Genomic DNA, 144,179 nt, shown 5'->3' with positions numbered 1-144,179 from the left:
GTCGTGCCCTCTTCACGACTGTCTTGGTGTGCTTTGACCATGTTAGTTTGTTGGTGATGTGGACACCAAGGAACTTGAAGCTCTCAACCTGCTCCACTACAGCCCCGTCGATGAGAATGGAGGCGTGCTCGGTCCTCCTTTTGCTGTAGTCCACAATCATCTCATTTCTCTTGATCACGTTGAGGAAGAGGTTGTTGTCCTTGCACCACATGGCCAGTACTCTGACCTCCTCCCTATAGGCTGTCTCGTCGTTGTCGGTAATCAGGCCTACTACTGTTGTGTCATAGGCAAACTTAATGATGGTGTTGGAGTCGTGTCTGGCCGTGCAGTCATGAGTGAACAGGGAGTACAGGAGGGGATTGAACACGCACCCCTGAAATGTGTTGTTACCTACCCTTACCACCTGGGGACGGCCCATCAGGAAGTCCTCAATCCAGTTGCAGATTTACACGCTGAAGCTATGTTGCGCTTGGTGACCTCTGACTGTTTCATCCTAACATCCTTGGTGCCGACGTGGATAACAATATCTCTATACTCTCTACACTCGCCAGTTTTAGCTTTAGCCAGCACCATCTTCAGATTAGCCTTAACGTCGGTAGCCCTGCCCCCTGGTAAACAGTGTATGATCGCTGGATAATTTGTTTTAAGTCTAATACTGCGGGTAACGGAGTCGCCAATGACTAGGGTTTTCAACTTGTCAGAGCTAATGGTGGGAAGCTTCGGCGTCTCAGATCCCGTAACGGGAGGAGTAGAGACAAGAGAAGGCTCGGCCTCAGACTCCGAGGCCGAGCCTCGAAAACCGGTTGAAAGTTTCTGTCTGCTGAATGAGCGACACCGGTTCCTTCCTGAAGCCATGAGAAAGTTGTCCGGCTGCGGGGACTGTGCGATGGGATTTATACTACTATCTGTACTTACTGGTGGCACAGACGCTGTTTCATCCTTTCCTACACTGAAGTACCCTTGCCTAACAATTGCGTCTGAAGCTGGGCTTGCAGCACAGCTATCCTTGCCATAAGGCGATCGTTCTCCTGTATATTATGAGTACAGCGACTGCAATTAGAAGGCCCCATGTTAATGTTACTACTTAGCTTCGGCTGTTGAAGGTGCTGACGAACCATGTCCAGATAAAGCGTCCGGAGTGAAAAAGTTGAATAAAAAAAAAGTTGTGAGGGAAAACTAAAAATATAAACGGTAATTAAAAAGTAAAAACCGTAAAGTTGTCAGCTAGCAAAGTAAGGTTGGCGACAAAACGCACAGCAACACATCTGCAAGTTGCAAGTTATTCGTATTTTTTTAAACTGCACTGTTGGTTAGGGGCTCGTAAGTAAGCATTTCACTGTAAGGTCTACACTTGTTGTATTCGGCACATGTGACTAATACAATTTGATTTGATTGGATATACTGTCCATTTCTGAAACTCACTTAGATTGTACCTTTGATGATACAGCAGTAGCAATACAAGAATATAACATCTACAAAAAAGACAGGCATGCCTAGGGGGAGGTGTTGGGATATATGTTCAAAGACATATTCCTGCAAAGTAGGGATGCACAATATATCGGTGAACATATCGGCATCGTCCGATATTAGCTAAATATGCCAATATCGGCATCGGCCCGATGTCTAGTTTAACGCTGATGTGCAAAACTGATGTCAAAGCTGACGTGCATACCTATATAACGTAGGTAGACGTAAAATCTTGCGCTACACATGCAACACAGCATTCCTAACTTAGCCCACAATGTCTGCTGTGTGGATCGAGCAGTCAACACGTCGAGCAGTCATTTGAAAGAGTAAGAAAATTTCAGTGAGACAACTCAAAGGCGAAATCCATTAACGCCAAGATAATGGAATTAATTGCCCTTGACAATCAACCATTCTCTATCGTGGGGGATGTTGGCTTTCACAATTGGTCGAGCACCGGTACACACTACCAAGTGCGCTATTTTTCAGTTGTTGCCCGACCGGCGTTACACAGTAATAGCATCACTGCTATTAGCCTAACGACATACTATGAAACGCCATTTGGGTCTTTGCGTGTCAAAAAAGATACGCGTCAAATAACACCATTTGACATAACACTATTTGACGCTTTAAATAAGCTTTTAATTTGACACGTCAAATAGCACAGTTCTATTATATCATTTTGTGTGTTCTGAATTTGCACGTGCAAGTCAGGCGCCACCACTACTATCAGTAGCACTGTCAAGCTGTACAAAAAAGTTTGCAAACAAGTTACACCAGCCACAAACGGTGTGCTTACAATACCACGTTGGTAATAAATCATTATTTGTTTGACCGCAACTTCTGAGGTAGCTATCTAGCTTTAGCTTGGTACCTAGCTAGCACCAATACAACCAGCCTGAAAACAATGACCAGTAGAAACTGCAATCATTTTCATTATTCTTAGCAATGATTTAGGAATCCTTGTGAGTAAGTATTAGCTAGGTAGTTACTTGTTGTTCGCCTATTGAAATTGAACTTCAGTTCATGAAAATAAATAGCTAGCCAGCGACTTAACCCTGTTGCCCAAAGCTAACATTATAAGCAGCCAGCTAGCTTCATCTGGCTAGTGATGCTCGACCAGACAACCGGTTATGTGTCGTGAAGCTAGCCATAACAAGGATTAGGCACAATAGTGGAATTTGCGGTTTGCCTTCAAAATAAAAGTACCTCTTTGAAAGTAATGCAGAAGGTTACAATTGGTGGAATCATGACATATTTAGACTAGATCATGTTAAACAAGGTTGGATTGTGAAGCAATGAAATGCGGGTATCAGTCTACTCGGTGACACCCACAGAACACAACTGTGAAGAGTTTATGCAAATATTAGCGTTGTAGCTCTTATCGCGGGACTGCGACCGTGTGAAATCACCTCCCCAGTCAGCCTATTGTGTGTATTGACATTCATATTGCACTATACATATTTACCTAAGGATTGGGGATCAATGAAATGGGGTATCAGTCTACTCAATAGCCAAGATATTTTTTCCCAACGTCCTCCTCAGAGTTATCAGACTCCAAAACATCCACGCAGTATTGTTTTTCCTTTGGAATAGTGTTCAATACACATAGGTTGACAATAAATGTGGCTAAATTCACAGTTGTTTCAGAGTCCCGCAATAAGAGCTACGACGCTAATGTTCTCTGGGTGTCACTAAGTAGAGTGATACCCCATGTCATTTTGCGGCCTGAAACAGATTGTTATTTTGGAATGTTTTTTGGGATGAACATTGTTTGCATCCATGAGCTAGCTAGCTTTTTTTATGACCAATACTGTAGGTGCACGAGACAACTTTACCAGCATCATAGCATGCGTATCGATGGATTGTTGTGACATATGAAATACGAGTGATAATTTAATCAATGTGTAATAACTATGTAAAAAATGTATGAACGTGTTAAATTATTATGTGACGTGCAGTCATATTCAGGTCCTGATTGGTCAACAAGTTTATTTGACGCATCAAATAGTGTTATTTGACGTGTATCTTTTTTGACATACAAAGACCCAAACGGTGTTCCATAGAAATCCTGGTTGAGAATGAAACAACTGAACAAATGAACAACGAAACAGCACAGCAAGTAAGTGAAAGAAATAGGTTTTGATTACGTTTTACTGGTAATGGGGACATACATAAATGCCAACAAAATAACTTTTGGGTGTGTGTGTGTGTGTGTGTGTGTGTGTGTGTGTGTGTGTGTGTGTGTGTGTGTGTGTGTGTGTGTGTGTGTGTGTGTGTGTGTGTGTGTGTGTGTGTGTGTGTGTGTGTGTGTGTGTGTAACCTGACGGCCTACCCCGGACGATGCTGGGCCAATTGTGCGCCGCTCTATGGGACTCCCAAAATCACAGCCGGATGTGATACAGCCTGGATTCGAATGCTTAAAAGTCCGCAAAAAAATTTCATATCGGTTATCGGTATTGGGGGGGGTTTTGGCAAGGAAAATATCACATATCGGTATCGGCCAAAAATGTCATATCGGTGTGAAGTGTAGAGAGGATCTCATATCAAATATTGTTGAAGTGTTGTGGTTGCGTTGCCTCATCTAAAGCCTCTTCTTTATGGTGCTGCTATAGGCCACCAAGTGCTAACAGTCAGTATTTGGATAATATGTGTGAAAAGCTTGATAGTATATGTGTTGTTAATAGAGAGGTTTATTTTCTGGCTGACCTGAACATTGACCGGTTAGCAGCTAGCTAACTGTCCTCTCAATAAGAAGCTTCTAAATGTGACTGATGTAATATGTCTGTAATATGACACAGGTTATCACTCAACCAACTGAACTGCATACCAATAGTGTTGGATCTGTGACATCCACTTGTATTGATCATATCTTCACTTTGCTCCAAATCAATATCAGTTCCCATTGGCAGAAGGGACCGTAACATTGTGGAAATAACACGGAAAGCAAAAGTGCCAAAGGTTGGGCCTAAAGTAATTTCTAAGAGATCATACAAAATATCTTATATGTTGAAGGTGTAAAACGTGTGATGTGCATGAGGAAGTGAATCCAAATGCAGCACTGGAAGTATTTGTTAAAGTATTCATGCCAATTGTTGACAAGCTCCTGTTAAGGAATTAACTGTATGAACTGTTAGAGCCCTCACCTGGACAAAAGGAACACCTATGTGAGAATGCTATTCATTGACTACAGCTCAGCGTTCAACACCATAGTGCCCTCAAAGCTCATCACTAAGCTAAGGACCCTGGGACTAAACACCTCCCTCAAAAGGTTCTACAGCTGCACCCTCGAGAGCATCCTGACTAGTTGCATTACTGCCTGGTATGGCAACTACTCAGCCTCCAACCGCAAGGCACTACAGAGGGTAGTGCGTACGACCCAGTACATCACTGGGGCCAAGCTTCCTGCCATCCAGGATCTCTATACCAGGCGGTGTCAGAGGAAGGCCATAAAAATGATCAAAGACTCCAGCCACCCTAGTCAGCATGCATGTAGAGAAGGGCACTCAACTTGGACTGCACTGACTCAGATGACAGATGATTGGTTAAAATAAATGGATAATAAGATCATAGTTGGAGCTGTATTGTTAGATTTCAATGCAGCCTTTAATGTTATGTTATGTCACAATCCATCGCATGGTCGGAGAGTTATTTATCCAATAGAACCCAGAGAGTGTTCTTCAATGTACATTAGATATGTACAGTGCTGTGTACCTAAGGCCAGTTGCCTTGGGCTGTTACTCTTCTCTACAAATGATTTGCCACTGGTCTTACACAAAGCTAGAATGACAATGTATGCAGATGATTCCACACTCTACATGTCAACACCCAAAACCAGTGAGCTCACTGACATTATAAATAAGGAGTTACAGTCAGTATCAGAATGGGTGATTAATAATAAACTGGTCTTAAATACAACTAAAACTAAAAACATTGTATTCTGTTCAAAACATTCTCTAAGGTCTAAACCTCAACTGGAGATAAAGGGTGTGACCATTTAGCAAGTTGAGGAAGCTGAACGATAACATTGGATGGTCAATTAGGCCAGCACACAATTGACCCAGGGTCGTCCGGGTTTGGCCGGTGTAGGCCGTCATCGTAAATAAGAATTTGTTCTTAACTGACTTGCCTAGTTAAAGGTTAAATAAAAAAAATATTTAAAAAATCATGGTCAAGTCATATTGACAAAATTGTTGTAAAGATGGGGAGGGGTGACACAAAAATCAACTGTACTAGTTCTTCAGACTCTGGTCTTGTACCATCTTGATTACTGTCCAGTAACATGGTCAAGTGCAGAAAAGAAAGACCTAGCAAAGCTGCAGCTGTCTCAAAACAGAGCAGCACACCTTGCCCTTAACGGCACATACATAACTAACATCAACAACACGCATGCCAATCTTTCCTGGTTGAAGGTTGACGAGAGATTAATTTAAGATTATCTGCATAAACAAATAACGGTTAGCTGCGACATCCATACATACCCCACAAGACATGCCACCAGGGGTCTCTTCACAGTCCTCAAGTCAAAAACGAATTCACAGCAATGCACAGTATTATACAGAGCCATGATCACATGGAACTCCCATCTCCAAATACTCAAGCAAACAGCAAAATTACCTTTAAAAAAATACATCTCATGAAATGGCGGGGACTGTGAGGGGACACATACACAAACACGCACACACAGACACACTTTAACACACACATTTTTTGTTGTTGTTGTATTGTTAGTATTCATTTTTAGTTGTATTGTTTGTATATCATTGTATTTTAAATGTATGTGACTCTCGTTGCCTATCAGTGTATCAGTGTTTTGTTACTTGTCATGTTTTGTGTTTTTTGTGGACCCCAGGAAGAATAGCTACTACCTCTGCAAAAGCTAACGGGGATCCAAATAAACAAATAAATAAACAAATAAATAACCATTCAGAAGATCGATAGGAGCAGAGCTTTTTATCATGTCGTAAATCTGAAGAGGCTGTGGACCCGATCAGCATGTTTCTCTGTCAAGCCCCAAAAAATATCATAGGCCTTACCTATACATCAATCATTGTGGATATACTTTATGTGAACTGTTAAGTATTGAGTTACATGCCCAGCTACAAGGAGTTCATGGGGGTGTGGTTTCGGGTTCACAGTTGACACTGTTGTGAAGTGATCTTACCTGACATGTGAATGTTATATTGATCCAAATTTCTTAGGAAAAACCATTAAAGTTTGTCTTCAGCTGTCCTTTCTACTACTTGAGAGATGTTACTGCTCCAGCAGTTGATGAGTCTGGTGGGGCAGAAGCAGGAGTCATTTCAGTGGAGCTTCCAAGGGGAAGCTGTGAGTCAGCTGGGATGGCTTTATGTGGTTATAACAGAGACCAGCTGGTTGTAATCAGGTTACATGACGTCTTCGCAGCCAGAAAACCAGTTTACAACCAGAAAATGACATCAATAAGACATCATGTGCAATATTTTGCTCGCTGGGTTACTTGTGCAGGTTATAAAAGACCCACATCTTAGTTCATATTGCAAGAATCATACCTTAATTCAATCGTTGCACATAACGGATTTCTGCACTGGGCTTCCAGGAGTGAGTTTTTCAAAGGCTTTAAAAATAAGGTTCAAAAGCTCCGCAAAAGGACTCATGAGGCCAATGTATATAAAAAATAAACTGAAAACTGTAGGAATTACATTTTTATCAGAATTTCCCTCTCAGTCCAGATGTTCTTGAGCTGAGAGTCGACAGCCAACCATAACTGCCCTGCAGGGCCGGCGCCAGAACAAATCAGTTGGACAGGAATTTGATTTCTATAGGCGGGCCGGTGTTTTTCACGGGACCTCCTGTTGTTAATGGGTGTTAGAATAAAAACCATAGACCAGGGTACCCCAACTGGCGGCCCACGCGGGATGAATTTGGCCCGCGGGTGGTTTTATTTTTTATTTTTATTTTTTTTTTCGTGGTTGGACAAATAATACACATTTGATCGTATACAAATGGAAGCAATGTTTGAAATGATTATATTTTAGTCAAACATGTCTGTTTGGGCTTCTTACGGTCAATTGGCAGTCTACAAATTATTTGAAATTATGTTCCGGCCACCCGACCATCCACTCAAGACAAAATTGTCCGTGGCTGAATCTAGTTGATGATCCCTGCTATAGAAGTTTGGAGAAGCTTACAATTTAACCTACCGTGCCAGTTATGATTAAACTGCATGAATAAAAGTATGTGGACACCTCCTCGTCGAACATCTCATTCCAAAATCACTGGCATTAATATGGAGTTGATCCCCCCTTTGCTGCTATAACAGCCTCCACTCTTCTGTGAAGGCTTTCCACTAGATGTTGGAACATTGCTGCGGGGTCTTGCTTCCATTCAGCCACAAGAGCATTAGCGAGGTCGGGCACTGATGTTGGGTGATTAGGCCTGGTTCGCAGTTTGCGTTCCAATTCATCATATGTGTTCGATGGGGTTGAGGTCAGGGCTCTGTGCAGACCAGTCAAGTTTTTCCACACCGATCTCTACAAACCATTTCTGTATGGACCTTGCTTTGTGCACGGGGGCATTGTCATGCTGAAACAGGAAAGGGCCTTTGCCAAACTGTTTCCACAGTTGGAAGCACAGAATCGTCTAGAATGTCATTGTATGCTGTAGCGTTAAGATTTCCCTTCACTGGAAATAAGGGGCCCGAACCATGAAAAACATCTCCAGATCATTATTCCTCCTCCACCAAACTATACAGTTGGCACTATGCATTGGGGCAGGTAGTGTTTTCCTGGCATCTGCCAAACCCAGATTTGTCCATCAGACTGCCAGATGGGGAAGCATGATTCATCACTCCAGAGAACGCGTTTCCACTACTCCAGTGTCCAATGGCGGCGAGCTTTACACCACTCCAGCCGACGCTTCTGTGGTGCTGTTTGCCACCGGCCATGGAAACCCATTTCAAACAGTTCTTGTGCTGACGTTGCTTCCAGAGATGATTTTTACACGCTACTCACTTCAGCACTCGTTCTATGAGCTTGTGTGGCCTACCACTTTGCAGTTTAGCCGTTGTTGCTCCTAGACGTTTCCACTTCCCAATAACATAGCTTACAGTTGACCAGGGCAGCTTTAGCAGGGCAGAAATTTGACAAACTGACTTGTTGGAAAGGTGGCATCCTATGACGGCGCCACGTTGAAAGTTACTGAGCTCGTTAGTAAGGCCATTCTACTGCCAATGTTTGTGTATGGAGATTGCATAGCTTTGTGCTCAGTTTTATACACCTGTCAGCAACGGGTGTGGTTGGAAATAGCTGAATACACTAATTTAAAGGGATATCCACATACCTTTGTATATACAGTGCATTCGGAAAGTATTCAGACCCCTTGACTTTTTCCACATTTTGTTACATTACAACCTTTTCTAAAATTGGTTAAATTGTTGTTTTTTCCTGATCAATTTACACACAATACCCCATAATGACAAAGCAGAAACAACCTTTATTTGACTAGGCAAGTCAGTTAACCAATTCTTCAATGGAAGACCTAGAGCTGGCCGCCTGGCCAAACTGAAAGGTCTTACCAAAGACTGAATGTTCCTGAGTGGCCGAGTTACAGTTTTTACTGAATTTTTTTTGAAAATCAATGGCAAGAGGGGAAAATTGTTGTCTAGCAATGATCAACAACCAATTTAACAGAGATTGAAGAATTTTGAAAAGAATAATGGGCCAATGTTGCACAATCCAGATGTGAAAAGCTCTTAGAGTGTCACGCCCTGACCTGAGATATCTCTGTTTTCTTTATATTTTGGTTATGTCAGGGTCTGACTAGGGTGGGTACGTTAGTTTTGTATTGTCTAGGGTTTTTGTATGTCTAGGGTTGTTGTAGGTCTAGGTGATTTATATGTCTATGGTGGCCTGTTATGGTTCCCAATCAGAGGCAGCTGTTTATTGTTGTCTCTGATTGGGGATCATATTTAGGTAGCCATTTTCCCTTTTGTGTTTGTGGGTTCTTGTCTATGTGTAGTTGCCTGTCAGCACTCATTTGTATAGCGTCATGGTTCGTTTTGTTATTTTGTTAGTTTTGTTCAGTGTTCATTCTTAGATTAAAGAAGAATGTACGCATACCACGCTGCGCCTTGGTCTCCTCCTTTTGACAGCCGTGACATAGAGACTTACCCAGAAAGACTAACAGCTGTAATTACTGCCAAAGGTGCTTCTATAAAGTATTGACTCAGGGGTGTGAATACTTATGGAAATTAGATATTTCTGTACTTAATTTTCAATAAATGTGCAAACATTTCTAAAAACATGTTTTCACTTTGTCATGATGGGATATTGTGTTCAGCTGGGTGAGAGAAAAACATTTATTTCATCAGTTTTAAATTCAGGCTGTAACACAACAAAATGTGGAATAAGTCTAGGGGTATGAATGCTTTCTGACGGCACGGTAGCTATTGCCCAACATCTATCCTCCATGGCCTCCTCTCAGTCCTCACATACAAAACCGAACACAAATCTGACAATCAAGAATCTGATCTCCAGCAATGTGTAGTGTAAAGTATAGAGCCGGAAAGCATGGGGAAGGGGAAGAACATAATTTACAGATGTAGGATCTTAATTTAATAATCCTGTTGTGGGAGAACTTTCCTGCAATGCAGAAAATGTAAAACATGTAATGTATTTGAGGTTTAAAAAAGCTGATAAAATTTGTAATTTCCACTTTAACATTTCAGATTTGCCCTAATGAAAAATATATCAACCAATACAAAAAGTCCATTAATTACAATCCACATAATAATTCACACTTCCTGTTGCTGCAGGATTATTTTCCTGCTGTCGGAAACTGGCTAAAATTAAGATCCTATATCTGTATCTCCAAGACATAGTGTATCTTTTTTAGTCGAACCCGCAGGAAAGGAGTTCAACTGCATTCTGCTTAAAAATTTCTAACCATGTCAAATCTTTGTACTTTTTATCACAAGTGCACATCTTGGAAGTGAATCCTCTTGGCACTCGGTGGTGAAATATATATATCCCGATTGCATTTGTACTCTCAAAGTAGTGTTTCCTGTTCTTAAGCCAATGCTGTGACTGCATGGGAAGCAAATAGAGCTAGAAGCTTTAGATATCTGAAAGATGGAACTATATTTGGAAAATAATATTAGGAAAATGGAAATACTAACAGGCTGTTTGTCCATTATAATGTACTTCACCTCATTTAAGTGAGTGATTTAAATGTACCCTTTTTATTACCTAAAAATAAGTGAGGGGCCCAATATTCCTGAGGGCTATTATGTCAGTATCCGCTATTAGGCCAAGGGTAACAGGTAGCCTAACGGTTAGCCCAGTAACCAAAGGTTCACTGGTTTGAATACCTGGGCTGACAAGGTGAAAGATCTGTCTACGTGCCCTTGAGCAAGGCACTTAAACTAAATTTGCTCCAGGGGTGCTGTAAAACAACACATTTCACTGCACCTATCTGTATGTGACAATAAAACATCTATTAGCGTTTGTGACAGAGCGGTTTCTGTTTTCTTCCCTCAAAATGTCTTACATCTAAGGCCCAGTGCTCTCAAAATTCTGTTTTTCCTGTGTTAGATATTTCTGTGTCAAATTGTTCCTGTCCTCTTCCAAGAGATTTACTCAGAGCTCGAATGATTCCACTTATGGGTGGTGGGAACTGAACATTAAGTTCCCGACACTTCAGCCTAGGGTTGACTAGATGTGTTAACAGCACCATCTTATGGTGAAAAAGGGGACTTTATAATATTTCTACTTGCCTACCAGCACCTTCTCAAAATCGAATCTAAATCTTGTGTAGAAGAGGATGATCCATTGGCTGGTGAAGTCGGAAGAAAAAAACAGTGGAAATACATTTGTTCCTTGATTTTTGGGTTAATGTCCCTTGAAGTAAAGGGTTTGTGTTGTGTGTGACTCAATGACAGAACATAAAGCGTTTTAAGATCAATCAAGTTTATTAGTATTGCTTTTCGCAGGGAGGAGGTACGAACCTGAGTACAGTACTACAGTACTTAGCTTGGTAGAAAAGAGATTGATGTAAGGCAGTTAGACACATATTGCAGTATATCTTCACTTGATTATTATACAACCAAGGCATTAGATGAGAGCAGAACAAGTGTTGGAAATCAATACTCATAAACAGTATATTTCTGGAATCCTTAGACACACAGAACCCCCCCCCCCCCCACACACACCTTATATGAAAACTTCAATCACCCATTAACGCAGTCACTACAAGCAAGAATCTGTACATGAAGTCTATTCACTCGTAGCTCATCATCAGTCCATCTTGGAATCATCTACTTTTCCAGGTCCCAGGTCAGAATCAAATGCAGAATTCCACGTCATTCTATGGAGTTGTTGAATTTATAAAAGCGTCTGGTGAACAATCAATGGCCGCAGATGACCAGTACGCCCCGTGACCCTTGAGTAGCCTTTGGATTTCTGAGCTGGATTGACAGAGAGTGGGTAAAAAGGTCAGAGGTCAAATTAAACATCCGTTACATCATGAAGCACAGAGACATAGATGAAGTATCCTATTACGTCTCCATGAGAGGAGGTAAACAGTGATCTGTACATCATATGGATCTGTTAATTGGAGTTTAATATTATTTACAGATCTGATAACCTGTAAAACATCTAGCTCAGGTTGGCACAAGTAGCTCTGTGGACAGGAGAGATGGATGTGTGTCTAAAGACACAAGATGTCAATGAGGTACCTTCTTCTTTCAGGACATGTCTCCTGGTCAGCCTCCAATGCAGTGGATGATCCCCTGTCTGTGTATGTGTCCACCTCTCCGTCTGTGTCTCTGTGTCTGTCTGTGGCAGTGTCTGTGTCAGAGCTGTTCTCACTGCCTAGGGCTGATAGTCTGCTGCTCTCCGGAGTAAGGCCCTCTGGGCTGGGGGACTTACCACTGAGACAGAGGGACACCATGTTAACACACATACTGTACAAACACATACACACAACACATACATCTAAAAGCTCACAGACAGGGGATACACACACACACACACATACACACACACACACACACAACTGGATCGTGTGGTCAGATCATGTGGGAGATGGGGAGTACATCTAGCTATTTCCATGAGAACTCAGGACCCTTAACAGACACACAAACACACAATCGCCTGATTTCTCAGTCTTCAGACACTAAGAAAGAACAAATCCTCACTTCACTCTCTTCTCCAGGAGCCCAATGTGGGTCTGTCTCTCGTCCAGGGCTGTTTTCAAAGAGTCAATCTCTCGCTGTTTCTCCGACAGATCCCTCTGGAGACGGTGGTTGGTCTCCTCCAGCGTCTCACAGAAAGCCTGTCAGCAAGATTACCACAATAACAGAACCTGGATTATGTTCATGAGGCACCAAACGGAAGAAAACAGAATAAAACAAGGAGGAACTACCTAGACTTGTCCAATAAGAAAAGCTCATTTTTGTTTAATCTTAATAACATTTCCCGTCATATGCCCTGATGAACACAACCCTAGTTCTATTTGGCTCAGTTGGTTGAAGTATGCTGATTGCCACACAATGCTTCAATTATTCACAATTGACATTCCGAGACCATAGCATGGAGCCAGCTAAGTATTTGGTAGGTCTGCTATCTTGATCAGGTCTCTCTAGTAAAATACATGTGTTCTCAATGAGACTAAGCTGGATTATTAAAAGGTTCATGATAATAAAATGTACTGTAGAGATGGCTCACCCTGCTCTCCTCCAGGCTGTCAAAGGGGCCTGGCGGGTCATCCAGACAAAGGAACTGTCTGACCGCTTCACTGTGGGGGAAAGGTCAAAGGTCAGAAAGATGACATGGACATCCTCCAAAATAATTACGATATGTGCACTCACTGCAGATACACACACACACACACACACACACAAAAGACACACTCTTGATTTCTCTTGAAAACGGCATGTTGTGAGACAACCCTGGATAAAATAAAGGTCAAGAGGAAATGCTGTAGTCCACCTGTTGGTGATATCTCTGTGTGCTATGAGGTTCTGTAGGAACGCTTGTAGGCCTAACTGTCTCTCCTCCAGAAACTCCATGTCGTAGTTGTCCTTGAACCAGCGCTTGGGTGGCAGGGATAGTCTGAACCTGGGAAATAACTCCTTTAGCTGAGAGAAAAACACAGAGAGAGAGCAGTTCAATATTTTATTCACATAAATTGCTCCCTCAAGTTGGATTGTGTCAAGTTGATTTTATTTATCGCCTCGTTTGATCTCACCAATTTGGCCCTTGATTTGGCATAATTAAATTAGTCACAGGGAGCCACACAGAGACAAATACAAAGCTCTCCCTCACCCTCCATTTGGCAAATTTGACCATAATTCTATCCTCCTGATTCCTGCTTACATGCAAAAATTAAAGCAGGAATCACCAGTGACTCGGTCTATAAAAAAGTGGTCAGATGAAGCAGATGCTAAACTACAGGACCGTTTTGCTAGCACAGACTGAAATATGTTCCGGGATTCTTCCAATGGCATTGAGAAGTACACCACATCAGTCACTGGCTTCATCAATAAGTGCATCGATGAAGTCGTGTCCCCACAGTGACTGTACGTAAATAACCCAACCAGAAGCCATGGATTACAGGCAACATTTGCACTGAGCTAAAGGGTAGAGCTGCCACTTTCAAGGAGCGGGACTCTAACCCGGAAACTTATAAGAAATCCCGCTATGCCCTCCGACGAACCATCAAAAAGGAAAAGCTTCAATACAGGACGAAGATTGAATCGTACCACACCGGCTCAGACGCTCGTCGGATGTGGCAGGGCTTGCAAACTATTACAAACTACAAAGGGAAGCACAGCCAAGAGCTGCCCAGTGACACAAGCCTACCAGACGAGCTAAAATACTTATATGCTCGCTTTGAGGCAAGTAACACTGAAACATGCATGAGAGCATAGGCTATTCCGGACAACTGAGTGATCATGCTCTCCGCTGCGAGTAAGACCTTTAAACAGGTCAACATTCACAAGGCCGCAGGGTCAGACGGAAAACCAGGACGTGTACTGTGAGCTTGCGCTGACCAACTGGCAAGTGTCTTCACTGACATTTTCAACCTCTCCCTGTCCGAGTCTGTAATACCAACATGTTTCAAGCAGACCACCATAGTCCCTGTGCCCAAGAACCCTAAGGTAACCTGCCTAAATGACTACCGACCAGTAGCACTCACGTCTGTAGCCATGAAATGCTTTGAAAGGCTGGTCATGGCTCACATCAACACCATTATCCCAGAAACCCAAGACCCACTCCAATGTGCATACAGCCCCAACAGATCACAGATGATGCAATCTTCATTTTTTTTTTTATTATCTGCCATTTCCAGCTGCAATAGTCATTTACAACATTAATAAAAATGTTTACACTGTATTTCTGATCAATTTGATGTTATTTTAAATGGACCAAAAATGTGCTTTTCTTTAGTGACCCCAAACTTTTGAACAATAGTGTATGTGAGAATGCTATTCATTGATTACAGCTCAGTGTTCAACACCATAGTGCCCTCAAAGCTCATCACTAAGCTAAGGACCCTGGGACTAAACACCTCCCTCTGCAACTGGATCCTGGACTTCCTGACAGGCTGTCCCTAGACTGTAAGGGTAGGTAACAACACATCCGCAATGCTGATCCCATTACGGGGTCCCGTCGGGGGTGCGTGCTCAGTCCCCTCCTGTACTCCCTATTCACTCATGACTGCACGGCCAGGCACGACTCCAACACCATCATTAAGTTTGCCGGTGACGCAACAGTGGTAGGCCTGATCACGACTCCAACACCGTCATAACCTTGGTCGACGACACAACAGCCTTATCACCGACAACGATGAGACAGCCTTTAGGGAAGAGGTCAGTGACCAGACCGTGTGGTGCAAGGACAACAACCTCTCCCTCAACGTGATCAAGACAAAGGAGATGATTGTGGACAACAGAAAAGGAGGACTGAGCACGCACCCATTCTCGTCGACGAGGCTGCAGTGGAGCAGGTTGAGAGCTTCAAGTTCCTTGGCGTCCACATCACCAACAAACTAACATGGTCCAAGCACACCAAGACAGTCGTGAAGAGAGCACTACAAAACCTATTCCCCCTCAGGAGACTGAAAAGATTTGGCATGGGTCCTCAGATCCTCAAAGGGTTTTACAGCTGCACCATCGAGAGCATCCTGACGGGTTGCATCACTGCCTGCTATGACAACTGCTCGGCCTCCGACCACAAGGCACTACAGAGGGTAGTGTGAATGGCCCAGTACATCACTGGGGCCAAGCTTCCTGCCATCCAGGAACTCTATCCCAGGCGGTGTCAGAGGAAGGCCCTAAAAAATTGTCAAAGACTAAAGCCACCCTAGTCATAGACTGTTTTCTCTGCTAACGCAGGGCAAGCGGTACCGGAGCACCAAGTCTAGGTCCAAAAGACTTCTTAACAGCTTCTAGCCCCAAACCATAAGAATCCTGAACAGCTAATCAAATGGCTACCCAGACGATTTGCATTGCCCCCCCCCCCCCCCCTTCTATGCTGCTGCTACTCTCTGTTATTATCTTATCAATGCATAGTCACTTTAATAACTCTACCTACATGTACATATTACCTCAATTACCTCGACACCGGTGCCCCCGCACATTGACTCTGTACCGGTACCCCCTGTATATAGCCCCGCTATTGTTATTTACTGCTGCTCTTTAATTATTTCTTATCTCTTACTTTTTGGGGGGTATTTTCTTAAAACTGCATTGTTGGTTAAGGGTTGTAAGTAAGCATTTCACTGTAAGGTCTACAACTGTTGTATTCAGCGCATGTGACAAATACAATTTGACTTGATAGAAATAGAATGGGCAGTTCATCCAGTGGAAGGGGCTACTCAGAATTGAGCCCTGGTGTCTGCTGCAGGACCTCACCTTATCGTTGAGTCTGGCGAAGTCTGTGTACCTTCTGAAGATCACCCAGTTCTCTTCCTCATTCCTTCTCACCAAGATTTTATACACCTGGAGTGAAAAATAGACCATGTTATTTTTGTATCATATACTTTATGCCAGGGATCATCAATAGCGACGGGACAATTTGTTCTTGAGCGGATGGTCGGGGGGGCAGGAACATAATTACAAATCATTTGTAGACTGAAAATTGAGCGAAAGAAGCCCAAACAGATCTAATGTTTGACCATAACATCATAATTTCAATTTGTATATGATTGTGTGTCTCCCTATTATGTGTGGGAATACTTGGGAACAGATTTCTGAAATTACTTCGAGATGATTTCCTGGTGTTTTTACTGTCTTTTATGTCCAACAATAAAAAAATGACAGCAGGACAAACAAAAACAATTTAAATAGAAAGCGTGGGGGGCCAAAAACCACTTTGGCCCGTGGGCTGCCAGTTGGGCAACTCTGCTGTATACACACAAAGACATGGATGTAAGTAACCACAGCCATAACACAATCTTTGCTCAGTTCTGTTAAAGGTATACTCTTATCAGACACTCATTGTATCTCTCAGCACAACTAATCTTTAGATACTACTTTAGTGAGTGTGTTATAAAACCAAGCCAACTACACACAAAAACACAGTATCTGATGCCATTTAAAAAAAAAGATATATATATATATACATACAGTGGGGAGAACAAGTATTTGATACACTGCCGATTTTGCAGGTTTTCCTACTTACAAAGCATGTAGAGGTCTGTAATTTTTATCATAGGTACACTTCAACTGTAAGAGACGGAATCTAAAACAAAAATCCAGAAAATCACATTGTATGATTTTTAAGTAATTAATTTGCATTTTAATTACTTAAAAATCATACAATGTGATTTTCTGGATTTTTGTTTTAGATTCCGTCTCTCACAGTTGAAGTGGACCTATGAAAAAAAATTACAGACCTCTACATGCTTTGTAAGTAGGAAAACCTGCAAAATCAGCAGTGTATCAAATACTTGTTCTCCCCACTGTATATATCTGAAAAGGAAGATAGAAATTACAAAGCTGCATCAATCTTTCTAAAAGGAGATTGTGGTTGTAAGAATAAAATACAGCGACCCTACCTAACTGAATCACACTCCACAGAGTCACTTCCTTGTGACTGGTTGTCTATCTCTGGTAATTTAACAACAGATGCTCATCACACACACACACACACACACACACACACACACACACACACACACACACACACACACACACACTATTAGTTCAGCCTTTTCCATGAATGCGAACACACATGATAGAGGCAGTCACAAAATCATATGGAATTTAACCAGATGGGATGATGATTTTTAAATGTGCCTCCAACAGTGGCAAAGCTATAACTCTTTAAAACAAAATGCTGCATACTACAGTAACTACCATTTAATAACTAATGGAAACTTGAAACATGGATGGAACTTTTAAACCAAGTTCCCTGACATCATGTGTGCAGGATTTTTAGTTCCAGCTTCAACTAATTTGTTTAATCAAATAAGGTGTGATCATAGAATTACAATCAATTAATCATATGGGTGACTCCTTACCGTGAACTTTGCCCTCTCCTCCATGACCTCATAGCCCAGCAGGGTAGGGGTGAGGGGCCTCTCCCAACTGTCCCCTAGAGTACCATCCTCCTCGATCGACCCCTGCTCCCCTCCTCTGGATGTCCTGTACCCCTCGGGGCTGGAACACGCCTGGGGGAGGCTCGGACAGGCTACCGTGGCCCCCCAGGACCCAGTGGCCTTCACCCAGGGGGACTTTCCAGGAGGTGAAAAGCCAGAGCTAGAGATAATTCCCTGGGGGGAGGTCCTCTTGGGCCAGGTCGGGGTCCGTTCCATGGGGACAGGCACTGGGACAAAGGGGGTGGCCATCTTACCTCTTTACCTTCTTGAATAATAAAGCAGAGAAACAGGAGCTTTAGTTGTTACATTGTGATCCATTATCTGTTCGAGAGAGAGAGAGAGAAAGAGAGATATTTGGATACTCACATACTGTATGTAGCCTATCCCTGGCTATTTAGAAACGAATTGCTCTGATTTGGAGAAGGAGATGTGGATACTGGCCAGACCGGAGAAGATACTCCGCATGCCTGACAGCTGTAGATGATAAAGAAACTAAGAAATTCCAGTCAGATTCTCTGGAATCACCGACGAATGCATACCAGATGAAGTTTATGGACAGAACATCTGCATTGTCAATCACTCCCTTCCCGCATTATCCTAGCGGAACAAGACGGAAAATGACCCCTTCCGGACATGGGCAGACGGATATGCTAACGTAAACATGATCATTCCTGCCGAGCATATTAGAACGTTCAAAGTGTGAATATCCGACGCAAATAGGTTTATTTGTCACTCGATGATTTTATTGTAGCCTACTTTGAGTGTTCACAAAATAATTATTAGATCAAAATCATTACATTTTGGCCAACTTTAATTTTTTCTCTCCATTTAGCTAGTTTATGCAAAGACGCACCCAACTGGGCATAAAATATGTTGAATTGCCCTCTGTATTCAGTGGGACAGGTCTGACAATTCACGCCTCTACAGTATGATGCCGCGTTCATGTGCTAGTCGGAACTAAGAAACTCGCACATTTCCGACATGGCAACTATTTATAGCTATACACGTGCCGCGTTCTACGAAACAGCAAGTTTGACAATTCCTAGTTCCGACTAGCGTAAGAACGCGGCATTAGTTTAGAAACTGTGGATGTGTCCCAATTTTATTTTGTTCCCTCTCACGTAAACTAGACATAAAAGCGCACTTCTCTTTCACAATCGGTCACAAACATCATTGGAGCAAAATCCCCTTGTAGAGACCCATGTCCTTCAAAGTTAATTGAAAACAATCACGTCATGATACTCAAATATCTGGGAAATTCCCTACTAGATTGGAAATTCTACAATCCGCTTGCTTGAGTTTTCTATCTTGTTCCAGTGTCCTCTCTCAAAAAGCAAAACCATCAACTCTTTACAAATGTATCATCAAAATCACCAAAACTAATTTGTATACTAGTTTTTTGGGGGGGATAAACTATCAATGACAAACCAGACATGGATGTGTTTGGGTTAAATGCGGAAGACACATTTCAGTTGATTGCATTCAGTTGTACAACTGACCCTTTCCCTTTTCTTACTGTCAACAATATATTACATATATTTATTGTATCTCTGCGGTCACAAAAAAACTACTGTCGCGTGTGGGCGTGTCTAAATCCCTCCATGCCAATTTCCCAGCAAAGGCATTCAAAGATACCGCAAAGTAAAAATATGGGCAGCAAAACCTATATATTTCAACTTGTCTTTTTCGTGTTTTACTTTCATTTTTGTCGCGTTATTAAATATGATGGTATATATTTGCTACTTGACACGTGAAACCAATTATGGCAAAGTACTTCAGATGGTGCCAGAATGTTGCGGTCCTTTTTGAAGAGTCGATGAGCTTGTTTTAGTGGTAAGACTGAAGCAACCGACTGCAGAAGAAAGTCCAGAAGGACAGCTGGGGAAAATTGCATCTGCGCCATCCACGCCTGCATGGCTTGTCGTTTGGGGTTTTAGGCTGAGTTTCTGTACAGCACTTTGTGACATGGGCTATATAAATAAATTTGATTGATTAAGTCGGACAATGATGTGGATGGGCTCAGTGCAACATGGCAGTGTTGCCATTGTTTTATAAAGTATTTCTTTGTAATTTCGAAATAAACATATCTCAAACCTCCATATCAAACACTCACAAACTGTAAATATGTGTGTACATTGTACTTTTAATTGTTGCTAGAGAGCCTCAAATATCACATTAAATTGTCCATATCCACATGAATGCTGGTTCGCGTGGGTCAAACAAAACTGAACATTGCAGTCGAAACTTCATGACCTTTGATCACATGGTTGTTGTGACATTCATGCAGTCGACGTGAGGAGCAAATCGGACCGTTTTTATCCCCATAATGTATCGCACTTTGAAATGCGACTTGACAAAGGTGGTTCCCTCGAACGAGCCCAATCACAACGCCATAACGTTCGGATCCTGAATGTAACTCAAAAGAAACCCGGAAGGGTCTTGTCATCCTATGCCTTCACAAAATTACAACAACGGACACAGAAACCACCGCTTTCGTAGCTACCTAAACGTAAAATGTAAACATTGCTGTGCCTATTTTAAATCAATCAGTTATTTTGTAGCACGCTACTAGCTAACTAATGACGGACTTCTACAGGATCAAGAATATGCCCCAATGCGGTGTCGGTATAAATCAGTCACTAGTTGTTTTGGCGTGGAGTGGTTGTTCGTCCCTAACGTTACTCGCTAGAGAGTTGGACACATTGATAGAAATGAACAGTCTAACATTTTTTTGTTAGCAAAAATTCAAGTTACAGTTTTTTTTCCGACGTCCAGTTGCAATCGTTAACACTGGCAGCGCGAGCACATTATATCAAACCTGCAGGTCAAACGTCATTACGTGAGCTAGCTAGCTTTTAATGGAACATTTATGAATCTGTACTCGGCTCTGTCAAGCCACCAGGGTCTTTTCGTTGCGTCGGGAACAGGAACTCTCAATTCCGCTTTCTCTTTTAGGCAGAGGAGGACAAGCTATTTTCAAGAGGTCCTTATTGTAGGTTCACAATAATTATGGAGCAGCAGCACACGGGCTGTGTGAACCTTTGTAGTCTCACGAGCACTCTACCGGTGATCCCTTATCAAAAATTGACGGACTTGCATTACCTGAGTAAAGGTGGGTTCGGAACCGTATTCAAGGCACAGCATTGCGATTGGCGGACCACCGTTGCCATCAAGTGTCTGAAATTGGATTCTCCTGTTGGCGAAAGGTATGTTTGTTCAAATCAAGATTAAGTACGACTATATGCCATTAGATCTAATCTGACTACAAGCTATCATTGCCTTGTCAGATTTGATGAATATATCGACTAGATAGGCCATGATCATGACTCAAAGTTCCAGTACATTATGTTACACATAAATCATTAGACGAATACGTCTTCTGTACAGGGGAGTTTCATTCATATCCCCGACACTAAATATGAGCATTGACATGGATAATTAACATGCGTTGCTTGCGGTATGGTTTTGTAACCATAATAACCATATCTTTCATGTCAGCAATAAATCATTTACAAAAAACAAAAGGTTTAAATTGATACACACCTTTTTTATAGGGTTCCCACACGGCCACATTTCCATGTTACAGCGTTTGTTTACAGACCGTGACTAACTGACCTTTGCTAATTAACTCTCTGCGTCTCGGAACATCTGTGTGTAAACGTAAGACAGACGCCACAAACGTTTTTGTCACGGAAAAAATACTGTCGGCTGCAACTGTGTTAAAAGTTAAAAGTGTGTATTTTGCATTTGTGAAATTATTTTGATATGAAAGTAGAGGGATTTAGCTTCGAGGCATTTCGCCCTTTTAAATAGAACACGTAAGGTCCTTGGACTCAGAAGTGAAGTTAGGCTCTCTAGTCCAATATTGGGCCAAGGAGAAGTAGATATTACAAGCCTCTTGGCTATGTGCCAAGTTGATTAGAAAATACATTAATTTCACTGTTTTCCATCACTCAGAAATGTACCTTATTTTTTCTATACACACAAAGATTCAATATGAAAATCAATTCCTGTGTCATTTGAATGACTAATGTCAAAATGTTCTCATCATGACTGTGTTTACAGGGAGAGGAATTGCCTGCTGAAGGAGGCGGAGGTGCTTCACAAGGCCAGGTTCAACTACATCATCCAAATCTTTGGCGTGTGCAACGAGCCCGAGTTCTTCTGCATCGTCACTGAGTACATGAGCAATGGCTCTCTGGATCAGCTGCTTCACGAGGTACACCCCGTTAGTAAGAACAGTGTACCTGTTCAAACTAGGGAGTCGAGACTGAGGCACAAGAATCTTGCCATACCAGTCTAGGGGGTTTTCATTTCCTTCACCCACAACTATTTTGAAGCAGTGTATAGGCATAGTCTGTGTTTCCCACAATAATTTTGAATGAAGATGCATGTCATTCAAGCTTTGGTATCAGATTGCTATACTCTCGCTATGACTGAAACGCGAGCGGTGCGATGTCAGCACAATACTTAGCACTGCCATTTCTTCTCATTCCCCCTGTGAGCATGTATTTGGTGGAAGGTAGCTGTTTGAGTTTCCTTTTCCTGTGGGCACAATAAATGTCAGTCTAGCGATGGTTCTGTACTGCTACTGCTCATTTCATGCCAAAGTTTGCAAATAGCAAATAATAGATACAAATTATATACAGTGCATTTGGAAACTATTCAGACCCTTTTCCCACATTTTGTTACGTTACAGCCTTATTCCAAAATTGATTTTTAAAAAGTCCTCATCTACAGACAATACCCCATAATGACAAAGGGAAAACAGTTTTTTAGATATTTTTTAAAATAAATTAGCAAACATAAAAAACATACCTTATTTACATAAGTATTCAGACCCTTTGCTATGAGTCTTGAAATTGAGCTCAGGTGCATCATGTTTCCATTGATCATTCTTGAGATGTTTCTACAACTTGATTGGAGTCCACCTGTGGTTGATGGAATTGTCCCTAGAACTCCGAGACAGGATTGTGTCGAGGCACAGATCTGGGGATGGATAACAAAACATGTCTGTAGTATTGAAGGTCCCCAAGAACACAGTGGCCTCCCTCATTCTTAAATGGAAGAAGTGTGGAATCACCGACACTCTTCCTAGAGCTGGCCGCCTGACCAAACTGAGCAATCGGAGAAGTGTCTTCGTCAGGGACAGAGCTCCAGAGTTCCTCTGTGGAGACGGGATAACCTTCTAGAAGGACAACCATCTCTGCAGCACTCTACCTTTCAGGCCAATATGGTAGAGTGCCCAGACAAAAGCCACTCCTCAGTAAAAGGCACATAACAGCCTGCTTGGAGTTTGCCAAAAGTCACCTAAAGGACTCTCAGACCATGAGAAACAAGATTCTCTGGTCTGATGAAACCAAGATGGAACTCTTTGGCCTGAATGCCAAGTGTCACTTCTAGAGGAAACCTGGAACCATCCCTAGGGAGAAGCATGGTGGTGGCAGCATCATGCTGTGGGGATGTTTTTCAGCGGCAGGGACTGGAAGACTAGTCAGGATCGAGGGAAAGATGAACAGAGCAAAGTACAGAGATCTTTGATAAAAATCTGCTCAGAACCTCAGACCGGGGCGAAGGTTCACTTTCCAACCGGACAACGACCGTAAGCACACAGCCAAGACCACACAGGAGTGGCTTTGGGAATGTCCTCGAGTGGCCCAGCCCGAGCCCCGACTTGAATCCGATCAAACATCTCTGAAGAGACCTGAAAATAGCTATGCAGCGACGCTTCCCCTCCAACCTGACAGATCTTGAGAGGATCTGCAGAGAAGAATGGGAGAAACTCCCCAATTACAGGTGTGCCAAGCTTGTAGCGTCATACCCAAGAAGATTCAAGGCTGTAATCGCTGCCAAAGGTGCTTCAACAAAGTACTGAGTAAAGGGTCTGAATACTTAGGTAAATGTGCTATTTCCTTAACTTAAAAAAATAAAAAAAATTAAAAAAAACTGCAAACATGTTTTTGCTTTGTCATGGGGTATTTTGTGTAGATTGATGAGGGGGAAAAAACGAATCCATTTTAGAATAAGGCTGTAACGTAACAAAATGTGGAAAATACTTTCCGAATGCACTGTACTTACTCATGATATACTTGTGCCAGGTAAGCCTACTTTGCAGTTAACATTTTAATTGAGAATGTTTTGGGGAAAGTATTTCTGTCACACCACAAGACGGTTATCGCATCAACTGGCTACACAAAGTGATACGCGTGCACATCACACAGACAGACGGGCAATATTGCTGGAAATTAATTGGCAGATATTGTGTTAGGTTTGGCAATTTAAGCAAATGGTGGCCAACCAGGAATGGGATAATGTCAATGTGGCATTTATTAGATAGTAGCTGGGAGCTTGTGGTGTCTGATACTTGTGAGATTTGTTTATGACAGTTTGCGGTAGAACATTTGAAAATGTCAAGAACTTTCAGAATTGTTTGGCGAGTTACTCTTAGGTGGGCTGCGAGCTACTGGTAGTACTTTCCCTTCTCTCCTCCCACACTCTGTAGAAGACCATGTACCCCCTGCTGGCCTGGTCGTTGAGGCTGCGTGTCCTGTACGAGATAGCTCTAGGGGTTAACTTCCTACACAACATGACCCCACCCCTCCTGCACCACGACCTCAAGACGCAGAACATTCTGCTCGACGGAGAGTTTCATGTCAAGGTGTGTGTGTCAACCTCTGTCTTAGCAGTTTTCATATTATATAGTCCCCTGAATCACTGTTAGTCGACACCTGTTGTTTTATAAAGCATGTGACAACATTTGATTTTGTTTGCTAAGGCAAAGGCAATTTGTCTTACATTTAATATGACCGTGAAGTATTCATGGTTCCAATTAAACTGTTTGGTCCACTGAAAACGGGGGCAGGAGAGGATTAAATATGAATCAGCTCTCCATCATTCAGCTCAACCCTCATGCATGAACCAATCTAATCTTCATCTGCCCCTATTAAGCTTCAAGCATTAATATGAGGCTTTTAACTGACTAAAGTCGTAATGGCCCAGATTAATTTTGGTTGTGTATAAATAAACTGAATTTTCGAATTTCCCTGAGTCCTACATATTTGAATGTCTCTGATGATAAATGTCTCCTTGGAAGTTCAGGGTTGTATACTTGAATGGAGAAAATGTTTGAAAACTGAGTAAAACAGGGAGGTACTACCTGTCCAATAAGAATTTTCACTTTTCGTTGCAAAATCCTGCTCTCAAAACCCAGTTGTCCTTGTTATGTCCAGATAGCAGATTTTGGCCTGTCTAAGTGGCGTCAGCTGTCCATCAGTAAAGGGTCAGGATCCAAGCCACCTGAGATGGGGGGCACCGTCATCTACATGCCACCCGAGGCTTATGAACCCTCCAAGAGCCGCAGGGCAGACGCCAAACACGACATGTACAGGTGAGCCAACAAGAACCAGGTTTTGAGTTATAGGACCTGGCCAGATCTGTTTGTGCTTTAGCCGGCCCCTCTGCTATATGCATGGCATGACAATGAACAACCGAGCACTATGCTAAAGCCCAAAGTGATATGGCATCCAGGCAACCTAGTAAGCCATGAATAATATTAACATACTTTAGCTAGGTTCAGACACCTATCTTAAAGGGCCTCTAAAAAGTCTAAAGCCAATTTATCATCTGACTAAATCCTGTGATTTCTTTATTCTGTATCAGCTAAAAACGTTTGATCACAATACAGCGTTTAGGCTCTTAGCATAGCCCCTTTTCCACCCCTGGCTCCCCCCTACTAGCTAACCACTAGCAGCCTTGAAACACATCACTTATTAGCAGTTCAGCATTTCTCCTACTGTTACACAAAATCAAGATGAACATTTTCTATTATAATATACATTGAACGTCTATGACCAAACTGGCTAAAACTCTGTTGTTGGCTATTGGTAGCTATAGCTAGCCACATGCTAACCTGAAAGCTGCTACTACTAGCAGCAGTAAATCCATATATAATGGATAACACAAACAGGCAGTTCAGCAAAAATAAAGACATACCTTGAAATAAACAATGACATTAATCCAATATTATTTGACTATTTCTGTAACATGTGCCGCCACCAACAGACCATTCCCTTGGCATCAAAGCCGGAATGAATAGAAGAATGGCGCAGGGGGGAATAGCAGACGTTTTACGGGCTCCTGGCCAATTGTGCAATTTTTTTTTTGTTGGGTTGTTGTGCTGATCGTAACTTTTTTTGTGCATAATGTTTCCGTTATCATTTCCTATGACCGAAAAGAGCTTCTGGACATCAGAAAACCGATCACTAACCTCGATTTGGATGAGGATTTCTACTTCAATGAGTTGGCGGCGAAGTACATACTGCTCATCCCGGACCAGGCCCAAATTCCCGACAATCGAAAAAGGAAGAGGCGGTGTTATAGAGGTCGGCGTACGGGATACCCGCCGAGACTACATCGGCAAGTGAATAAACTGCCTCTACCCTCCGTTCGTTCTATTGGCAAACATACAATCACTGGAATATAAATTGGACAAGCTCCATTCGAGACTATCCTATCAACGTGATCTGAAGAACTGTAATATCCTATGTTTTTCAGAGTCGTGGCTGAACAAAATATAAATATAGTAGGTTTTTCTATACATTAGCTGGACAGAATGGCATCGTCGGGTCAACTCAAGGGGGGTGGTGTGTGTCTCTGTTAACAGCTGGTGCACAATCTCTAATATTACGGATGTCTCATGGTTCTGCTCACCTGAGTTAGAATACCTCATGATAAGCTGTAGGCCATACTATTTACCAACAGTTTTTACAACAGTTTTTTTTAAAGCGGATGCTAAGCTACAGGACTGTTTTGCTAGCACAGACTGGAATATGTTCCAGGATTCATCCAATGGCAATGAGGAGTTTATCCCATCAGTCACCTAATTCATTAATAAATGCATCGACGACATCACCCACAGTGACCGCACATACATATCCCAATCAGAAGCCATGAATTACAGGCAACATCCACACTGAGCTAAAGGCTGCCCCTTTTCAAGGAGCGGGACACCAATCCGGATGCTTATAAGACATTCCGATACGCCCTCCGATGAACCATTAAACAGACAAAGCGTCAATACAGAACTAAGACTGAATCCTTTTACACCGGCACTGACACTCGTCGAATGTGGCAGGGCTTGCAAACTATCACGAACTACAAAGGGAAACCCAGCAGCGAGCTGCCCAGTGACGCGAGCCTACCAGACGAGCTAAATGCCTTCTATGCTTGGTTTGAGGCAAGCAACACTGAACCATGCATGAGAGCACCAGCTGCTTTAGATGACTGTGTGGTCAAGATCTCTGTAGCAGATGTAAGAACTTTTTAAGCAGGCTAACATTCACAAGTCCACAGGGCCAGAACCATTACCAGGATGCGTACTCAGAGCATGCACTGACCCAGCTGGCAAGTGTTTTCACTGACATTTTCAATCTCTCCCTGACCCAGTCTGTAATACCTACATGTTTCAAGCAGACCACCATAGTCCATGTGCCCAAGATCGCCAAGGTAACCTGTTTAAATGACTGTCGCCTTATAGTACTCAACATCTGTAGCCATGAAATGCTTTGAAAGGCTAGTTGTGGCTCACATCAATTGTCCCAGACACCCTGGACCCATTCCAATTCGCATACCGCCCAATAGATCCACAGATGACGTAATCTCCATTAAATTCCACACTTCCCTTTCCCACCTGGACAAAAAGAACACCTCCATGAGAATGCTTTTCATTGACTACAGCTCAGCGTTCAACACCATAGTGCCCTTCAAGCTAAGGACCTTGGGACTAAACACCTCCGTCTGGTTAGGGAGTCCAGAATCCATGATGGGCTGCCCCCAGGTGGTGAGGGTACGAAACATCTGCCACGCTGACCCTCAAAACGAGGGTCTCAGGGGTGTGTGCCTAGCCCCCTCCTGTACTCCCTGTTCACCCATGACTATGTGTCCGCGCACGACTCCAACACCATCATTAAGTTTGCTGACGACACCGGTGGTAGGCCTGGTCAGGTCAAGAGACCTGGTAGTATGGTGCCAGGAGAACAACCTCCCTTAATGTCAGCAAGACTAAAGAGCTGATAGTGTTCTTCAGGAAACGGAAGGGCCGAGCACGCCTCCATTCACATCGACCGGGCTGTAGTGGAGCGGGTCGAGAGCTTCAAGTTCCTCAATGTCCACATCACCTATCATGGTCCAATCACACCCAATAGACATGAATAGGGCATGACAAAGCCTATTCCCCCTCAGGAGACTGAACAGATTTGGCATGGGCCCTCAGATCCTTAAAAAGTTCTACAGTTACACCATTGAAAGCATCTTGATTGGCTGCATCAGCACTTGGTATGGCAACTGCTTGGCATCCGATAATAAGACGCTACAGAAGGTAGTGTGTACGGCCCAGTACATCACTGGGTCCGAGCTCCCTATCTTCCAGGGCCTCTATACCAGGCAGTGTCAGAGGAATACCCTAAAAGTTGTCAAACACTCCAGCCACTCTAGTTATAGACTGTTCTCTCATACAGCACGGCAAGCGGTACCAGAGCGTCACGTTTGGGACCGAAAGGCTCCTGAACAGCTTGTACCGCCAAGCCATAAGATTGCTGAACAGTTAATCAAATGGCTTTTTTTAATGCACTGACTCTCTTGCACCGGCTCTGCACACTCACTGGACTCTACCCACACACTCACTGGACTCTACCCACACACTCACTGGACTCTACCCACACACTCACACACACACACTAAACTGACACTCCCAACACACACACATGCATATTTCTGTGGGGATCTACCTCAAATACACAATTAGTTTCTACAACATTCCTCGCCTATCATTTTTCAAAGGGAGTAGCAGAAGTGTCAGCCCAGCGGGACATTTTTCACATAACTTTAAAGGGGGCTGAACTTCCTGATTTTTAGCCTCGGTTTAAATTATCTTCATTAAGAAATGAAACTGCGAACGAGATGTGGGTTTTGGATTCGTGCTTTGATGTTGGTGTCTCGTGTGTGTTCGAATGTGGGAAGCATTTTTACTTCACTCTGCCAAAATGGTACACAGTTAGTACATCACCCTTTTTTAGATAACTTGAAACAGTCTAACCAGGTCTTGTGTCTGGAAGTAGCCTAAACTAGCTACTGTAGCAAGCTAGCCAACTTCTTTCGCCAATTAGCTTCAGCCGGCCGGTGTGCGTCCGTGGCAAAGTTGGTTTGACTTTGGATAGCCTGTCTGGGGCTAGTTAAGGACCGTCAATAAATTGCACAATGTAAATGGGACAATATTTTCACGTTGCACACCTTTTTAGTTGTCTCATTAAATGCGTTCAATATTTGTATATGGATTTCTCCAATTTAGTTGGTTTGAGGTTTTTAAGTAATTGAAATTTGTAGCTATTGACATTTTTAAAAATATTGTCCCATGTACATTGTGTAATTTACTGATGGTCCCTAACTAACCCCATAGAGATGTCAAATAAAATGTACCATGGGCATTATGATTGGGTTGCATGCAGCTGCTTTCTGAATTGATGATTACTTGGGTGCTGTGGGCAGGATTGAAAAACTGTTACGGTACCCTTAATTCCATGACATACCATTATTTCTTAATTATCTCGCAAATCTCAGTTTTGGATGAGACTATGGCAAATTATCCTATTTAGACTTTGTAGTCAATTCTGACACCAGAATAAATGTCTGACTCATATCGATGCCACAGGCCGTTTTCAAAAGGAGAAGTTGCTTATCATGTTCAGTTGCTATTTAATAGAAGATTGTATTTCAAGGCAAGTGTAGTATTTAGCCTAAGGTAAATCGAGAAAACGGCGAAGTACTTTATGTTAAGTTTCAATTTCATTGATCTCAGTGAGCGTCTCTAGGGTGCTTGCCCTTTCTAGATGAACACCCCCTTATAGGAACCCCTTGTTTCAGTGAAGATGTCACAAAGGGAAATGCTGAAAAGAGATATGAGACTAGCCCTTCAAGTTCCCCTAACCTCTGACTGATTCACTGGGGCTTCTGGGCAGTAGACTGTCATCATGAACGAGTCATGCCGCCACTGGGAAGTGTATTGGCCTTTTGTGTACGACTGAGGAAATGAGATTCATGACTGATTTTTAGTATTAGACCTCCCTTTGGAGGGGAATGCTCATCTGACATCAATATATTTTTTTCTCCCCAGAGGCTGCTATTCTAACTGTGGGTCAAATAAAGCTGTTGTTTTTTTTATGTTCCCATTTTAGTTATGCTATCATTATGTGGGAGGTGCTGGCCAGGAGGATACCATTTGAAGGTAATTTAAGGTTTAGATGTTTATTTGTTATTTATTTTTTTACTGTTGGAATGCAGTATGGAATGTTTGTAAAAGCAATATGTGTTTTTTATGGATGTTAATCTCACTTTTATGGAATCGTATAACTTCATTCAAAATAAATGTTGTCAGCTATACGTACACATTAGATTAGCCACATGACCTTACTGTGTTTGTAGTCAGTGACATATACCATACTTATGAGTTAACCTTTATGGTCCTCTGCATGCTCGAAAATAGGAAAAAACTAAGTCCAATTATAGTTGGAGGCAGCGGTGGGATTTCCAGACGCAAGTGATATTAAATTAAACCTTCATTCAGAAGTAAAAAACTGAGTGAGCATTTGTATTTCTGTACAGAGGCGACCAACCCCATGCAGATCATGTTCAGCGTGCTGCGGGGGGCACGTCCGGAAACAGGCCTGGACTGTCTGCCAGGGGACATCCCCAGCAGGGAGACACTCATCAACCTCATGACTTTCGGCTGGACCGCTAACCCAGACGAACGGCAATCCTTCCTCCGTAAGAGACATAACCTCTAACCTTTGACCTCAACTCGTTACCTTCACATAGGCTGAAGTTGCCCCTAGACACAGATCTCAGAGCAGTTTGGCGCTTTCCTGCCACAAATGTTTATGGTTAGGATTTGGGAAAAATAAGCTGATTCTGGATCTGTGCCTAATGGGGACTTCTACTCATAGCCTCTCAGTAAGAGATCACCCTTCACCTTTCATCTTACCTCACAGTAACCTTTACTGACCCAGACGGATGCCATTCTGACCTTATCTTTTTACTTGGCACAGAAACCTCCCTTAAAACCTCTCTGGGGTAGGTGGGAAGCTACCGTCCCACCAGGCCAACATCCGGTGAAATTGCAGAGCTCTAAAATTCTAAATACACCATTCGTAATATTAAACATTTATGTAAATACATATATCTTACATCATTTAAAAGTTTAAGTTCTTGTTAATCCAGCCACTGTCAGATTTCAAAAAGGCTTTACGGCACACAAGTATTACTAGCATTTTCCACACACAAGTATTACTAGCACTCATATATATATATATGAGTACAGGGAACATAATCACTATGGTGAAGTGCTGTTCCATTCCATGTTTATGTAAAATAAATGTAAAAAAATATATAACACACACACAGTATAGCCAATGTGTACTTTACACATTTCATTACTGATGATATTTGTATATATTGCAAATAAAATAAGAATATCTCCCCAAAAATCTCAAATGAATAATATTTGATATTCAAACAACGACATTAGCATTAGAACTTACCAGTCCAGCATGGCATCCTCTCCGTGCAGAAACATGTCTTCCGCCTGGGAGTCAAAACTAGCGTCGCTGAAAGATTAATCTTCTTATATCTATATATATATATATATATATACTGCTCAAAAAAATAAAGGGAACACTTAAACAACACAATGTAACTCCAAGTCAATCACACTTCTGTGAAATCAAACTGTCCACTTAGGAAGCAACAACTTTCCAAAGACAGGTGAACAACAAGCCTGAGCGGGGTACCATGAGATGGATCCGTGAAGATGGCTCTTTGTGAAGTGGATGGATACCAGAGAGGTGGTCATGTGCACAACTATCCACAAGTCCTTCAGTGGCGATCACGCCATAAGGCGTGTGAAAGACAGTACCGGAGCATGGACCACCAAAAATGTACCAATTCCTGCAGCCATAAAGGATTACAACAAGGGCATGGGAGGTGTGGACCTGTCACAAGCACTGATAGGTTACTACAATGTTCTCCACAAGACCATGAAATGGTACAAGACATTTTTCTATCATTTCATCGACATTGCTGTGGTGAATGCCTTCATCCTCCAGAAGGAAATGGCTAAGAGCTGTGGACAGCCCCCCCCATCTCAGAGCTAGCCTTCAGAAAGCTGCTCATCCAGGAGCTTGCTAGCTACAGCAAGTTCACTGCATCACCTTCTGTCCCCTCTACCTCTGTCCCTTCTGCTCCTTCAACCAGTGGTGTTCACCTGCCCAAACTCATCTCTGCAGGCATGAATGTGCCCCAGGGCAAAAAGGGCACAGTAGGGAGGCGTCGTTGTGCCCTTTGTCACAGGAAATGCCCCATCACCTGCACCACTTGTTCAGTAACCCTATGCTTTACAGCAGAAAGAGACTGCTATGGGCCATGGTACCAGCAGCACAATCTTGTGTAGAGGACTGAGGGTCTTCACAATATTGTAAATAGAACATGTGTAAATAGTTACCCTTGTTTAGTTTTTTTTATTGGGGGGGGGGGGGGGGGGGGGGGGGGTTAGAATAGCATTTATGTATTTTGTATATAGTTATTTGCTTCAAACTGTATCACTGTACCAATTCGGCCACTTGGGTACATTTGTGTGGGACACATGGGTGACTTCATGCTCAATATCATGTAGCTCGCTCAAGAGTTATGTCTGAAACTATGCTAAACTATTGTTGCCCTCTTATGTTCTTCATTCAAATGATCCCCAGCATCCTATCTGAATGTTTGTCTGTTCTTGGTCATTTGAAAGATGATGCAACAACATTAGAAAAACAGAAAACTTATGTTTTTTTCCTTGTATTATCTTCTACCAGATCGATTGTGTTATATTCTCCTACATTCAATTCACATTTCCACAAAATTCAGTGTTTCCTTTCAAATGATACAAAGAATATGCATATCCTTGCTTCTGGGCCTGAGCTACAGGCAGTTAGATTAGGGTATGTCTTCAGGTGGAAATTGAGAAGAAAGGGGGATACCCCAAAGAAGTTAAGATCAACATACCTAACTCAATGTTTTGTACAATTATTCCATTGACATCTATGTATTATCTATGTAGGTGTTGCAAGTATACATTTGTCCCTAAAAACTATAGAGCCATAACCGTCTCTACTTGTCTTGTGCAGAGTGTGTGATGGAGCTGGAACCAATGCTGAGGAGGTTCGATGAAATCAACATCCTGGAGGCCGTGCTGGAGGTTAAGAAGTCAAAGGTCAGTCAGTGCGAGATTGTCCAGTACACAGGTCAAAAGGAAAGGGTTTGGTAGGAAACATACAGTCCCAAGTCATTCACTATGACTCAAGTAACCTCATCCCCAGGCTCATATGACCTCACTGTGTGTATTGTTAAATGTTTTAGTTCTGTTTGTGATAGCCCCAAATTTGATGACTTCAGACTTGACCAGGGTTTGGCGCATCGTGACTCATTGATATGTCTTGAGATGAATGACTCGACAAATGACGAACAGAGAGACAAATGTATGACTTCACATTTCCCCTACTTTCACTTCCTTATTCACCATTTAACGTGGAAAGAAATGCACACAATGATTTGCATCAGTTTATTTTTAAGCAATAAGGTATGAGGAGGTGTGGTATATGGCCAATATACTACGGCTAAGGGCTGTTCTAATGCACGACGTATCACGGAGTGCCTGGACACAGCCCTTAGCCATGGTACAATGGCCATATACCACAACCCCCCGAGGTGCCTTATTGCTATTATAAACTGGTTACCAACCTAATTTGAGCATTAAAAATAAATGTTGTCATACCTGTGTTATACGGTCTGATATACCATGGCTGTCAGCTAATCAGCATTCAGGGTTCGAACCACCCAGTTTATAAAGCAGCATACATTCTCTCTCTCTCTAGCTGATGAGGCGGGCCAGTTGTTACTCTGCCACACCCGTGATGTGTGAGAGGGGGAGAGACGAGGAGAAATCTCTGAACATTCTGAAGAACAACCCCAGTCCCTGGCCAGTGAGTATAATGACCGGCTGTCCCCGGCAAAACGTTTATAATGGGTCAACCGAGAGTCCTCTTTTTTTTTACCAATTGATAGGTCAACATTTTCAAACGTGTATTTTTCATTATATAGACACACCCTATGTGTTTATTAATAAAATAAACTATATGTACTGAGCTTGTCTGATGCTTTAAGGGCACTGTTTGATGAAATAATTAAGATGCACAAATGTGGCAGTTTGTTCATGTTCTTCAACCACATTCATCTATCTACTCCGCCTGTCTGCAACGAACAGGAAAGTGAAACGTGTCAACTGTCAGGCCTGAATGCTCGCCCTAGCAACATTGTATCAACTATTCTGAGCCCTCAGTTTCCCACGCCAGTGAGATCCGGACAGACATCTGTGTTTGCTCAAAGTTGAGAAGTAATCAGGTTTTTTCCCATTTTTCCCATTCGCGCCGAGGCTCGGTGGTTTTCAAAAAGGAGAGGGCTGGAAAGATTTGACAAATACATTGAGGAGCTATTGTCATTCTCAATGCATGTAAAAACAGACTTTGTTTACTTGATTGAAATAATTATTTTGCGTAGCTCCACTGCTCATTAGTTATGGTGAGTTAATACTATCAGACATCCCTAAATGGGCACATTTCTACATTTGCACGTAGGCCAAGTAGCCTAGGCCTACTTCTATGCGTAATCGGGTGCTTAGTCAACATTGACAGGATCGCTCCAAACAAAAGACAATTGGCAGAACTTGTTTCTCATAAGTGTAGCATAGGTTGTGAGCTCTGCAAACAACGTGTCCACTCTGTAATGACTGTAATAATATTAATATATTGGATGCATTATCAGAAATTACCATAACAAACATTGTAGATTAGAAATTATTGGGATTAATGGTAAATGTACTACTGGTGATATACTGTATGTAATGGGGAATTGATAGACGCTAACTATCAGAGGCAAACAATTTACACAATTACGTTTTCTTGACTCAACATTTTAAATTATACCCAAGACAAATTATCTTCACATACTATAGGCCTAAGGAATACTCTCATGAACTGTGGCAGGTCCAAAGCAGTAGCCATTTATGGAAAACCAATGCAATTTCACTTTTTTTTTTTGGTCAAATTGCTTGGCGTGCTAAGGCAAATACCTTCATGGCCTTGTGTTGCCGATGCCTGTCTGAGCGTGATGGCCTGTGCTGCCTCCGCAATGGATTAGTCCAGGCACGAATCAGACAGGTGTCTTATGTGCCATGAAAAAATATAGATTTGCGACCAATTAACAAAAAAAACTCTGTCACCCAACAACCTAAATACTTTCTGAAGACACTGTATTTTTGTTTTATTCTATAAACTACTGACAACATTGACCAGTTGTCATTTTGGGAGATTTGGGAGAAATGTTGTCAGTAGTTTATAGAATAAAACAGAATAAAACAAAAATGTTAATTTTACCCAAACACATACCTATAAATGGTTCAACCAGAGAAACGGATAATTTTGGAATGGTCTCTTAATTTTTTCCAGAGCTGTATATCTGTTCTTTTAGGGCCAGTTTACTCTTATGTAGCACACTCAGGTGTGTGTATGTTTTTAACATGCTGTGTCACTGCCATAGGGAAGCTCCACCTCTGGCTCTGGGTCTTGCTCCTCCCAGGACACGGACATCTCCCGACCAAGCTCCCTCACTAGCACCAATGCTCCGCCTTCTAAAGGTAAATCCAGCCACTTTCCTGGACTGTGATTGACAGCTGTGATTAACAGTTAACTTTATGTCCTGAAGGGAAATAGTGAGTTTCCTGAGTACTAGTCTGTTTCTGCGTTGTATACAAGTTGTATTGATACCCAGTTCTCTCTCTTCTCCCTCATTCTCCGTCAAATCATTTCTTTAATTAATGAGGAGGAACTTCCTCCCTGGAGAAAAGCCTCCTCTGACACCCACCTCTCCTTGTCGCCCCCCTCCACCCAACCCCTCCTCATCCCTCCTAGAAGTGTCCCCCTCGTTGTTCACTTCCCACACCCTGGAGCCTCCGCAGCCCCTCAGAGAGCAGAGCCCGGGGGACAACAACCTCAACAACTACCCCCAGAGCGCCAGGCCCCTGGACGAGCTCAACATTCCCCTCAAACCAGATCTGCCTGAAATGGAGTGTGTGACGTACCTGGACAACCTCACCCTGAAGCCACAGGGTGAGTGTTTTACCCTCATCAATCTACACACAATACCCCATAATGACAAAGCAAAAACAGGTTTTTAGAAATGCTTGCAAATGTATTTATCTATATTTTAAAAAATTATTACTTTTACATAAGTATTCAGACCCTTTACTCAATACTTTGCTGAAGCACCTTTGGCAGCGATTACAGCCTCTTCTTCAAATCAAATTTTATGTGTGACATGCGCCGAATACAACCGGTGTAGACCTTACAGTGAAATGCTTACTCGCAAGTCGTTAACTAACAATGCAGTTTTAAGAAAAATACAACAAAAAAAAGAAATAAAGTAACAAATAATTAAAGAGCAGCAGTAAGATAACAATAGCGAGGCTATATTGAGGGGGTACCGGTACAGAGTCAATGTGTTGGGGCACCAGTTATTGAGGTAATATATGCATGTGGGTAGAGTTATCTATGCATAAGTCACTTTAATAACAGAGTAGCAGCAGCTTAAAAGAGGGGGGGGGGGGGCAATGCAAAAAGTCTGGGTAGCCATTTGATTGGATGTTCAGGAGTCTTATGGCTTGGGGGTAGAAGCTGTTTAGTAGCCTCTTGCAGTGATGCAAACAGTCAGGATGCTCTCGATGGTGCAGCTGTAGACTTTTAAGGATCACCGTACCCATGCCAAATCTTTTCAGTCTCCTGAGGGGGAATAGGCTTTGTCATGCCCTCTTCATGACTGTCTTAGTGTGTTTGGACCATGATAGTTTGTTGGTGATATGGACACCAAGGAACTTGGAGGCTTTCAACCTGCTCCACTACAGCCCGGTCAATGAGAATGGGGGCGTGCTCGGTCCTTTTCCTGTAGTCCACAATCATCTCCTTAGTCTTGATCACGTTGAGAAAGAGGTTGTTGTCCTGGCACCACACGGCCATGTCTCTGACCTCCCTATATGCTGTCTTGTTGTTGGTGATCAGGCCTACCACTGGTGTCTTCTTGGGTATGATGCTACAAGCTTGGCACACTTGTATTTTGGGAGCACAATCAAGTTGTGGAAACATCTCAAGGATGATCAATGGAAACAGGATGCACCTGAGCTCAATTTCGAGTCTCATAGCAAAGGGTCTGAATACTTACAGTTGATGTTGGAAGTTTACATACACTTAGGTTGTAGTCATTAAAACTCGTTTTTCAACGACTCCACAAATTTCTTGTTAACAAACTATAGTTTTGGCAAGTCGGTTAGGACATCTACTTTGTGCATGACACAAGTCATTTTTCCAGCAATTGTTTACAGACAGATTATTTCCCTTATCATTCACTGTATCACAATTCCAGTGGGTCAGAAGTTTACAGAAAATGGTGTCATGGCTTTAGAAGCTTCTGATTGGGTAATTGACATCTTTTGAGTCAATTGGAGGTGTACCTGTGGATGCATTCCAAGGCTTACTTTCAAACTCAGTGCCTCTTTGCTTGACATCATGGGAAAATCAAAAGAAATCAGCCAAGACCTCAGGAAAAAATTGTGGACCTCCAAGTCTGGTTCATCCTTGGGAGCAATTTCCAAACGCCTGAAGGTACCATGTTCATCTGTACAAACAATAGTACGCAAGTATAAACACCATGGGACCATGCAGCCGCCATACGGCTCATGAAGGAGACGCGTTCTGTCTTCTGGAGATGGGCGTACTTTGGTGCAAATGTGCAAATCAATCCCAGAGCAACAGCAAAGGACCTTGTGAAGATGCTGGAGGAAACAGGTACAACATTATCTTTATCCACAGTAAAACAAGTACTATATTGACATGACCTGAAAGGCTGCTCAGCAAGGAAGAAGCCACTGCTCCAAAACCGCCATAAAAAAGCCAGACTACGGTTTGCAACTGCACATGGGGACAAAGATCGTTGAAAGATTTTTGGAGAAATGTCCTCTGGTCTGATGAAACACAAATAGAACTGTTTGGCCATAATGACCATTGTTATGTTTGGAGGATAAAAGGGGAGGCTTGCAAGCCGAAGAGCACCATCCCAACCGTGAAGCACGGGGGTGGCAGCATCATGTTGTGGGGGTGCATTGCTGCAGGAGGGACTGGTGCAGTTCACAAAACAGATGGCATCATGAGGTAGGACAATTATGTGGATATATTGAAGCAACATCTCAAGACATCAGTCAGGAAGTTAAAGCTTGGTCGCAAATGGGTCTTCCAAATGGACAGTGACCCCAAACATAATTCCAAAGTTGTTGCAAAATGGCCTAAGGACAACACAGTCAAGGTATTGGAGTGGCCATCACAAAGCCCTGACCTCAATCACATAGAAAATTTGTGGGCAGAACTGAAAAAGCATGTGCCAGCAAGGAGGCCTATAAACCTGACTGTTACACCAGCTCTGTCAGGAGGAATGGGCCGAGATTCGCCCAACTTATTGTGGAAAGCTTGAGGAAGGCTACCCGAAACATTTGACCCAAATTTAACAATTTAAAGGCAATGCTACCAAATACTAATTGAGTGTATGTAAACTTCTGACCCACTGAGAATGTAATGAAAGAAATAAAAGCTGAAATAAATCATTCTCTGTGCTAATATTTTGACATTTCACATTCTTAAAATAAAGTGGTGATCCTAACTGACCTAAGACAGGGAATTTTTACTAGGAGTAAATGTCAGGAATTGTGAAACTCAGTTTAAATGTATTTGGCTAAGGTGTATGTAAACTTCTGTCTTCAACTGTATGTAAATAAAATGTTTGTTTAATTTTTAATGTGCAAAAATGTCTAAACCTGTTTTCGCTTTGTCATTATGAGGTATTGTGTGTAGAGTGCTGAGGATTTTTTGTTTGTTTATATAATCCATTTTAGAATAAGGCTGGTAACAATGTGTAAAAAGTCAAGGATTCTGAATACTTTCCGAAGGCACTGTGTGTATAATGTTTGTCTATGGAGATTGCATGGCTGTGTGCTTGATTTTATACACCTGTCAGCAACGGGTGTGGCGGAAATAGCTGAATCCACTAATTTGAATTTGAAGTCGACAATCCACTAATTTGGTGTCTACATACATACATCCATCCATCCAGTACCAGTACAAGTTTGGACACTGCTACTCATTCAAGAGTTTCTATATTTTTACTATTTTCAACACTGTAGAATAGTGAAGACATGAAAACTATAGATTCATGCTGGAACCAAAAAAGTGTTAAACAAATCAAAATATATTTGAGATTCTTCTTGACCGCTTTGCACACACTTGGCATTCTTTCAACCAGCTTCACCTGGAATGCTTTTCCAACAGTTTTGAAGGATTTCCCACAAATGCTGAGCACTTGTTGGCTGCTTTTCCTTCACTCTGCGGTCCAACTCCTCCCAAACCATCAAATTTGGGTTGAGGTCGGGTGATTGTGGAGGCCAGGTCATCTGATGCAGCACTCCATCACTCTCCTTCTTGGTCAAATAGCCCTCCTTCTTGGTCAAACATCCTGGAGGTGTGTTGAGTCATAGTCCCACTATCATTTGTTTTTCAACAGGACAAAGCACAAACCAGATGGGCTGGTGTATTGCTGCAGAATGCTTTGGTAGCAATGCTGGTTAAGTGTGCCTTGAATTCTAAAAAAATCACTGACGGTGTCACCAGCAAAGCACCACCACACCTCTGCCTCCATGCTTCACGGTGGGAACCACACATGCGGTGATCATCCGTTCACCTACTCTGTGTCTCACAAAGACACGGCGATTGGAACCAAACATCTCAAATTTGGACTCATCAGACCATGGACAGATTTCCCCCGGTCTAATGTCCATTGCTCGTGTTTCTTGGTCTCTTCTTCTTATTGGTGTCCTTTAGTAGTGTTTTCTTTGCAGGCCTGACACAATCTCCTCTGAACAGTTGATGTGTCTGTTACTTGAACTCTGAAGCATTTATTTGGGCTGCAATTTCTGAGGTTGGTAACACTAATGAATTTATCCTCTGCGGCAGAGGTAACTCTGGGTCTTTCCTGTGGCGGTCCTCATGAGAGCCAGTTTCATCATAGCGCTTGTTTGTGTTTGTGACTGCACTTGGAAGAAACTTCTTGAAATGTTCAGTATTGACTGACCTGTCTTAAAGTAATGATGGACTGTTGTTTTTCTTTGCTTATTTGAGCTGTTCTTGCCATAATATGGACTTGGTCTTTTACCACATAGGGCTATCTTCTGTATACCACCCCTACCTTGTCACAACACAACTGATTGGTTGGTTCAAATAAATTCCACAAATGAACTTTTAACAAGGCACACCTGTTAATTGAAATTCATTCCAGGTGACTACCTCATGAAGCAGGTTGAGAGAATGCCTATGGTGTTCAAAGCTGTCAAGGCAAAGGGTGGATACTTTGAAGAATCTCAAATATAAAATATATTTTGACGTAACTTTTTTTGTTTGTTGGTACTACATGATTCCATGTGTTATTTCATAGTGTTGATGTCTTCACTATTATTCTACAATGTAGAAAATAGTAAAAATAAAGAAAAACCCTTCAATGATTAGGTGTGTCCCCACTTTTGACTGGTACTGTATATATTTATTTTGAGTGTACAAAACATTAGGAACACTGCTCTTTCCATAAGACTGGCCAGGTGAATCCAGGTGACACCTATGATCCTTGTTGATGGCACTTGTTAAATCTACTTCAATCAGTGTAGATGAAGGGAAGGAGACATGTTAAAAAAAATATTTAAAAAATAAAAATTTAAGCCTTGAGACATGGATTGTGTATGTGTGCCATTCGGAGGGTAAATGGACAAGACAAAAGATTTAAGTGCCTTTTGAACGGGGTATGGTAGTAGATGCCAGGCGCACCGGTTTGAGTGCGTCAAGAACTGCAATGCTGCTGTGTTTTTCACACTCAACAGTTTCCTGTGTGTGGCAAGAATGGTCCACCACCCAAAGGACATCATGCCAACTTGACATAACTGTGGGAAGCATCGGAGTCAACATGGGCCCTGTGAAATGCTTTCAACAGTTTGTAGAGAATTGAGGCTGTTCTGAGGGCAAAAGGGGTTGCAACTAAATATTAGGAAGGTGTTCCTAATGTTTTGTACACTGTGAGAGAGAACAGCAGTGGTCCAAGAACAGAGTCTTGAGGAACACTGAAAAGTTTGTTCTATCTAAGGTACGTTTTCATGTTCCTCAGTGCTGTTCTCAGGCCACTACTGTTCCAATTATTTATATTACTGCTAATCTAATACCTACTTTGGCTTTACCCAAATCCTCCAGACTTCAACCCACCTTCGGACCACCCTGACCTCATGCTGGGCCCTGTGGGGCGCTGGATCGCAGCACGGCGCGAGGATATCGTTTCCCAGATGACGGAGGCCTGTCTGAACCAGAGCCTGGATGCCCTGCTGGCGCGCTCTCTCCTGATGCTCGAGGACTACGAGCTGGTGGTGAACCGGGCCACGCGTACCGCCAAGGTCCGCCAACTCCTTGACACCTGCCACCGCCACAGCGAGGACTTCTGCCGCGTGGTGGTCCGCAAGCTCCAGGACAACAAGCAAATGGGCCTGCAGCCGTACCCCCCAGAGCTCAGTTCCCCTGTCGCTGTGCCAAGCCCCAGCGCACCCCCACTCTCTGTGTCCTACAACAACCCTAGGAAATACTAGAACAGAACTAGACCAGAGACTAAACTGTTCCAAGACTTTTAGCTCATTGAGCTAGGTAGTGGAAGAAGCCTCTACGGTCTGTTAGTCCTGGGTTATATTCATTAGGCACCAAATGGAAGAAAACTGACTGAAACAGGGAGGGACTAGCTAAACTTGTCCAATAAGACACTTGTTTTCCATTGCACATTGTTTTGCTACGGTGTGCACTAGTGAATACGACCCTGGGTTTTGACTGTGAACTTTGAATTTAGTGTGGTATGGTCAAGCCCAGCTGTCGTTTCATATTGCTCATCATGGTACCTACTTTCCTGCCCACTCACACAGGACATTACTCTGTTGCTACTGTTCATTGAACTGAAGGTTCCTAGAAGTTGAGCTTAATGACTTGAAGGTAAAGATGCCTTTTGGAAAAGCAACCAGTATTCACTAAGTTTCACCTGTTTTCTGAAAGCAGAGAACTGGTTGGGATTAGCAATCATAATCAAAAACCTGTTAGAATTTAATCCAGGCTTTGAAGAATTATATTATGGATTTTATGTAATTTGTCAGGTAAATCATCTGGTTCTCTTGAAGCATTCCCTATATTCTGAGTGATTGGGGTACGGGCCTGAGTTCTGCTTCTATGCATCTTTCTGTTATTGTTGTCCCCCCCCTTTGCACTGAATGGTGCTATCCAGAGAAATACTGTATATCCAGAGAGACCGTATAACATCATACTGATCTAAGGCTCTGATTTCACTCTTTATTGAGTGGACATTCTAGAACAGGGGTATTGAGCTCTCACACTACGAGGTCCGGAGCCTGCTGGTTTTCTGTTATACCTGATAATTCATTTCACCCACCTGGTGTTCCAGGTCTAAATCAGTCCCTGATTTAAGGGGGAACAATGAAAAAAAGATAGTGGGACTGGCTTCGAGGTCCAAATTTGAGTTTGAAGGGTCTAGACTCTACAGGTCTGGGTGGGACCCAATTACTGTCACTGAAATTCTGTAGTTGACCCTCCGATCCGGGTCTATGTAACTACAACTGATAGACCAGAGTGGACATGAATGGATCTGACCACGTCTCTGCATTACATAAAATGTTTTATTTTACGCTAATAAGGTGAATCTATTGACTTATGGAGAGCCAACATATAAAGACCTATTTATTAGCCAGAAGATAAACTTGGCTGATTTTAACATACATTTGTCACTCTGGTACAATCAGATCTGGTCTAGACCCTGACCCCTTAAGGTATGGGTCCGGTCTACGTTTGGTTGTTCTCGGGTCTGTTTGGGTCCAGATGCCCCTTTAAAAAAAATATAATATCCTGGTCTGATAAGGTACTCGACTGGACTTCTGCCATTTTGAAGTTACTGTAGCTTTGTATTTTACATTTTCTTTTTCTTTTTTCTTTTTTTACCACTGCCTTTTCAAGACAGATTTTATTTATCTTATAAAGGAGCTTGCGTTGACATCGACATAGGATAGGCCAAGTCAGTGGATTTATGTTTGGTGTGTAGATGTAGCTACTGTAGAGTTAATCCTTGGTCTTCATCTTAACACATTTACATATGGTGACAGACACAATAACACTGTAGCCAGAAAGCGGAAAATAAGGTAATGTAGCTAATGTAGATCAGAGTGTACCAGGATCTGTCTGTAGCTATTTTGGTACTCTCCTTGGACTCAATGGTCTCTGTTATGGGTGGTTTTTGTAGACATGTTTTTTGCGATAGAGGTCATGGCCGATACTTGTTACAGAATCTCTGTTTGATCTACATGTTTTGGTACAAGACCAGTGAAGGGATAGAGCAGGGTTTAGTCATTGAGCCAAGTGCTAAATATAGTAACATGTCCCTCAGCAGCTTAGAGCTGTGGTTGGTTATCCTGCACTTTGACAAAAACATTCAGCCTCAGATTGTGGCACTCTGGGTGTGTGACACTAAAGTAGAGTCAGTCAGAGCTGTTTGTCCCACTTGAAGTTTCCATCATCCAGTGCTTTAAGCCAGGGGATGGGGATCCCTACAGTAGAAACCAGTCACAGAGGAAGCAGCCAGGGACTCTCACTGAAGAGACTGGTTTATGTTTATCTAAAGTGGGCCAAAGCAAACTCTTTTACGTAGAACACTTCATCACTTCATGAATTGCATGGACTTCATATTTCATTCAGTGATCTATCCTTAGTTTTGTCAGCACATGACAGGTCTTGCGTAGCAAAGGGCACTTCCTGGGACACATGACTGGAAATTGAATCATAGCTTTTATACAAACCTAATCTATATACCATAAAGTAATTACACTTTAAAGTCACAGTCAAATGTAACTATCTGCTCTAGGTAGGTGGTCATTCTCAGCCTTGAGGCTGTAGTTGGAGCAAGCATAGGGGCCAACTAAATCTAAGCGATATAACTAGCTAGCTACAATGTCCCCTCAATCTGAGCGTTATAGCTAGCTGTCAACAATGCACACTATCGCCTGTAGAAGCCTCAGCAGGGACCCTGTGTTATGACTGTTTCTCACCTTGGAGCTCTTCTCTGCTAATACATATCCAGAAATGACTAAGTGCCAAAATACACTGTAGTTAAGCAATTTCCTGATAAAACAACTTTTCCCGTGGTTACCTCACCATCGTTTCTGTTTCTCTCTGTCAGTGATGTGTGCATGCAATGTCTCCACATAGGGAACCAAGAGCGCCACTAAATCAGAGACGTGTAGTTTCTAGAAGCCTTACCGTCAAATGCACTTCCTTAAATGAGTTCTGGAGGCACCGTGGCTAAGTATCATTACCTTGGGTCTGTGCCCCACAATTGTGACTCTTTGGAATTGAGGAGCACTGGCTGAGGAGTTTTAGTGTGTTTTTTATTTATTTATTAATCTGGGTGTTTTTACCTATTTTTATTTTATTTGTGCTGCAGAATAAACAATGTATATTGTTTGTAAGTTTGTTATCAGCTTTAGTTGAATTAGAACATGTGCTGTGGTATAGGGTGGCAACTGGCAAGCCAAAGCCAGCCAGGAGAGAAACTCTTCCAAAATCCTCTGGACTTTTACTGCCTTGTTGTCAATACTGTGCCTCATATTCAAGATTTTTTTAAATTCTTTTCCACTATTCTTTTCTCACATGGTATTTGCACAAAACTCCAGATGTTATCAAATTACATTTGTATTACATTCCTAGTCATCTTAATATACTTTTGGACAAAATGTTGTATTACTACAACAGTCTTTTTTTATTGCGCTATTCTATTTATCTTTAGCTGAACTCTTGCATAGTTCTAAACCATTAGGTGTTTGTTATAAAAGTGTCTGAAGAAATCATTGCTTTGCATGGAATTCCTTCAAGCAGCCATCAACATTGCCATATTCCTGGCCAGTGTTCTGTTTTATCCATATACTTATGTACTTATTTTCATATCATTAGCAACAATATAAAATATCCTGTATACATAGTGTGTACACTGAGTATACCAAACATTAGGAACACCTTCCTAATATGGAGTTGCACCCCCCCCCCCCCCCTTTTTGCCCTCAGAACAGCCTCAATTCGTCAGGGCATGGACTACAATGTGTCAAGCGTTCCACATGGATGCTGGCCCATAATGATTCCAATGCTTCCCACAGTTGTTTCAAGTTGGCTGGATGTCCTTTGGGTGGTGGACCGTTCTCGATACATACAGGAAACGGTTGAGTGTGACAAACCCAACAGCGTTGCAGTTCTTGACACAAACCGGTGCACCTGGCACCTACTACCATACCCCGTTCAAAGGCACTTAAATACCCTCTGAATGACACACATACACAATCCAGGTCTAAAAATCCTTCTTTAACCTGTCTCCCCTTCGTCCACACTGATTTTGAAGGGTATTTAACAAGTGACATCAGTAAGGGATCATAGCTTTCACCTGGTCAGTCTGTCATGGCAGGTATTCTTAATGTTTTGTGTACTCAGTGTAATATGTAGTACTGAAGCATCTTTTGGCAGAAATATAATTGAATATTTACTGTACATGTATTGCATGACGTTTTTGATACCGTTATACGCTTTATTGCTGTGTCATTAAAGTGTGTAATCCTTCCACCTGTTTTTCTCTGATTTTTGTTTGCTTACATATTGCAGGTTTAATAAGTATAATGTATTTGAGTAGGAAACAAGAAGTCCCAGCAGTAGAACATACCAGAGGGGAGCATAGTTTACTAGGCTATATCAACTATTGGGATCATCTGGTTACCATCAGTGTTTGGAGTTCATTGAGTTCGTTGACGACAACAGACCATGGGACGCCTTTTCACACTGACATTTATACTGAACATAAATATAAACGCAACATGCAACAATTTCAAAGATTTTGAGTTGCAGTTCAAAAACTTGAGACATCTGTGGCATTGTGTGTGACGAAACTGCACATTTTAGTGGCCTTTTACTGTCCCCAGGCACAAGGTGCACCTGTGTAATGATCATGCTGTTTAATCAGCTTCTTGATATGCCACACCTGTCAGGTGGATGGATTATCTTGGCAAAGGAGAAGTGCTCACTAACAGGGATGTAAACAAATTTGTGCACAAAATTTGAGAGAAATACTCTTTTTGTGCGTATTGAACATTTCTGGGATCTTTTTATTTAAGCTCATGAAACATGGAGCCAACACTTTACATGTTGCATTTATATTTTTGTTCAGTGTATGTGTAAATGTCCACTGTGGGTCTGTGTAAACTATGCGATTATATTGGAGACCGGTTTATAGCAGTGAATGTAATCTATTAATTTACTGTTAGTATTTCTAAGTAGCAGCCATATCAGCCAGGGAAACTTGTTCTCATTTTATGATAGAAAATTCTGATTTTTTTTCTGCCTGACTGTGGAGCTCTTTACCTGAAATATTAGGATTTTCTTGTGATCCCAACAAAACGACTTCTTTTTCTCAAATAGAGATATAATTTAAATTTGTGTTTTCTTCGAAAAGATGGGCCTGTTTTCTGCCTGAGTGTGTCACTGTTTCCCACAGTTTTCTGGATTACCTCACTATATCGGCATAGCCCTGTCTGGAGGGCCTTTCAACTACGTGGCCAAAAACCTGCCTGAAGACAGGAGGCCCAAGTTTATTGGCAAATGAAATGGCAAGGGTCAGAGCAATAGACACACAGACACAGGGCTGGTTGACAAGATCCTGAGGCCCATTGTGAGGTCAAATTTTTTTTTTTTTAAGGTTTCTGTGACCAACAGATGCATATCTGTATTCCCAGTCATGTGAAATCCATAGATTAGGGCCTAATGAATTTATTTCAATAGACTGATTTCCTCGTTTGAACTGCAACTCATTAATCTACATGCAATACCTCATAATGACAAAGCAAAAACAGTTTTTTTATACATTTTTGCAAATGTATAAAAAAAACTATTGAAATATCACATTTAAGTACGTTTTTAGACCCTTTACTCAGTACTTTGTTGAAGCACCTTTGGCAGCAATTACAGCATCGAGTCTTCTTAGGTATGACGCTACAAGCTTGACACACCTGTATTTGGCGAGTTTCTCCTATTTTTCTCTGCAGATCCTCTCGAGCTCTGTCAGGTTGGATGGGGAGCGTCACTGCACAGCTATTTTCAGGTCTCTCCGGGCTTTGGCTGGGCCACTCAAGGACATTCAGAGACTTATCCCGAAGCCACACCTGCGTTGTCTTGGCTGTGTGCTTAGGATCATTGTCCTGTTGAAAAGATGAAACTTCACCCCAGTCTGAGGTCCTGAGCGCCCTGGAGCAGGTTTTCATCAAGGATCTCTCTGTACTTTGCTCCGTTCATCTTTCCCTCGATCCTGACTTGTCTCCCAGTCCCTGCCGCTGAAAAACATCCGCACAGCATGATGCTGCCACCACCATGCTTCACCGTAGGGATGGTGCCAGGTTTCCTCTAGACGTGACACTTGGTATTTAGGCCAAAGCATTCAATCTTGGTTTCATCAAACTACAGAATCTTGTTTCTCATGGTCTAAGAGTCCTTTAGGTTCCCTTTGACAAACTCCAAGCAGGCTGTCATGTGCCTTTTACTAAAGAGTGACTTCTGTCTGGCCACTCGATCATAAAGGCCTGATTAGTGGAGTGCTACAGAGATGGTTGTCCTTCTGGAAGGTTCTCCCATCTCCGCAGAGGAACTCTGGAGCTCTGTCAGAGTGTCCATTGGGTTCTTGGTCACCTCCCTGACCAAGGCCCTTCTCCCTCATTTTCTCAGTTTAGCCGGGTGACCAACTCTAGGAAGAGTCTTGGTGATTCCAAACTTCTTCTATTATAAGAATAATGGAGGCTGCATTTTTTGGTACCATTCCCCAGATCTGTGCCTCAACACAATCCTGTCTCTGAGGTCTTTAGACAATTTCTTCGACCTCATAGCTTGGTTTTTGCTCTGTTCATGCATTGTCAACTGTGGGACCTTATATAGACAGGTTTGTGCCTTTTCAAATCAGGTCCAATCAATTGAATTGACCATAGGTGGACTCAAATCAAGTTCTAGAAACATCTCAAGGATGATCAATGGAAACAGGATGTGCCTGAGTCTCATAGAAAAGGGTCTGAATAATTATGTAAATAAGGTATTTCTGTATTGTTATTTTTTACATTTGCAAAGAAAAATGGAATTATGGGGTATTGTGTGTAGATTAATGATATTTTGCTTTAATTTAATCAATTTTAGAATAAGGCTGTAATGTAACAAAATGCAGAAAAAGGGAAGGTGTCTGAATACTTTTCTAATGCACGGTATGTATTACAAGAACATTTACTAGCCCGTCTGGCCATGTAATTGATACACTACTGTCAAGTGTCAGTGTGCAGCGGTTAGGACGGAGTCAGGCGCAGGACACATGACTGGGTAAAAGACTAACTTTACTCGAAAAGAAACAACAATGATTTCCACGCAGGGAAAAACATATCAGCTCACAGAAGTCCTGAACACTAAACAAAGAACAAACACGCACAAAACCATGTGGGAACCAGAGGGTTAAATAGGGAATAAATTATAATGTAGGAGAGGAGGAGGAGAGGCACCAACTTCGGCAGAAGTCATGACAACTACATGGTAATACAAAGTTGGAGTTTCTTAAAGATCCCAGTCGAAGTAGTGAGCACTTGTCATGGTTTGGTTTCAGACCGGATAGATTGGCAAAACCATCTACATCTTTGGTGAGTGCACTTATGGAGGCCGCTCGAGGACGGAGATGGCATCTTCTGCAAAGGTAGAAATCTTGGTCATAAAACCTTACATGTCTAATCCTTTGATCTCTATATATTTTTTTACTTTATAGCTAGTATTTCAATTCCAATTAGAGATAGATACAGTGAGAGCGAGCAACCCTGTCTCACTGCACTTGATAGTTTTAAACTATCAGAGATGTATCCATTATCTACTTCTCTAGTGAGCCGACTTTGAGCTGGGGTAGTTTGTTCGGCCTGTGCTGCAAGAGGGCAGAGTTAGCCGTTTGAGAGAGTGGTGAATTTGCTGCTAAAAAACAAATCCAGGGGACGCAGGGGAACATAACGAAGAAACTACTGTTCATCATTCCAGTTGTTTGCAAAGAGGCAGGCGTGATTAGAACTCAGGGTGTGTTCATAAATTCAATCTGGAGTGCCAGAGTGCGCTCAGAGTGCACCCTGGGCATTTGTAAATTCAGAGCATTGTCAGATTGTCCGTTCAGAAATTCATCAGATATTCTGCGTTCTGGCACACTCAGACAAGAGTGCTCTGCAATCAGAGTGACAGCCAGAGCGAATTTATGAACGCACCCCAAGAATATAAGCGGTTCTCTGCTTTGATCAACGCTGGGAGCAATATTTAGATGCTGACCAATAATTGATTTTTATTGTGTACAAAATATATATTTTTATGAATCTACTTTTTTTCAAATTAGGAAAAATTACAGAGGTCTGGACCCTGATGTCGTCCTATGTAGACACGGTCATGATTGAGATGCAGCCCGATCAAATATATAGATAGATAGTGTTTTTTATATACACTACCGTTCAAAGGTTTGGGATCACTTAGAAAGGTCCTTGTTTTTGAAAGAAAAGCACTTTTTTTTACCATTAAAATAACATCAAATTGATCAGAAATACAGTGTAGACATTGTTAATGTTGTAAATTACTATTGTAGCTGGAAACGGTTGATTTTCTATGGAATATCTACATAAGTGTACAGAGGCCCATTACCATCAACCGTGTTCCAATGGCACGTTGTGTTAGCTAATCGAAGTTTATCATTTTAAAAGGCTAATTGATCATTAGAAAACCCTTTGTCAGTTATGTTAGCACAGCTGAAAACTGTTGTGCAAATTAAAGAAACAATAAAACTGGCCATCTTTAGCATAGTTGAGTATCTGGAGCATCAGCATTTGTGGGTTCAATTACAGGCTGGGCCAGAAACAAAGACCTCTCTTCTGAAACTCGTCAGTCTATTCTTGTTCTGAGAAATTAAGGCTATTCCATGTGAGAAATTGCCAAGAAACAACGCTGTGTACTACTACTCCCTTCATAGAACAGTGCAAACTGTCTCTAACCAGAATAGAAAGAGGAGTGGGAGGCCCCGGTGCACAACTGAGCAAGAGGACAAGTACATTACAGTTGTGGCGCAAAGTTTTGAGAATGACACAAATATTAATTTTCACAAAGTCTGCTGCCTCAGTTTTTATGATGGCAATTTGCATATACTCCAGAATGTTATGAAGAGTGATCAGATGAAATGCAATTAATAGCAAAGTACCTCTTTGCCATGCAAATGAACTGAATCACCAACAAACATTTACACTGCATTTCAGCCCTGCCACAAAAGGACCAGCTGACATCATGTCAGTGATTCTCTCGTTAACACAGGTGTGAGTGTTGATGAGGACAAGGCTGGAGATCACTCTGTCATGCTGATTGAGTTCGAATAACAGACTGGAAGCTTCAAATGGAGGGTGGTGCTTGGAATCATTGTTCTTCCTCTGTCAACCATGGTTACCTGCAAGGAAACACGTGCCGTCATCATTGCTTTGCCCAAAAAGGGCTTCACAGGCAAGGATATTGCTGCCAGTAAGATTGCACCTAAATCAACCATTTATCATATCATCAAGAACTTCAAGGAGAGCGGTTCAATTGTTGTGAAGGCTTCAGGGCGCCCAAGAAATTTCAGCAAGTGCCAGGACCAGCTCCTAAAGTTGATTCAGCTGCGGGATCGGGGCACCACCAGTACAGAGCTTGCTCAGGAATGGCAGCAGGCAGGTGTGAGTGCATCTGCACTCACAGTGAGGCAAAGACTTTTGGAGGATGGCCTGGTGTCAGGAAGGGCAGCAAAGAAGCCACTTCTCTCTAGGAAAAACATCAGGGACAGACCTTTTGATATTCAAAAGGTACAGGGATTGGACTGCTAAGGACTGGGGTAAAGTAATTTTCTCTGATGAATCCCCTTTCCGATTGTTTGGGGCATCCGGAAAAAAGATCTCCGGAGAAGACAAGGTGAGCGCTACCATCAGTTCTGTGTCATACCAAAAGTAAAGCATCCTGAGACCATTCATGTGTGGGGTTGGTTCTCAGCCAAGGGAGTGGGCTCACTCACAATTTAGCCTCAGAACACAGCCATGAATAAAGAATGGTACCAACACATCCTCCGAGATTGGTGACGAACAATGCCTTTTCCAGCATGATGGAGCACCTTGCCATAAGGCAAAAGTGATAACTAAGTGGCTCGGGGAACAAAACATTGATATTCTGGGTCCATGGCCAGGAAATATTGACTCTTTGCATCAACTTCATGTAATTGTCAATAAAAGCATTTGACACTTATGAAATGCTTGTAAAAAATTCAAAATAAAAACGTTTCCAGCAACAATAGTATGTGTTTGAACACCAAACACATGCCTTGAACACCAAACACATACACATTCCCTGAACACTAAACACATGTCCTGAACACCAAACACATGCCCTGAACACCAAACACATACACATGCCCTGAACACCAAACACATAAACATGCCCTGAACAGTAAACACATAAACATGCACTGAACAGTAAACACATGCCCTGAACCCCAAACACTAAACACATGCCCTGAACACCAAACACATACACATGCCCTGAACACCAAACACATGCCCTGAACACAAAACACATACACATGCCCTGAACACAAAACACATACAGATGACCTGAACAGTAAACACATGCCCTGAAAAGTAAACACATGCCCTGAACACCAAACACATACACATGCCCTGAACACCAAACACATACACATGCCCTGAACAGTAAACACATGCCCTGAACACCAAACACATACACATGCCCTGAACAGTAAACACATGCCCTGAACACCAAACACATACACATGCCCTGAAAAGTAAACACATGCCCTGAACACCAAACACATACACATGCCCTGAACACCAAACACATACACATGCCCTGAACAGTAAACACATGCCCTGAACCCCAAACACATACACATGCCCTGAACAGTAAACACACACATCTCCTAAACACTATAAACACATGCTCTGAACACCAAACACATGCACATGCTCTTAACACCAAACACATACATCTCCTGAACACTAAACACATGCCCTGAACACCAAACACATACACATGCCCTGAACAGTAAACACATTCCCTGAACACCAAATACATGCCCTGAACACCAAACACATACACATGCCCTGAACACCAAACACATACACATGCCCTGAACAGTAAACACATGCCCTGAACCCCAAACACATACACATGCCCTGAACAGTAAACACACACATCTCCTAAACACTATAAACACATGCTCTGAACACCAAACACATACACATGCCCTGAACACCAAACACATACACATGCCCTGAACAGTAAACACATTCCCTGAACACCAAATACATGCCCTGAACACCAAACACATACACATGCCCTGAACACCAAACACATGCCCTAAACACCAACACATACACAGGCCCTGAACACCAAACACATGCACATACCCTGAACAGTAAACACATCTCCTGAACACTAAACACATGCCCTGAACACCAAACACATACACATTCCCTGAACACCAAACACATGCCCTGAACACCAAACACATACACATGCACTGAACAGTAAACACATGCCCTGAACAGTAAACACATGCCCTGAACACCAAACACATACACATGCACTGAACAGTAAACACATGCCCTGAACACCAAACACATACACATGCCCTGAACACCAAACACATGCACATGCCCTGAACACCAAACGCATTAATCTCCTGAACATTAAACACATACACATGCCCTGAACAGTAAACACATCTCCTGAACACTAAACACATACACATTCCCTGAACACTAAACACATTCCCTGAACACTAAACACATACATCTCCTGAACACTAAACACATACACATGCCCTGAACACCAAACACATGCCCTGAACACCAACACATACACATGCCCTAAACATTAAACACATGCCCTGAACAGTAAACACATACGCATGCCCTGAACAGTAAACACATGCCCTGAACACCAAACACATACACATGCCCTGAACAGTAAACACATGCCCTGAACACCAAACACATACACATGCCCTGAACACCAAACACATACACATGCCCTGAACACCAAACACATACACATACACATGCCTGCAGTATACGAGTTTGGTTACAGCATTTATTTCATTAAATTCCATGTCCTTTAACACTATCTGTATGAGGTTTTGAGATCCATTTGCTGGTTTTGTGTATTTAATGAAATCTGCACTTTGATTCCTCAGTTGGTTTCTGTGACCCCATATGAGCCAAGAAAATGTCTCCTAGCACCAAAAATGTGAACAACCTCACCTTCACCCTCTATCAAACCGAGGAGTCTTCCACATGCTGCATGTTGGTAAGCTAGAAAAAAGTCCCCGAAGGTCACTTCAAAGGTCACCAGGAGCACATTTGGTCAAAGTGACATATTGTGAGGATTTAGGTCCTTTTGTCTCCATCACAAAGCAATCCATCAATCATTCTTCCCTTCCACACACAGTGGCCTCTTGCATGTTCTCAAGTGACACTTCTGTTCTTTACCAGGGTGATGCCATCTCAGAGTCTTGGATAAGCCAACTACTGCAGCCTCAAAGACCTGATTGTAGGTAAGAGTGTATCCCTACTACTTTATCCAGTAACGTCCCTGGTAATGTCCAATATTCTACTGCCATTTACTTTATGTTTATATTCTTAGTTTTTTTACTGTTTCTCATTGTTGTTCCATTGTCAAGAAGGAACCTGCAAGTAAACATTTTGTTGGAGGATGTATACCATGCGTGTCCCGTACATGCGACTAATACAAATTGAAACTCAAGTCCCCACTAAACGACAATAGAATGGGTGCGTTCGTAAAAAATAATAATAATATCTACTCCGATTTCAGAGCACTCTCGTCTGTGTGCCAGAGCGCAGAATAAATGAACGCTCAACACCGGTTGAATATGGCCGGTGTCAGTAATTGTCAGTTAAAAAAAGTGTAATTAAATTGTTGCCAGTCACCAACGCTCTGGGTAACATGAAAACAGCCTAACCAGCTATACTAGGGCGAGTAAAATGGTCAGAGTGAGATTGTTCTCTCATTTGTGTCTGGAAGTAGCTAGCAAGCTAGCCAACGTTAGCTAGTTAGCTTGACTGTCGTTGTGAGGTCAGAAGGCTCGTATCAACCCTAGTCCACGGCCAGGGCGTCCAGTGTGCACTCCGAGAGCAAAAACGCTCTGAATTTACGAACGCCCAGAGTGCTCTCTGGCTCTCCATATTGAATTTACGAACACACCCAATGTCAAACATACTCCACAATCTGATTCTAGCCCTGCCTGTCTAATGCGTTTCCAGGAAGTGGGCTCAGTAAGATTAAAGAATTGCACCAACAACTGGATTTGCCTCACATATGAATCAGCCAACTGTACAGTTAAGCGTTTCAGCAGAAGGATTTGGGAAGGAATACTCATGTTATACAGATCCCGAGTTGTGCAGTGGTCTAAAGCACTGTATCTCAGTGCTAGAGGTGTCACTACAGACCCTGGTTCGATTTCCAGCTCTATCACAACCAGCCGTGATTGGGAGTCCCATAGGGCGGCGCACAATTGGCCCAGTGTCGTCCAGGTTAGGCTGTCATTGTAAATAAGAATTTGTTCTTAATTGACTTACCTGGTTATATAAATAACTAGGCATGTTGACTGAGAACACATTCTCATTTACAGCAACGACCTGGGGAATAATTAAAGGGGAGAGAAGGGGGGATGAACGAGCCAATTGTAAACTGGGGATGATTAGGTGACCGTGATGGTATGTTGGCCGGATTGGGATTTTAGCCAGAACACCAGGGTTTTTTGTGACCACAGAGAGTCAGGACACCCATTTAACATCCCATCAGAAAGATGGCACCCTACACAGGACAATCTCCCCAATCACTGCCCTGGGGTATTGGGATATTTATTTTTTTTGACCAAAGGAAAAGGTGCCTCCTACTGGCACTCCAACACCACTTCCAGCAGCATCTGGTCTCCCATCCAAGGACAACCCTGATTGGCTTCAGAAGTAAGCCAGCAGTGGGATGCAGGGTGGTATGCTTCGGGCTACTCAGGTAAAATAAATGTAGGCTACACTCTCTGGTTCAGTATGTTCATAATAACATAGGCCTACGTGACTTCATTTCAAACATCGTTCTAAAGTGTACATGGTAAATTTTTTACGTTGATATTTGTGAATACTCAATTAAAAACGCTTAACAATATTTATGTTTGTGTTGTAAATTAATACACCAATTGATTTAGCTTTGGAGAGAAACCCCTTGCTTGCATAAAAAATGTGGCTAGTAGTTATCAAGGTTTAGCTTAATTTGTACACAACATTGTCATTATTTTGTTAGGAATGAAAAAAGTTACATATACATTTTTTGGAGGTGGGTTGGACTGTTCTTTTCAGGGAAGTCACTTTATGTTTGATATAAAAAAAAGACTGAAGTCACTGGATCCGTTGAATTAACATGAGTGTGAGAACAGTTGCAGTATTTGTAACATATTTATAGCCAAAGAAAAGATTACACTAGTTAGGACTATTCAGCCCAACATCAAATCCATCAGAAAACACTGGAAGCAGATGACAAGATTCTATGAAAGTGGGAAAAGTTGTGACATAACTCTTGAATTACAGCTCCTCCCCCAGATTGTGACAGGAATGTGCAGCAAGTCAATATAAGTCAATTAAATGATACGTTCAAATATATTATTAACATGAATATAATGACTGATATTAAACAGCATAAAATCATTGAAAATACAGTACAATAGATCACATCCGCAGAACATGATGTACCACTAGAACTTCAATCTGCTATGCCTTGGATCATAATCCATCAAACTTTCTGGACAGTTTTCACGGTCAGTCGAAATTTCAAATCAGGTCGCTTCGCTCGAACGATGTTGTAGATCTAGTAGAGAAAATTGATCACTATTTAGTTCAACTCAAGCTCATCTAATCTAGATCTAATTTTCCAATATAAATACTTGTTTAAATAATAGATCAATCATATGCATTGGAACTTTATATAAAATATATACATACATTGCTACCTGGGATATAGATAAACATTTCTTTTAAATTAAAAAACACCATGATTGAATGTTACCTGACTCTAGACTGAATCAACTGTGGTCTAAATGTTACCTGACTCAAGACTGGATCAACTGTGGTCTAAATGTTACCTGACTGAAGAAAGAATCAACTGTGGTCTCATTTAGCTCCTGATATGATTGGACAGCGACCTGAAGAATTGCAAATCCTATATTTGGGCAAGAATATTCAAATTATTTCAGTATATAAAGACAATTAGCCAAGTATCATAATTCAATGTATTTACTTTATGCTTAAATACCCACCACTTTCCAGGGGTTTAGTACCAAAAGGTGGGTCCACGTAAGGGGTAGTAAGAGTTGGAGGTGTTGTCACCTGTGTCGCGATAGTCCTTGGTCCCATTGTAGTTGAAGCTGCTGGGGTAAATATTGACATGAAGCTGTATCTCTCATTAGACTGAAATCCATACCTGTTTTAGGCTAAACATTCCACTCCCTGTACTCCGTGTCTTATGCAAAACATTACATTATAAGGAGTTGAATGATAGCCCAAACAGACTAGTACCTACTTTATATATAGTACCAACTTATATATCTACTTTATGATCACAACAAGCAATACAAAAATACATAATAACGTTGTTTTCACAGTAGTCATCACACTTCTCTACTTCCTACTATATTTTAAATATCAGCATTTGATCCACATTCAATCATCTGATTTGTTCAATTGTATTGTTCTATTCTTTTCCACACATCATTTTTGTTGTTGTTGACTTACTCATGCTCACTACTAATGACTGGAAGACACATCTTCACTGATATCTGGGTTTGGTCATGCTTCAACAGTCACTATTTTCTGGACTAAACCTCTGACATTTTCTTTTCAAATCATGAACATTAAAAACATGTTAAATTGATAACTTACCAGAGGATTGCCCTGCAGACAAAGCAACACATCCAACACAAAATAATAGGAAAAGCATGATGTTGTTTCAGAAGACAGAGCACCGACTGAGCTGTGATGTGGGAAGATTCTGTTCAGCGAGTCCGTCTGACAATCTTTGTTCAGCATGAGGAAGTTGTCTCCTCTATTCATTGTGGGAGGGATTTGCCTTTTAAATAATGCCCAGGTTTTCAAAAATTCATTGAGGCACAAGTGATTTCAGAAAAAGGTCTGACCGCCTCCTCTTGAACTACACTGCTCAAAAAAATAAAGGGAACACTAAAATCACACATCCTAGATCTGAATGAATTAAATATTCTTATTAAATACTTTTTTCTTTACGTAGTTGAATGTGCTGACAACAAAATCACACAAAAATGATCAATGGAAATCAAATTTATCAACCCATGGAGGTCTGGATTTGGAGTCACACTCAAAATTAAAGTGGAAAACCACACTACAGGCTGATCCAACTTTGATGTAATGTCCTTAAAACAAGTCAAAATGAGGCTCAATAGTATGTGTGGCCTCCACGTGCCTGTATGACCTCCCTACAACGCCTGGGCATGCTCCTGATGAGGTGGTGGATTGTCTCCTGAGGCATCTCCTCCCAGACCTGGACTAAAGCATCCGCCAACTCCTGGACAGTCTGTGGTGCAACGTGGCGTTGGTGGATGGAGCGAGACATGATGTCCCAGATGTGCTCAATTGGATTCAGGTCTGGGGAACGGGCGGGCCAGTCCATAGCATCAATGCCTTCCTCTTGCAGGAACTGCTGACACACTCCAGCCACATGAGGTCTAGCATTGTCTTGCATTAGGATGAACCCAGGGCCAACCGCACCAGCATATGGTCTCACAAGGGGTCTGAGGATCTCATCTCGGTACCTAATGGCAGTCAGGCTACCTCTAGCGAGCACATGGAGGGCTGTGCGGCCCCCCAAAGAAATGCCACCCCACACCATGACTGACCCACCGCCAAACCGGTCATACTGGAGGATGTTGCAGGCAGCAGAACGTTCTCCACGGCGTCTCCAGACTCGGCGTCTCCTGTCACGTCTGTCACGTGCTCAGTGTGAACCTGCTTTCATCTGTGAAGAGCACAGGGCGCCAGTGGCGAATTTGCCAATCTTGGTGTTCTCTGGCTAATGCCAAACGTCCTGCACGGTGTTGGGCTGTAAGCACAACCCCAACCTGTGGACGTCGGGCCCTCATACCACCCTCATGGAGTCTGTTTTTGACCGTTTGAGCAGACACATGCACATTTGTGGCCTGCTGGAGGTCATTTTGCAGGGCTCTGGCAGTGCTCCTCCTGCTCAAAGGCGGAGGTAGCGGTCCTGCTGCTGGGTTGTTGCCCTCCTACGGCCTCCTCCACGTCTCCTGATGTACTGGCCTGTCTCCTGGTAGCGCCTCCCTGCTCTGGACACTACGCTGACAGACACAGCAAACCTTCTTGCCACAGCTCGCATTGATGTGCCATCCTGGATGAGCTGCACTACCTGATCCACTTGTGTGGGTTGTAGACTCCGTCTCATGCTACCACTAGAGTGAAAGCACCGCCAGCATTCAAGTGACCAAAACATCAGCCAGGAAGCATAGGAACTGAGAAGTGGTCTGTGGTCACCACCTGCAGAACCACTCCTTTATTGGGGGTGTCTTGCTAATTGCCTATAATTTCCACCTGTTGTCTATTCCATTTGCACAACAGCATGTGAAATTTATTGTCAATCAGTGTTGCTTCCTAAGTGGACAGTTTGATTTCACAGAAGTGTGATTGACTTGGAGTTACATTGTTTTGTTTAAGTGTTCCCTTTATTTTTTTGAGCAGTGTATTTTAATAGCTATGAGGAAGGTGTTCCATATATCTGTCTCACGAGATTTTATGTCAAAACCTCAACCAGTAGGTCTAATGAAGCCGTTTTTTTTATCTCAATATCACATAATTTCTGGGTAACAATTAAGCACCTTACTGGGATTGTTTTCAATTAAAATTTCAAAAAGAAACAAAAATTGCTTCTTAACAAAGAGCAATTTCTCAAGCAAGAATTTTGCCAAAACACCATCCCACCAAAACAGTCTGAAACTTCAGGTGGTCTTTTCAAACAGCTCTTACTCTAAAAGGGCATTATCATAATTTTTACAGTATTATTCCAACCTCATCGTGTGGAAATATATAGAAAACACAGAAAAAACACGTTTTTGACTACATTGGGCATTTAAACAAAACAAGTGTATTATCAACTAATTGATCATTCTGACAAGCAACCATCTATTTTATTGGGATATATCCAGAAACACATTGCCAGGAGTACAAATTAATTTAGAAAAAGGACATAATTTTTATGCACATTTACAATACAATTCTATAAAGGTTAGCTGACAAATGGAAAATATGTGCCTTTTAAAGAAAAGGGCAATCATATATTATTTAAGTGTATTTCTCATATCACTGCCAGTTGTCCTAGTTTGGAAAAAAAAAAAAAAAAAAACATGCTAACCAGCTATTTTCAGGTCTCTCCAGAGATGTTTGATCAGGTTCAAGTCCAGGCTCTGGCTGGGCCACTCAAGGATATTCAGAAACTTGTCCCGAAGCTACTCCTGTGCTGTCTTGGCTGTCTGCTTAGGGTCGTTGTCCTGTTGGAAGGTGAACCTTCGCCCCAGTCTGAGGTCCTGAGCACCCTGGAGCAGGTTTTCATCAAGAATCTTACTGTACTTTGCTCCATTCATCTTTCCCTCGATCCTGACTAGTCTCCCAGTCCCTGCCTCTGAAAAACATCCCCACAGCATGATGCTTCCACCACCGTGCTTCATCGTAGGGATGGTGCCAGGTTTCCTCTAGACGTGATGCTTGGTATTTAGGCCAAAGAGTTCAATCTCGGTTTCATCAAACTACAGAATTGTGTCTCTCATGGTGTGAGAGTCTTTAGGTTCCCTTTGACAAACTCCAAGCAGGCTGTCATGTTTCTTTTATTGAGGAGTGGCTTCCATCTGGCCACTCCACCATAAAGGCCTGATTAGTGGAGTGTTGCAGAGATGGTTGTCCGTCTGGAAGGATCTCCCATCTCCACAGAGGAACTCTGGAGCTCTGTCAGTGTCCAACGGGTTCTTGGTCACCTCCCTGACCAATGCCCTTCATCCTCATTTTCTCAGTTTAGCCAGGTGACCAGCTCTAGGAAGTGTCTTGGTGGTTCCAAACTTCTTCCATTTAAGAATGATGGAGGCCACTGTGTTCTTGGGGACCTTCAATGCTGCAGAAATGTTTTGGTACCATTCCCCAGATCTGTGCCTCAACACAATACTGTCGCTGAGCTCTTTAGACAATTCCTTCGTCCTCATAGCTTGGTTTTTGCTCTGTTAATGCACTGTCAACTGTAGGACCTTATATAGACAGGTTTGTGCCTTTTCAAATTACGTCCAATCATTTGAATTTATCATAGGTGGACTCCAAACAAGTTGTAGAAACATCTCAAGGATGTTCAATGGAAACAGGATGCGCCTGAGTGTCATAGAAAAGGGTCTGAATAATTATGTAAATAAGGTATTTCTGTATTGTTATTTTTTACATTTGCAACAAAAAATATATAATGGGGTATTGTGTGTAGATGAATGATAATTGGCTTTAATTTAATCAATTTTAGAATAAGGCTGTAACGTAACAAAATGCAGAAAAAGGGAAGGTGTCTGAATACTTTTGTAATGCACGGTATGTATTACAAGAACATTTACTAGCCCGTCTTTTGTACACTACATGGTAATACAAAGTTGGAGTTTCTTAAAGATCCAAGTCAAAGTAGTGAGCACTTGTCATGATTTGGTTTCAGACCGGATAGATTGGCAAAACCATCTAAATCTTTGATGAGTGCACTTATGGAGGCCGCTCAAGGACGCAGATGGCATCTTCTGCAAAGGTAGAAATCTTGGTCATAAAACCATACATGTCTAATCCTTCGAACTTTATACTATTTATTCACTTTATAGCTAGTATTTCAATTCCAATTAGAGATAGATACAGTGAGAGTGAGCAACCCTGTCTCACTGCACTTGATAGTTTTAAACTATCAGAGATGTATCCATTATCTACTTCTCTAGTGAGCCAACTCCGAGCTGGGGTAGTTTGTTCGGCCTGTGCTGCAAGAGGGCAGAGTTAGCCGTTTGAGAGAGTGGTGAATTTGCTGCGAAAAAAAACAAATCCAGGGGACGCAGGGGAACATAACGAACAAACTACTGTTCATCATTCCAGTCGTTTGCAAAGGAGCAGGCGTGATTAGAACTCAGGGTGTGTTCGTAAATTCAATCTGGAGTGCCAGAGTGCACTCTGGGTGTTCGTAAATTCAGAGCATTGTCAGATTGTCCGTTCGGAAAGTCATCAGTTATTCTGCGTTCTGGCACACTCAGACAACAGTGCTCTGGAATCGGAGTAGACAGCCAGAGCGAATTTATGAACGCACCCCAAGAATATAAGCGTTCTGAGCTTTGATCAACGCTGGGAGCAATATTTAGATGCTGACCCATAATTGATTTCCATTGTCTACAAAATATATATTTTTATGAATCAAATGTCTTTTTAATTAGGAAAATTTACAGAGGTCCTTGATGTCCTCATATAGATACGGTCATGATTGAGACGCAGTCTGATCAAAAAACAGATATCTCTTTCTTAAACAGACAGACTTTGATGGATTTTTTATTTGAATTAGTATGACTTGAGCAAAGAAATTATTTGAATACGTTTTTATATACACTACCATTCAAAAGTTTGGGGTCACTTAGAAATGTCCTTGTTTTTGAAAGAAAAGCCAATTTTTTGTCCAGAAAAATAACATCAAATTGATCAAAAATACAGTGTAGACATTGTTAATGTTGTAAATTACTATTGTAGCTGGAAAACGTTGATTTTTGTATGGAATATCTACATAGGCGTACAGAGGCCCATTATCAGCAACCATCACACCGGTGTTCCAATGGCACGTTGTGTTAGCTAATCAAAGATGATTATTTTAAAAGGCTAATTGATCATTAGAAAACCCTTTTCCAATTATGTTAGCACAGCTGAAAACTGTTGTGCTGATTAAATGAAACAATAAAACTGGCCTTCTTTAGCCTAGTTGAGTGTTTGGAGCATCGGCATTTGTGGGTTTGATTACAGGCTCAAAATGGCCAGAAACAAAGACCTTTCTTCTGAAACTCGTCAGTCTATTCTTGTTCTGAAAAATGAAGGCTATTCCGATTCAGAGGGGTTGGGTTAAATGTGGAAGGCACATTTCAGTTGTACAACTGACTAGGTATCCTACATTCCCCATACGGAAGAGTACATTTTTCCCACTAACACTACATTCCCCATACAGAAGAGTACATTTTTCCCACTAACACTACATTCCCCATACTGAATAGTACATTTTTCCCATTAATGCTACTCCATGCTTATCCATACTGAATAGTCTCGGAAATTCCAGACCTAGTGTATGCTGGAACATTGGTTACATTGTGGGAGGCAACTCATCTGTCTAGAAAGACTACAAGCAGAATAGTACCTCTTTGTCCATCGTGAAATGAACATTTGCCTCTTGCGGTCTTGTTTAAAAATCCTGACGGTAAGCCCTTGAACACCAAACACATACACATGCCTTGAAAAACAAACACATGCACATCAGTGGACGCTCCTCAGTGAATTTCATAAAAATAAAAATGGTAAAACATTACAGTTATCCTTTTAGATAAAACTATACTAAATATAATCACGTCACCAAAGAATTGATTAAAACACACTATTTTCCAAATAAGGTCTACGGTAGCATCAACAGCACTCTGTAGGGTAGCACCATGGTGTAGCCGGAGGACAGCTAGCTTCCGTCCTCTGGGTACATTGACTTCAATACAAAACCTAGGAGGCTCATGGTTCTCACCCCCTTCCATAGACTTACACAGTAATTATGACAACTTCCGGAGGACGCCCTCCAACCTAACAGAGCTCTTGCAGCATGAACTGACATGTAGTCCATCCAATCAAAGGATCAGATAATTAATCTAGTACTGGAAGCATAAACTACAGCTAGCTAGCACTGCAGGGCATAAAATGTGGTGAGTAGTTGACTCAAAGAGAGAGAAAGACAGTAGTTGAACAGTTTTCAACAAATCAATTTCTTTCAAAATGAAGGAGAAGCAAGAGAGAAATAGTGTATTTTTTTCACTTTCAGTTTCACTTACTTAGCTAGCAAATGCAGCTAGCTAGTTTAGCCCACTGAAACACCCTGCTCAAACAGAGGGATGCTATGTTAGCTAGCTGGCTATGATTTTCCAACACAGCACTGGAACTCTTCCAAGTCAAGGTAAGCTTTTGGTTTTACGATTTTTTTTGCCACCGGGGCCCGCTGGTGTAACTGCTTACTTGACTGTACAATGTAACGTTACTACATGATTGTAGCGGGTTTACAAACGCGTTAGTTCTATTAGCTGTGCTGACTATGACTTTACATACCTTAAGGGAACTCTGAGACGGGAGCCGTATGGTTAGTGAAGAAAGTCCCATTGCAAATGTACGGTCCCTTACCTGACGTCTTAATACGTCGCAGAAAATCGCGGACGGCGTCGGGCCGTGGGCGGCGGAGAGCTCTTTCAGGAAGTCACTCAAAAAAACGTTTCGGAATTTCGGTTTCCGTTTTATAAAAATGACAAATTTTTGACTTTTTTCTGCATTCTCGAAAATTCCCACAAGAGGGAAAATAAATCATATTGCAGGCGCACGAGCACGTGGCAAACGAGCGCGGCCTTTTCTCCTAAACTGAAAATATTTCGAAGACGAAACTCGGAGAGCGTAGGTTTGGAGTAATGGGCAGTTGGCCCCGAACAAGATGGCGTCGAGACCTCAGCGCTTTTTGAGTTATGGCCATTTTTCTGGGATTAAAGGGTTAAAACGCAAGTAGGGTGCTAATTTGACCGCTTCATGTCAAAGTGCATAAGCATACGGTGTCAGGAAAAAAAGAACCAGCCATTTATCTATCGTAATTTAAGAGAAATCGTACATTGACCGTTTGGTGATGTTCACAAAGAGGATTTTTTTTTTCAAAAAAATCACAGATCCAGTTGCAGTGTGTTCAGACGTACATTTTTAAAGTGGGTCTCGAAGCTCTGCGAGAATCCTGTGATTTTATATGATTTTATGAAATAACACACACTCCTTTAACCCTCTTTAAATAAGTCCGCTCTTAACATAAAGACTTAAAACTCAATATTATATAAGAGTCTACACAGAGGAGGGTATGTGATCACTCTCAGCTTCCTATGTAACCTGGAAGTGCCTTAAAATGGTGCCATAGGGTCAGGTTTGAAGGGTAATAAGGTCAGATCTTTTCAAAACTTCACTTGTGTGATTAGACAACCCTCATGAACTGTAATCAGTAATTTATCCCAACAGATGTCAAAGAAAAGCTCTCTCACTCAAACACACACACACAAAAAGGAAGGATGGAGTGAAAAAGTACGGTGCTTAAAGACACACAAAGCCCAAAATAGCATTACTATTATCTCTAGGCCGTGCCGAGTTCAACGAGATGCCCCGCTTGACCGTAGCTCGCTCGGTCTGAGCGCAGCGACCGTTACAAGAGAACGGACACAAATGACCTTTTGACCTCAATGTCAATTTCATTTGCTTTTGGGACACAGAGAGAGAACCGTTAAGGTTAGAAACACAATTTGACCTCAGGAGTGTTCTTAAGGTCCTCCCGATCTGTGCAAGCCTAACCCTGACCTTGTGGCATTAACCCTTCACAGTTAAAAGAAGGTGTTTACATCAAATAGTTTACAATGAAATGTCTCCCCATTGGAATACATTGACTGCACCTCTAAATTCAACCTAAAGCCTATGTGGGTTATGATTGTCTTATGAACCTGTCTTTGATGTCAGTCCATCAGGCCACCATGAGGTCTACCTGTATCGATTCTAAGCTTCCTGGAGCAACCGGAGGTGGTTAAATCACCCTAAAAGTGTTTGCCATACCCAACCTGCAGTTTGAGAGAAATAGTGCATTCAACCCTATGTAAATCAGTCAATTTTTAACATACAGAATTAAAACTCAGGATTCTGTAACAACATACTCCAGTGATGATATGTGTTTATTTTCAGCTTCCTGTGCCAACCGGAAGTGCCAGAATTGGTGTCAAATGGGCTGTTTCAAAGGGTTAAAAATGTCAAATCTTTCCAAAACTTCGTATATGTGAATAGACAACCCTCCTGATCTGTAAATCAGTCATTCATCCCATCAGATTTCAAAAAATAAAAAATACACACCCACACAGAAATGATGGAGGGACACACTGAGGGGCTAAGAGGCAGACAGTGCCTGCAGTAGTTACTTTTGTTCCAACTTTTAACCTGTTATGGCTGCACGCTGAATATTGAAAAAACTGGAAAATGTGTGCACATTTTCAAACGGCCTCCTAAGAAACTTTTTATTTTCCAATATGCATATATTTACTACTGTTGGATAGATAACAGTCTGTAGTTTCTAAAAAGGTTTGAATTGTTTCTCTAAGTCGAACAGAAATATTTTTACAGCCATTTTCCCAGCCGAATTGAGTTTTCCAAAATGCGATGTGTCTCTTTAAGACCTTCTCTATAAAAGGCCATTTGACTTGGGACGATAGAGACACGTCACAGGCGTTCGTCAGACTGTAATGCGGAAGTGAGAATTGAAAGGAGTCGAATATCTCGTCCCTGGACTGAATAACACAACTTCTTGTGAGACCTGCGCAGTTAAAAAAAAAATCCGGGCGCGAAGGATAATTTGTTCTCGGCTTCTGGAACAAGGTAGATAACGTTGAATATGATGCCTGACTACGATATTATTTGATACATGTCACAAAATCATCCTAAAGTATGTTTTTTCAATATACTTTAATTATATTATTGCAATTTATTCTGGACTTTAGATGTGAAACGACGGAAGAATTTTTTGAAGAAACGCTTTGTAGCGCAGCAATGCTATCGTGCTAGCTAACCAAAGAGGGAAATAATTCGTTCTGGAACCCAACTAAAGACTCTACTGGACATTGGACCCCGTTACAACATTCTGATGGAGTATCAAGAAAGATAAGACCCAATTTGGGATGCTTTTTCATATATATGTCGAACTGTTGAATGCTAACTCTGCTAACTGTGCTAGGCTAGCGCTTGACTAGAATCAATGCTGCCTTATGCTAGCTTCTGTTGTTAGCTAATATAACGATATATTGTGTTTTCGCTGTAAAACACTTCAAAAATCGGAAATGTTGGCTTTATTCACACGATATCTGTCTTTCATTAGTTATCCACCATATGTTTTTCTGAAATGTTTTATGAGGTGTAATTAGTAGCCGACGTTGGTGTATGTATTTTCTCTGGCTACTCCCGGCTGGATTCAGACTCAAGCTATGTATTAGCATTTTTGGGTAGCATCAATGTAAAACTGATTTATAGCTAAAATATGCACTTTTTATGAACAAAACATAGATTTATTGTGTAACATGTTATATGACTGTCATCTGAGGTCGTTTTTTCTGGGCTCTTTAGGTTGGTTTTAGTTTATTTCGGTTGGTTGTGCATGCTACTTCAATCATAATTCATACTTCATAATCATAATTCATACGTGTCTGTCCACTTTTGTATTTGGTGGTGAGCTAACATAAATATATGTGGTGTTTTCTCTGTAAAACATTTAAAAAATCGGACATGTTGGCTGGATTGACAAGATGTTTATCTTTCAAATGCTGTATTGGACTTGTTAATGTGTAAAAGTTAAATATTTTTAAAAAATAGATTTTGAATTTCGCGCCCTGCAGGGGTGTCATTTTCGGTCCGAGGTCGGGCTTGCACGCCAAACAGGTTAAAGAACCGTCAGACCTAGAGTTCTGAAAATTTACAAACCTGTTCTAGACCTCAGGTCGATTGTGCACGGTGAATTATATGACTCTAGAAGGTTCTCGGATCGATAAAAAGCCTCGTGTATTTGCCAGGTTTCAATTCATTTGACCTCAACGAAACGGACGACCTTTAGAAAAGTCCCAGAGTCTCAAGACTAGGTGCGTTGAAACCGGCTCGGCCCATAGAGACAGACCCCAACGAGCCTGTTTGATTGCTCATTCAAGGACTCCGCAGCAAGGCAATGAAAAAAGTGGAATTTCAGCACCAATTAGGGTTTTGCTCGGGCACCAAATGACCTATCGAGCCGAAACTTGGGATTCGAGGTCGCTTCACATAGGGCTAAACATAATGTGTGAACTGGACCCGCAGCTAGAACATAACTACGTATTATTTGTTTAATTATGGTTTAAATAGAAAGCGCTGTGAATTTTGGGCCTGCTCTGAAATATGTTGTAGTTGGCATCTAAAGGAGTTGGAAAAAGTGAGTTTGGAGTCAGATGGTATCAGTTTGGTGTCTGAAAATATCTATTTGACTGATGGACACTGACTTGCTCGTTGACTTTTGTACAATTGCAATATGTTTCAACGGGGAGGTACCATGAGGAAAAAGCGACATGATGAAATTTCACGAAACGAGCGATGGAGAGGAACCACTATCACTGCCCGGCCATCCTGAGGTCATCAGACCGTTGACTTTTGCATTTCTAAAGTATTTAAGAGAATGCACGTTACATTTGCAATATGATGTGATGTTTTTCATATTGCAAATGCCTGTTACAATTGCAATATGATGTGATGTTGAATCATATTGCAAATGTAACGTGCATTCTTTAAATACCTTAGAAATACAAAGTCAACGTCCTGATGACCTCAGGATGGCCGGGCAGGGATAGTGGTTCCTCTCCATCGCTCGTTGCGTGAAATTTCATCATGTCGATTTTGGTGATGGTACCCCCGCGTTGAAACATATTGCAATTGTACAAAAGTCGACTAGCAAGTCAACTAGCATGTGTCAACAAAAGTCAACTAGCAAGTGTCCATCAGTCAATTGGATATTTTCAGACACCAAACTGATACCATCTGACTCCAAACTCACTTTTTCCAACTCCTTTAGAAGCCAACTATCACATATTTCAGAGCAGGCCCGAAATTCACAGCGCCTTCCATGAATGCACCAAAATAGCATTCTGAAATCACCACTAAAATGACATCACCATATTCTCCAGGCCGTGCCGAGTTCAACGGGATGCCCCGCTTGACCGTAGCTCGCTCGGTCTGAGCGCAGCGACCGTTACAAGAGAACGGACACAAATGACCTTTTGACCTCAATGTCAATTTCATTATCTTTTGGGACACAGAGAGAGAACCGTTAAGGTTAGAAGCACCATTTCACCTCAGGAACAATCCTAAGGTCCTCCCGATCTGTGCAAGCCTAACCTTTACCTTGTGGCATTAACCCTTCACAGTTAAAAGAAGGTGTTTACATCAAACAGTTTACAATGACATTTCACCCCATAGGAATACATTAAGTGCTCCTCTAAATTCAACCTGAAGCTTATGTGGGTTATGAATGTCTTATGAACCTATCTTTGATAACAATCCATCAGGCCACTATGAGGTCTACCTGTGTTAATTCTAAGCTTCCTGGAGCAACCGGAAGTGGTTAAATCAGCCTAAAAGATGTCCTGATATACATGACTTGCAATTTTGAAAAATCACTGCATTCAACCCTATGTAGATCAGTCAATTCTTGACGTATAGACTTAAACTCAGGATTCTGTAACAGCATACCCCAGTCAAGATATGTGTTTAACTATAGCTTCCTGTGCCAACCGGAAGTGCCTTAAAATGGAGTCATGGTTCTGTTTCGAAGGGTTAAAAAGGTCAGAACTTTTCAAAAATTCATTTGTGTGATTAGACAACCCTCATGAACTGTAAATTAGTCATTTCTCTAAGCAGATTTCAAAGGAAATCTCTCTCTCACACACAAACACACACACAAGCAATGATGGAGTGAAAAAGTACGGTGCTTAAAGACACACAGAGCCGACAATGGCATTCCTATTATCTCTAGGCCGTGCCGAGTTCAACGAGACGCCCCGCTTGACCGTAGCTCGCTCGGTCTGAGCGCAGCGACCGTTACAAGAGAACGGACACAAATGACCCTTTGACCTCAATGTCAATTTTATTTGCTTTTGGGACACAGAGAGAGAACCGTTAAGGTTAGAAGCACAATTTCACCTCAGGAACAATCCTAAGGTCCTCCCGATCTGTGCAAGCCCAACATTTACCTTGTGGCATTAACCCTTCACAGTTAAAAGAAGGTGTTTACATCAAATAGTTTACAATGTAATGTCTCCCCATTGGAATACATTGACTGCACCTCTAAATTCAACCTAAAGCCTATGTGGGTTATGATTGTCTTATGAACCTGTCTTTGATGACAGTCCATCAGGCCACCATGAGGTCTACCTGTGTCGATTCTAAGCTTCCTGGAGCAACCGGAAGTGGTTAAATCACCCTAAAAGTGTTTGCAATAGCCAACCTGCAGTTTGAGAGAAATAGTGCATTCAGCCCTATGTAAATCAGTCAAATTTTAGCATACAGACTTAAAACTCAGGATTCTCAAACAGCATACTCCAGTGAGTATATGTGTTTATTTTCAACTTCCTGTGCCAACCGGAAGTGCCATAATTGGTGTCAAATGGGCTGTTTTGAAGGGTTAAAAATGTCAAATCTTTCCAAAACTTCATACATGTGAATAGACAACCCTCCTGAACTGTAAATCAGTCATTCATCCCATCAGATTTTTTAAAAAATGAAAAAAATACACAATCAACAGAAAGGATGGAGGGACACACTGAGGGGCTAAGAGGCAGACAGTGCATGTAGTAGTTACTTTTGTTTGAACTTTTAAAGAACCGTCAGACCTAGAGTTCTGAAAATGTACAAACCTGTTCTAGACCTCAGGTCGATTGTGCACGGTGATTTATGTGGCTCTAGAAGGTTCTCGGACCGATAAACAGCCTCGTGTATTTGCTATGTTTTCAATTCATTTCAGACCCCAACGAGCCTGTTTGATTGCTCATTCAAGGACCCCGTAGCAAGGCAATGAAAAAAGTGAATTTTCAGCACCAATTAGGGTTTTGCTCGGGCACCGAATGACCTATCGAGCCGAAACTTGGGATTCGAGGTCGCCTCACATAGGGCTAAACATAATGTGAACATTGGACCCGCAGCTAGAACATAACTACGTATTATTTCTTTTATTATGGTTTAAATAGAAGGCGCTGTGAATTTTGGGCCTGCTCTGAAATATGTTATAGTTGGCTTCTAAAGGAGTTGGAAAAAGTGAGTTTGGTGTCAGATGGTATCAGTTTGGTGTCTGACAACATCCAATTGACTGATGGACACCGACTTGCTAGTTGACTTTTGTACAATTGCAATATGTTTCAACGCGGGGGTACCATCAGCAAAATCGACATGATGAAATTTCCACGCAACGAGCGATGGAGAGGAACCACTAACACTGGCCGGCCATCCTGAGGTCATCAGGATGTTCAATTTTGTATTTCTAAAGTATTTAAAGAATGCGCGTTACATTTGCAATATGAATCAACACATCATATTGCAAATGTAACAGTGTGTGTTATGTTTGCAATATGATTCAACACATCATATTACAAATGTAACACTGTGTGTTATGTTTGCAATATGATTCAACACATCATATTGCAAATGTAACACTGTGTGTTATGTTTGCAATATGATTCACCACATCATATTGCAAATGTAACACTGTGTTATGTTTGCAATATGATTCACCACATCATATTGCAAATGTAACACTGTGTTATGTTTGCAATATGATGTGATGTTTTTCACTGTTGAATCATATGCAAATGTAACATGCATTATTTAAATAAACCCTATGTGGGTTATGAATGTCTTATGAACCTGTCTTCAATGACTATCCATCAAGCCACTATGAGGTCTACCTGTGTTGATTCTACGCTTCCTGGAGCAACCGGAAGTGATGAAATCACCCTAAAAGTGTTTTACCCAACCAGCAGTTTGTGATATATAGTGCATTCAACCCTGTGTAAATCAGTCAGTTCTTAACGTATAGACTTAAAACTCAGGATTCTGTAAAAGCATACCCCGATCAGGATAAGTCTTTACTTATAGCTTCCTGTGCCAACCGGAAGTGCCTTAAAATGGGGACATAGGTGCTGTTTCAAAGGCTTAAAAAAGTCAGATCTTTCCAAAACTTTAAGTGTGTGATTAGGCAACCTTCATGAACTGTAAATCAGTCATTTCTCTAAACAGATGTCAAAGAAAAGCTCTATCACACACACACACAGCAGGGATGGAGTGAAAAAGTACGGTGCTTAAAGACACACAAAGCCCGCAATGGCATTACTATTATCTCCAGGCCGTGCCGAGTTCAACGAGATGCCCCGCTTGACCGTAGCTCGCTCGGTCTGAGCACAGCAACCGTTACAAGAAGACGGACACGAATGACCCTTTGACCTCAATGTCAATTTTATTTGCTTTTGGGAGACAGAGAGAGAACCGTTAAGGTTAGAAACACAATTTGACCTCAGGAATGTTCTCAAGGTCCTCCCGATCTGTGCAAGCCTAACCTTGACCTTGTGGCATTAACCCTTGACAGTTAAAATAAGGTGTTTACATCAAACAGTTTACAATGACATGTCTCCCCATTGGAATACATTGACTGCACCTCTAAATTCAACTTGAAGCCTATGTGGGTTATGAATGTCTTATGAACCTGTCTTTGATGTCAGTCCATCAGGCCACCATGAGGTCTACCTGTGTTGATTCTAAGCTTCCTGGAGGAACCGGAAGTGATAAAATCACCCTAAAAGTGTTTTTCCATAGCCAACCAGCAGTTTGTGATATATAGTGCATTCAACCCTATGTAAATCAGTCAGTTTTTAACGTATAGACTTAAAACTCGGGGATTCTGTAAGAGCATACCCCGATCAGGATAGGTGTTTACTTATAGCTTCCTGTGCCAACCGGAAGTTCCTTAAAATGGGGTCATAGGTGCTGTTTCAAAGGGTTAAAAAAGTCAGATCTTTCCAAAACTTTAAGTGTGTGATTAGGCAACCCTCATGAACTGTAAATCAGTAATTTCTCTAAACAGAGGTCAAAGAAAAGCTCACACACACACACACAAACACACACAGCAAGGATAGAATGAAAAAGTATGGTGCTTAAAGACACACAGAGCCTTAAATGCTTTTAGGGGGGATCCAGACTTCCATACCCGCTCTGGGAGCACTATACTACGGGCAAAAAACAATGGGTGCTGGCCTGAGTGATTTATGGAGGTTTTCAAAAAAAATCTGAAAATATTCTGTTTTTTCTTGAAAATATTTTATGTTTCTTCTTCTCGAGTCAATGGCCTGAGTGATTTGTGGAGTTTTTCCAAAAAACTAAAAAAATATTCTAAGTCCAAACTTTTCGTGCACCTGGTATTTTTTTGGGTTACCAGGTGCCATGGTTGAAATTGCTTTTAGGGGGCATCCAGAATTCCATACCCGCTCTGGGAGCACTATTCTACGGGCAAAAATCAATGGGTGCTGGCCTGAGTGATTTATGGAGGTTTTCAAAAAAAGTCAGAAAATATTCTATGTTTTTTCTTCTGGAATTTTTGTTTTGTTTTTTCTTCTCGAGTCAATGGGGGTCCGGCCTGAGTGATTTAAGGAGGTTTCCAAAAAAAGTCAAAAAATATTCTATGTTTCATGTTTTGGGTTACCAGGAGTCATTTTTCAAAACCGTTTTAAATGCTTCATTTTGGCCTTTTAAAAACAAAATGTTATTTTTGACTATGAAATCCAAAAAGCACTTTTTTAAAGGGGTTGATAAGTTTTTTCTAATTTATTCACATTTTTGACTTTTGACTTTTGACTTCCTATGAAATCATATTCCAAATGCACAAAACATATTCCTTAAGTACAAGTAAACATTTCAAAAAAAATTATGATAATAAAATGTGACTAAAGTATCTTCATATAGTTCTTATACATGTGTAATTGACCTAAAAATCGAAAGAATTTCGAAAAACGGTCCAGAAAGCACCTTTTTAACCTGTCTAGGATCAGCGTGCCGCTCGCGGCACTCCCCCCCCCCCCCCCACTGAAAAACCAGTGCCGCGAAATTCAAAAAAAATATTTTTTTAAAATATTTAACTTTCACACATTAAAGTCCAATACAGCTAATGAAAGACACAGATCTTATGAATCCAGTCAACATTTCCGATTTTTAAAATGTTTTACAGGGAAGACACAATATGTAAAGATGTACATCTATTACCTAAAAACACATTAGCATATTCCACCATCTTTTATTTGTCCACCAACACCAGTAGCCATCACCAATTCGGCTAAACTAAGATATTTATAGCCTCTAACCAACAAAAAAACTCATTAGATGACAGTCTGATAACATATTTATGGTATGGGATAGGTTTTGTTAGAAAAAAGTGCATATTTCAGGTAGATGGCATAGTTTACAATTGCACCCACCATCACAAATGGACTAGAATAATTACAATGAGCAACGTGTTTACCTAACTACTAATCATCAAACATTTCGTAAAAATACACAGCATACACGAATCGAAAGACACAGATCCTGTGAATACAGACAATATTTCAGATTTTCTAAGTGTCTTACAGCGAAAACACAATAAATCGTTATATTAGCTTAGCACATAGCAATTAGCAGCCCAGCATTGATTCTAGCCAAAGTGAGCGATAAAAGTCAACATCGCCAAAAGATATTAATTTTTTCACTAACCTTCTCAGAATTCTTCCGATGACACTCCTGTAACATCACATTACAACATGCATATACAGTTTGATCGAAAATGTTTATATTTAGCCACCAAAATCATGGTTAGACAATGTGAAATGTAGACAAGCTGGTAAAGAAAACGTCCTTGCGCCACTTAGACAGTGATCTACTCTTATACATAAATACTCATAAACGTGACTAAAAAATATAGGGTGGACAGGGATTGATAGACAATTTAATTCTTAATACAATTGCGTTATTACATTTTTTAATTTATCCTTACTTTTCAATACAGTTTGCGCCAAGCGAAGCTACGTCAAAAAACATGGCGTCCTAAGCCACTAAAATGTTTCGACAGAAACACGATTTATCATAATAAAAATGTCCTACCTTGAGCTGTTCTTCCATCAGTATCTTGGGCAAAGGATCCTTTCTTGGGAGAAATCGTCTTTTGGTGGAAAGCTGTCCTCTTGCCATGTGGAAATGTCAACTACGTTCGGGATGAACTGAAAAGCGTGACCAACTTTTCACATCGTTGCAAAAATAAATGTCCCAAAATCGCACTAAACGGATATAAATTGCTATAAAACGCTTTAAATTAACTACTTTGTGATGTTTGTAACTCCTATAACGAGTGAAAAGATGACCGGAGAAATATAACAGGCTAAACTAACGCTTGGAACAGGAGAGGGTCGGTGTCTTCCACGCGCGTTACGCAGCAAGAAAAGACTTGCTAGCTAAAGGTTTTTTTCATTTGTAGGGCCTGTGAACGAGCAATCGAGCCCGTTGGAATCGTCATCACGTAAAGGCATCCAGGGGAAGACGTAAGAAGTGTCCGTATAGTCATAGCAACGACAGTGCCCGTTTAAATGACTTCAGAAAAGTGGCCAACGTTTCTCAAATCTGACTCCATGTCAGGGAAATTGCTGTAGAATGGGCTCTGTTCCACTTAGAGACAAAATTTCAACTCCTATAGAAACTATAGACTGTTTTCTATCCAATAATAATAATAATATGCATATTGTACGATCAAGGATTTTGTGGGAAGCCGTTTAAAAAATTAGCCACATTAGCATAAATAGTCTAAACAGCGCCCCCATCCCCAACAGGTTAAGGGGGTGATACGTTTTTTCCAAATTTTTGACATTTTTGACTTTTGACTTTTGACTTCCTATGAAATCACATTGCAAATGCACAAAACATATACCTTAAGTACAAGTAAACATTTCAAAAAAAATTATGATAATAAAATGTGACTAAAGTATCTTCATATAGTTCTTATACATGTGTAATTGACCTAAAAATCGAAAGAATTTCGAAAAACGGTCCAGAAAGCACTTTTTTAAGGGGGTGATACGTTTTTTTCCAAATTTTTTACATTTTTGACTTTTGAATTTTGACTTCGTATGAAATCACATTGCAAATGCACAAAACATATACCTTAAGTTCAAAAAAAAAAAAAAAAAAAAAATTATGTTAATAAAATTTGAAAAAAGTTTTTTCATATATTTCTTACACATGTGTAATTGACATAAAACTCAAAAGAATTTCGAAAAACGGTCCAGAAAGCACTTAAGGGGGTGATAAGTTTTTGCCAAAACTTTCAAAATTTCAAAATTTTACTCTTGGGTCTTGACTTGCGTTACATAAAGCCTATGAAAAATTTAGATAGAACACATTCGCCCACTATAGGAATTTTGGAGTGTTACACAGCTCATTTGCAGCATGGCATTTGCCATCAGCTTTGAATGAAACACCGCCAGAAGTAGTGTACTTGTCCATCGTGTATATGCTCCGCTCGGTGCCAATAACTTGCCATGTTATTTTGTACAATTGGGGGGGACTTCCCTTACTTTAGTTACTATGTTGACAACGATGTAGGCTGTGTGTAGCGGTTTGGCATGGAAAGGTTTTTTCGCCTGGTCACATACAGTTGATGTGTTATGCAAGTCCACAAGCCAAGGGAAGAGGTGAGAGGAGAAGAGCACATAGATGCTAGAAGGAATACAACGTGGCTTCTATGAAAGTGAACTGTGTCTCAAATCAAATAAAAATGTATTTGTCATATGTGCCGAATAGAACAGGTGTACATTTCACCTTACAGTGAGATGCTTACTTACAAGCCCTAACCAACAATGCAGTTAAAAATAAATAAATATATAAAAAATTACGTATATACCTAAAAAAAATAAGAATGAGAAATAAAAGTAACAAATATTTAAAGATGTAAAATAACAACAGTGAGGCTATATACAGAGGGTACTGGTACTGGTACAGAATCAATGTGAGGGGGCACCGGTTAGTCGAGGTATTTGAGGTAATATCCACATGTAGGTAGAATTATTAAAGTGACTATGCATAGATAATAACAGAGAGTGCAGCAGTGTAAAAGGGGGGGGGGGGGGGGGCAATCCAAATAGTCTGGGTAGCCATTTGATTAGATGTTCGGTAGTTGCATGCCTTGCAGGTTGAAGCTATTTAGAAGCCTCTTGGACCTAGACTTGGCCCTCTGGTACCGCTTGCCATGAGTTAGCAGAGAGAACAGTCTATGACTAGGGTGGCTGGAGTCTTTGACCATTTTTAGGAACTTCCTCTGACACCGCCTGGTATAGAGGTCCTGGATGGCAGGAAGCTTGGCCCCAGTGATGTACTGGGCCGTTCGCACTACCCTCTGTAGTGCCTTGCGGTCGGAGGCCGAGCAGTTGCCATGCCAGGCAATGATGCAACCAGTCAGGGTGCTCTCGGTGGTGCAGCTGTAGAACCTTTTGAGGATTTGTGGACCCATGACAAATCTTTTCAGTCTCCTGAGGGGGAATAGGTTTTGTCGTGCCCTCTTCACGACTGTCTTGGTATGCTTGGACCATGTTAGTTTGTTGGTAATGTGGACACCAAGGAACATGAAGCTCTCAACCTGCTCCACTACAGCCTCGTCGATGAGAATGGGGGCGTGCTCGGTCCTCCTTTTCCTGTAGTCCACAATCATCTCCTTTGTATTGCTCACGTTGAGCGAGAGGTTGTTGTCCTGGTGCCACACGGCCAGGTCTCTGACCTCCTCCCTATAGTCTGTCTCATACAGGAGGGGACTGAGCACGCACCCCTGAGGGGCCCCGTGTTGAGGATCAGCGTGGCGGATGTGTTGTTACCTACCCTTACCACCTGGGGGTGGCCTGTCAGGAAGTCCAGGATCCAGTTGCAGAGGGAATGGTTTAGTCCCAGGGTACTTAGCTTAGTGATGAGCTTTGAGGGCACTATGGTGTTGAACGCTGAGCTGTAGTCAATGAATAGCATTCTCACATAGGTGTTCCTTTTGTCCAGGTGGGAAAGGGCGGTATGCAAATTGGAGTGGGTCGAGGGTTTCTGGGATAATGGTGTTGATGTGAGCCATGACCAGCCTTTCAAAGCACTTCATGGGTCAGTAGTCATTTAGGCAGGTTACCTTAGGGTTCTTGGGCACAGGGACCATGGTGGTCTGCTTATAACATGTTGGTATTACAGACTCGGACAGGGAGAGGTTGAAAATGTCAGTGAAGACACTTGCCAGTTGGTCAGCGCATGCTCGCAGTACACATCCTGGTAATCCGTCTGGCCCTGCGGCCTTGTGAATGTTGACCTGTTTAAAGGTCTTACTCACATCGGCTGCGGAGAGCGTGATCACACAGTTGTCCGGAGCAGCTGGTGCTCTCATGCATGTTTCAGTGTTATTTGCCTTGAAGCGAGCATAGAAGTAGTTTAGCTCGTCTGGTAGGCTCGTGTCACTGGGCAGCTCTTGGCTGTGCTTTCCTTTGCGTCGGAGCCGGTGTAGTACAATTTGAACTTAGTCCTCTATTGATGCTTTGCCTGTCTGATGGTTTGTCGGAGGGCATAGCAGGATTTCTCATAAGCTTCCGGGTTAGAGTCCCGCTCCTTGAAAGCGGCAGCTCTATCTATGCATGATCAGGATTGTATCCATTCCGCCGATTCTGTTGAAAAATGTTTCTTAAATCGGAAGCAAACGGAACAAAACGGGGATAAACATACCTGAATTTCTCCAATAGAAACTCTCGTGTAGGGCTGTTGGGGTGACCATATTACCGCCACACCTGCGGTCACGAGTCATGGAGGCAGTCAAATTCCAGATGATCGTTTAGTCACGGTAATTAGGTTTCTCCAAGCTCTGATGCTGGTCAATAGTAGCTTACCAAACTTTCTAACTGCCTGGTACTCATTACTCTATTGTCCCTCTAATCACTCTGACAGCAATGCAAATGTGTTTTAAAATCTAATCAAACACTTCATGAGAGCCCATGAGCTCATGTTGCGCAACATTTCAAAAGGCTATGCAATTGCCTGAGAAAACAGAGTGATGGCTGCTAATAAAAAGAGGAGGATCCCATCAACTTTCTATATGCTAGGCCCACTATATTTCTTTCTCAACTTTCCTAATATTAAGCTCATTTCTTATATTTGCAACAGGAGTATAGACTATCTAGCTGGCATGAAAATAAACCACGGGGAAAAGCGTCCATTCTAAAAATCGTCCATTCTTAATCAAAATTACACACATATATTATGTAGTATATGTAAAGACAAGATTAAATCAAGAATAGTCTGATGGGTGACAATATTAGCCTACCACTTGTGAATGATATATTATTACTTGTGAATGATGCCCAGCATAAGAAACAAAGCCTCTTTTTGGCAACTTTTTAAAATCATAGTCACACACCTCATGTAGCCTAGCCCATAGGCCTATATGTTTTAATAAGTTGCAGTGCGTTAGGCGTGGTGTATACTTTGGATTTATCGAACGTATGCGTCAAACTGTCTGCGTAGACGGCTTCATAGAAAAGGTAGCAGAAGGAAAATGTTAAACTGTTGTTGCATACATATCCAGATGATGCTGCGTCCTGTTTTGCGTATTGATACTGTCGGTGTGTTCAAAGCGTAATACAAATTGAAACTTAAGTCCCCACTAAATGACAATACAATGGGTGCGTTCGTAAAAAATAATAATAATATCTACTCCGATTTCAGAGCACTCTCATCTGTGTGCCAGAGCGCAGAATAAATGAATGCTCAACACCGGTTGAATATGGCCGGTGTCAGTAATTGTCGGTTAAAAAAAGTGTAATTAAATTGTTGCCAGTCACCAACGCTCTGGATAACATGAAAACAGCCTAACCAGCTATGCTAGGGCGAGTAAAATGGTCAGTGTGAGATTGTTCTCTCATTTGTGTCTGGAAGTAGCTAGCAAGCTAGCCAACGTTAGCTAGTTAGCTTGACTGTCGTTGTGAGGTCAGAAGGCTCGTATCAACCCTAGTCCACGGCCAGGGCGTCCAGTGTGCCCCCCGAGAGCGAAACGCTCTGAATTTACGAACGCCCATAGCGCTCTCTGGCTCTCCAGATTAAATTTACGAACACACCCAATGTCAAACATACTCCACAATCTGATTCTAGCCCTGCCTGTCTAATGCTTTTGCAGGAAGTGGGCTCAGTAAGATTAAAGAATTACACCAACAACTGGATTTTCTCATCTACAACATCGACCTGGGGAATAGTTACAGGGGAGAGGTACGAGCCAATTGTAAACTGGGGATGATTAGGAGGCCATGATGGTATGTGGGCCAGATTGGGAATTTAGCCAGAACACCAGGGTTAACACCACTACTCTTACGATAAGTGCCATGGGATTTTTTGTGACCACAGAGAGTCAGGACACCCATTTAACATCCCATCAGAAAGATGGCACCCTACACAGGACAATCTCCCCAATCACTGCCCTGGGGCATTGGGATATTATTTTTTTTAGACCAAAGGAAAAGGTGCCTCCTACTGGCCCTCCAACACCACTTCCAGCAGCATCTGGTCTCCCATCCAAGGACAACCCTGATTGGCTTCAGAAGTAAGCCAGCAGTGGGATGCAGGATGGTATGCTTCGGGCTACTCAGGTGAAATAAATGTAGGCTACACTCTCTGGTTCAGTATGTTCATAATAACATAGGCCTACGTGACTTCATTTCAAACATCGTTCTAAAATGTACATGGTACATTTTTTACGTTGATATTTGTGAATACTCAATTAAAAACGCTTAACAATATTTATGTTTGTGTTGTAAATTAATACACCAATTGATTTAGCTTTGGAGAGAAACCCCTTGCTTGCATAAAAAAATGTGGCTAGTAGTTTTGTTAAGGCAGTCATTGTTGTTCTCCTCCTCAAACGAGGAGGAGCATGGATCGGACCAAGATGCGGATTGGTGATTAATCATACTTTTAATGAAAACAGCAAACACGACACTACAAAACTACAAAACAACAAACTAACAAACCTTCAACCGTCCTGTGTGGCCCAAACACTGACACAGGAACAAACACCCACAAAACACCAGTGAAACCCTGGCTGCCTTTGTATGACTCTCAATTAGAGACAAACAATACACACCTGTCTCTAATTGAGAATCATACCAGGCCGAACACAAAACCCCACATAGAAATACAAACATAGACAAACCCACCCAACTCACGCCCTGACCAACTAAAATGAATACAAAACAAAGGAAAACAGGTCAGGAACGTGACAAGTTTAGCTTAATTTGTACACAACATTGTCATTATTTTTTTATGAATGAAAAATTACATATACATTTTTTGGGGGTGGGTTGGACTGTTTTTTTCAGGGAAGTCACTTTATGTTTGATATTAAAAAAAGATGGAAGTCACTGGATCCGTTGAATTAACATGAGTGTGAGAACAGTTGCAGTATTTGTAACATGTTTATAGCCAAAGAAAAGATTACAGTAGTTAGGACTATTCAGCCCAACATCAAATCCATCAGAAAACACAGGAAGCAGATGACAAGATTCTATGAAAGTGGGAAAAGTTGTGACATAACTCTTGAATTACAGCTCCTCCCCCAGATGGTCATTGGAATGTGCAGCAAGTCAATGAAATTATTGACTTGTCAATGAAATTATACGTTCAAATATATTATTAACATGAATATAATGACTGATATTAAACAGCATAAAATCATTGAAAATACAGTACAATAGTTCACATCCGCAGAACATGATGTACCATTAGAAGTTCAATCTGCTATGCCTTGGATCATAATCCATCAAACTTTCTGGACAGTTTTCACGGTCAGTCGAAATTTCAAATCAGGTTGCTTCGCCCGAACGATGTTGTAGATCTAGTAGAGAAAATTTATCACTATTTAGTTCAACTCAAGCTCATCAAATCTAGATCTAATTTTCCAATATATATACTTGTATAATAGATAAATCATATGCATTGGAACTTTAGATAAAATATATACATACATTGCTACCTGGGATATAGATAAAAAAAAAAATTTAATTAAAAAACACCATGATTGAATGTTACCTGACTCTAAACTGGATCAACTGTGGTCTAAATGTTACCTGACTCAAGACTGGATCAACTGTGGTCTAAATGTTACCTGACTCAAGACTGGATCAACTGTGGTCTCATTTAGCTCCTGATAAGATTGGACAGCGATCTGAAGAATTGTAAATCCTATATTTGGGCAAGAATATTCAAATTATTTCAGTAAATTAAAGACAATTAGCCGAGTATCATAATTCAATATATTTACTTTATGCTTAACTACCCACCACTTTCCAGGGGTTTAGTACCAAAAGGTGGGTCCACGTAAGGGGTAGTAAGAGTTGGAGGTGTTGTCACCTGTGTCGTGATAGTCCTTGGTCCCATTGTAGTTGAAGCTGCTGGGGTAAATATTGACATGAAGCTGTATCTCTCATTAGACTGAAATCCATACCTGTTTTAGGCTAAACATTCCACTCCCTGTACTCCGTGTCTTATGCAAAACATTACATTATAAGGAGTTGAATGATAGCCCAAACAGACTAGTACCCATTCTAGTATATCTACTTTATGATCACAACAAGCAATACAAAAATCCAAAATAAAGTTGTTTTCACAGTAGTCATCACACTTCTCTACTTCCTACTATATTCTAAATATCAGCATTTGATCCACATTCAATCATCTGATTTGTTCAATTGTATTGTTCTATTCTTTTCCACACATCATTTTTGTTGTTGTTGACTTACTCATGCTCACTACTAATGACTGGAAGACACATCTTCACTGATATCTGGGTTTGGTCATGCTTCAACAGTCACTGTTTTCTGGACTAAACCTCTGACATTTTCTTTTCAAATCATGAACATTAAAAACATGTTAAATTGATAACTTACCAGAGGATTGCCCTGCAGACAAAGCAACACATCCAACACAAAATAATAGGAAAAGCATGATGTTGTTTCAGAAGACAGAGCACCGACTGAGCTGTGATGTGGGAAGATTCGGTTCAGCGAGTCCGTCTGACAATCTTTGTTCAGCATGAGGAAGTTGTCTCCTCTATTCATTGTGGGAGGGATTTGCCTTTTAAATAATGCCCAGGTTTTCAAAAATTCATTTGAGGCACAAGTGATTTCAGAAAAAGGTCTGACCGCCTCCTCTTGAACTATTTTAATAGCTATGGGGAAGTTGTTCCATATATCTGTCTCACAAGATTTTATGTCAAAACCTCAACCAGTATTTTTTAAAGGTCCAATGAAGCCGTTTTTTTTATCTCAATATCACATTTCTGGGTAACAATTAAGCACCTTACTGGGATTGTTTTCAATTAAAATTTAAAAAAGAAACAAAAATTGCTTCTTAACAAAGAGCAATTTCTCAAGCAAGAATTTTGTCACCAGGCAGGCCAAAACACCATCCCACCAAAACAGGCTGAAGCTTCAGGTGGTCTTTTCAAACAGCTCTTACTCTAAAAGGGCATTATCATAATTTTTACAGTATTATTCCAACCTCATCGTGTGGAAATATATATAAAACACAGAAAAAACAAATTTTTGACAACATTGGGCATTTAAACAAAACAAGTGTATTATCAACTAATTGATCATTCTGACAAGCAACCATCAATTTTATTGGGATATATCCAGAAACACATTGCCAGGAGTACAAATTAATTTACAAAGAGTACATAATTTTTATGCACATTTACAATACAATTCTATAAAGGTTAGCTGACAAATGGAAAATATGTGCATTTCAAAGAAAGGTTTAATCATATATTATTTAAGTGTATTTCTCATATCACTGCCAGTTGTCCCAGTTTGTAAAAAATAAAAAAAAAAAACATGCAAACAAGCTATTTTCAGGTCTCTCCAGAGATGTTTGATTGGGTTCAAGTCCAGGCTCTGGCTGGGCCACTCAAGGATATTCATTAACTTGTCCCGAAGCTACTCCTGCGCTGTCTTGGCTGTCTGCTTAGGGTCGTTGTCCTGTTGGAAAGTGAACCTTCGCCCCAGTCTGAGGTCCTGAGCACCCTGGAGCAGGTTTTCATCAAGGATCTCTCTGTACTTTGCTCCGTTCATCTTTCCCTCGATCCTGACTAGTCTCACAGTCCCTGCCTCTGAAAAACATCCCCACAGCATGATGCTTCCACCACCGTGCTTCACCGTAGGGATGGTGCCAGGTTTTCTCTAGACGTGATGCGTGGTATTTAGGCCAAAGAGTTCAATCTTGGTTTCATCAAACTACAGAATCTTGTTTCTCATGGTCTGAGAGTCCTTTAGGTTCCCTTTGACAAACTCCAAGCAGGCTGTCATGTGCCTTTTACTGAGGAGTGGCTTCTGTCTGGACACTCATTCATAAAGGCCTGATTAGTGGAGTGCTGCAGAGGTGGTTGTCCTTCTGGAAGGATCTCCCATCTCCACAGAGGAACTCTGGAGTTCTGTCAGTGTCCAACGGGTTCTTGGTCACCTCCCTGACCAAGGCCCTTCTTCCTCATTTTCTCAGTTTAGCCGGGTGACCAGTTCTAGGAAGAGTCTTGGTGGTTCCAAACTTCTTCCATTTAAGAATGATGGAGGCCACTGTGTTCTTGGGGACCTTCAATGCTGCAGAAATGTTTTGGTACCATTCCCCAGATCTGTGCCTCAACACAATACTGTCTCTGAGCTCTTTAGACAATTCCTTCATCCTCATAGCTTGGTTTTTGCTCTGTTAATGCACTGTCAACTGTGGGACCTTATATAGACAGGTTTGTGCCTTTCCAAATCACGTCCAATCATTTGAATTTATCATAGGTGGACTCCAATCAAGTTGTAGAAACATCTCAAGGATGATCAATGGAAACAGGATGCGCCTGAGTATCATAGAAAAGGGTCTGAATAATTATGTAAATAAGGTATTTCTGTATTGTTATTTTTTACATTTGCAACAAAAAAAATATAATGGGGTATTGTGTGTAGATGAATGATAATTGGCTTTAATTTAATCAATTTTAGAATAAGGCTGTAATGTAACAAAATGCAGAAAAAGTAAAGGTGTCTGAATACTTTTGTAATGCACGGTATGTATTACAAGAACATTTACTAGCCCGTCTTTGGTACACTACATGGTAATACAAAGTTGGAGTTTCTTAAAGATCCCAGTCAAAGTAGTGAGCACTTGTCATGATTTGGTTTCAGACCGGATAGATTGGCAAAACCATCTAAATCTTTGGTGAGTGCACTTATGGAGGCCGCTCGAGGACGCAGATGGCATCTTCTGCAAAGGTAGAAATCTTGGTCATAAAACCTTACATGTCTAATCCTTCGATCTTTATACTATTTATTCACTTTATAGCTAGTATTTCAACTCCAATTCCAGATAGATACAGTGAGAGCGAGCAACCCTGTCTCACTGCACTTGATAGTTTTAAACTATCAGAGATGTATCCATTATCTACTTCTCTAGTGAGCCGACTCTGAGCTGGGGTAGTTTGTTCGGCCTGTGCTGCAAGAGGGCAGAGTTAGCCGTTTGAGAGAGTGGTGAATTTGCTGCTAAAAAACACATCCAGGGGACGCAGGGGAACATAACGAACAAACTACTGTTCATCATTCCAGTTGTTTGCAAAGAGGCAGGCGTGATTAGAACTCAGGGTGTGTTCGTAAATTCATTCTGGAGTGCCAGAGTGCGCTCAGAGTGCGCCCTGGGTGTTCGTAAATTCAGAGCATTGTCAGAATGTCCTTTCGGAAAGTCATCAGTTATTCTGCGTTCTGGCACACTCAGATAACAGTGCTCTGGAATCGGAGTAGACAGCCAGAGCAAATTTCATGAACACACCCCAAGAATATAAGCGTTCTGAGCTTTGATCAACGCTGGGAGCAATATTTAGATGCTGACCCATAATTGATTTCCATTGTCTACAAAATATATATTTTTATGAATCAAATTTTTTTTTAATTAGGAAAATTTAGAGGTCCTTGATGTTCTCATATAGATACGGTCATGATTGAGACGCAGTCCGATCAAAAAAAAGATATCTCTTTCTTAAACAGACAGACTTTGATGGATTTTTTATTTGAATTATTATGACTTGAGCAAAGAAATTATTTGAATACGTTTTTATATACACTACCATTCAAAAGTTTGGGGTCACTTAGAAATGTCCTTGTTTTTGAAAGAAAAGCCAATTTTTTGTCCAGAAAAATAACATCAAATTGATCAAAAATACAGTGTAGACATTGTTAATGTTGTAAATTACTATTGTAGCTGGAAACGGTTGATTTTTGTATGGAATATCTACATAGGCGTACAGAGGCCCATTATCAGCAACCATCACACCGGTGTTCCAATGGCACGTTGTTAGCTAATCAAAGTTGATTATTTTAAAAGGCTAATTGATCATTAGAAAACCCTTTTACAATTATGTTAGCAGAGCTGAAAACTGTTGTGCTGATTAAATGAAACAATAAAACTGGCCTTCTTTAGCCTAGTTGAGTGTCTGGAGCATCGGCATTTGTGGGTTTGATTACAGGCTCAAAATGGCCAGAAACAAAGACCTTTCTTCTGAAACTCGTCAGTCTATTCTTGTTCTGAAAAATGAAGGCTATTCCGATTCAGAGGGGTTGGGTTAAATGTGGAAGGCACATTTCAGTTGTACAACTGACTAGGTATCCTACATTCCCCATACGGAAGAGTACATTTTTCCCACTAACACTATATTCCCCATACTGAATAGTACATTTTTCCCATTAATGCTACTCCATGCTTATCCATACTGAATAGTCTCGGAAATTCCAGACCTAGTGTATGCTGGAACATTGGTTACATTGTGGGAGGCAACTCATCTGTCTAGAGAGACTACAAACAGATTAGTACCTCTTTGTCCATCGTGAAATGGACATTTGCCTCTTGCGGTCTTGTTTAAAAATCCTGACGGTAAGCCCTTGAACACCAAACACATACACATGCCTTGAAAAACAAAAACATCCACATCAGTGGACGCTCCTCAGTGAATTTCATAAAAATAAAAATGGTAAAACATTACAGTTATCCTTTTAGATAAAACTATACTAAACATAATCACGTCACCAAAGAATTTATTAAAACACACTATTTTCCAAATAAGGTCTACGGCAGCATCAACAGCACTCTATAGGGTAGCACCATGGTGTAGCCGGAGGACAGCTAGCTTCCGTCCGTCCTCTGGGTACATTGACTTCAATACAAAACCTAGGAGGCTCATGGTTCTCACCCCCTTCCATAGACTTACACAGTAATTATGACAACTTTCGGAGGACGCCCTCCAACCTATCAGAGCTCTTGCAGCATGAACTGACATGTAGTCCATCCAATCAAAGGATCAGATAATTAATCTAGTACTGGAAGCATATACTACAGCTAGCTAGCACTGCAGGGCATAAAATGTGGTGAGTAGTTGACTCAAAGAGAGAGAAAGACAGTAGTTGAACAGTTTTCAACAAATCAATTTCTTTCAAAATGAAGGAGAAGCAAGAGAGAAATAGTGTATTTTTTTTCACTTTCGGTTTCACTTACTTAGCTAGCAAATGCAGCTAGCTAGTTTAGCCCACTGAAACACCCTGCTCAAACAGAGGGATGCTATGTTAGCTAGCTGGCTATGATTTTCCAATACAGCACTGGAACTCTTCCAAGTCAAGGTAAGCTTTTGGTTTTACGATTTTTTTGCCACCGGGGCCCGCTGGTGTAACTGCTTACTTGACTGTACAATGTAACGTTACTGCATGATTGTAGCGGGTTTACAAACGCGTTAGTTCTTTTAGCTGTGCTGACTATGACGTTACTTTAGTTACTATGTTGACAACGATGTAGGCTGTGTGTAGCGGTTTGGCATGGAAAGGTTTTTTTGCCTGGTCACATACAGTTGATGTGTTATGCAAGTCCACAAGCCAAGGGAAGAGGAGAAGAGCACATAGATGCTAGAAGGAATACAACGTGGCTTCTATGAAAGTGAACTGTGTCTCAAATCAAATAAAAATGTATTTGTCATATGTGCCGAATAGAACAGGTGTACATTTCACCTTACAGTGAAATGCTTACTTACAAGCCCTAACCAACAATGCAGTTAAAAATAAATAAATATATAAAAAATTACGTATATACCTAAAAAAATAAGAATGAGAAATAAAAGTAACAAATATTTAAAGGATTAAAATAACAACAGTGAGGCTATATACAGAGGGTACTGGTACTGGTACAGAATTAATGTGAGGGGGCACCGGTTAGTCGAGGTATTTGAGGTAATATGTACATGTAGGTAGAATTATTAAAGTGACTATGCATAGATAATAACAGAGTGCAGCAGCGTAAAAAGGGGGGGGGGACAATCCAAATAGTCTGGGTAGCCATTTGATTAGATGTTCGGTAGTTTCATGCCTTGCAGGTTGATTGCAATTTAGAAGCCTCTTGGACCTAGACTTGGCGCTCTGGTACCGCTTGCCATGAGTTAGCAGAGAGAACAGTCTATGACTAGGGTGGCTGGAGTCTTTGACCATTTTTAGGGCCTTCCTCTGACACCGCCTGGTATAGAGGTCCTGGATGGCAGGAAGCTTGGCCCCAGTGATGTACTGGGCCGTTCGCACTACCCTCTGTAGTGCCTTGCGGTCGGAGGCCGAGCAGTTGCCATGCCAGGCAATGATGCAACCAGTCAGGATGCTCTCGATGGTGCAGCTGTAGAACCTTTTGAGGATTTGTGGACCCATGACAAATCTTTTCAGTCTCCTGAGGGGGAATAGGTTTTGTCGTGCCCTCTTCACGACTGTCTTGGTATGCTTGGACCATGTTAGTTTGTTGGTGATGTGGACACCAAGGAACATGAAGCTCTCAACCTGCTCCACTACAGCCTCGTCGATGAGAATGGGAGCGTGCTCGGTCCTCCTTTTCCTGTCGTCCACAATTATCTCCTTTGTATTGCTCACGTTGAGCGAGAGGTTGTTGTCCTGGTGCCACACGGCCAGGTCTCTGACCTCCTCCCTATAGGCTGTCTCATACAGGAGGGGACTGAGCACGCACCCCTGAGGGGCCCCGTGTTGAGGATCAGCGTGGCGGATGTGTTGTTACCTACCCTTACCACCTGGGGGTGGCCTGTCAGGAAGTTCAGGATCCAGTTGCAGAAGGAATGGTTTAGTCCCAGGGTACTTAGCTTAGTGATGAGCTTTGAGGGCACTATGGTGTTGAACGCTGAGCTGTAGTCAATGAATAGCATTCTCACATAGGTGTTCCTTTTGTCCAGGTGGGAAAGGTTGGTATGCAAATTGGAGTGGGTCGAGGGTTTCTGGGATAATGGTGTTGATGTGAGCCATGACCAGCCTTTCAAAGCACTTCATGGCTACAGACGTGAGTGCTATGGGTCGGTAGTCATTTAGGCAGGTTACCTTAGGGTTCTTGGGCACAGGGACCATGGTGGTCTGCTTATAACATGTTGGTATTACAGACTCGGACAGGGAGAGGTTGAAAATGTCAGTGAAGACACTTGCCAGTTGGTCAGCGCATGCTCGCAGTACACATCCTGGTAATCCGTCTGGCCCTGCGGCCTTGTGAATGTTGACCTGTTTAAAGGTCTTACTCACATCGGCTGCGGGGAGCGTGATCACACAGTTGTCCGGAACAGCTGGAGCTCTCATGCATGTTTCAGTGTTATTTGCCTTGAAGCGAGCATAGAAGTAGTTTAGCTCGTCTGGTAGGCTCGTGTCACTGGGCAGCTCTTGGCTGTGCTTTCCTTTGTAGTCTGTAATGGTTTGCAAGACCTGCCACATACGACGTGCGTCGGAGCCGGTGTAGTACAATTCGAACTTAGTCCTCTATTGATGCTTTGCCTGTCTGATGGTTTGTCGGAGGGCATAGCGGGATTTCTCATAAGCTTCCGGGTTAGAGTCCCGCTCCTTGAAAGCGGCAGCTCTATCTATGCATGATCAGGATTGTATCCATTCCGCCGATTCTGTTGAAAAATGTTTCTTAAATCGGAAGCAAACGGAACAAAACGGGGATAAACATACCTGAATTTCTCCAATAGAAACTCTCGTGTAGGGCTGTTGGGGTGACCATATTACCGCCACACCTGCGGTCACGAGTCATGGAGGCAGTCAAATTCCAGATGATCGTTTAGTCACGGTAATTAGGTTTCTCCAAGCTCTGATGCTGGTCAATAGTAGCTTACCAAACTTTCTAACTGCCTGGTACTCATTACTCTATTGTCCCTCTAATCACTCTGACAGCAATGCAAATGTGTTTTAAAATCTAATCAAACACTTCATGAGAGCCCATGAGCTCATGTTGCGCAACATTTCAAAAGGCTATGCAATTGCCTGAGAAAACAGAGTGATGGCTGCTAATAAAAAGAGGAGGATCCCATCAACTTTCTATATGCTAGGCCCACTATATTTCTTTCTCAACTTTCCTAATATTAAGCTCATTTCTTATATTTGCAACAGGAGTATAGACTATCTAGCTGGCATGAAAATAAACCACGGGGAAAAGCGTCCATTCTAAAAATCGTCCATTCTTAATCAAAATTACACACATATATTATGTAGTATATGTAAAGACAAGATTAAATCAAGAATAGTCTGATGGGTGACAATATTAGCCTACCACTTGTGAATGATATATTATTACTTGTGAATGATGCCCAGCATAAGAAACAAAGCCTCTTTTTGGCAACTTTTTAAAATCATAGTCACACACCTCATGTAGCCTAGCCCATAGGCCTATATGTTTTAATAAGTTGCAGTGCGTTAGGCGTGGTGTATACTTTGGATTTATCGAACGTATGCGTCAAACTGTCTGCGTAGACGGCTTCATAGAAAAGGTAGCAGAAGGAAAATGTTAAACTGTTGTTGCATACATATCCAGATGATGCTGCGTCCTGTTTTGCGTATTGATACTGTCGGTGTGTTCAAAGCGTAATACAAATTGAAACTCCAGTCCCCACTAAATGACAATACAATGGGTGCGTTCGTAAAAAATAATAATAATATCTACTCCGATTTCAGAGCACTCTCATCTGTGAGCCAGAGCGCAGAATAAATGAATGCTCAACACCGGTTGAATTTGGCCGGTGTCAGTAATTGTCGGTTAAAAAAAGTGTAATTAAATTGTTGCCAGTCACCAACGCTCTGGATAACATGAAAACAGCCTAACCAGCTATGCTAGGGCGAGTAAAATGGTCAGTGTGAGATTGTTCTCTCATTTGTGTCTGGAAGTAGCTAGCAAGCTAGCCAACGTTAGCTAGTTAGCTTGACTGTCGTTGTGAGGTCAGAAGGCTCGTATCAACCCTAGTCCACGGCCAGGGCGTCCAGTGTGTCCTCCGAGAGCGAAACGCTCTGAATTTACGAACGCCCATAGCGCTCTCTGGCTCTCCAGATTGGGTGTGTTCGTAAATTCAATGTCAAACATACTCCACAATCTGATTCTAGCCCTGCCTGTCTAATGCTTTTGCAGGAAGTGGGCTCAGTAAAATTAAAGAATTACACCAACAACTGGATTTTCTCATCTACAACATCGACCTGGGGAATAGTTACAGGGGAGAGGAACGAGCCAATTGTAAACTGGGGATGATTAGGAGGCCATGATGGTATGTGGGCCAGATTGGGAATTCATCCAGAACACCAGCGTTAACACCCCTACTCTTATGATAAGTGCCATGGGATTTTTTGTGACCACAGAGTCAGGACACCCATTTAACATCCCATCCGAAAGATGGCACCCTACACAGGACAATCTCCCCAATCACTGCCCTGGGGCATTGGGATGTATTTTTTTTAGACCAAAGGAAAAGGTGCCTCCTACTGGCTCTCCAACACCACTTCCAGCAGCATCTGGTCTCCCATCCAAGGACAACCCTGATTGGCTTCAGAAGTAAGCCAGCAGTGGGATGCAGGATGGTATGCTTCGGGCTACTCAGGTGAAATAAATGTAGGCTACACTCTCTGGTTCAGTATGTTCATAATAACATAGGCCTACGTGACTTCATTTCAAACATCGTTCTAAAATGTACATGGTACATTTTTTACGTTGATATTTGTGAATACTCAATTAAAGACGCTTAACAATATTTATGTTTGTGTTGTAAATTAATACACCAATTGATTTAGCTTTGGAGAGAAACCCCTTGCTTGCATAAAAAATGTGGCTAGTAGTTATCAAGGTTTAGCTTAATTTGTACACAACATTGTCATTATTTTGTTAGGAATGAAAAAAGTTACATATACATTTTTTGGGGGTGGGTTGGACTGTTTTTTTCAGGGAAGTCACTTTATGTTTGATATAAAAAAAAAGACTGAAGTCACTGGATCCGTTGAATTAACATGAGTGTGAGAACAGTTGCAGTATTTGTAACATGTTTATAGCCAAAGAAAAGATAAGCATAAAATCATTGAAAATACAGTACAATAGTTCACATCTGCAGAACATGATGTACCATTAGAAGTTCAATCTGCTATGCCTTGGATCATAATCCATCAAACTTTCTGGACAGTTTTCACGGTCAGTCGAATATTCAGATCAGGTTGCTGTGCCCGAAAGATGTTGTAGATCTAGTAGAGAAAATGGATCACTATTTAGTTCAACTCAAGCTCATCTAATCTAGATCTAATTTTCCAATATATATACTTGTATAATAGATAAATCATATGCATTGGAACTTTATATAAAATATATACATACATTGCTACCTGGGATATAGATAAGAAAGAGAAAAAAAGCAAACCACCATGATTGAATGAGGAAATGTTACCTGACTCAAGACCGGATCAACTGTGGTCTAAATGTCAGCTGACTCTAAACTGGATCAACTGTGGTCTAAATGTTACCTGACTCAAGACTGGATCAACTGTGGTCTCATTTAGCTCCTGATAAGATTGGACAGCGATCTGAAGAATTGCAAATCCTATATTTGGGCAAGAATATTCAAATTATTTCAGTAAATTAAAGACAATTAGCCGAGTATCATAATTCAATATATTTACTTTATGCTTAACTACCCACCACTTTCCAGGGGTTTAGTACCAAAAGTTGGGTCCACGTAAGGGGTAGTAAGAGTTGGAGGTGTTGTCACCTGTGTCGCGATAGTCCTTGGTCCCATTGTAGTTGAAGCTGCTGGGGTAAATATTGACATGAAGCTGTATCTCTCATTAGCCTGAAATCCAAACCTGTTTTAGGCTAAACATTCCACTCCCTGTACTCCGTGTCTTATGCAAAACATTACATTATAAGGAGTTGAATGATAGCCCAAACAGACTAGTACCTACTTTATATATAGTACCAACTTATATATCTACTTTATGATCACAACAAGCAATACAAAAATACATAATAACGTTGTTTTCACAGTAGTCATCACACTTCTCTACTTCCTACTATATTTTAAATATCAGCATTTGATCCACATTCAATCATCTGATTTGTTCAATTGAATTGTTCTATTCTTTTCCACACATCATTTTTGTTGTTATTGACTTACTCATGCTCACTACTAATGACTGGAAGACACATCTTCACTGATATCTGGGTTTGGTCATGCTTCAACAGTCACTGTTTTCTGGACTAAACCTCTGACATTTTCTTTTCAAATCATGAACATTAAAAACATGTTAAATTGATAACTTACCAGAGGATTGCCCTGCAGACAAAGCAACACATCCAACACAAAATAATAGGAAAAGCATGATGTTGTTTCAGAAGACAGAGCACCGACTGAGCTGTGATGTGGGAAGATTCTGTTCAGCGAGTCCGTCTGACAATCTTTGTTCAGCATGAGGAAGTTGTCTCCTCTATTCATTGTGGGAGGGATTTGCCTTTTAAATAATGCCCAGGTTTTCAAAAATTCATTGAGGCACAAGTGATTTCAGAAAAAGGTCTGACCGCCTCCTCTTGAACTATTTTAATAGCTATGAGGAAGTTGTTCCATATATCTGTCTCACAAGATTTTATGTCAAAACCTCAACCAGTATTTTTTATAGGGCCAATGAAGCCGTTTTTTTTATCTCAATATCACATCATTTCTGGGTAACAATTAAGCACCTTACTGGGATTGTTTTCAATTAAAATGTCAAAAAGAAACAAAAATTGCTTCTTAACAAAGAGCAATTTCTCAAGCAAGAATTTTGCCAAAACACCATCCCACCAAAACAGTCTGAAACTTCAGGTGGTCTTTTCAAACAGCTCTTACTCTAAAAGGGCATTATCATAATTTTTACAGTATTATTCCAACCTCATATTGTGGAAATATATATAAAACACAGAAAAAACATGTTTATTATCAAAACAAGTGTATTATCAACTAATTGATCATTCTGACAAGCAACCATCTATTTTATTGGGATATATCCAGAAGCACATTGCCAGGAGTAAAACTTAATTTAGAAAAAATACATATTTTTTATGCACATTTACAATACAATTCTATAAACTTTAACTGACAAATGGAGAATATGTGCCTTTCAAAAAAAAAGGTAAATCATATATTATTTAAGTGTATTTCTCATATCACTGCCAAAAAAATAGAAAAAAACATGCAAATCAATCAACTCACCAAACGGTTGTTCAGTACACACATTCTCTTTCCTAATGGCACTACAGTCACATTAGCCTTCTGGTGCTGTAAGTGAGGCTGTCCTATTGTAGGGTTTCTCTATGGGCTCTGGCGCTTGCTGCCGCTGCTGCTGGTGGGGCTGGGTGGATGGGAGTCCCGTGGAGAGGTGAGAGGAGGGGACGTAACAGACAACCCCAAGCCCAGCTCCAGAGTCTTAACAGGGGGAGAATGCACTGACGACGCCCTTGGGCTGCTGCTTGCTGAAGACCCAGCTGACCTGCAGTGGAAAAATACATTTAAGAAGCTATATTTTACAAGAACATATTGACACACAATGAGTGTACAAAACATGCTCTTTCCATGACAGACTGACCAGGTGAATCCAGATGAAAGCTATGATCCCTTATTGATGTCACCTGTTAAATCAACTTCAATCAGTAGAAGACAGGTTAAGGAAGGATTTCTGAGCCTTAAGACAATTGAGATATGGATTGTGTACAGTGCATTCGGAAAGTATTCAGACCCCTTGACTTTTTCCACATTTTGTTACATTATAGCTTTATTCTAAAATTGATTAAATCGTTTTTTCCCCCTCATCAATCTACACACAATAACCCATAACGACAAAGCCAAAAATATTTAAAAAAATTACGTTTGCAAATAAATAATACAAATAAACGGAGCGTCGCTGCACAGCTATTTTCAGGTCTCTCCAGAGATGTCGGGTTCAAGTCCAGGCTCTGGCTGGGCCACTCAAGGACATGCAGAGACTTGTCCCGAAGCTACTCTTGCTTTGTCTTGGCTGTCTGCTTAGGGTCGTTGTCCTGTTGGAAGGTGAACCTTTACCCCAGTCTGAGGTCCTGAGCACTCTGGAGAAGGTTTTCATCAAGGATCTCTCTGTACTTTGCTCCATTCATCTTTCCCTCGATCCTGACTAGTCTCCCAGTCCCTGCCTCTGAAAAACATCCCCACAGCATGGTGCTGCCACCACCAAGCTTCACCGTAGGGATGGTGCCAGGTATTCGTCCAGACGTGATGCTTGGCATTCAGGCCAAAGAGTTCAATCTTGGTTTCATCAGACCAGAGAATCTTGTTTCTCATGGTCTGAGAGTCCTTTAGGGGCTTTTTGGCAAACTCCAAGCGGGCTGTTATGTGCCTTTTACTGAGGAGTGGCTTCCGTCTGGCCACTCTACCATAAAGGCCTGATTGGTGGAGTGCTGCAGAGATGGTTGTTGCTCTGGAATGTTCTCCCATCTCCAGAGGAACTCTGGAGCTCTGTCAGAGCGACCATAGGGTTATTGGTTACCTCCCTGACCAGGGGTGTGTTCGAAAATTGATTCTGGCCATTTACTCTGATTTCAGAGCACTATTGTCTGAGTCTGCCAGAGCGCAGTATAACTGATGAATTTACGAACGTTCAACACCAGCAGAATATGGCCAGTGTCGATAAACATCGGCAAAAAAGCGTAATTCAATTGTTGCCAGCAGCACAGTTAGTCACCAATGGTCTGGATAACTCTGCAAGGGCGAGTAAAATGGTTAGAGTGAGGTGTTCTCTCATTTGTGTCTGGAAGTAGCTAGCACGCTAGCCAACTTTAGCAGTGTGCATTCTGAACGCTCCGAGAGCGAAACACTCCGAATTTACGAACAGACAATTTTACAACGCTCTGAATTTACGAACGCCCCGAGCGCACTCTGAGCCCACTCTGGCACTCCAGATTGAATTTATGAACACACCAAGGCCCTTCTCCCCCGATTGCTCAGTTTGGCCAGGCAGCCAGCTCTAGGAAGAGTCTTGGTGGTTCCAAACGTCTTCCATTTAAAAATGATGGAGGCCACTGTGTTCTTGGGGACCTTCAACGCTACAGAAATGTTTTTGTACCCTTCCCTAGATCTGTGCCTCAACACAATCCTGTCTCTGAGCTCTATGGACAATTCCTTCAACCTCATGGCTTGGTTTTTGCTCTGGCATGCACTGTCAACTGTGGGACCTTATATAGACAGGTGTGTGCCTTTTCAAATCATGTTCAATAAATTGAATTTACCACAGATGGACTCCAAAAAAGTTGTAGAAACATCTCAAGGATGATCAATGGAAACAGGAAGCACCTGAGCTCAATTTTGAGTCTCATAGCAAAGGATCTGAATAGTTCTGCAAATAAGGCATCTGTTTTTTTATTTTTTAATAATTTTGCAAACATTTCTAAAAACCTGACTTTCACTTTGTCATTATGGGGTATTGTGTGTAGATTGATGATGAAAGAAATTAATTTAATCCATTTTATAATAAGACTGTAACACAATGTGGAAAAAGGGAAGGGGTCTGAATACTTTCCGAATGCACTGTATGTGTGCCATTGATGAATGACCAAGACAAAAGATTAACCTGTACTGCTCTGGCGTTCCGCCAGCGGAACTCCTCCCACATTCCACTGAAAAGGCAGAGCGCGAAATTCAAAATATATTTTTTTGAAATATTTTACTTTCACACATTAACAAGTCCAATACAGCAAATGAAAGGTACACATCTTGTGAATCCAGCCAACATGTCCGATTTTTAAAATGTTTTACAGCGAAAACAGCACGTATATTTATGTTAGCTCACCACCAATTACAAAAAAGGACAGACATTTTTCACAGCACAGGTAGCATGCACAAAGCCAACCTAACTAACTAAGAACCAACTTCATCAGATGACAGTCTTATAACATGTTATTCAATAAATCTATGTTTTGTTTGAAAAATGTGCATATTTCAGGTATAAATCATAGTTTACATTGCAGCTACAATCAGAAATTGCACCGAAGGGCCTCCCGGGTGGCGCAGTGGTCTAGGGCACTGCATCGCAGTGCTAACTGCGCCACCAGAGTCTCTGGGTTCGCCCCCAGGCTCTGTCGCAGCCGGCCGCGACCGGGAGGTCCGTGGGGCGACGCACAATTGGGCTAGCGTCGTCCGGGTTAGGGAGGGTTTGGCCGGTAGGGATATCCTTGTCTCATCGCGCTCCAGCGACTCCTGTGGGCGCAGTGCGCGCTAACCAAGGGGGCCAGGTGCACGGTGTTTCCTCCGACACATTGGTGCAGCTGGCTTCCGGGTTGGAGGCGTGCTGTGTTAAAGAAGCAGTGCGGCTTGGTTGGGTTGTGCCTCGGAGGACGCATGGCTTTCGACCTTCGTCTCTCCCGAGCCCGTACGGGAGTTGTAGCGATGAGACAAGATAGTAATTACTAGCGATTGGATACCACGAAAATTGGGGAGAAAAGGGGATAAAAATTTTAAAAAAGAAAAAAAAAAAGAAAAAAAAGAAATTGCACCGAAAGCAGACAGAATAATTACAAACACCAACGTCAAATACCTAAATACTCATCATAAAACATTTCTGAAAAATACATAGTGTACAGCAAATGAAAGACAGGCATCTTGTGATTCCAGACAATATTTCCGATTTCTTAAGTGTTTTAAAGCGAAAACACAATATAGCGTTATATTAGCTTACCACAATAGCCAGAAACACAAGCCATTTCCCAGCAGCAAAAGTTAGCGATCGTAATAAACCAGCAAAAGATATATAATTTTTTACTAACCTTGATATGCTTCATCAGATGACAGTCCTATAACATCAGGTTATACATACACTTATGTTTTGTTCGAAAATGTGCATATTTAGAGCTGAAATCAGTGGTTATACATTGTGCTAACGTAGCTACTTTTTCCCACAACGTCCGGATATTTTTCTGACACACATATTCTGACCAAATAGCTATTCATAAACAAAAAAATACATGTTGTATAGGAAATGATAGATACACTAGTTCTTAATGCAATCGCCGTGTTAGAATTCTAAAAATAACTTCATTACGACATAAGGCTTACGTTATGGCGAGCGAGTGCCCAAAACCTGGGCGCAAAACTAATAGTACACAGTTCGACAGATATATGAAATAGCATCATAAAATGGGTCCTACTTTTGCTGATCTTCCATCAGAATGTTGTACAAGATGTCCTTTGTCAAGAACAATCGTTGTTTGGATTTAGAACGTCCTTTTTCCTTCTTGAATTAGCAAGCGCACTAGCCAAGAGGCGCAAAGCTCTCCTTCCTGAACAAAGGCACACAACGCAACACGCCTAACGTCCCAAATAAATTTCAATAGTCTCATAAAACTATATTGAAAAAACATACTTTACGATGATATTGTCACATGTATCAAATAAAATCAAAGCCGGAGATAGTAGTCGCCTATAACGAAAGCTTTTCAGAAGGCAATTCCAGGTCCAACCTCGCGCTTTCCAGAAAACAGGAAATGGGTGACACGTCATTCCAAGAGGATTTATTCCATCTCAGACCAAGATAAACACTCCATTTCTTCTCTCACTGCCTCTTGACATCCAGGGGAAGGTGTATGACGTGCATGTATACTAATACGTATCATGCCCATTTATAGGCAGGACCTAGAACAGAGCATCGATTTCAGATTTTCCACTTCCTGGTCAGGAAGTTTGTGCCAAATGAGTTCTGTTTTACTCACAGATATAATTCAAACGGTTTTAGAAACTAGAGTGTTTTCTATCCAATAGTAATAATCATATGCATATTGTACGAGCAAGAATTGAGTACGAGGCCGTTTAAATTGGGCACGATTTTCCCCCAAAGTGAAAACAGCGCCCTCTGTCCTCAACAGGTTTTAAGTGCGTTTGAACGGTGTATGGTATTAGGTGCCAGGCGCACCGGTTTGTGTCAAGAACTGCAACGCTGCTGGGTTTTTCACACTCTACAGTTTCCCATGTATATCAAGAATGGTCCACCACCCAAAGGAAATCCAGCCAACTTCACACAACTGTGGGAAACATTGGAGTCAACATGGGCCAGCATCCCTGTGGAACGCTTTGGACACCTTGTAGAGTCCATGCTCTGACGAATTGAGGCTGTTCTGAGGGCAAAAGGGGGGTTCAACTCAATATTAGGAAGGTGTTCCTAATGTTTTGTACACTCTGTGTAAACTATCAGTAGATATGATTGGAAACTTTGAGACTCAGAAATAACAGTATGGACAATTCCGTTGTAGCAGTCTAAAAACAAGACATTCAAAAAACAGCTAAACAGGAAAAACCTTTGAGGTTTTAAAATGTGTCAGGAAGAAAAGGAATGTAGCTTTCAGATATGCTCCTAACTGTGAGTCCCTTTCATTTTTTTTACCCGTCGGCCCCCAAAAATTGTCTCTAGAGGGTATTTGGCTACGGAATGTATATTGTAGACCCCTGAGCTAGATTGACTGTGTAAAATAGTTGTGACGTACCTGAGAGAGACGGAGCTGCGAGCAGAGTTAGTCTTTGAGCTTTGTCGGCTGGCAGGGGTGGAGGCAGGAGACGGCAGGGGCAAGTTGGCCTGAGTCACATACAGTACACACAAATTAAATTAGACCTTTTTAGTCCTGAGTAAAAGGCCATCCAAAATGAGACTTAATGGGATGGGTCAACTTCTTGTTTGCTTTTAGAGTAAGTTGCCAGAAATTGATTAGTTTTGTTTTATTAGATTTGTTTGAAACTTAGCTGTCCCTAAAACCTAACATTTTGCATTTCCTTGAATCAACTAACATCAGTGCAATTTGCTGTCAGAATTTCAGAATGGAGTCATTGCCTTGCCAAACTCTACAAGGTTAAAAAGGTATAATTTGCACACCTACACTTTTAGAAGAAAAAAAAACCTTTGTTTCTCCCCATAGGAGAACCCTTTGGTTGTGAAAAATGTTCTACTTAGAATATTTTTGTGGTAAAAGGTTTCACGTAGAACCTTGTATTAGTGAAAGGATTCTACTTGAAACCAAAAATAGTTATTTTCAGAGGGTTCTTCTATGGGGATAATTGAAGAACCCTTCTTGGTTCTAGGCAGGATCTTTTTTCGAAGAGTGCATAGTATTATCAGCTGCATGGAGAAAAACGTCATACTTTTTATAGTAAAAAGAAAGAAGGCTACCTGGACAAAGTACATGTGTAGAGCTGATCTGAGGTCAGGCAGTTCCTCCATGGCAACCAGCAGCATCTTGTTGATATTCTTATTGAAGTCCTTCAGCTCCCTCAGCTCAATGTCCCTCTCCTCAAACGTCTCCTCCTTGGCCTTCTTCCCCGACCGGATTTCTTTGGTCAGTTTGGAGCACTGTCATGGAGAATAGCAAGGGATGAACACAGAGCAGTGATAAGTAGGGCCAGGATTTTTTCCTGACCCTATGACCAATTCATGTTCATGACTGCCTATGACAGACATTATATGTATTGTGTAGCTGTTATAAAGGCTTTATGAATGCATACATAAGGGGGGCTACAGTAAAGTACATTTCGTATTTCATGTTTTTCTTTCATCATTGAAGAATGGTGTGAACACACTTGTTGCGATGGTGTGAATTGTTGGGTGGTGGTATCAAACCTGCTTAGTGACCCTGTGTAGTTTCTCCTGCTGGGAAACCAGTTCTCTGTTCAGAGACATGATACGTGACTGGGTCTCTTCAGTCCTCACATTCTGAACGGCCTCCTCTTGAAGCAGGTTGTCGAGTGTATTGTTCATGCCCTACCGATTTAATCACACACACACACACACACACACACACACACACACACACACCACAGTTATGATTGCACTGTATGATAGTTAAGAGTGAGTTGTCAGACAAGTCTATATTGGACCTGTTGTTCTTGGACACGAGCAGCCAATGTAAGGCGTATGATGAAGACAAAAGAGATCATGATAGGGCTTAGGACAGATCTAACACACTGCACATGGGAAAGGCAGAGAGAGACAGAGAGGTAAAGTAACAGCATGGAAATGAAGTACACAAAAGATGATTCTACTCCAGTTTTATGTGAGAAGATGATGGCCTGGTGGAAAACCCACGCTCATGTCAAGGCTAGGACCAGGAGTTTTCCTGATCAGGTTAAGTAGTCCAGTAAAACTCCTGGCCCCAGTCATGGTTGGTTTGGTGGAGAAGTACCTGAATGTCCTCCTGCAGTTCTCGGATCTGCCTCCTCTTGTACTTGTACTTCTCCTCAACGGCTCTCTTCTGCTCATCCAGCTTCAGTTTCTCCTGATACTCCTCACCTTCAAAACAGAGTTTTGGGTTCATTGTTTACTTCTATAAAAACATTAAAGGGTTGTACCAACACACTTTACAGCATGAAGCAAGAAATAAAAACCAAAATAGCGTATAAAAGGAAGGCATCCCGAGTGGCACAGCAGTCTAAGGCACTGCAGTGCTTGAAGTATCACTACAGATCCGGGTTCAATCCCGGGCCGTGTCGCAGCCGGCCGCGAATGGGAGACCCATGAAGCGATGCACAATTGGACAACCGTCGTCCGGGAAGCATTTGGCCGGGATGTCCTTGTCCCATCACGCTATAGCGAATCCTGTGGCGGGCCAGGCACATGCACAATGACATGTCGCCAGTTGTGAGGTGTTTCCTCCAGCACATTGGTGCAGCTGGCTTCCGGTTTAAGCGGGCACTTTAAGCGGGCACTTGGCGAGGTCGTGTTTTCGGAGGACGCATGGCTCTCGACCTTCGCCTCGTCCGAGTCCGTATGGGAGTTGCAGCGATGGGACAAGACTGTAGCTACCAATTGGGGAGAAAAAGGAGTAAAAAAGGATCTGAACAGAACAACAGTACAAAATAACCACCACATTAAAGTTATAAAATAGTTTATAAATAGTATATCCTCTCATCTGATTATGTTGGGTTTTCCCTTCATAGATATAGAACACTGATAACATTGATGTGTGTGTTACTATGGTGATGGCATAGAGTCAATATTTGTTGCTGGCATATTTCTGTCATCTTTTTTTTGGGTGAGGGGGAGGCATAGAGTCCGAGGCTCAATCTCTAGCCACTTCAATAATTGGATGTAATAAATGTATCACTAGTCACTTAAACAATGACACTTTATATAATGTTTACATACCCTACACTACTCATCTCATATGTATATACTGTACTCTATACCATCTACTGCATCTTGCCTATGCCGTTCGACCATCGCTCAGCCATATATTTATATGTACACATTCTTAATCATTCCTTTAGACTTGTGTGTGTATAAGGTAGTTGTTGTGAAATTGTTAGATTACTTGTTAGATATTACTGCATGGTCGGAACTAGAAGCACAAGCATTTCGCTACACTCGCATTAACATCTGCTAACCATGTGTATGAGACCAATACATTTTGATTTGATTTGTTGGAATCAGTTTATCTCACAGGGAACCTTTCCCCATACAGTACGCACTGGACTCAGTCACTTTGTTGAAGGATTTGCGATAGGTTGTGTTGCGGCTGTTGACGACGTGGAGAGTGTTCTCCAGCGCTCGGATCTCCTTCTCCATCTTGCGGATCTTGGCGTCCAAATCGTCTCCCTCGCGTTGGAGCTCCTCTTTCTCTTGGGCAGCCTTATGAAAAGCACATTACCCACGGTAGAAAGTAAAATGGTACAACGTTTTTCTCAATTGATTTGTAAACAAAGTTCCATGTTCTCAAAACAATTAACAACTGTCAAAACTACAGTTGCAAGAAAAAGTATGTGAACCCTTTGGAATTACCTGGATTTCTGCATAAATTGGTCAAGAAATGTGATCTGATCTTCCTCTAAGTCACAACAATAGACAAACACAGTGTTCTTAAACTAATATCACACAAATTATTGTATTTTTCTTGTCTATATTGAATACATATTTTAAACATTCAGTATAGGTTGGAAAAAGTATGTGAACCCCTAGGCTAATGACTTCTCCAAAAGCTAATTGGAGTCAGGTGTCAGCTAACCTGGAGTCCAATCAATGAGACGAGATTGGAGATTTTGGTTAGAGCTGCCCTGCAATATAAAAAACGCTCACAAAATCTGGTTTTGCTATTCACATGAAGCATTGCCTGATGTGAAACATGCCTCGAACAAAAGAGATCTCAAAAGACCTAAGATTAAGAATTGTTGACTTGCATTAAGCTGGAAAGGGTTACAAAAGTATCTCTAATAGCCTTGATGTTCATCAGTCCACGGTAAGACAAATTGTCTATAAATGGAGAAAATTCAGCACTGTTGCTACTCTCCCTAGGAGTGGCCGTCCTGCAAAGATGACTGCAAGAGCACAGCGCAGCATGCTCAATGAGGTTAAGAAGAATCCTAGAGTGTCAGCTAAAGACTTACAGAAATCTTTGCCGCCTCAGGGCCTGGACAACTTGCTATCATCGACAGAAAAATGAATTCCCATGTTTATCAAGACATTTTGCAGGAGAATGTAAGGCTATCTGTCCGCCAATTGAAGCTCAACAGAAGTTGTGTGATGCAATAGGACAACGACCCGAAACACAGAAGTAAATCAACAACAGAATGGCTTCAACAGAAGAAAATCCTGACCTCAACCCGATGGAGATGCTATGGCATGACCTCGAGAGCGGTTCACACCAGACATCCCAAGAATATTGCTGAACTGAAACAGCTTTGTAAAGAGGAATGGTCCAAAATTTCTCCTGACTGTTTGCAGGTCTGATCCACAACTATAGAAAACGTTTGGTTGAGGTTATTGCTGCCAAAGGAGGGTCAACCAGTTATTAAATCCAAGGGTTCACATACCGTACTTTTCCCACCCTCCACTGTGAATGTCCACACGGTGTGTTCAATAAAGACATAAAAACGTATAATTGTTTGTGTGTTATTAGATTAAGCAGACTGTGTTTGTCTATTGTTGTCAAATTATATGACCAATTTATGCAGAAATCCAGGTAATTCCAAAGAGTTCACATACTTTTTCTTGCCACTGTATATATTTTTTTCACAATAAGCCAAATCAATTATTAACCGAAGCAATAGTTGGTTGGTGAAGTTTTTTTGGTGTCTGAAGGAATTCTCACCTTGATCACATAATAAGCCTGTGATTTTTCCTCTTCTCCCTCGGGAGCAGCCATCGAGACAGTCATAATCTCATAGCGCTTCCTCATCTTGTCGACCTTGGACAGTCTCTCATGCACCTCAGCACTGAAATTAACCAATCAGTGTACGCATAGAATCAGTTGAGAGTGCTCTTCTCGACCATTGACGGCCTGATAAATCCTACCCCCGTAAACCTATGTGAAATTTCCTCCACATTTAAAATGTGCTGAGCTTGAGGCATATTTCAGAGAAGTTTTTATTGTTATTCTTATGTAGTAAATATTTTAGTTTTCATTTTCATTGTTTTTATTAATTTTTTCCTGTGATGCACATTGCATTGCATGTCTGAAATGTGCTGTATAAATAAAGCTCGATTTGATTAGACATAGAGTATACACAATGGCTCAAAACACCAAGTGTCTGGCTATCCTGTGTTCAATTCATTTGACAGCTTTCTTTTCAAGTGCCGCATTACCACTTTATATGAGCCTTGGGCAAAACAAACACAACCCCCCTCGTATGGCACTGGATCATCAAGCCCTGTATTCAGAGAGCATCTCAGAGTAGGAGTGCTGATCTGGAATCAGCCCCCCCTCGTCCATACAATCTTATTCATTATGATCTAAAAGACTATCTGAATATGGGCCCAGGTATGTTAGTACTGGGAAGGAGAAAAAGCCTGCACACCCTGTGGATCCCCATGACCAGGTTCAGGGTTTAAAGGCATCAGATAAATAGCCCCCACAGCCAAAATCCCAAAGTATCCCTTTAAGAACACTGAATTCACTATACTGTCTGGGTAATAGGGTATCTTTTAGGAGCCAGTCTTAGACATACCTGAGTCCTTGGCGCTCCTGGTCAGTGATCTTGACCTGCTTGTTGAGCATCTCCCGGTGCGCTTTAATCTCCTCCTCCCGTTCCCTCATGGCCGTCTGCAGCTGCAGCCGCCGCTTCTCCAGCGAGAGCACGCTGTCCGCCTTGTTGTACAGCAGGTCACGCAGACGCTTGATCTCCAGCTTCAGGATGTTGTCCTCCACCATGGTGTCCTGAAGGTCAAAGGTCAGAGGCAACGTGTGGCTGTGTAAGAGTATGAGTTTCACATAATCGTTTTATTTAATCAGATGAATAAAGTCAAGGTTGGCTGAGTAAAACTGCAGTGACAGTGACTGTGTGTGTGTGTGCATGCGCCTGCGTTCTCACCTGCTTCTTGAGCCGGAGCTTCTTCAGTTCCTTGTCGGAGATGTGGTTGAACAGGTGCAGCTCCTCGATCTTGGTGGTTAGGTCTCTCTTCTCAGCTCCTGTCTTCTCCGCCTCTTTCCTCACACAGCGAATATCATCCTGTCAGACGACAGAAACAGTAAAATCACAGAATGTCTATAAAGATTTTTTTATAATGATTAGTTAAAATGTAATTATATGGTAACTGTAAATAGAGACTAATTTGAAAACAGAAAATCTGAGAGAGAAAAACCAACAACAATTTTTGATGATTTCTATGATAAGATAGGGTTGCAAGAAATAGTCTTCCTACTTTTAAGGTGACAAAAACAACAGAAATGCCCAAATCATCAGGAAAAATAGTATCAAGAACATTCCACAGTACGAGAGAGGTCTGTCCACCTGGAGCTTCTTGAGTTGGGTGGTGAGCATGGTGGCCGTCCTCTTCTTCTCCTCCAGCCTGTGGGCCAGCTTTTGGGCCTTCTTCTCCAGGACCTGCTTCTCCTCCGTGTTCACCTCACCACGCAGACGCAACATCTTCCTCTCCAGCAGTTGGATCTGGAAGTCCTGGAGTAGCAACGTTTGAGGTGGAGAGGGAGTTAGTGATGTACCCACTACACCAAGCATACACCTCAAGACCAGCTGTATAGGTCGTGAAGAGGGCACGACAACACCTTTCCCCCCCTCAGGACACTGAAAAGATTTGATTTGTATACCCCAATGGTAGAAGGAGATGTGATGACATTAGGGCGAATGCTAGCTATAATGGTCATGGTGGTAGAAATAGATAATGATCATATGACAGTGGTCTAAGGGCTATCTGAAAGTGTCTGTTGAATGACCATGCTGTTATTACTATTCAAATCAAATGTTATTTGTCACACGCGCCGACTCCAACAGGTGTAGACCTTACAGTGAAATGTTTAATTACAAGCCCTTAACCAACAATGCAGTTAAGAAAAATATGAGTTAAGAAAAAAACATTTACTAAATAAACGAAAGTAAAAAATAATAGAGCAACAATAAAATAACAATAACGAGGCTATATACAGGGGGTACAGGTTAGTCGAGGTAATTGAGGTAATATGTACACGTAGTGTTGGGGATGAATCAGAATTAGTTGGGTAACATAGATAAATAAGATGTTTTATTTATCTAATATGCTTATGTGAGATACTTGTCATTAGAATGTCTCCCTTTGGACTATACTGTTGGCAGTTGCACTTTTCCCTTCTCAGCTAGGGAAAAGTCACTTGGGGCCTAGAGAGGGGAGAGGTCAGGTTTGTCTTCATATGTGAATGTATCTGTTAAACCATCTGGTGCTATGCAGAATATCAGAAGTGGAGGAGGACAGAATGGAACATTGTCTTCGTATGTGAATGTGTCTTTATCTATTTTGAAACCATGTGAAGGGATGGCGTGATTAATGGGGAACCAGTTAGTTGTCTCCACAATGTCTGTACGCCAGTCACTCCCTCCTTTTCCCATTGGGGGGAGGAGTATGGCAGTGTCTGGAACCATTGTATGTCCCCTCTGATGTTGCACTTATCTTGAGATAGTATATGACCTAGAGGCTCACTCCCCTTAGTGAGCTTGTCCAGGAGTGGAGTGTATTTGAGATGGGAGAATATAGAGTTGAGAATTGAGTTATGCCTTGGATGAGGTAATGTTTTGGTACTATGAAGTACCAGGAACGAGATTAGAACCTCGTCTTAAAGACCAAACTGAACGATAATTTATAGCTAATGCTATCTGGCTATGGGATACTCCTTTCTCAAGTAAAAGGCCCTTTGTGAAGTTTTCCTAAGACCTGTGGTTTGTCATGTAAGTTGAGGGGTGTATCTTGGCTATAAAAGATCTTGGTATTCTTTTGTAGGGACTCTCAGAATTCATTATAGACACTGAATTGATCTGAGAGTCAAAGGGCGATTTTGAAGCTCATATTATTAAAGATTAAATTTAAGTATAACTCTGACTGGTATGTGGTTTATAACTCTCCTCATTCGGTAATACGGGAAATTGCCACGACAGTAGATAGGGGTAAAGTGACTATGCATAGATAATAAAAAGGGTGGGTATTGCATATTGTTAGTGATAGGAAAATAACAACTAGAGAAAGACTAGTGTTTCTGCTGTCTAGCCTGGTTGTAGATGATCTCCTGCTGCTTGAGGGAGTTCTGGTCCAGTTTACTGAGGCGGCTGTCCAGGTTGGAGAGGGCCACCCGGCTCCCAGAGAGCACGGCCATGGAGTCCTTCTCCTTCAACCTCAGGGCCTGTACCTCCTGGCTCTCACGGAATAGCACCTCGCGGTGGCGGTGCAGCTGGGCGTCCATGTCCTGCAGCCCACGACAGACGCAGAATGAGACAGTTCACCACAACATGGTCATGAGTACATTAACCAACACAATGTGACACTGAAGTCAACACATGGTTCACCAGCTCCAAAGAAAGACATCCGAGATGTGTCCCCGTTTGGCAAAATTACGAAAGAGAACCACAACACAATGTAACACTACATTCCTCATGGGAATGAATAGAATGACATCAGAGCATCTAAATGGAAATAACTAAATGGGAGAATACAGTCAGTCAGAATGGAATTTAATATATCAGTTTGATTGATACAATGTTCATATACTTCTAAATATCTAGTGATATCGAGTTCATATTGTGACCATGTGAATTGCTAGGGAAAATGCACAAGTTAGCTCAACGCAACTGCAGCCTGCCATCCCAGTACCATGCAGACACTCTTTCCGATAAACATACTGATATTATGACAAAAACATTGTTTTATCATGTGGAGTGCACTCACTTTGATAGTTTGCTCCTCTTCCTTCAGTACTTGCTCCATCTGAGCGGCCCGCTCCTCCACGCTGAGGGTCGTCTCAGTCACTGTCTTCAGCTTCTCCTCCAGGGCTGTGTTATGAAGCTTGGCCCCCTTTATCCTGGACCAGGTTTTTACACACACACACACACACACACACACACACACACACACACACACACACACACACACACACATACACACACACACACACACACACACACAGAGATCATAACTAGTGAGAGGGTGGGTATTCCACAGAATTACATAAAGAATCCCTGTGAGGGAATTCCCACCAAAACGATGCCTCCAATTATTCCTATTTGACTGGTACTGAGGCCTGCCGATCTCTATGTCTCACTTGTTGTTTTTGTCCTGGATGTCCTTTTTCATGTTGGATAGTTGGGACCTCATGGACTCGACATCAGTAGCTGCTCTGTCCACTGTCCCTTTCAGACTCTCCAACTAGAAAGAGATACGTGATAATAAAATATAAGACAAGCCATCATTCCCATAGAAATAAGTCATACAGAATAAAAATACCTGTCAGCAGAAAGCATTGACATAATGATTTGGTTATATTTTTTTAATCACTTTCTTGAATAAGATACTATAAATGTAATTACATACGTATAAATGCTGATGAATTGCAATGTTATAATGCCTATAAATATATGCAAATTATGAAATACTAATTTGTTAATGTTTCATCCTGGGAAGAAAGCTCTGGACAGACAGACAGACAGCAGACAGACTCACCTCGTCCTGTAGTCTGGTGCGGTTACTCTCCTGCTCCTGGAACTCCCGTCTCAGCTTGGCCGCCTGCCGGTCGGCCATGGCTATCTTCTTCTCGTACTCCTTGTTGTTCTCCGTCTCGCTCTCCAGGAAGGTCTTCTTCTCCTTGATCACTCCATTCTTCTCTCTGATGTCCTGGTTGACTTGGGTGAGGAGCTGGAAATATATAGCAAAATCCATTGCTTACATTGTCAGACCATTATTTTAGAAACTTCACAGTTGTATATCAGTCACTTTCATGTATTCTTTTTAATGATTTTGATAGATTCATCTTAAGGTGTCGTAATATAAAAAGGGGTGTTGAAACAGTGTTGTTTCAACTATAAAATACCTATAAAATATATCTAATCGTTTCTGGACCAAGTGAGTATGTGAAAAAGTTAACTAGTGAACTCGTGTCTTTACAATAGTTTCTAACTGCTATAATATTCCTAGCCTGGTTTAACTTGACAAAATGATAGTGAAGCAAAGTGAGTGTAGCATTCAATCTGGTTTATCCAGGCTATGATATCCCATCGTCAGCTCAAATATTGTATGACTGACTGACTGTAATAACTGCAGGCTGCCATCTAGTGGTTACCATTGAACACTGCTGCATCTCGCTGTCTCTTTTCTTCATCTGCTCGATGGTGTTCTCCCACTGGTGGATCAGCTCCTGTCTCTCTAGGTGAGCCTGGCGGAAGTTTTCTGCCGTCTTATCCAGACCAATCTGTTGGCAGAGCACAACTACAATACATGAGACACACTCTGATGTATATTTTCAAGGAAGAATAAATGCTTTCTGTTTGATGTGGGGCGTATACATCTCTAGTGTGTCATCAATGGACACAAAGTAGCTTAAATGTCAACAAAAGAATCTCAGTTGCGGGTGATTGAACATTGACTGATATTCCTGTGTTGTTCTGTACTAGTTAATGTACTGAACTGTAAGATAGCTGGGGTTTTAGACCTGTGCTGATATGGTCTCAGTCAGTTCATTGTCCAGTGCCTTGTGCTTTTGGTTTGCCTCAAGCGTCATCTTCTCTATCAACAAGGTGAGCTCCTGTAAACAAAGAATGCAAACAGTAGTTTAGAAAATAGATTGTATTGTTCATTAAGAATATCCCATTGTCAGTGAACTGTTCATTCTAGAGGATCCTGAAAGGAATGTAGTTGCTTGCCACTGTAACTGAGATCCAAGACCACGCAGGGTACCCGGGTTTTCGTACCCCCATCAGTCGGTCACTCACAACACCCATGACGTACCCGTATCCTGCTCTCGTCCTGCTGGGCGTACTTGATGATGGCCATGGTGTCCTCGTCCTTGTGTGCCGACTCCTCAAGCCAGGCATCCAGGGTCTGCTGGTCCCAATTCAGCTGGCTTTTCAGCTCTTCCAGCTTCTGGGTGGCTTTGAAGATGTTGTTCTGAGGAAACAGATGGCTAGACATTTATCTAATACAGTGGAACATACACTGAATATGTTGTATGTTCCAGTGAATACTAACAGTTGGAAATAGAACAACAGGCCAGATAATTCTCAGTCACAGAGAGAGAGAGAGACCCATGTTGTTTTGAGGAAAGACTTCTGTTTTAGAACAGAAAGACCAGGATGTTGATGGTATGTAGAATAACCTCTTGTGCATTCTTCTTCTCCCTCAGAGCTCCAAGCTCGTTGTCCAGCTGCGTAATCTCCTGATGCAGACGGCCCACCTCTCTCTCCGCCAGGGCCTTGAAATGCATCTCCGACTCAGTCTCTTTCTCCCTGGCTTTGCACAGAGCCTAACAAAGTACAGATAAAAATAAACCAGTTATAGGATAGCATTTCAGAGTTGTTGCAAAAAAATTACTGTCATACCTGTGTTCACATGGCATTATTCATTCATCCTTGCATAAACAGAATTACTTAGCAATATAACTACTACTCATACAGTAATGTTCTAGATCTATGCATGAGCTAAATTGTTTTGGGCCAGAACCTCAGAAGTCTCTTTTCATGGAATTCCAAAATGGGCAAGTAGCTTTACCTGAGTTTGAGATAACTCCTGCCTAACATTTTTCAGGTGTTCAGCCATGGCTTGTATTCTATCCTTGTATCCACCAAGTTTGTTCTCCAGTTGTAACTTCTGATTTTGTTTCATTTGAAGCTGTGGAGAGGTAGGAAGTGCAAATGACAGTCATATTTCACATTGGACTGATGTTCATCCCAGCTAACGTTAGCTGTTTCGTTTTAGCTAGCTAACGTTCGCTAACTAACGTTAACGTTAGACACCTACTGTCCGCTATGTAACTGGGGCATAAATATGTCGATTTATATCAAATACAGATGAAACAAATGAAATGTCAGATATTCTGGTACAAATAAGCTAATAAACTGTTAGCTAACAGACACTTACCTCATCTTCCAAACATTTATTTTCTGCATTGGCAACTGGGATGGCAAAGCCCTCGTCCCAGCCTACCTCGGATAAAAGTATGTTCGACATTTTTTCTGTAAGGCTAAATTCCAAGTTTTAGAACTGAATATCAAGCCAGCCCAATGTGCCAACTAATTATTTACAATAAGTAATAAATTGCTACTTTGTTCTATTTTTGACAACTTGTAAGGGTCATAACATGCTACAAAACCGCTGTGTTGTCAATGCTGGCCCCTAGCAACCGTGTCAGGTGGCTAGTTACCACATCATCCGGTTGTAAAAAAAATCGCGCGCGTCACAAGAGGGCCACACAACTACTACCACTTGGCAATGCATGCAACCGGAGTCACTATACTCAGTTTATCCACTAAAAACTTTGTGAATCACACCAAAAGGTTATACTATTACTATTTTACAATAAACCATCCTGCCTATTTTCTATCCAAACAACATACTTAACATTGTAGGTCATCATTGTAAATAAGAATTTGTTCTTAACTGACTTGCCTAGATAACTAAAATAAATTAACCACATTAAACAATAGTTATTTCACTCTCAAGCCAGTAGCGTACAAAGGCCATCACTATTTGAGAAACATCTGTAGTAAAATTAAACAATTGAAAGAATAGTACATCATTTTAACATAAGAGATACAAGTTCATATGCAGGTTTCAGGTAACAGATTTGGTAGAGAGAAATATGACAGACAAGAGTGCATCACCATTATCAACACACATCAAAGAAATATAAAATTGAAACATTTATTACCTTATACTTTTGTACTGGAATAGCATTATGCTTAAAACTAACAAAAATTACAATCAAATGTTTTTGTACTGTTCTGTCACAAGTCTCATAAAACAAAATTCATATTCATAGCAGGAATGCACACAAAGTATTAAAATGTAATTTAATATTTAAAGAATGACATTCCCTCACGGACCCTCGTGTTTAGAATACGATACAATTGTATTTGTCTTTTCGGGGTGTCGGTTTGCTTCACGTGAACCTCGACTGTGTCAACTAAACACTGGGACAGGAACTGTAAGGTCCAGGATGGCGACTCCTCTCCAGTTGGCTAGAGTTGACACGAAAAAAGCCCCATACTAAAGATAAAATCCCAAACCACCACAAGACGACCGACGAGGAGATATGCCTTTTATATTGTCTGTTGTGTAAAACATCTCAGTCCTGAGGGTTGGAAAAGGCAACATAGATCTCAGCTCAGTGCAGTCCCCTGTGCTCCGTTTCTCCGCCTCGGTTGTGGTTTTGTATAAACAAACGCATGGACGTTCCTCCGAGTTTGGGCGGTCCCTAGACAGCGGTGCTTTTGGTCCCGATGTGCAGTCGTGCAAACTCCACAAAATCATCAATGAGGACTGGCCATGCTCCTTGGAGTAAGGAGACAAAAATGACAGATGTTTCATGCATAAAATTCAACTTGCTTTATCTAAAAGGAAGCACAACAGATATAGGGTTAAGCAAGAAAAAATTACTTTTCAACTCGGGTGGTTGTTGGGAGAGGCAACAAGTGGGCTGGCTCCATAGTATTCCATTCACAACTGTTTCCATTGTCATGCACCTGACCTGAGGCAATGGGTTGCTATAGTTCAGCCATAGTACACAAAAATACAAACCTTCCTCATCGTAATTGGACATGTCATCAGTTATCATTGTACTGAAGTCTAACAAGAGGTTCCAGGTGTCCTTAGGGATTGATCGTTTATGGTGCTCCTGCAGGGAAAGTAGAAGAAAACATAAAAATGTGCATTAAAAGAAACAACTAGCCTTCATTTATCATGTTTATTGAAGCCTTCAATTGAAGCAAACCCATACAATTTCCACTTTGTGTGGATCAATAAAGTATACTCAATTCAATTAAGACAAAATAACTTACCACTAAAAATTTGTTCCACAGCTCCAGGAATTTGAATCTTCCAGCCAGTACTAAATTCCAATACGCAATTGCCATTTCTAAGTCTAGAAAATGCACAACAATGAGGACATGTCTGAGAGAAATCCAAGTCCAATGAGCAGAGTAGACTATGAAAATAGATCAGGAATGTCAAAATGTATTGCTTACCCAAACCTTTCTGGCCAGGATTCTTTGCAAAGTTAAATGTAAACTGGTAAAAGTCCTTAAATTTCCCATGGTCTTTTAACTCCTGCTCCATTTTTGGTAGTTGGGCTTTTAGTTTCTCTATACTGTCACACCTGAGGAGAACAAAATAAGCTTTAGCACCAAGTACAAGTTTAAGGGTTAGCCTATCTGATGTGGAGAAAGAAGAGCTTAGTCTACATTCTGTTACACAACTCAGTGGCTGATGGATGACAACAAACAATTTCCTCTTTAATTACATGATGAAATAAATGAACACAACACACACTTGTTGTCAATTAAATTGGCCCCAAAAATTAATTCAAAGGCCCTCCTCACCCTTGTTCTGCCATCCCATCCATGAACTCCTGTCTGGAGAACTCGCACTGTGTTGCAGCCCGGAACTTCCAGGCGATGAAGAGCACACTAATACTGGCCGGGTCCAGGCCCAGGTCGTCACAGAACTGCTGGATACCATCTATACCAATCTTGTTGTCATCTTGTGGGTCTGAGTGAAGGATAAGGCAAAAAATATGGTGTTCAATTAATACTTTGCCACTTTTGAGCAACTTGACTGACAAAGGGGTAAATTGACTGACAAATATATGTCTTTATTTGATGATATCAATTTTATTTTGGTGGTCAAAGGTGAGTTATGTGTTTCGACATCATGCATAGCCTATGGCAGTTTTTATTTTTACAGTCAGTTATACTGCTATTGTTTTTAATTACAGTACCATAGTACTGTCTTGTGCACTTGACAAGCCCTCTGTAGCTCAGTTGGTAGAGCCTGGTGCTTGCAATGCCAGGATAGTGGGTTTGATGGGACCACCCATACTTAAAAATGTATGCACGCATGACCAAGTCCCGTTGGATAAAAGAGTCTGCTAAATTGCATATATTATTATAGTACATCCAGCATAGACAGAGATGTGAAAAAAAGTTGACACTTACCTCTGTATCTGTTGTAGAGCTGTTCTAACCTTTTCTTGTCCAACACTCCCTTTAGATTTGAATGGTAGAGATCTGGATTTTGGAAAAAGTTGTCTGTGGAGACATCTAGTTTCCAGTCATTCTGTGACAGACAGGTCAATGCCGTCTTCTCATTTGATTGTGTGAAGATCATGAACTGTCGAACTTTATCCTTCTGTGAGGACTTCAGCTTGTTCTGAGGAACAACACAGACGTTTACAGAAAAAACACAATGTCAGAAATGTAGCTCTACTCATGCTCAGAATTGTGAGCTTTCAAAACTGTATAGCCTTAGGTAGAAGTCTGCAAACCTGACAATACATGCATTGCACACTTCTTCTGGTGTCATCTTGCCAAGCAATAAGCATAATCTTGGATGCATGTTATAATAGCTGGCTTATAGCCACGGAGGTCGTTTTGGAAAGCTACTTAGCCTAATGACTTTCCTTTAGGTATCAACAGTGCAAAACTGCTTCATCGACTATACATGAATGGTTAGGATGCAGAAAAGTATTGGCATGACATACGGGGGCTGAGCACAACAATGCAGTTAGTGGCATTCACACATTCTTTCCAATATCCACGGCGTTTATAGGCAAAACAAACAGGCCTAGTCAAAGCTATGATCCGCGACGGCGCATAATGTTCATTTGAACGACCAGCTAGCCGAGATTGGCCGGCTTCTTTAGCAACGTTTTAATCTTTAGATAGCTAAACTTACTGTCTAGTAGCTGTTGTTGACTAGAACTATCTGACAACCTACCTATGCTGCAGTATTGACAAGCCACCTAGGTTGTTCAATGACAACGAACCGAAATACAGTCGAGTTGCTGAAACGCTAGCTAGCTAACAACTAGCTAACGTTACCTTTGCAATGCTAACAGATAACATTTTAAACAAGTTTGTTTAAATTCAGTGTTTAGGGTGTTCATTTGATCAACGGTGTATTGGATAACAAAAATAAACATAAAAAACGAGATAAATAAACGTATTCTTCACCATGTTTGTAATTGCCCGACTCCCTTTTTCCCATCCAGCTGCCTCGCTCTCTTCCACCTTTTTCCGCTCATGCGCAGTTTGGACACAACAGATGCCTGTCATGTTGGTGTAGCTACATATCACTTTTCCAGGTCGCCATATTTAGTCAGACATGGTCCGTATGTATGTCAACGGACTACGGTTGACAGACTGTAGTGTAGTGTATCTTATTACACATAATGGTTGGTTAGTGTATCTTAATCATTGACATAATGGTTGGTTGGTGGTGGACACTATTTGTGAGTGGGGCAGAAATGCTATGCTAGTATACCAGACATAGAATTTACTAGGTCAGATACCACCCAAAAACATTAATCCTGCCTGGATACCAGATTCTTATATTTCAAACTGAACAGATAGACAGACATACAATACCTCTTTACTAGCCCCAACCATAAGAATACAATACAGAATATGTAAATTGCATATATTACAATATCTCTCAAAAGTATTATCAATATAGCTACTATTGTAATTAGTATTCTGTTCCCATGATATTGCAGTGTGCTATCCCCAAATATATATTGTATAATAATGCTCTATCTATACCACTCATTACACAAACACTGGAATCAATGCCAACCAATAACATATTTTTTGTAATGTACTCCATGTTCTCCATTGAGTCTCATTAAAAGATGCAGTAATGATCACAATGAACTGCAAACAGAGAGTTTGCTGTAGGTTTTTTATTTATGCATTTTCTTGCACTATGATTTTTTTGGCCATCAATGATGTTTAAATAAACATCTTTATTTTGCATTCAAGCCTCAGTTTCGCATTTTTGACATGGGGCTAGGGCCGGGACAGCTATAACTAGTTTGATAATACTCCAAAATATTCCAGATGTATGAGTGGTAAAACAGGTAATTTTGACATGAGAAAAATAGGAGTCTGTTTGAGGTTAGAAATTATTCCATAAAGCTGATACAGTATGTTGTCTTGGCAAAGGTACTCCTGCATCCTTGCTATCACAGATCCTTGGGACGTCCCAACCCCATTGAAGTTGACATTTAAAATGGTTAAGGTTGGGGTTAGGTAAGGGTTATGGTAAGGGTTAAGGTTAGGGTAGAAGTTAAGGTTAGGATTAGGGTTAGGATTTAGGGTAGGGACGTCCCCAGGAATCCAGATAACATTGACCGTTACATTTTCCATTGCCATAATTTTGACATGATGAGGACGCCGTAGCAACCGAAGCACATGCAATTTGTTCTGTAATATCATTCCGTTATAAAATATAGTCTAAATCTTTAAAAAAAACATCTTTATAGAATTAAACTTCACAGTATTAACACATAAAACATAAGAATTTGTATATTAAAAAATATTGTGTTGTTGTGTTGAGAAAGTCTTGTCGGATAAATTGAATTTTTACATTTCAGTGAAAATAGTCCGGCTATATAAAAGCGCTTGTTCTCCTTCACGTAGATCTTTCCAGTCGCATGTTGATGTTGGGGAAGGATCATGGCTAGTGACTCTCTTGATTACAACAGGTAAAACAAAAAAGGAACTTGTTTAATTTACAATTATTGTCACAAATTAAAATGACATGTATTTATAGATATGCGTTTTCCATGCATCTTGCAGATATTCAGAGGAAATTAGGTGTTTACGCTGGACCCATTGGCAGTCACTTAGCTAACGTTATCTAGCTAATGTTAGCTACTTTAAATATCTGCGGAGATGGCAGTATACATCCGACTCGTGTAGTTGCGTGTAATGTTAGTATGCAAATAATATGCAGTAAAATATAGTAGTTACGAAGACATCACTTGTACATTTAACTGATGTAATCAGACCTATGACTAACTTTTGTTATCCTTGGCCTAGTTCCAGCTTTCTCGGCTAAACTAACGTTAACTGGCGACCCACTGAGTTGGCTGACCATAGGATTAAAATGCACATTTATAAGGAAAGAATATTAGCGAATAATGTGAGTTCATCTTGTCGAAATTCGGGGGCATGTCAGCCTCAACTGAGAATACCATACGAGACACGTGCGCGCCCAACCAACGAAGTTGGTGAAATTGGACAGCACAGGCCTAGCTCGATAAGCAAGTCATCTATAATTTTTGGACGAAGTTTTATATACTGGCATACCATCTTTCGGAACTGAAACTTGTTATCTGTAACTTTGTCTTTTTACTGTATCGCACTTTTTTTTTTTTTTACTTCCCAAGTGGTTAACTTGGGGTTTCCTGTAATTGATTCAACCTTCGCCCATTAACTATTTAAGTGAATCAAGTTTTTGGTGTCTCAGTTTTTCAATCTCTGACGCTGACCCTTATTTCTCCAATAGTTCAAGAGAACATGATGGGCCAGAGGGGATGGAGGCTGATGCCGTCAGAGGTATGCTTAGTTAGTTTACAATAGAGATCTGATTGGTGTAGTCAGTCCATGTATGCATTGGTCTGAAAGTTGACCTAATTCTTTTTGAGTACCACTTGTTATAGTGGATTTCAGTTCTGTGAGGAGTGTTGAGTGAAATGATGGCATTTCATCTTTCGGGACAGACCTGATAATGGTGACAACTTTTAATACTGATCACTCAAACCTCAAGCGTAGGCCTGCAGTTAACTCAATGTCATCAGTTAACTCAATGTCATCGACACAATGTGTGAACAGAATACTCTTATTGTGCAGTGCATCTAAAATGAGATTAGACAACTTCAAAGACATGGCCCTGAAGGAGACACTCTTAGGGGTATCTGAGTATGGATTTCAGAAGCCATCAGCCATTCGGAGGGCAATCATTCCTTGTATCAAAGGTATGCAAATCAATGGCTTGTTGATAGCAATAAATATACTGAACAAAAATATAAAATTAACAATTTGAAATAAAACTCAGTTACAGTTCATAGAAATCAATTTTATTGACAAATTCATTAGGCCCTAATCTATGGATTTCATATGACTGGGCAGGGGCGCAGCCATGGGTGGACTTGGAAGGGCGTAGGCCACTCACTTGGTAACCAGGCCTAGCACACAAGGGCTTTATTAGACAGAAATACCCACCAGTGAAAAAGCTGGATGGTGGAGGTCCTGGACTGGTGTGGCTACACGTGGTCTGCAGTTGTGGGTGGTTGGACATGGTGCCACATTTTCTACCACAAGCGTTTTAGAAATTAACATTACACTATCTGGCAAAAGCTCTGGTTGACATTCTTGCAGTCAGCATGCCTATTGAGCAGTCAACTTTATGTCTGCCATTGTGACAACTGCACATTTGTGGCCTTTCATTGTCCCTGGCACATGTCACACCTGTGTAATTATCATGCTGTTTAATTAGCTTATTGGTATGTTCACTAACAAGGCTGTAAATTAATAAAATTATGCCCAAATTGAGTAATGCTTTAAACTAGGTTGGCATTTTCTGTCTTATTTCAGCTCATGAAACATGGGACCAACACTTACTGTGTATATTTTGGTTCAGTATGATTGCAAGTTGAAAACTTGTCTATTGATTGACAAGATGCCATACCATCTTTCGGGACTGACGGCAATGTAGAACTACCCTTTTTAGTATTACGGTACTGATCACTCAAGTCAATTGTCACTGGACAAAGCGGGATTTAAATTCTGATCATGAACCCCTTTTCCCTTCGCAGGCTGTGATGTCATCACCCAGCAAACATGGCAGTCTTGACCATGCCTATCTCTATCCTGCAGCAGCTAGACATAAAGCAGAAAAGGACCCCAGCAGGGAGCTAGCTCAGCAGGTATGCTGTACCTCGGGTCTGGATAAACTTACGTGTTTATCAGACCGATGCGGCATATTCGGCCAATCTCAAACTAAAAAGGTATATCTTCGTGCAGAAACAGCTAATTGGGTTAAAGGTGACAGTTCTCTTTTAGGATTGTTGTAGTCTGTCCATGACTGCAATGGTCTGAAAGTTGACATGACTACTTGGCAGGGGATTTCTGTTCTGTAACAAGTGAGTGAAGTGATGGCATTTCATCTTTCGGGACAGACCTGATAATGGTGACAACCTGTTATACTGATCACTCAAACCTGTTTAATCCTGTATAATGCATTGGTGCCAAGAACAAATCACCATGAAGTAATTGTTTGGTCTTGTTTTCTTAGATCCAGAAGGAGGTTCTGGCTCGGGGGGAGTACATGGGGGCTACCTTTCATGCCTAAATTGGGGGCACTAATGTCCACACCAACATGCTGGATGTGGGAACTCCAGGCCAGGTGTTTGATATGCTTAACAGGCGGTGCCTGTACTTATCAGTAAGTATCTGCTATCTGATTGGCTCGTGTTCAAATGAAATTATATTTGTCACATGCACCAAATACTACAGGTATAGATAGACCTTACTGTGAAATGCTTGCTTATAAGCTTTTAGCCAACAATGCTGAGTTAAATTAAGAAATGTATTTGTATATATCTTGTCCATTGGCGTGCTTTAGAGGTCTTTTCGTTTGGCTTGACCACGGTGCAGATTTTTAAGTTTGCCCTCTTACTTACAGTTCTGAAAAGCATCTAGATGTTTGTCCTGGATGAAGCTGATGAGATGCTGAGTCATGGCTTCAAGGCTCAGAAATGAGATCTTCCAGACACGGAGCACACGTTCAAGTAGGCCTCTTGTTGTATATTGCCCATTTTACTTGTAAATGTGTTGATTTCCAGGTTCCATTCTAGAGCCTTGCTTCAGAGAAGTTTGACCTTGTTGCCACAAGGCAATCAACATGGGCTTCTCTCTGCCCCAGTCACCCCACTTCCATATAAAAGAACTGTGCTAAAATTGCAGAATCCAGGTAACACTTGGTTTAGGCAATAATGCTAGCAGAGTATTGTGTGGAAGGAGAGCATTTTGCACTGTGCCGGAAAAGAGTTGTGGTCGAACCTCTTTCTTAATGTTCGTTGACCTCATGTCTCGAGGCCCAGTGCAACAATTAATCAGTGACTGAAGATGAGTGCATTTCTTCCAGTTGTGATTTTTACTAATTGTTCTATTGCTGCACAGGTGGTCCTGTCAGCCACCATGCCTACTGATGTGCTGGAGGTGACCAAGAAATTCATGCGAGAGCCCATTCGCATTCTGGTGAAAACAAGAGCTTGCCCTAGAGGGTGTTAAGCGGTTCTACATCAATGTAGAGCGAGGTGGGTAGCTTTCAGAAAATACGTGGCTCTCTAAGTGTGTTATGTAATTTAATTGTGTTTGTATTTAACTGCATTAATGTTGCTGAACTGCAGTAAGACTAGCAGCTGCCATTTGTAAATAATGATATTCTGTAGTCAATGTGTGTAGTGTTTCCCTTCTTTTTAAAGCACCCTGCTAAAATTGTGAGGGTTAAGCCTTTGGGCTTGGCTCTTGCGGTCATGTAAGCATGGGTACACCAAGGAAGGACAGTAAAGCCAGGGTTGAAATGAGGCTTGGGCGGACCTCTTTCTTAATGTCCAGTGCCCTTTGTCTCAAGATTCTGTGCTACAATATTTCTGGAAACTTTCCATTTAGAAGTGGTTTATGTTGTAAGGCTAGTCTGGTCGGTGCATTAAGTTGTTACCCTCACAATCTTCCAGGAGTTGAAGCTGGACACTGACCTGTACGAGACGCAAACAATCACTCAGGCAGGCATCTTCCTCACCACCAGGAGGACGGTCGGCTGGCTGACAGATGCACTCAAGGGACTTCACCATCTCTGCTCTGGTAAGACATCAAACATTGCTCCCTGAATTATAATGCTGCTAAAATTACTGTTGGTCATGGGGTTGTTTAAAATGCAGGTTGAAATAACGTACTTTGTTTTCTAGCATGGTGACATGGACCAGAAGGAGAGGGATGTGATCATGAGGGAGTTCAGGACTGGCTCAAGCAGAGTCCTCATCACTACTGACTTATTGGTGAGGGTAGAATCTCACTCTTATCCAGCTGTAATGAGTGACTTGTCATGGTTACATGTAATTGTTATCCCAAATGGTTTTTCTCTGCGACTGCCTTTTCATGGCTTAGCAGTAACACCTTTTGGGAGATGAAATGTCTGTTCTCCACCACGGGCTTCTCTCTCTGTAGGAATCTGTTACTTAAAGTCAGACTACATTTACAGTGAAATGTTTTGTTAATCTGATCATGTTTAAACTTGATTCTAACTCGTTTTGCTTTGATATCAGGCTCGAGGAATTGATGTGCAGCAGATTTCCCTGGTCAGCAACTGACCTTTAACAAAGAGGGGGAATTTTATTCACAGGTATGTATAGTCCCTGCATAAAAAGAAGACGTGCTCAGACTAATGTATTTGGAAAGCGGACCTGGACCTAAAGATTGTTCCTCCTCCCCCATTTCTCCAGGATTGGTCGTGGTGGCGGTTTTGGCAGAAAAGGAGTGGCTGAACTTTGACCGAGGAGGACAAGCGTATTCTTTGGGACATTGAGACGTTTTACAATACAACAGTGGATGAGATGGCTTTGAATGTGGCTGACCTGATTTGAAACTGGGTGTTGAGGATTTTGATGCATTGCTGGCGGTTATACACATTGTGTTCATTTGAGGTAAACGTCTCAATGCTATCCTTGAATCAGACTGATATTTGTAAGATGGTGGTCTCATGGACAGTTGTAGATTCTAACCTTCAGAGTTTGCTGGTTGAAACCACAAGCTGTGGGGACTAAACAATATTGTTCGTAACAGTAATTTATTTCATTGTACAATTACGGTGTGTAGATTATCTTCACCATTTAGAGATTTACTTGTGGGCTAAAAGGTATGTGGTATTAAGTCAGCCAATTTTGTTAACTTGTGTGCAATGAGTCTGCTCAAGTTAGTGATTTGGCTCACCTGGATGTTATTTTTCACTTAATTTAAGAGTACCAATCACGTGTTGTCAAATCCTCAGTTTGACTATTTTGTGGAATGTTTTTCCTGTTGAACTTGTTTTGAGCGTCTAGCCATTTTCCCTAAAACTGAAAGTCTTAAATAAACAAACTTGCTGTGCTAAATGATAACATTTTTGGTGGATAACCTACTTGTTACAATGACACAATTGCATGTTATTTGAGTCTAGACCAGTTGGTTCCAACAACTTCACTTGGGGCCCCCAAACCGGCTAGGGCTGCCTTTGTCTGCATGTGGGTTTGTAGACCTGCTAGCCACTGTTCAGGTGTGTTGCCCCATCAGTTACCCATCCCTGGTGTATCTGATACTGACCAGTGTCCAATAAATTGTTTTTGTTACATGTGCTGAACACAACGAGTAGATCTAACTGAAATGCTTGCAGGCCCTCATTAACAAACTGCCGTTTTAAAGGAAATTATTTACCAAATAGTGTGGCAATTGGTACTTTTTCCCACTATTGCCCCTCATCAATATACATAGCATAATGACAAAGCAAAAACAGGTTGACAATTTATAGTAAATTGCAGTACTTTGACGCACTCTTGGCAGCGACTACATTGAGGCTACAGGCTGGGCACCTGTTTTGGGGTGTAGATCTAACTGAAATGCTTACGTAAAAGCCCTTTAACCAACAGTGCAGTTAAGAAAAATATGGAATAAAAGATCGGAAACACTAGGCTATACAGAGGGGTACTGAGTGGTGGTACACGGCTGATTAGACTAGAGTTGCAGGCTAATCACTCATTGTGACTTGTGATGGCTTCAGTGGTTTTAGTATGTACGTCTGTGGTGCATACTGTTTTAGGTGCCACCAATACATTAATTGCGCTATAGCGGTGACAAACAGTGCCCACAAACTGTTAGGGCCTAACACAGAGCTTTCTTTTCACAATGGGGTGATTCCTCACGGCTGCTACACCTGGCTATCAGTGGAACCTTGTTTGACAACACAACGGTTCATTCAGCCTTATATACTACCTTTGATAAAACAAAATTAAACATGACATGTGTTTAACTGACAATTGATGTTCATACTATGGCGTAAGGGGATGAGTGGAACATTTTTGATTAAGACATGAGCGAGCTAGGCCGGCTGTAGTCAACTATATAACTTTGTTCAGCACTCCCAAATCAGAACCGTAGGCCAAGGGGGGCATATAAGCAGACAATGAAAGCTCATACAATATTGGTGCACATAGGCTGTGCACCAAAAGATAGCGGCTTACTACACAATGTACACTTTCTTAGCTACAATATACAGTGCCGTCAAAGTTTTCAGACCTGACTTTACCCACATTTTGTTAGATTTATTGTGCTTGTTTTTTCCCCTCAGTGGTGTAAAGTAATTAGGTAAAAAATACTTAAGTACTACAGTATATTTTTTAGGATATCTGTACGTTTTGTATTTCGCTAACTTTTACTTACCTACATTCCTAAAGAGAAATTATTTTTTTACTCCATACATTTTCCCTGTCACTCAATGTGTTTCATTTTGAATGCTTAGCAGGCCAGGCAAATTGTCTAATTCACACACTTATCAAGAGATCATCCATGGTCATCCCTACTGTCTCTGATCTGGCAGACTCACCAAACCCATGCTTCATCAATTATGTCAGTTGGAGAATGTGGCTTTCTGCTTGGGTATGACGCTACAGGCCTGGAACCCGTATTTGGGGAGTTTCTGCCATTTTTCAATGCAGATCAAATCAAATTGTATTTGTCACATGCACTGAATACAACAGGTGTAGACCTTACAGTGAAATGCTCGTTTACAAGCCCTTAACCAATGATGCAATTTTTTTTAAAGTATGAGTAAAGAAAAACAAATAAATAGCAGCAGTAAATAAGAATAGCGGGGCTATATACAGGGGGTACTGGTACAGAGCCCTCTCAAGCTCTGTCAGGTTGGATGGAGAGTGTTGCTGCACAGCTATTTTCAGGTCTCTCCAGAGATGTTCAAGTCTGGGCTCTGGCTGGGCCACTCAAGGAGACTTGTCCCAAAGCCACTCCTGCTTTGTCTTGGCTGTGGTTTAGGGTCATTGTCCTGTTAGAAGGTGAACCTTCGCCCCAGTCTGAGGTCATGAGCACTCTGGAGCAGGTTTTCATCAAGGATCTCTGTACTTTGCTCCGTTCATCTCCCTCGATCCTGACTGGTCTTCCAGTTCCTGCTGCTGAAAAACATCTTCACAGCATGATGCTGCCACCACCATGCTTCACCTTAAGGATGGTGTCTGGCTTCTTCCAGATGTGATGCTTGGCATTCAGGCCAAAGAGTTCAATCCTGGTTTCATCAGACCAGAGTCTTGTTGCTCATGGTCTGAGAGTCTTTAGGTGCCTTTTGGCAAACTCCAAGCGGGTTGTCCTGCCTTTTACTGAGGAGTGGCTTCTGTCTGGCCACTCTACCATAAAGGCCTGATTGGTGGAGTGCTGCAGAGATGGTTGTCCTTCTGGAAGGTTCTCCCATCTCCACAGAGGAACTCTAGAGCTCTGTCAGAGTGACTATCAGGTTCTTGGTCACCTCCCTGACCAAGGCCCTTCTCCCCCGATTGCTCAGCTTGAGAACAGGAAGGATTGGAGTGATGTTAAAACGTGGGGATTAGACTGGGACGAGGCACAGGGACTGCCTGTTAGCTGATATGTCACTCAAGACATTGTAGACAGTAGATGGGTAAAATATAAAAAGCAGACATTGAATATCCCTTTGAGCATGGTGAAGTTATTAATTACACTTTGGATGGTATATCAATACACCCAGTCACTACAAAGACACAAGCGTCCTTCCTAACAGTTCCCGGAGAGGAAGGAAACTGCTCAGAGATTTCACCATGAGGCCGACTAAAACAGCTACAGTTTATTGACTGTGACGAGAACTAAGGATGGATCAACAACATTGTAGTTACTCCATAGCACTGATCTAATTCACAGTGTAATACAAAGTGTTATGTTTAGGGCAAATCTAATATAATACATTACTGAGTACTACACTCCATATTTTCAAGTATAATGGTGGCTGCATCATGTTATGGATATGCTTGTAATCGTTAAGGACTGGGGAGTTTTTCTGGATAAATAAGAAATGGAATTGAGTTAAGCACAGACAAAATCCTAGAGGAAAACCTGGTTCGGTCTGCTTTCCACCAGACACTGGGGGACGAATTCACCTTTCAGCAGGACAATAACAAAACACAAGTCCAAATATAGACTGGAGTTGCTTACCAAGAATACAGTGAATGTTCCTGAGTGGCCGAGTTACAGTTTTGACTTAAATCTCCTTGAAAATCTATGGCAAGACATGAAAATGGTTGTCTAGCAATGATCTACAACCAATTTGACAGAGCTTGAAGAATATTGAAAATAATAAATCGGCAAATGTTGCACAATACAGGTGTGGAAAGCTTTTGAAGACTTACCCAGAAAGACTCACAGGTGTAATTGCTGCCAAAGGTGATTCTAACATGTATTAACTCAGGGCATTGAATACTTATCTAATCAAGATATATTCATATTTTATTTTTCATAACTTTTTTTTTTTTTTTTTTTTTTTTTTACAAATGTTAGAATTTTTCTTCCAATTTGACATTACAGAGTATTTTGTGTAGATTGTTCACAGACGACAATTCCATTTTAATCCCACTTTATAACACAAAATGTGGAAAAAGTCTATGGGTGTGAAAACTTTTCTGAAACTGTACAGCACTGTACAGATCACAATAGTGCTGTTTCTGTTTGTAGCAATAAAGCAGGCAAGTTTGTATGGCCTTTAGTTTAATCTGTTGAATTTATCTAGGTGGATACGCACTCAGGCATGTTTGTATAAATTCTCCATATCTCTGTGCCTCTGTAAATTGGAGGCAGGCAGGTTAGTTATAATTATAGTCTGCCTCAGGGGCACTGAGCACCTCAGGGGCACTGAGCACCTCAGTGAATGTGTAATTGGCTATGATATGGTAAATGCATGTATCTTGAGCACATCAACTTTGTTCTTTGACTCCCACGTTCACAGAAGTCAATGCAATTATGCTGGCAGGACCGCATTGGGAGGGTAGAGAGAAGAAAAAATAAACTAATTGGACATTTGGATAGAGATTGGCTGATTCCACCTGGACCAGTTCTCCTGCATTGTTAAATGTTTTTCGGATTGAGAAGCCGTTCTTCCAAAGGACTGGAGAAAAACTGGTTGACCATTGTAAAGCTCCGATAATATCTTAAAAGTGATGCAAACAAGAAAATGGAATATATTTGGGTAGTTGAGTCACTCTGAACAGGACCTTTCAATGGAAAAATGAAAGTTACATGTGCACTGCAGTAGTACCTATGAATTGTGAGAGGTAGGTTGTTGGACCGTGTTTTGGGCCCCTCTTAATCATTTGTGTGAATTATTCTCGTTGCGCAGTCGCCTTGGAAACAGGCCAGATGTTTGGAGAACGGCTAATCCCCAAAATATTCCAACGCACCTCAGAACAAGAACAAGTCGTGGGCCATTATACAAAGAAAATGCACAAATAGGAAAAGGCCCACGAGAAAATATGCCCAAAACAGAAAGAAAGGGGGATTTTTTGGGGTCCGTGATTTTGGGATATCTCTCCCCTATTGAACTTGACATTTTAAAGTAAAGGTTAGGGTTTAGGATAGGGGCGTCCCAAGTATCCTTCAAAGCACTGACCAATTTATTTGGTTTTGAACGATTCAACCAATTCTTATCTGACTTATGCAACAGATCAGAAATGCACTTCTTCAAAAATATTTGTGACTGTCATTATGGAGACAGAAAAGTCCCAAGTTTTAAAGTTTTACATCAACAACAATAGAGCTATAGTTTTGAGGCTACTGTCTCTGAGGCATGTATGACGTCATGCTGTAGCAATGGCCTAGATGCCTTTTCAACTCTCCCCCACAAGTTTTTGAGTCAGCCTGATCTGGAAAGACAAAAACATTTGAAGCTGATACACTACATGACCAAAAGTATGTGGACACCTGCTCGTCGAACATCTAATTCCAAAATCATGGGCTTTAATATGGAGTTGGTCCCCCCCTTTGCTGCTATAACAGCCTCCACTCTTCTGGGAAGGCTTTCCACTAGATGTTGGAACGTTGCTGCAGGGACTTGCTTCAATTCAGCCATAAGAGCATTAGTCAGGTTAGGCACTGATGTGGGCAATTAGGCCTGGCTCGCAGTCTGCATTCCAATTCATCCCAAAGGTGTTCGATGGGGTTGAGGTCAGGGCTCTGTGCAGGTTTTTTCAAACCGATCTCAACAAAACATTTCTGTATGGACTTGCTTTGTGCACTGGTGCATTGTCATGCTAAAACAGGAAAGGGTCTTCCCCAAACTGTTCCCAAAACGTTGGAAGCACAGAATCGTCTAGAACAGTGGTCGCCAGCACGTCGATCACTTCAAGGCATTCCTAGTCGATCACCAAATATTTCTGTAGAAAAACCAACAAACGATAAAGGCTTGCGCTCGTTTTTTAAAATCATATTGAGCGGTTGCCGGTAGGTGTACTAGATTCAAAAGTCCTGCGTACCGGGTAAGCAAAGTGTTCCCATGAGACAAACTCCGCCTACCCGGCGGACCGGCAAATCTGTGACTAAATCGAGTGCACCTACTGTGCTGCCCAATCGGATAGCTCAAATCACCGTGGCTACAGAGCTTCCATGACCCTGGCTACAGTCAAGTTTAATAGGCTACTAGCCTACGTAAGATGTAATATATTTTAAAACCATGACCACAGAGAGACTGTCAACATACAGCAAAGAGCTGCTGTTTTTCTGAGTGAGTTCAAATTCAGGACTGTCACAGTTTTTATTCAACACTATTACAAAACGCGCTTCTCCGTACTTCGCTCAGGCTGCAACTGCAATGAATGAGTAGCCAGGTATCGATAGCCCTGCGTTTTATTATTATGAGCAGCTAGTCATGGTGATTTTAATATTAAGGAATATTTAACTTTCTCTGGTCATAGGAACAACATGAATTTGTGCATGAGGCAGATACGGTGCGACTCGAATTTCAGCATCAGGTGGAAGACGGTCCCCCCCTCTCTGGTCAGTCTCACCGGAGGAAAGGAAAGAGAGAGCAGTGACCGTGAGAGGCGGTTGGGAAAAATCGTTTTGAACGGTCATTCCAAGTCGGAAACTCAGGCATCTTTCTAGAGCTCCGACTTTTTGACCTGAAGATCACTGGCGTCGTAATTTGACCTCGTTCAACATCAGATGCAAGTACCGTCAGTCCAGTAAAATAAAAAGCAAATTATTTCAATTCATGCTCCACAGTGCCTCCTCACAAGTGCTAAAACAACTGATCTATTTTGTTATCAAAGCTCAAGTTTTGAAATATAATATGGTCTGATTAACAATATTGGCCATCATATAGCCAATATGCTGTGATAATGTATTAGGCCTACTGCCCAAACCTCATTCCTACAAAACTGTTTGTAGGAATGAGAATCTGAGCAGTAGATCTCAGCTTTCTTTTTGACTGCGAAAGTGATCTTGACTCAGAAAAGGTTGGTGACCACTGATCTAGAATGTCATTGTATGCTGTAGTTTTAAGATTTCCCTTCACTGGAACTAAGGGGCCTAGCCCAAACCATGAAAAACAGCCCCAGACCATTATTCATGCTCCACCAAACTTTACAGTTGGCACTATGCATTGGGGCAGGTAGCGTTCTCTGCCCAGAGTCCAATGGCGGTGAGCTTTACACCATTCCAGCCGATGCTTGGCATTGTTCATGGTGATCTTAGGCTTGTGTGCTGCTCAGCCACGGAAACCCATTTCATGAAGCTCTGTTCTTGTGTTCATGTTGCTTCTAGAGGTAATTTAGAACTCGGTAGTGAGTGTTGCAACGGAAGACAGATGATTTTTACATGTTTCAGCACTCTGCAGTCCCGTTCTGTGAGCTTGTATGGCTTATCATTTTGCGGCTGAGCCGCTTTTGCTTCAAGACATTCCCACTTCACAATAACAGCACATACAGTTGAATGCTCTAGCAGGGCAGAAATTTGATGAACTGACTTGTTGGAAAGGTGGCATCCTATGACGGTGCCACGTTGAAAGTCACTGAGCTCTCAGTAAGGCCAATCTACTGCCAATGTTTGTCTATGGAGATTGCATGGCGGTGTGCTCGATTTTATACACCTGTCAGCAACGGGTGTGGCGGAAATAGTCGAATCCACTGATTTGAAGGGGTGTCCACATACTTTTGTATATATAGTGTATATAGGCACTGGCAATGAGGCATTTGTTTGCTTAATATTCTCATTTTGCCCTCAATAGTTCACAGCTATAATGATTACAATTATTTAATTTACAGGCTTATGTTTCATTATATTAAATATTTCTACAGACGTACATCCTGGAAAAACCTCCACCTGCTTGTAAATCAAGAGTGAACTCATTTACATTTAAGTCATTTAGCAGACGCTCTTATCCAGAGCGACTTACAAGTACATACATTCATACTTTTTTGTACTGTCCCCCCGTGGGAATCGAACCCACAACCCTGGCGTTGCAAGCGCCATGCTCTACCAACTGAGCCACACGGGACCATGTCAATAGCCAATTGACATCGGTCTCCCATCATTTGATGTCAATAGCCAATCATGCAGAATGTCCACAGGAACACAACCCAGAGCTTTGTGGTGAGGCTTGTGTGTCACTCATCTAACCCACTCCCCCACGCGTTGCTCAACATACAGTTGCTATTGTGAAGAGAGAGAACCCATGAAACGGGTTGGATATGTTCTGTGGTTCAACAACCTTTCTCGAAGATGAATTTGTTTCACAGTTAGTCTATATCACCTCATTGTTTGTTTCTTATTTGCTTTGCGACAGCTTGAAAAGGCTTCCTATATGCTTTGGTTAGGGTTTCCAAATGTAATACAAAGAAATTGCTTGAAACAAGCTGTATATTTCCCACCTGCATCCCTTTTTATTTTACAGAACAATTCATTAATGTTCATTTAAATGTTCATTAATGATAAGAGATGAGCTGATATGCATAATACTTTGAATCTCTGTGGAATTTTCCACCTCGTAACAGACACTTTTGGCACTCACACATGATAACCCATCCCTGTCATGTAGTCTGGGTATGCCAACCACGGGTACAGTATGTCACTAGTCACCACTAATAACTCCAACATAGGCTACACATTAATGTACTGCACATTAATGTACTGCTTCATCTGAGACAGTTGCCACCTTATGGCAGCAGAGTTTTGAAGACTTATTTAACCCCCAACACTCATTTGAAATGCTTGCTGTCAGTTTCAAATGCATCTTTGACATTAGGTACGTTTGAAAGTAAAAAAAAAAAATGGTATCTTCCTTTTAACTTTAGCAAACCTTACTGTGAAACGACAGACAATGAGCCAATTGTGTCCATCCACAGTTAGTTTTAAACCACAGCAGCATAACCAACAGAATAACATAATTTTAGGCCAGAGAATCATTCTCTCAATTAGTTTAATTGAAGGAGATGAGGTAGTGGAAGCGGAAATTAACTTAGAATCCTATTTGTCATCCTTATCTCTGGATAGCATCTCCTTATTCATCACATTCAGTCTCTGCTCTTCAATACATCGTAAAGATATCAAGAACTGGACCACTGCTGGCCATATAGATAGACGGTCACTATAAAGCCATATAGATAGACGGCCACTGTAAAACCCAAATTTACAGCAATAGATATGACTCATGCGTATCTTCCTCGATCAACGCAAAACACAGGCCTTCCCCCCTTCAGCCTTTTCAAATGATGGGAGACCGATGAAAGAAAACTTTGGTACAAAATGATCCCTCGCTCTATTTTGGACCAATCACAGTACATAGGTTTACTGTACTACAACAAGGCTGCCTTGCAGGGGTAGCTGTTAAAGAAATAAGGTCTACAAAGAAGGGTGAGTTTCACAGCTGTGCAATACAACCTCCCAAAGAGTCCTGACGTGACCCGTTTGACCTCCGGATTCGTGGCGGCTTTCCAGAGTTCGTATATATCGGCCACGTGGCCGTGCGACGTCATCATCTTGTCGTAGATGCAAAGGTGGTAGGGTGCCTTGCCCTCACCTGAGAAGTACACATGCTCCTGCGGCAACACGCCCATGGCGTTGGCGCAGATGCCCATGAAGACATCGTCGATGTACAGCGAGGCGTTGAGGGTCAACGAAGCCTGGTAGATTTTGTTCGCCACGTCTCTCGAGACAACGTAACCCGCCCCTGCCGTGTAGTCCGGGTATGCCAACCACGGGTACATCTCGTATGAGACATAGTACTTGCTTTCCTTCCGGCGGATGGGTGGCGCGCCTCTGTGCACGCGACCGATCCAGAAGTCTGTAACGCCCTTCCTGTCTATTTCCTGAAGGTAGCGCACCAGGTTGGGCATGTGTACGAAAATGTCATCGTCAGACGTCATGAGGAAGTGGGCGTGCGGGCAGTAGGCGTGCGCCCACCGGAACTGTAGCAGAAGCTTGAGGGTTAGGTTGTGGAACGAGTCCACAAAGTCCTGTTGGATCAAGTCGCCATTCAAGCGGTCTTCACGGATAAGGTTGTCCTGGGTGCCCCCTCGGCTCCTCCGAGTATGGGCAGCTTCGTGCTGCTTGGGGAGGCCCAGCACAAAAACCACCTTCACAGTCACCCCCAGGGTCTGGCGGATGTAGGTCTCGTTGCCCCACGTTGACCGTATGGCTCGCCGTCTCTCGATGTTCTCTGGGGAGGACTTGACCAACAGCAGCAGTAAAACGTTCTTCTCTCCTGAGCACTTATACGGGTGGTTGAGCAGGTAGCGGTGGTTGCTGAACATGTGGGCCTCCTGCCGCGGGATGGTGAAGCTCTTGTTGATGAAGGTGTAGCGGTTGACCAGGTAGTGGTAGGAGTAGGACTTGACGTGGCTCACCACGCTGCCATCCCAGCACACCATCACCACCGACAGCACCAGGCACGTGGTCATTAGCTGCAAGCACTGGCACTTGCGGATCCGCCGAAAATTCACAAACATACCGGAATATTGGTTCAGTAAAATTCTGGGGTTCTTCCTCTGTCAGGTCTGAGCGGTGGTGGTGGCGGTGGTGTGTGTCAGAGTGTGTGAAAGAGCGGCTGCAGACGCAGTTGTCCCAGTGACTGTGCATAGCAGTGTGTGTGTTCCATCCTAGGGTTCCCACATGGAGCAGGAGGCATGGGTGTGTCAGGGAGAATCACATGAGGAGCCTCCCGGAAACAATCGCCTCCGTCCGGCAAGTCACTCACACTCCTGTTGTTACTGACTCGCACACAGCCGTCCTCATAGTTGCTCAGACTCATCCAGCATCCCCAGGGTGCCGAGCATTGCTCTGAAATGGAAGAGAGTACACGTTTTACTCTAATGGCCCAATGTGGTGAGAGTTAAGTGTAATAAAATCCTCCTTAGAGAAAAGCAGACAAACAGATCAATCAACTAGTCTGAAACTGAATTTTACAATTTTGCCTTTTGGGTGTGTTAGAGTTCTTAAACATTTGGTAACTGTTTACGTTAGGCTGCTCTTCTACCTGTGTAGTTACTCTGTAATTACTCTAACTAGAATGTATTAAGTTCTTAATAGAATGTTGTTGTTTAAAGATGCAATATGCAGAAATCGCTCCGCCATTTCCTGGTTGATAAAATTCTAATAGTTTGCCTAATTTCAGTTGATGTGACAAAACAAGCAGTCATTGTGAAAAGAATCATTGTACCATCTAAACCACTGTGAAATATCTTTTCCATAACCAAAAATATTGTTTTTTCAGCTGTTTGAAGCTGGTGTACAAAACCCAAAGTAAAAGATGCAAAAACTAAATTAAAGGACAGGATGCATAGAAATAGCGAATGATGAGATTGAAAGCTCTATAACTCATATTTCTATGTGCATTTGTTCGGTCTCCCTAAAAAAGTTACATATTGCAGCTTTAATACAACATCATTACTAGAGCAATTACAACACAGGTACAAAAGCAACTTAATGTAAAGACTTACCAATTATTTATTTTTTTATGTAAAGTTGTAGTATTTACTCTTATTTAGCATAGCTTTTGCTTCTAGAATCTCCATGCTTTTTTTAAGCTAGTCAGGCTAATTAAGTGTCATAATGATGAATTGTGGGGCCATTTAGTCATGCAGGCATACAGATACATGTTTCATTGTCCAAGCCACTGTATGTATGTTAAGGTAATATATATTGAGCTGTGTCTAATAGTGTAATGATCATAAATAGATTGCCTGCCAGGGCTTTCAAGGATGATTCATTACTGGGGAGGTTAACATGCAGTAGTGATGTCATTAACAAAACCAATAATGAAATAGTACCTCAACAAAATAGTATGATGAAATATATATACTGTGGGAAGAAAAAGTATGTGAACCCTTTAAAATGTCGTGGATTTCTGCATAAATTGGTCGTACAATTGTATCTGATCTTCATCTGTCACAACAATAGACAAACACACTCTGCTTAAACTAATAACACAAAACAATTATAATTGTTCATGTCTTTATTGAACACACCGTGTAAACATTCACAGTGCAGGTTGGGAAAAAGTATGTGAACCCTTGGATTTAATAACCGGTTGACCCTCATTTAGCAGCAATAATCTCAACCAAACGTTTTCTGTAGTTGCGGATCAGACCTGCACAATGGTCAGGAGGAATTTTGGACCATACCTCTTTACAAAACTTTTAGTTACACAATATGCTTGGGATGTCTGGTGTGAACCGCTCTTGAGGTCCTGCCATAGCATCTCGTTCGGGTTGAGATCAGGACTGACTGGGCCACTCCAGAAGGTGTATTTTCTTCTGTTCTGTTGATTTACTTCTGTCTTTTGGGTTGTTGTCCTGTTGCATCACCTAACTTCTGTTGAGCTTCAATTGGCGAACAGATAGCCTTACATTCTCCTGCAAAATGTCTTGATAAACTTGGGAATTCATTTTTCTGTCAATGATAGCAAGCTGTCCAGGCCCTGAGGCAACAAAGGAGCCAAAACCATTATCCTCCCTCCACCATAGTTTACAGTTGGGATGAAGTTTTGATGTTGGTGTGCTGTATCTTTTTTTTCTCCACACATAGTGTTATGTGTTCCTTCCAAACAACACAAATTTAGTGTCATCTGTCCACAGAATATTTTTCCAGTAGCGCTGTGGAACATCCAGGTGCTCTTTTGCAAACTTCAGACGTGCAGCAATGTTTTTTTTTAACAGCAGTGGCTCCTCCCCTGAACACCATTCTTGTTTAGTGTTTTACGCGTTGTAGATTCGTCAACAGAGAAGTTAGCATCTTCCAGAGATTTCTGTAAGTTTTTAGCTGACACTAGGATTCTTCTTAACCTCATTGAGCTTTCTGCGCTGTGCTCTTGCAGTCATCTTTGCAGGACGGCCACTCCTAGGGAGAGTAGCAACACTGCTGAACTTTCTCCATTTATAGACAATTTGTCTTACCGTGGACTGACTTTTTTAGAGATACTTTTGTAACCCTTTCCAGCTTTATGCAAGGCAACAATTCTTAATCTTGGGTCTTCTGAGATCTATTTTGTTCGAGGCATGGTTCACATCAGGCAGTGCTTCTTGTTAATAGCAAACTCAAATTTTGTGAGTGTTTTTTATGGTGCAGGGCAGCTCTAACCAACATCTCCTATCTCGTCTCATTGATTGGACTCCAGGTTTGCTGACTCCTGAAGAAAAGTCTTCAAAGTAGCAACCCTTTGCCTTGAGAGCTTTGCACACTTGGCATTCTCTCAACCAGCTTCATGAGGTAGTCACCTGGAATGCATTTCAATTAACAGGTGTGCCTTGTTCAATTGTGGAATTTCTTTCATTAATGCTTTTGAGCCAATCAGTTGTGTTGTGAAAAGTTAGGGGTGGTATACAGAAGATAGCCCTATTTGGTAAAAGACCAAGTCCATATTATGGCAAGAACAGCTCAAATAAGCAAAGAGAAACGACAGTCCATCATTACTTTAAGACATGAAGGTCAGTCAATCCGGAAAATTTCAAGAACTTAGAAAGTTTTTTCAAGTGCAGTCGCAAAAACCATCAAGCGCTATGACGAAACTGGCTCTCATGAGGACCTCCACAGGAAAGGAAGACCTAGAGTTACCTCTGCTGCAGAGGATAAGTTCATTAAGAGTTATTTCAGCCCAAATAAATGCTTCACAGAGTTCAAGTTACGGACACATCTCAGCATCAACTGTTCAGAGGAGACTGTGTGAATCAGGCCTTCTTGGTCGAATTGCTGCAAAGAAACCACTACTAAAGAACACCAATAAGAAGAAGAGACTTTAGACCAGTGGAAATCTGTCCTTTGGTCTGATGAGTCCAAATTTGCGATTTTTGGTCCAATTGCCCTGTCTTTGTGAGAAGCAGAGTAGGTGAACGGATGATCTCTGCATGTGTGGTTCCCACCGTGAAGCATGGAGGAGGTGGTGTGATGGTGTGGGGTGCTTTGCTGGTGACACTGTCTGTGATTTTAACCAGCATGGCTACCACAGCATTCTGCAGCAATATGCCATCCCATCTGGTTTGCGCTTAGTGGGATTATCATTTGTTTTTCAACAGGACAATGACCCAACACACCTCCAGGTTGTGTAAGGGCTATTTGACCAAGAAGGAGAGTGATGAGTGCCTCATCACCTGGCTTCCACAATCACCCACCTCAAGCCAATTGAGATGGTTTGGGGTGAGTAGGACCGCAGAGTGAAGGAAAAGCAGCCAATAAGTGCTCAGCATATGTGGGAACTCTTTCAAGACTGTTGGAAAAGCGTTCCAGGTGAAGCTGGTTGAGAGAATGCCAATTAGTTGATTTCCAGTTAAAACCTCTACAGAGTACCTAACCCGGATCCGGGAGCACCCCCCACCTCCCCCACACTGATTAGCATCGCTAGCATAGCGTCACAATTAAATAGTAGCATCTAAATATCATTAAATCACAAGTCCAAGACACCCAATGAAAGACACAGATCTTGTGAATAAAACCACCATTTCAGATTTTTTAAATGTTTTACAGGGAAGACAAAATATGTAAATCTATTAGCTAAACACGTTAGCAAAAGACACCATTTTCTTACTCCAACAGTTTCTTACTCCATCAGGTGCTATCACCAATTCGGCTAAACTAAGATATTGATAGCCACAAACCAACAAACAAATTCATAAGATGACAGTCTGATAACATATTTATGGTATAGCATAGTTTTTTTTTTTTAAATGTGCATTTTTCAGGTATAAATCACAGTTCTACATTGCAGCTGCAATCTGATATAGTGCTGATGCAGCTAGAACAATTACAGAGACCAACGTTATATAACTAATTACTTGTCTTAAAACATTTCAGAAAAAATACACAGCGTACAGACATTGAAAGCCCAACATCTGGTGAATCCAAACAATATTTCAGATTTTTTAAATGTTTTATAGCGAAAACAAAATGTAGCGCTAAATTAGCATAACCAGGCCAGCCAGAACCAGCTGGACGCGCCCGACCAGTTCACATGCACGACAGATATATGAAATAACATCGTAAATTGGGTCTTACTATTGCTGGTCTTTCATCAGAATGTTGATCAAGGTGTCCTTAGTCCTGATGAGTCGTTCAATCCATTCACAATGGCAACTTCCCCTCTTCATTTAGCCTGGGTACTGGTCGACTGGCACGGTCCCTGTCCAAAGTTAAAAAACTCAAAGAACGGAACACGGCAAAACTCCCGAAAAAATTCTAATAATCTGATTAAACTATATTGAAAAAACATACATTACGGTGATATGGTCACATGTATCAAACAAACTTCGAGACGGAGATAGTTTTCATCCGTAACGTCAGCATAACAAAAGACAATGGCTTCTCTAAAACGCGCATCTCAGAAAACCGGAAGTTGTCGGTCACGCTAAAGAAATAGGTCTTATTTCACGTCAGTACAAGATAAACAAAAAATTTCTCCTCTGACGTCTTCCTGACACCCAGAGGAAGAAGAAGGAAGTGTGTTTCGGGTCATAGGTGGCGTGACCATATATAGGCAGAGCGTTGAAGCGAGCATACACATCTTGCAATCTTCTTCTGGCTCAGGGAAAGTGCTGTGAAATGACCTGTGTTTCACTCAGAGACAAAATTGGAACGGTTTTAGAAACCATAGCTTGTTTTCTATCCAATGGTATATGGTTATATGCATATAGTAACAGCAATAATTGAATAAGAGGCAGTTTAATCTGTAGAGGCAATTATGCTAATGCGAAACAGCACCCCCTGTATTCTCAAGAAGTTTTTAAGTATCCTTTTTTTTCAAGATGATTGATGAGAAAATTATCGTCCAACCCATCGGGTATCTCATGGCACACTCATATGCCATGTCTTGAAATATGCAAACAGACGGATTAAAAGTAGATTTACATTGTAATTTTTCTGACAGCCAACTTTCTAACTCTGCACATAACTTTTGGACTTTATAGCATTCCCAGAAGGTGTGGATTATTGAGTTATTGTTAGTTTTACACTTAAGACGTGACTGCTGTGAACTTTGTCTCTTGTGTAATAAATTCTATACATTAGTTTATACTGGATTAAGTGTAAATATTCATTAACTGTAATTTTGTTCCAACATTCCCTCCATCTTGTGGAAATATCAGTTGTTTCTAAGTCTTGGTTACAATAGTTTATATATTTTTTTCTTAGAGATTGTCAGTTGGATATGCTCTGTCTGTAAGTTTGTTTTTCTTTTGTTTTCCTCTTAGTGGGCAAATTTAGTGGGTGCTCACGGTGGGTGTCTTTTAGGTCCCAGTGGTTCTTGCTATGCAATTTTCAATGAACACCCCTATGACACTCCTAAAACCCCACCTGTTTTGGTTGTTGTCAGTGAGTCTTTGTTAGTTCCCTTTTCTGTTTGAGTAACATTTTTGGTTTTCTTGCTGGGGGAACGTAACACCATCCTCAGACTTAAGGTGTAGAACTTTCCTTTTTATTCTATTTTTATTTGCCTATATGAAGTTTTATGACCAAGTATACTTTTTTTTTAAAGAATGTCTTCGGTGTGGTAACCGAGAAATAAATATACAACTTTGAGAGCCATGCCAGAGGAATTCTACTTGTAAGATTTATGGGAAGATTATTCCATTTAATTAGACCTGCTTTCATATTGTTGAGTAATTAGACACATTTCTTTATGTATTTGTTTGTCACTTATTTAGCATACTAAGTATTTTATATTTTTTTGTGGTCCACTAAAGGATTGCTGTAGATCATGAATTGTTGTTTTTCCTATTGCCATTATTTTAGGGTTTTCCAAGTGAATTTTATATCCTGAGATTTTTGAGTATTCTGAAACTATATTTAGCAATAATGGCATTGAGTTTTCGGTATTGGTCAGGTATATCAGGAGTTTGCCTGCAATCAAGTTTAAAGAGTCATAGTATGAATACATAGTTATTGTATACATTACATATATAGAGCATGTGGGCTGAGCAAACATTTAACAGAACACACAACAAAAAAATCTAGCAATTATTTGTACTTTGAGGCACTTTTAAACTCCAACTCCTCTCCTAATGTACCGAAAATCAGTGGATTATGTCGTTGTACATACATTGGAGGAAGACTGTCAGTTAAGGGTGCGTTCGTAAATTCACTCTGGCTATCTACTCTGATTTCAGAGCACTCTCGTCTGACTGTGCCAGAGCGCAGAATAACTGATGAATTTACGAATGCTCAACACCCGTTGAATATGGCCGGTGCCGGTAAACATCTGCAAAACAAAGTGCACTTAAATTGTTGCCAGCAGCACAGTTAGTCACCAATTCTCTGGATAACATGAAAGCACCCTAACCAGGTCTGATTGGGTGAGTAAAATGGTCAGAGTGAGGTTCTCTCATTCGTGTCTGGAAGTGGCTAGCCAACGTTAGCCAGTTAGCTTGGGTGCTTGACTGCTGTTGTGAGGTCAACGCTCAGATCAGCCCTACTCCTCGGCCAGCGCGTCTAGTGTGCGTTCTGAACGCTCCAAGAGCGAAACTGACAATGCTCGGGAATTTATGAACGCCCAGAGCGCACTCTGGCACTCCAGATTGAATTTACGGACACACCCTGAGTATTGTGGTCAGGTAGCCTAGCAGTTGAGAGTGTTGGAGCAGAAACTTAAAGATTGCTGGTTCAAATCCCTGACATAACTAGGTGAAGAATCTGTCAATGTTGAGCAAGACACTTTCCCCTAATTGCTCCTGTAAGTCGCTCTGGATAAGAGCGTCTGCTAAATGACTAAAATGTAAATTAAAATATAGTGGCTGGTGAGGTTCTACTTGGGGAGAGTGGGTCCACCGAGAGACTGAAGTGATGAGTCGAGGCCCCACACACACCTCCGAGAAGCTGCCCTGCCAGTCACCCAATCCCTCTATACCTATTTTAAATCTATAGGCTTATCATTTAAAATAAATCAGTTTCATATCATAAAAACAAGTACTTCTGTTGTGTGCTTCTCCTCTGATTTCCTAGTGTGGCTTTGTGTGACATTAGCTGAGAAGTCCAAAATGTGGCCGGTGAATGGTAAAAGCCAGCGCAGCAAATGTGGTGCTGGGTGTTCTCCCATAATAGAGGGGTTTATGGCGACGATCCATCGAAACTCCTGAGAGCTGCGGAAAGCGTTCCGCACACAATGGAGGGCATCAGGATAGCTCTGGGAGCACAATGACAGTGAGAGCAGGGATGTGAATAGGCTGCTTCCGCCCGTTTGGCCTGGGTAAAAACCAAGGGGGATCATGGATGGGCCTGGGACTCCCAGCACATCACCACGCTGCTGCCCCCCCGAGCTTTTATCATTAGCTACCCACTGCCTAATAGGGTCACTCGCTCAGAATCTCGTATCTTTCTCTGTCTCCTCTCACCCCTCTCCATCTCTCCCTCTCTCTATCCTTATCTCTTCCTGTGACTCCCTCTTTGCCTGAGTAAGATGAGGTATTGCTGTCTTGTCTAACCTCAGCTTCCCCATTTCAACCCGAAAAAGCTTTCAGAAGCCCCTCGCCACTCCCCCTCGTGTGTTAATGAGAATGTTGACTGTCTGTGTGTTACAGTAAAGTCCACGCCTGCATGAATCTGTGTTTACTAATTAAGTGTCATTATCTCATAAAGGACAATGGTTCAAGAAACAATCGTCTGCAAATTGTATGATTCAAGTAAATGTGTAGTTACCTGGAAAGGGACGTTCAGTTACACCGCTCCACTCACCACCGCTTACCGTACATGACACTGGGGTCATTTTGCTCCACTCACCATCGCTTACCGTACATGACACTGGGGTCATTTTGCTCCACTCACCACCGCTTACCGTACATGACACTGGGGTCCTTTTGCTCCACTCACCACCGCTTACCGTACATGACACTGGGGTCCTTTTGCTCCACTCACCACCGCTTACCGTACATGACACTGGGGTCCTTTTGCTCCACTCACCACCGCTTACCGTACATGACACTGGGGTCCTTTTGCTCCACTCACCACCGCTTACCGTACATGACACTGGGGTCCTTTTGCTCCACTCACCACCGCTTACCGTACATGACACTGGGGTCCTTTTGCTCCACTCACCACCGCTTACCGTACATGACACTGGGGTCATTTTGCTCCACTCACCACCGCTTACCGTACATGACACTGGGGTCCTTTTGCTCCACTCACCACCGCTTACCGTACATGACACTGGGGTCATTTTGCTCCACTCACCACCGCTTACCGTACATGACACTGGGGTCATTTTGCTCCACTCACCACCGCTTACCGTACATGACACTGGGGTCATTTTGCTCCACTCACCACCGCTTACCGTACATGACACTGGGGTCATTTTGCTCCACTCACCACCGCTTACCGTACATGACACTGGGGTCATTTTGCTCCACTCACCACCGCTTACCGTACATGACACTGGGGTCATTTTGCTCCAATCACCACCGCTTACCGTACATGACACTGGGGTCCTTTTGCTCCACTCACCACCGCTTACCGTACATGACACTGGGGTCCTTTTGCTCCACTCACCACCGCTTACCGTACATGACACTGGGGTCCTTTTGCTCCACTCACCACCGCTTACCGTACATGACACTGGGGTCCTTTTGCTCCACTCACCACCGCTTACCGTACATGACACTGGGGTCCTTTTGCTCCACTCACCACCGCTTACCGTACATGACACTGGGGTCCTTTTGCTCCACTCACCACCGCTTACCGTACATGACACTGGGGTCATTTTGCTCCACTCACCACCGCTTACCGTACATGACACTGGGGTCCTTTTGCTCCAATCACCACCGCTTACCGTACATGACACTGGGGTCATTTTGCTCCACTCACCACCGCTTACCGTACATGACACTGGGGTCATTTTGCTCCACTCACCACCGCTTCCCGTACATGACACTGGGGTCATTTTGCTCCACTCACCACCGCTTACCGTACATGACACTGGGGTCATTTTGCTCCACTCACCACCGCTTCCCGTACATGACACTGGGGTCATTTTGCTCCACTCACCACCGCTTCCCGTACATGACACTGGGGTCATTTTGCTCCACTCACCACCGCTTCCCGTACATGACACTGGGGTCATTTTGCTCCACTCACCACCGCTTCCCGTACATGACACTGGGGTCATTTTGCTCCACTCACCACCGCTTCCCGTACATGACACTGGGGTCATTTTGCTCCACTCACCACCGCTTCCCGTACATGACACTGGGGTCCTTTGGCTCCACTCACCACCGCTTACCGTACATGACACTGGGGTCATTTTGCTCCACTCACCACCGCTTACCGTACATGACACTGGGGTCATTTTGCTCCACTCACCACCGCTTACCGTACATGACACTGGGGTCATTTTGCTCCAATCACCACCGCTTACCGTACATGACACTGGGGTCATTTTGCTCCAATCACCACCGCTTACCGTACATGACACTGGGGTCATTTTGCTCCACTCACCACCGCTTACCGTACATGACACTGGGGTCCTTTTGCTCCACTCACCACCGCTTACCGTACATGAAACTGGGGTCCTTTTGCTCCACTCACCACCGCTTACCGTACATGACACTGGGGTCCTTTTGCTCCACTCACCACCGCTTACCGTACATGACACTGGGGTTCTTTTGCTCCACTCACCACCGCTTACCGTACATGACACTGGGGTCCTTTTGCTCCACTCACCACCGCTTACCGTACATGACACTGGGGTCCTTTTGCTCCACTCACCACCGCTTACCGTACATGACACTGGGGTCATTTTGCTCCACTCACCACCGCTTACCGTACATGACACTGGGGTCATTTTGCTCCACTCACCACCGCTTACCGTACATGACACTGGGGTCATTTTGCTCCACTCACCACCGCTTACCGTACATGACACTGGGGTCATTTTGCTCCACTCACCACCGCTTACCGTACATGACACTGGGGTCATTTTGCTCCACTCACCACCGCTTACCGTACATGACACTGGGGTCATTTTGCTCCACTCACCACCGCTTCCCGTACATGACACTGGGGTCATTTTGCTCCACTCACCACCGCTTCCCGTACATGACACTGGGGTCATTTTGCTCCACTCACCACCGCTTCCCGTACATGACACTGGGGTCATTTTGCTCCACTCACCACCGCTTACCGTACATGACACTGGGGTCATTTTGCTCCACTCACCACCGCTTACCGTACATGACACTGGGGTCATTTTGCTCCACTCACCACCGCTTCCCGTACATGACACTGGGGTCATTTTGCTCCACTCACCACCGCTTCCCGTACATGACACTGGGGTCATTTTGCTCCACTCACCACCGCTTCCCGTACATGACACTGGGGTCATTTTGCTCCACTCACCACCGCTTCCCGTACATGACACTGGGGTCATTTTGCTCCACTCACCACCGCTTCCCGTACATGACACTGGGGTCATTTTGCTCCACTCACCACCGCTTACCGTACATGACACTGGGGTCCTTTTGCTCCACTCACCACCGCTTACCGTACATGACACTGGGGTCCTTTTGCTCCACTCACCACCGCTTACCGTACATGACACTGGGGTCCTTTTGCTCCACTCACCACCGCTTACCGTACATGACACTGGGGTCCTTTTGCTCCACTCACCACCGCTTACCGTACATGACACTGGGGTCCTTTTGCTCCACTCACCACCGTTTACCGTACATGACACTGGGGTCCTTTTGCTCCACTCACCACCGTTTACCGTACATGACACTGGGGTCCTTTTGCTCCACTCACCACCGCTTACCGTACATGACACTGGGGTCCTTTTGCTCCACTCACCACCGCTTACCGTACATGACACTGGGGTCCTTTTGCTCCACTCACCACCGCTTACCGTACATGACACTGGGGTCCTTTTGCTCCACTCACCACCGCTTACCGTACATGACACTGGGGTCCTTTTGCTCCACTCACCACCGCTTACCGTACATGACACTGGGGTCATTTTGCTCCACTCACCACCGCTTACCGTACATGACACTGGGGTCATTTTGCTCCACTCACCACCGCTTACCGTACATGACACTGGGGTCATTTTGCTCCACTCACCACCGCTTACCGTACATGACACTGGGGTCATTTTGCTCCACTCACCACCGCTTACCGTACATGACACTGGGGTCATTTTGCTCCACTCACCACCGCTTACCGTACATGACACTGGGGTCATTTTGCTCCACTCACCACCGCTTACCGTACATGACACTGGGGTCCTTTTGCCCCCCTCACCACCGCTTACCGTACATGACACTGGGGTCATTTTGCTCCACTCACCACCGCTTACCGTACATGACACTGGGGTCCTTTTGCTCCACTCACCACCGCTTCCCGTACATGACACTGGGGTCATTTTGCTCCACTCACCACCGCTTCCCGTACATGACACTGGGGTCATTTTGCTCCACTCACCACCGCTTACCGTACATGACACTGGGGTCATTTTGCTCCACTCACCACCGCTTACCGTACATGACACTGGGGTCATTTTGCTCCACTCACCACCGCTTCCCGTACATGACACTGGGGTCATTTTGCTCCACTCACCACCGCTTCCCGTACATG

General features: G+C 41.9%; 5 protein-coding genes, 2 long non-coding RNA genes, 5 other non-coding genes and 1 pseudogene across 18 annotated transcripts; 7 read left to right on the top strand and 6 right to left on the bottom strand.

The window, feature by feature from the left end:
- Positions 1–11,394: 11,394 nt before the first annotated feature.
- LOC129823776 (sorting nexin-16-like) lies at positions 11,395–21,689 on the bottom strand. 2 transcript variants are annotated; one of them, XM_055882744.1, is made up of 10 exons: positions 21,592–21,689; positions 21,151–21,241; positions 18,415–18,522; positions 17,971–18,313; positions 16,361–16,447; positions 13,434–13,582; positions 13,170–13,239; positions 12,641–12,777; positions 12,179–12,373; positions 11,395–11,908 (listed from the first exon to the last, which is right to left on the bottom strand). In XM_055882744.1, the coding sequence occupies exons 4-10, from the start codon at positions 18,295–18,297 to the stop codon at positions 11,809–11,811; spliced, it is 1,065 nt and encodes a 354-aa protein (XP_055738719.1). In that variant the 5' UTR covers positions 18,298–18,313; positions 18,415–18,522; positions 21,151–21,241; positions 21,592–21,689; the 3' UTR covers positions 11,395–11,808. The 2 variants fall into 2 exon arrangements, with proteins under 2 accessions (XP_055738719.1, XP_055738720.1); XM_055882745.1 differs by lacking the exons at positions 21,151–21,241; positions 21,592–21,689 and having other exon boundaries at positions 17,971–18,310; positions 18,415–20,409.
- Positions 21,058–45,960, top strand: LOC129823775 (receptor-interacting serine/threonine-protein kinase 2-like). Its single transcript, XM_055882743.1, has 11 exons — positions 21,058–21,254; positions 22,114–22,267; positions 24,551–24,706; positions 25,278–25,435; positions 30,276–30,325; positions 30,703–30,864; positions 33,261–33,346; positions 34,008–34,115; positions 35,728–35,824; positions 36,099–36,296; positions 41,514–45,960. The coding sequence occupies exons 1-11, from the start codon at positions 21,058–21,060 to the stop codon at positions 41,897–41,899; spliced, it is 1,752 nt and encodes a 583-aa protein (XP_055738718.1). The 3' UTR covers positions 41,900–45,960.
- Positions 45,961–55,914: 9,954 nt separating this feature from the next.
- LOC129824527 (uncharacterized) lies at positions 55,915–57,656 on the bottom strand. Of its 2 annotated transcripts, none has more exons than XR_008754758.1 (4): positions 57,413–57,656; positions 56,791–56,901; positions 56,617–56,693; positions 55,915–56,342 (listed from the first exon to the last, which is right to left on the bottom strand). It is a non-coding gene; the product is annotated as an uncharacterized LOC129824527 (long non-coding RNA). The 2 variants fall into 2 exon arrangements; XR_008754757.1 differs by having other exon boundaries at positions 56,791–56,898; positions 57,413–57,651.
- A 23,226-nt stretch (positions 57,657–80,882) lies between these two features.
- On the bottom strand, positions 80,883–82,581 carry LOC129823774 (uncharacterized). Of its 2 annotated transcripts, none has more exons than XR_008754687.1 (4): positions 82,372–82,581; positions 81,766–81,876; positions 81,591–81,667; positions 80,883–81,320 (listed from the first exon to the last, which is right to left on the bottom strand). It is a non-coding gene; the product is annotated as an uncharacterized LOC129823774 (long non-coding RNA). The 2 variants fall into 2 exon arrangements; XR_008754686.1 differs by having other exon boundaries at positions 81,766–81,873; positions 82,372–82,576.
- Positions 82,582–91,807: 9,226 nt separating this feature from the next.
- Positions 91,808–111,794, bottom strand: LOC129823772 (coiled-coil domain-containing protein 39-like). Of its 4 annotated transcripts, none has more exons than XM_055882739.1 (23): positions 111,124–111,794; positions 110,755–110,874; positions 110,363–110,509; positions 109,996–110,154; positions 109,700–109,792; positions 109,331–109,459; positions 108,715–108,906; positions 108,317–108,420; positions 107,944–108,076; positions 107,270–107,464; positions 105,531–105,695; positions 105,111–105,248; positions 104,748–104,956; positions 103,892–104,015; positions 102,276–102,435; positions 100,991–101,097; positions 100,429–100,569; positions 99,982–100,161; positions 99,305–99,393; positions 93,093–94,293; positions 92,471–92,604; positions 92,296–92,372; positions 91,808–92,019 (listed from the first exon to the last, which is right to left on the bottom strand). In XM_055882739.1, exons 1-20 carry the CDS (start codon positions 111,211–111,213, stop codon positions 94,116–94,118), a joined length of 2,853 nt encoding a protein of 950 aa, XP_055738714.1. In that variant the 5' UTR covers positions 111,214–111,794; the 3' UTR covers positions 91,808–92,019; positions 92,296–92,372; positions 92,471–92,604; positions 93,093–94,115. The 4 variants fall into 4 exon arrangements, with proteins under 4 accessions (XP_055738714.1, XP_055738713.1, XP_055738712.1 ...); XM_055882738.1 differs by having other exon boundaries at positions 92,471–92,581; XM_055882737.1 differs by having other exon boundaries at positions 92,471–92,578.
- A 98-nt stretch (positions 111,795–111,892) lies between these two features.
- Positions 111,893–115,331, bottom strand: LOC129823773 (DCN1-like protein 1). The gene is made up of 7 exons (XM_055882741.1): positions 115,215–115,331; positions 114,198–114,411; positions 113,583–113,751; positions 113,229–113,359; positions 113,043–113,125; positions 112,783–112,879; positions 111,893–112,536 (listed from the first exon to the last, which is right to left on the bottom strand). Exons 1-7 carry the CDS (start codon positions 115,314–115,316, stop codon positions 112,460–112,462), a joined length of 873 nt encoding a protein of 290 aa, XP_055738716.1. The 5' UTR covers positions 115,317–115,331; the 3' UTR covers positions 111,893–112,459.
- Positions 115,332–117,215: 1,884 nt separating this feature from the next.
- On the top strand, positions 117,216–122,203 carry LOC129824585 (eukaryotic initiation factor 4A-II-like; annotated as a pseudogene).
- Positions 117,733–117,803, top strand: LOC129824630 (small nucleolar RNA SNORD2). The gene has a single exon (XR_008754782.1). It is a non-coding gene; the product is annotated as a small nucleolar RNA SNORD2 (small nucleolar RNA).
- Positions 118,716–118,796, top strand: LOC129824632 (small nucleolar RNA SNORD2). The gene has a single exon (XR_008754784.1). It is a non-coding gene; the product is annotated as a small nucleolar RNA SNORD2 (small nucleolar RNA).
- Positions 119,191–119,261, top strand: LOC129824631 (small nucleolar RNA SNORD2). The gene has a single exon (XR_008754783.1). It is a non-coding gene; the product is annotated as a small nucleolar RNA SNORD2 (small nucleolar RNA).
- Positions 119,978–120,158, top strand: LOC129824627 (small nucleolar RNA SNORA81). Its single transcript, XR_008754779.1, has one exon. It is a non-coding gene; the product is annotated as a small nucleolar RNA SNORA81 (small nucleolar RNA).
- Positions 120,518–120,697, top strand: LOC129824628 (small nucleolar RNA SNORA81). The gene has a single exon (XR_008754780.1). It is a non-coding gene; the product is annotated as a small nucleolar RNA SNORA81 (small nucleolar RNA).
- A 7,797-nt stretch (positions 122,204–130,000) lies between the features above and the next one.
- LOC129823771 (lactosylceramide 1,3-N-acetyl-beta-D-glucosaminyltransferase A-like) lies at positions 130,001–132,414 on the bottom strand. The gene has a single exon (XM_055882736.1). It carries the CDS (start codon positions 132,086–132,088, stop codon positions 130,937–130,939), a length of 1,152 nt encoding a protein of 383 aa, XP_055738711.1. The 5' UTR covers positions 132,089–132,414; the 3' UTR covers positions 130,001–130,936.
- Positions 132,415–144,179: the final 11,765 nt, after the last annotated feature.

Source organism: Salvelinus fontinalis, chromosome 26, assembly GCF_029448725.1.
Source record: "Salvelinus fontinalis isolate EN_2023a chromosome 26, ASM2944872v1, whole genome shotgun sequence".
NCBI classification, from domain to species: domain Eukaryota; kingdom Metazoa; phylum Chordata; class Actinopteri; order Salmoniformes; family Salmonidae; genus Salvelinus; species Salvelinus fontinalis.
This window is presented reverse-complemented; position numbering and strand designations above follow the sequence as displayed.

Excerpts from the sequence above, each read along its gene's own strand:
- LOC129823771 (XM_055882736.1), bottom strand. The coding sequence starts at position 132,088 with ATGTTTGTGAATTTTCGGCGGATCCGCAAGTGCCAGTGCTTGCAGCTA.
- LOC129823775 (XM_055882743.1), top strand. The coding sequence starts at position 21,058 with ATGGAGCAGCAGCACACGGGCTGTGTGAACCTTTGTAGTCTCACGAGC. Across the intron at positions 22,268-24,550 it reads TGGATCAGCTGCTTCACGAG|AAGACCATGTACCCCCTGCT; the intron begins GTACACCCCGTT and ends CACACTCTGTAG. Across the intron at positions 25,436-30,275 it reads GCCAAACACGACATGTACAG|TTATGCTATCATTATGTGGG; the intron begins GTGAGCCAACAA and ends TTCCCATTTTAG.
- LOC129823776 (XM_055882744.1), bottom strand. The coding sequence starts at position 18,297 with ATGGCCACCCCCTTTGTCCCAGTGCCTGTCCCCATGGAACGGACCCCG. Across the intron at positions 16,448-17,970 it reads AGGAGAGGGCAAAGTTCACG|GTGTATAAAATCTTGGTGAG; the intron begins GTAAGGAGTCAC and ends TTTTCACTCCAG. Across the intron at positions 12,374-12,640 it reads CTCCTGGAGAAGAGAGTGAA|TGGTAAGTCCCCCAGCCCAG; the intron begins GTGAGGATTTGT and ends CCTCTGTCTCAG.
- LOC129823772 (XM_055882739.1), bottom strand. The coding sequence starts at position 111,213 with ATGTCGAACATACTTTTATCCGAGGTAGGCTGGGACGAGGGCTTTGCC. Across the intron at positions 110,155-110,362 it reads AGAAGAAGAATGCACAAGAG|AACAACATCTTCAAAGCCAC; the intron begins GTTATTCTACAT and ends CTGTTTCCTCAG. Across the intron at positions 108,907-109,330 it reads AGATGCAGCAGTGTTCAATG|CTCCTCACCCAAGTCAACCA; the intron begins GTAACCACTAGA and ends ATATATTTCCAG.
- LOC129823773 (XM_055882741.1), bottom strand. The coding sequence starts at position 115,316 with ATGACAGGCATCTGTTGTGTCCAAACTGCGCATGAGCGGAAAAAGGTG. Across the intron at positions 113,752-114,197 it reads GCTCTACAACAGATACAGAG|ACCCACAAGATGACAACAAG; the intron begins GTAAGTGTCAAC and ends TCCTTCACTCAG. Across the intron at positions 112,537-112,782 it reads GTCCAATTACGATGAGGAAG|GAGCATGGCCAGTCCTCATT; the intron begins GTTTGTATTTTT and ends CCTTACTCCAAG.